The sequence below is a fragment of the Ovis aries genome, chromosome X (assembly GCF_016772045.2).
Source record: "Ovis aries strain OAR_USU_Benz2616 breed Rambouillet chromosome X, ARS-UI_Ramb_v3.0, whole genome shotgun sequence".
Lineage (NCBI taxonomy): Eukaryota > Metazoa > Chordata > Mammalia > Artiodactyla > Bovidae > Ovis > Ovis aries.
In genome coordinates, this window is record NC_056080.1 from 121,431,866 (window position 1) to 121,576,044 (window position 144,179).

Here is a 144,179-nt window from a genome sequence, read left to right on the forward strand (position 1 = left end):
GCTGGGCCTAGAGCAAGTAAATAAGGCTAGATCAGTTTGAAATAAAGGCATTCAGAAGCAGCTCTGAATACAAAGTGTTTTTTTTTAATTTAAATTTATTTATTTTAATTGGAAGTTAATTATTTTACAATATTGTATTGATTTTGCCATACATCAACATGAATCTGCCACGGGTGTACACGTGCTCCCCATCCTGAACCCCCCCTCCCACCTCCTTCCCCGTACCATCCCTGTGGGTCATCCTAGTGCACCAGCCCCAAGCATCCTGTATCCTGTATCAAACCTGGGCTGGTGATTCGTTTCTTGTATGATATTATACATGTTTCAATGCCATTCTCCCAAATCATCCCACCCTCTCCCTCTCCCACAGAGTCCAAAAGACTGTTCTATACATCTGTGTCTCTTTTGCTGTCTTGCATACAGGGTTATCGTTACCATCTTTCTAAATTCCATATATATGCGTTTGTATACTGTATTGATGTTTTTCTTTCTGGCTTACTTCACTCTGTATAATAGGCTCCACTTTCATCCACCTTATTAGAACGGATTCAAATGTGAATACAAAGTTTTTTTTTTTTATTCAGTAGAAATGAATTCAATAGAAACTCGAGAGTGCCCTTTGAGCTCGATTGATATTGAGTGGAATGCCACTGTGAGTCACTTAGAGAGGAATGAATTTGCTTTTCCAGCAAAGACAACTAGTGTGTCCTTCAACTTTCCTGTAATTTGGCACCCAGAAAATGATCAAAAGTGGTACCATAGGGGTGGTCCTAAGATGGCGGAGGAATAGGATGGAGAGACCACTTTCTCCTCCACAATTTCATCAAAAGACCATTTGATCGCTGAGAGAATTACACAAAACAACTTCTGAACGCTGGCGGAGGACACCAGGCACCCAGAAAGAAAGTCCATTCTTTTTGAAAGGAGGTAAGACAAAATATAAAAGATAAAAGAGTTAAGGATGGAGATCCATCCCGGGGAGCGAGTCATGAAGGAGGAAAAGTTTCCAAACACCAGGAAACAATCTTACCAGCGGGCAACATAATCGGGAGGAAACAAACAAACAAACAAACACAGATTACGTGCCTAACTGCAACTCCCAGCAGAGAAGTAGCCCAGATGCTCACAAGTCCGCCAGCAGTGGGCGGGGGCTGAACAGGGAGGTGTGGGCTGCATGCTTAAGGTAGGGATGGGGCCTGAATGCCCTGAGGACAGTCTTAGGGAGCTAACCTGAGATAGCAACCCAAACTGTGGGATAGCCAGAGAGAGAAAAAAAAAGAGAGTGAGAACTTTGAAAAGTTCTAACCTGAGACACAGCCTAGCCTGCTCACAGAACGAAGGACTGAGTGAATACCAGAGGAGAGCTAACCAGCTGTGGACTGGCCCCTCCCCCAGCCAGAGGCAGAGAGACAGATGGGCGACAGCCAGAGCCAGAAGGCAAGAGGCAATCTTGGCCCCAGAGACTGCATCCTCCACCAAACTGTGAGCAGGCTCCCAGTTACTAACCAAGTCTTCCTGGGATCCTGAACAGTTGACATTCATCAGGAGGGTCACAGTCAGAGATCAGTTCCTCAGAGGAGACACACGGCACATCTGAGACGGCGCTCTCGCTGCACACTCAGGAAGCCAAGTGGCTGGGACCCAGGAGGTGATAAGATGCACCACACCCCTGGGAGAGTGTACTCGCCAAGCACCTGGTCTCCTGAGCTGCTCAGACCTGGGAAAGGCACAAAACGCAGGTCTAACTGAGTCTGTGCCTTTGTGGAGCACCCAAGAACCTGAGCCTGAGCAGCTTAGACCTGGGAAGTGCATACAAACCAAGGCCCGCTTTAGACAGTTCCCCTACAGAGTAACCTGGAGCCTGGGCAGTGTAGATCGGGAAAGTACACACACAGGGGCAAACCCACTGTGGCCCAGGTACACATAACTGGGAGGAAAAAACAAACAAACAAACAAAGATTACGCGCCTAACCACAACTCCCAGTGGAGAAGCAGCCCAGACGCTTGCATCCACCAGCTGTGGGTGGGGGCTGAACAGGGAGGCATGGGCTGCATGCTTAGGGTAAGGACCAGGCCTGAATGCCCTAAGGACAATCTGAGGGCGCTAACGTGAGATAGCAACCCAAACTGTGGTATAGCCAGAGAGAGAGAGAGAGAGAACTTTCCTGTGAAAAGCTCTAACATAAGGCACTGCCAGGCCTGCTCACAGAACAAAAGACTGAGTAAATACCAGAGGAGAGCTAGCTGGCTGTAGACTGGCCCATCCCCCGCTGGAGGCAGAGAGGCAGGTGGCTAAAACACTGTGAGCACTCCCCACACAAGCCAGTGATATTTGTTTGCAGTGTTCCTCCCTTCCCACAGCACAACTAAACAAGTAAGCCTAAATAAGAGACCACCTTCACCCCCTTGTGTCAGGGTGGAAGTTAGACACTGAAGAGACTTGCAAACAGAGGAAGCCAAAATAAACAAGAAGAGGGAACCACTTTGGAAGTGACAGGTGCAAAATATTAAAACCCTGTAGTTAGCATTGACTACATTGAAAGGGGCCTATAGACCTTGAGAAGAAGTATAAACTGGAACAAGGAACTATCTGAAATTGAATTGAACCCACACTGCCCTCAACAGCTCCAGAGAAATTCCTAGATATATTTTGCTATTATAATTTTTTAATTAAAAAAATGTTATTTTTAAGTTCTTTATTACTCCTTTAATTTTAATTTTTATAACCTACTATTACCTTTAAAAGACCCTATTTTTAAAGCAAATTTCATATATATATTTTATAATTTTTGTGATTTTTTTTAATATTGTATTTTTGAGAGTCTAAAACTACACTAGATTTTTAACCTTTGCTTTTTGGTATTTGTTATCAATTTTGTACCATTAAGAATCTAGTCTTCAGTATCCATTTTTACCTAGGAGTGTGATTACTAGTGTGATTGCTTTCTCCCCTTTTGACTCTCCTTTTTTTCTCCCAGGTCACCTCTATCTCCTCCCTCCTCCTTCTCTTCTTTACCTAACTCTGTGATTCTCTTTGGGTGTTCTGGGCTGTGGAGAACACTTAGGGAACTGATTACTTGCTAGATTGTCCTCTCCCCTTTTGATTTCCTCTCTTCTCTTCCTGGTCACCTCTATCTCCCTCCTCCCTCTCTCCTCTCCATATAACTCTGTGAACCTCTCTGGGTATCCCTCACTGTGGAGAATCTTTTCACCATTAACCTATATGTTTTATCATCGGTGCTGTATAGATGGAGAAGTCTTGAGGCTACTGTAAGAATAATACTGAAAGCCAGAGGCAGGAGGCTTAAATTCAAAACCTGAGAACACCAGAAAACTCCTGACTCCAGGGAACATTAATCGAAAAGAGCTCATCCAGAAGCCTTCATATCTACACTGAAACCAAGCTCTACCCAAGAGCCAACAAGTTTCAAAGCAAGACATACCAAGCTAAATCTCCAACAAAACAGCAACATAGCCCTGAGCATTAAAATACAGGCAACCAAAAGTCACTCACAAAGAGATAGGGAGTCTACCTGAAAAATAATTCAGAATAATGATAGTAAAAACGATCCAAAATCTTGAAAACAAAATGGAGAAACAGATAAATAGTCTGGAGACAAGGACTGAGAGGATGCAAGAAATGTTTAACAAGGACCTAGAAGAAATAAAAAGAGTCAATCAATAGTGAATAATGCAATAACTGAGATCAAAAGCACTCTGGAGGGAACCAACAGTAGAATAACTGAGGCAGAAGATAGGATAAGTGAAATGAGAGATAGAATGTTGAAAATAAATGAAGCAGAGAGGAAAAAAGAGTTAAAAGAAATGAGGACAACCTCAGAGGCCTTTGGGACAATGTTAAACAAAACAATATTCCAATCATAGGAGTCCCAGAAATAGAAGACAAAAAGAAAGGCCATAAGAAAATACTTGAGGAGATAATAGTTGAAACTTTCCCTAAAATAGGGAAGGAAATAGGCACCCACGTCCAAGAAACCCAGAGAGTCGCAAACAGGATAAACTCAAAGCAAAACACCCCAAGACACATATTAATCAAATTAAGATCAAACACACACAAAAAAACAAATATTAAAAGCAGCAAGGGAAAAACAAGTAACACACAAGGGGATTTGCATTAGGATAACAGCTGATCTTTCAATAGAAACTCTTCAGGCCAGAAGAGAATGTCAGGACATACTTTCAGTTCAGTTCAGTTCAGTTCAGTTCAGTTCAGACACTCAGTCATGTCCGACTCTTTGCGACCCCATGAATCGCAGCGTGCCAGGCCTCCCAGTCCATCACCATCTCCCGGAGTTCACTCAGACTCACGTCCATGGAGTCAGTGATGCCATCCAGCCATCTCGTCCTCTGTCATCCCCTTCTCCTCCTGCCCACAATCTCTCCCAGAATCAGAGTCTTTTCCAATGAGTCAACGCTTTGCATGAGGTGGCCAAAGTATTGGAGCTTCAGCTTTAGCATCATTCCTTCCAAAGAAATCCCAGGGTTGATCTCCTTCAGAATGGACTGGTTGGATCTCCTTGCAGTCCAAGGGACTCTCAAGAGTCTTCTCCAACACCACAGTTCAAAAGCATCAATTCTTCGGTGCTCAGCCTTCTTCACAGTCCAACTCTCACATCCATACATGACCCCAGGAAAACCACAGCCTTGACTAGACAGACCTTAGTCGGCAAAGTAATGTCTCTGCTTTCGAATATACTATCTAGGTTGGTCATAAATTTTCTTCCAAGGAGTAAGTGTCTTTTAATTTCATGGCTGCAGTCACCATCTGCAGTGATTTTGGAGCCCCCCAAAATAAAGTCTGACACTGTTTCCATTGTTTCCCCATCTATTTCCCATGAAGTGATGGGACCAGATGCCATGATCTTCGTTTTCTGATTGTTGAGCTTTAAGCCAAATTTTTCACTCTCTTCTTTCACTTTCATCAAGAGGCTTTTTAGCTCCTCTTCACTTTTTGCCATAAGGTTGGTGTCATCTGCATATCTGAGGTTATTGATATTTCTCCCTGCAATCTTGATTCCAGCTTGTGTTTCTTCCAGTCCAGCGTTTCTCATGATGTACTCTGCACATAGTTAAATAAGCAGGGTGACAATATACAGCCTTGACATACTCCTTTTACTATTTGAAACCAGTTTGTTGTTCCATGTCCAGTTCTAACTGCTGCTTCCTGACCTGCATACAGATTTCTCAAGAGGCAGGTCAGGTGTCTGGTATTCCCATTTCTTTCAGAAGTTTCCACATTGATTGTGATCCACACAGTCTAAGGCTTTGTCATAGTCAATAAAGCAGAAATAGATGTTTTTTCTGGAACTCTCTTGCTTTTTCCATGATCCGGCGGATGTTGGCAATTTGATCTCTGGTTCCTCTCCCTTTTCTAAAACCAGCTTGAACATCAGGGAGTTCACGGTTCATTTATTGCTGAAGCCTGGCTTGGAGAATTTTGAGGATTACTTTACTAGCATGTGAGATGAGTCCAATTGTGCTGTAGTTTGAGCATTCGTTGGCATTTCCTTTCTTTGGGATTGGAATGAAAACTGACCATTTCCAGTCCTGTGGCCACTGCTGAGTTTTCCAAATTTGCTGACATATTGAGTGCAACACTGTCACAGCATCATCTTTCAGGATTTGAAACAGCTCCACTGGAATTCCATCACCTCCACTAGCTTTGTTTGTAGTGATGCTTTCTAAGGCCCACTTGACTTCACATTCCAGGATGTCTGGCTCTAGGTGGGTGATCATACCATCGTGGTTATTGGGTCATGAAGATCTTTTTGTACAGTTCTTCTGTGTATTCTTGCCAACTCTTAATATCTTCTGCTTCTGTTAGGTCCATACCATTTCTGTCCTTTATCGAGCTCATCTTTGCATGAAATGTTCCCTTTGTATCTCTAATTTTCCTGAAGAGTTCTCTAGTCTTTCCCATTCTGTTCTTTTCCTCTATTTCTTTGCATTGATCGCTGAAGAAGGCTTTCTTATTTCTTCTTACTGTTCTTTGGAAGTCTGCATTCAGATGCTTATATCTTTCCTTTTCTCCTTTGCTTTTCACCTCTCTTCTGTTCACAGCTATTTGTAAGGCCTCCCCAGACAGCCAGTTTGCTTTTGTGCACTTCTTTTCCACGGGGATGGTCTTGATCCCTGTCTACTGTACAATGTCATGAACCTCAGTCCATAATTCATCAGACAGTCTATCTATCAGATCTAGTCCCTTAAATCTATTTCTCACTTCAACTGTATAATCATAAGGGATTTGATTTAGGTCATACCTGAATGGTCTAGTGGTTTTCCCTACTTTTTTAATTTAAGTCTGAATTTGGCAATAAAGAATTTATGATCTGAGTCACAGTCAACTCCCAGTCTTGATTTTGCTGACTGTATAGAGCTTCTCCACCTTTGGCTGCAAAGAATATAATCAATCTGATTTCGGTGTTGACTATCTGGTGATGTCCATGTGTAGAGTTTTTCCTGTGTTGTTGGAAGAGGTTGTTTGCTGTGATCAGTGCGTTTTCTTGGGAAAACTCTATTAACCTTTGCCTGCTTCATTCCATACTCCAAGGCCAAATTTGCCTGTTACTCCAGGTGTTTCTTGAAGTCCTACTTTTGCATTTAAGTCCCCTATAATGAGAAGGACACCTTTTTTGGGTGTTAGTTCTAAAATGTCTTGTAGGTCTTCATAGAACCATTCAACTTCAGCTTCTTCAGCATTACTGTTTGGGGCATAGACTTGGATTATTGTGATATTGAATGGTTTGCCTTGGAAATGAACAGAGATCATTCTGTCATTTTTGAGATTGCCTCCAAGTACTGCATTTTGGACTCTTTTGTTGACCATAATGACTACTCCATTTCTTCTAAGGGATTCCTGCCCACAGTAGTAGATATAATGTCATCTGAGTTAAATTCACCCATTCCATTCCATTTTATTTTGCTGATTCCTAGAATGTCGATGTTCACACTTGCCATCTCCTGTTTGACCACTTCCAATTTGCCTTGATTCATGGACCTAATGGAAAACCCTAAAGCCTCCACCAGAAAATAACTAGTGCTAATCAATGAATATAGTAAAGTTGCAGAATATAAAATCAACACACAGAAATCCCTGCATTCCTATACACTAACAATGAGAAAACAAAGAGAAATTAAGGAAACAATTCCATTCACCATTGCAATGATACAAATAAAATACTTAGGAATAAATCTACCTAACGAAACAAAAACCTATATATAGAGAACTGTAAAACACTGATGAAAGAAATCAAAGATGACACAAATAGATGGAGAAATGTACCATGTTCATGGATAGGAAGAACCAATATAGTGAAAACGAGTATACTACCGAAAGTGATCTATAGATTCAGTGTAATCCCTATCAAGTTACCAATGATATTTTTCACAGAACTAGAACAAATAATTTAACAACTTGTATGGAAATACAAAAACCCTTGAATAGCCAAAGCAATCTTGAGAAAGAAGAATAGAACTGGAAGAATCAGCCTGCCTGAATTCAGACTATATTATATTACAAAGCTACAGTCATCAAGACAGTATGGTACTGGCACAAAAATAGAAATATAGATCAATGGAACAAAATAGAAAGCCCAGGGATAAATTCACAAACCTATGGACACCTTATCTTTGACAAAGGAGGCAAGAATATACAATGGATTAAAGATAATCTCTTTAACAAGTGGTGCTGTAAAAACTGGTCAACTACTTCCAAAAGAATTAAACTAGAACACTTTCTAACACCATACACAAACATAAACTCAAAATGGATTAAAGATCTAAATATAAGACCAGAAACTATAAAACTCCTATAGGAAAACATAAGCAAAACACTCTCTGACATAAATCACAGCAGGATCCTCTATGAGTCACCTCCCAGAGTAAAGGAAATAAAAGCAAAAGTAAGGAAATGGGACCTAATTAAACTTAAAAGCTTTTGCACAATGAAGGAAACTGTTAGAAAGTTGAAAAGACAGCCTTCAGAATGGGAGAAAATAATAGCAAACGAAGCAGCTGACAAAGAAGTAATCTCAAAATTATACAAGCAGCTCCTACAGCTCAAGTCCAGAAAAATAAACTACCCAATCCAAAAATGGGCCAAAGAACTAAACAGACATATCAAGAAAACATACAAATGGCTAAAAAACACATGAGAAGATGCTCAACATTACTCATTATCAGAGAAATGCAAATCAAAACCACAATGAGGTACCATCTCATGCTGGTCTGAATGGCTGCTATCCAAAAGTCTACAAACAATAAAGGCTGGAGAGGGTGTGGAGAAAAGGGAACCCTCTTACATTGTTGGTGGGAATGCAAACTGGTACAGCTACTATGGAGAACAGTGCGGAGATTCCTTAAAAAACTGGAAATAGAACTTCCATACAACCCAGCAATCCCACTTCTGGGCATACACACCAAGGAAACCAGAATTGAAAGAGACACATGTACCCCAATGTTCATCGCAGCACTGTTTACAATAGCCAGGACATGGAAGCAACCTAGATGTCCATCAGCAGACGAATGGATAAGAAAGCTATGATACATATACACATTGGAATATTACTCAGCTATTAAAAAGAATTCATTTGAATCAGTTCTAATGAGGTGGATGAAACTGTAGCCTATTATAGAGAATGAAGTAAGCCAGAAAGAAAGACACTAATACAGTATATTAATGCATATATATGGAATTTAGAAAGATGGTAACGATGATCCTATATGTCAGACAGCAAAAGAGACAAATGTAAAGAACAGACTGTTGGACTCTGTGGGAGAAGGCGAGGGTGGGATGATTTGAGAGAATAGCATTGAAACATTTATATTATCATGTGTGAAATAGATTGGCTGTCCAGATTTGTTGCCTGAAACAGGGTGCTCAGGGCTGGTGCACTCTGATGACACTGAGGGATGGGATGGGGAGGGTGGTGTGATGGGGTTTCAGGATGGGGAACACATGTACACCCATTGCTGATTCATGTCAATCTATGGCAAAAACCACTACAATATTATAAAGTAATTAGCCTCCAATTAAAATAAATTAATTAAGTAAAAACTAAGTGGTACTATTTTTATATGCTGCAGAGTACCTGCTAGACTTCAACCTTCTACATGGAGTTTTTTAACATTGTTTAGGCTATGAAGTAAGGACAAGGGTGAAGGAGGAAGGGAGAGCTAAAGAAATTTTTTTTGGTCTTATAAGAAGGCATAACTGGATTATATGCTGAATATATCCTTGCCTGGGTACAGAAAATTATCCCTATGGTTTTGGTTTTAAGGCAAAACTCACCTAAATATAACTGGGGCCAAATCTTACCAATTTTTGTCAATAAAGCTTTATTGGAACACAGCTACCTCCATTTGGTTTTGTATTATCTATGGCTGTTTACATGCTACAAGGGGAGAGTTGAACATTTGGAATAGAGAACATGTCCCACAAAGTCTAAAATATTTACTATCTGGGCTTCTACAGAAAAAGGTTACCAATTCCTAGTTTAAGAAACAAAATATTTCTACCTATGGATCTGTGTGGGACTGCCTCCTGAGGTCCTCAGCCTGTAAGTCACATCTTTTAGAGGTTTATTCTTGGCTATAAAACAAAACATGTGCTTTATATTTGGTTAGCAAGCTTTGTTAATTGTCTTAATTTGCCTAGAAGACCTTTCCTAAAGGATCCTTAGTGATATTTTTTAAGGCACTGAAAAAAGACTATATTATCTCTTTTGCCTCACAAATTTAATTTGAGCTTTTAGAATCAAACTTTTATTTTATCTTATTTTTATTACTCTAAACGAGGAATGAGAATAGTTGTGCACAGATTTCTTTAACTGGCTTCTTCCTCCCCACCCCTCAAAGGGAAATGAAGCAATGTTGCCACTATGTTCTGGTTTAAATGAGAGATGGTCTTCCCAAGATTCAGAGAGAAAAGTTGCTCTAACAAATATTTTAACAAATAACTTTTATATTTATTTAAAATATGCACGCCCATCCAGATATCTAACACACTGACTCAGATCCACTGGACACTTCTTCCTCAAGGAAATGGCACCTTCCCTGGTCTATGTTACCTGTGCTTATTTTATGATAGCACCAGTGCAATACTGTTTGCACAGAATTGGTTCAGACTTGTCAAGGGTCAAAGTCAACCAAGCTAACTTCAAGGATTTAGAAGTGATCTACATCCTTTTAAGTGTGTGGGAGCCCAAGCCCACTCCTATCTCCATAAAATATAGTATTTCTTTTTCATTATCCTAGTAAATATATTTCATATAGATACTACATTTTATGGTTTGTCCTGGTAATTTTCAGCAGTCACAGGCATTTGCTTATCATTCAGCAGAGGTCTGCACAGTCATTTTAGATGATTCCCTTTCCTTAGGCACTCCTCTGCTTCTGGTTTCTTCAAGAACTTCCAAGTTTTAAAGTTCTAGCTCTAGAAATTAATAGGTCAGAGAAGTAACTTAATTTTAGGACCATTCAGGTATTGTAGAAGATATATATATATATACTCAAACCTAGAGTTTCCAATGCTGATAACTTTTAAAATTCAGCCAAGTTACTGCTCATCTAATTATAGACTGAAAAAGAACAGTGAAAATTATATCTAAGAACAGAGCTGTAAGGTAATCCCTCTATTTGTTTAATTCTAGAAAATCACTAGATTTTTCTACACATTTTTATAAGACTAAATGAAAGGAAGTCCAGTGGGGGCCTAAAAGAATATGAAACAAAGTTAACTGATTTACTTTATATCAAAGGACAGTTTCAAAAGGCTTCTCTCAATACTCTATGGTTCCTAAATTGCTTTCAATATAAAAAAATAAGAAGTTAGCTATGTTTGGTGTCTTTTCTAAGTAATTCTAATAATCTTTGTGATAAAGGTGGTTGTCCTTGTCAAATTATCTCTCTTTATAAAAGATAAAGCTAATTCCCACCCTAACTCCATACTTACAGAAGTCTCAGAGACCCTCAAGAAATAGTGAACTCACCTTGCCTATATTGAGCTGAAAGCATCTCTCATGGGTACAAGGAGCCAAATGAATCTTGAGACTGAGCTTATCTATAGCTGCTGCTGCGGCTGCTGCTGCTGCTGCTGCTTCAGTCGTGTCCGACTCTGTGCGACCCCAGAGACAGCAGCCCACCAAGCTTCCCTGTCCCTGGGATTCTCCAGGCAAGAACATTGGAGTGGGTTGCCATTTCCTTCTCCAATGCATGAAAGTGAAAAGTGAAAGTGAAGTTGCTCAGTCGTGTCTGACTCCTAAAGACCCCATGGACTGTAGCCTACCAGGCTCCTCCGTCCATGGGATTTGCCAGGCAAGAGTACTGGAGTGGGGTGCCATTGCCTTCTCCTATCTATAGCTAGATAAATTCTATCCAACAACTGGCCATTTTGAAAATAACCCACTACTAGCAGAGTACCAGAATCAATTCAAATAATTATTATTATATTGGCCAGTTTAATACAATCTACTTTTCCTTTTCTTCCAAACCAGTTTCTGTAAAAACAAAAACTTTCTGCTCTTCAGGGAAAAAAAAAATTCTCCTAATTTTCAAAGTCTAAATTTTGAAGCAACTATCAACTAATTTGCTGCTTAGAACAGAGTCCCATTATTAGCAGCAGCCACCGTGTACATTTCATTCATGGAAGCACAACCAATGTCTGTGTGACTGTGTTAAAGTAATCTGCAAGCCTAACAGCTGGTCATAGCACAGTGAGAAGAACTGTTTTCACTCTTTTTCTATCAAACCAAAAGCAAAACTAAACACAAAAGTTTCAGTACACTTTCTATTTCTATAGCAATCAAGCCAAACACAAGCAATACACGTTCACAATGTCAAGATAAGAAAGAAACATGTATAAAGGACTTATGAAAGCAAATATTAATTTTGAAAATGATTAAATGAAAGCTATAACCACATCTCATCATTTTGTCTGCATTTGTTTGTTCGAAATCTAAAATATGCAACACAAAAGCCCACTTCAATGTTCAAATTAATAAAAGACAAGCCAATTTTAAATATTTATACTGAGAATTTTTCTCGTGGCATTTAAATTAAAACAGATGTAGCTTAGAGGAATTTACAAATAAAGCAGATGAAATTTCTAATATAATCTTGATGTCTTACTATTAAGGCTATGTCTAGTTAATGTGAATGATAAACTATAAGGATCTTCATATCATTATTAAAATTAATGCATCATAAGTTTATGGACTCAAATTCTTATACTCTAAATATGTGACTCTGGCATGGAAAATAAGTAAGTATTTGAGTTATATATGTATGTGTGTGTACATGTGTACAAAGGTGCATGGCTGGACCAGATCAAAGAAAAAAAAATATAAGATCTCCATTTGAAAGGAGGAAAAATAATTTCTGGACGATGAAAATATACCATATGAAATAATCTGTGATACATGCTTGAGTAGTACACTAGTGATAAAGAAATCCATATGGGCTAAGGTCATCTGAATCTTTAGACACAGGTAAGATAGAAAAGGCAGAGGAACCAGAGTTCAAATTGCCAACATCTGCTGGATCATGGAAAAAGCAAGAGAGTTCCAGAAAAACATCTATTTCTGCTTTATTGACTATGCCAAAGCCTTTGACTGTGTGGATCACAATCAACTGTGGAAAATTCTGAGAGAGATGGGAATAGCAGACCACCTGACCTGCCTCTTGAGAAATCTGTATGCAGGTCAAGAAGCAACAGTTAGAACTGGACATGGAACAACAGACTGGCTCCAAATAGGAAAAGGAGTGTGTCAAGGCTGTATATTGTCACCTGGCTAATTTAACTTCTATGCAGAGTACATCATGAGAAATGCTGGACTGGAAGAAACACAAGCTGGAATCAAGATTTCTAGGAGAAGTATCAATAACCTCAGATATGCAGATGACATCACCTTTATGGCAGAAAGTGAAGAAGAACTAAAAACCCTCTTGGTGAAAGTGAAAGAGGAGAGTGAAAAAGTTGGCTTAAAGCTCTACATTCAGAAAATGAAGATCACGGCATCTGGCCCCATCACTTCATGGGAAATAGATGGGGAAACAGTGGAAAAAGTGTCAGACTTTATTTTGGGGGGCTCCAAAATCACTGCAGATGGTGACTGCAGCCATGAAATTAAAAGACGCTTACTCCTTGGAAGAAAAGTTATGACCAACCTAGATAGTATATTCAAAAGCAGAAACATTACTTTGCCGACTAAGGTCTGTCTAGTCAAGGCTATGGTTTTTCCTGTGGTCATGTATGGATGTGAGAGTTGGACTGTGAAGAAGGCTGAGCACCGAAGAATTGATGCTTTTGAACTGTGGTGTTGGAGAAGACTCTTGAGAGTCCCTTGGATTGCAAGGAGATCCAACCAGTCCATTCTGAAGGAGATCAGCCCTGGGATTTCTTTGGAAGGAATGATGCTAAAGCTGAAACTCCAGTACTTTGGCCACCTCATGAGAAGAGTTGACTCATTGGAAAAGACTCTGATTCTGGGAGAGATTGGGAGCAGGAGGAGAAGGGGATGACAGAGGATGAGACGGCTGGATGGCATCATGGACTCGATGGAAGTGAGTCTGAGTGAACTCCGGGAGTTGGTGATGGACATTGAGGCCTAGTGTGCTGCAGTTCATGGGGTCGCAAAGAGTCGGACACAACTGAGTGACTGAACTGAACTGAACTGAAGATAGGCTGCAGTCCTTGGGGTCGTGAAGAGTCAGACACGACTGAACGACTTCACTTTGGCTTTTCACTTTCATGCATTGAAGAAGGAAATGGCAACCCACTCCAGTGTTCTTGCCTGGAGAATCCCAGGGATGGGGGAGCCTGGTGGGCTGCCGTCTATGGGGTCATGCAGAGTTGAACACGACTGAAGCGACTTAGCAGCAAGATGCAAATAAACAGAAAGGCAGAAATTAGTACTATTTGCTCAGTAGACAATGACAACATCTCTGGGCTAGTGTTTTCCTAAAGTTTTGCAAACAATCAAATAGAAATAAAACAAAAGACAGGTATGTGCTCATTTACAAATGTTAAATTAAAAATAAAATAATAGATGTTTCATAGACACACTTTTAATGAGTTATGAGGAGTCTTTGAGACAAAAAATTGCAATTTTCTTTTTTTCCCTCTTTATAAGAATGATTAATTCAAGCTCTGACATCCTGATGCTACTCTTAGTGAGAAAAGTACTTCCTCTCATGTCATAGAAGTCTACCTTAGAGGATACAGTTGGCATTTGTGACTTAATTCTTGAATGAATTGAATCTCATTCAAAATTCATTGTAATGGCAAATCTCTGACACTAGAAAGTTGGAAATTTAACACAAACTTTTTATGCATTTAACCATAATTTTGGAGCTATATAAAGATTATGAATAATTCACTTAGCACACTACACTTTATTTATTTGCAGTCTAGTAAATAAACTACTATATATATATATATATATATATATATATATATATATGTTGGGCTTGAGAGTAGGTCTACCCAATGTAATCCTTGTGTTTACACTATATATAGTTTTTGTAGATGACACAAATTTCACAAGTTAGAGAAGCAATAAATAACAATTTTAATATATTTATAAATGTAAACACATTTAACATTAATAAATCCCTTTTTAAAATATATTGGATTTACACTTATGATGTATAAATTTGCAAAAAGCCATGATTCCTAACTTAACACTGTGAACAACCCAAGTAAGCTGTAAAATCATAATTTTTAAATTCATCAGACAGTTGAGAACACAAATAAAACTAAATTAACTAATCTTCAGAAAGTGATTATTTCCAAGTAAAGAAAAAAAAAAAAACCATAGCTTCCTTTATCAGTCCAGTACTTTTGCCTGGAAAATCCCATGGGTGGAGGAGCCTGGTGGACTGCAGTCCATGGGGTCACTGGGAGTCAGACATGACTGAGAGACTTAACTTTCACTTTCATGCATTGGAGAGAAATGGCAACCCACTCCAGTGCTCTTGCCTGGAGAATCCCAGGGACAGGAGAGCCTGGTGGGTTGCCATCTATGGGGTCACACAGAGTCAGACATGACTGAAGCGACTTAGCAGCAGCAGCAACATAGTGCTGAATACAAAGGAGAGTATTGTGAAGAAGGAGAACTTCTCATTGACCCAAAAGACAGTCAGCAAAGCTGTAAAGCATTAAGAGAACTCAAGAGTCATACTACTACTCAAATTTCCAGCAATTTGGAGGAGAAAAACATAGCCCCATCCTGAAAACAACTAAATTCACTAGTAAGAAGACTCTAAATAAAACTGAAAAAAGTGAAAATAGGTAAAAATCAGGTCAAAAGTTTGCTAAGGTGTTGACATTTTAAAAAAGCATCTCTAAAATAAATAGTATGCTAAAAATCTAGTGGAAAAGGTAGACAACATGCATTAACAGAAGAGGAATTTCATTAGAAAAGATAGAAATTGTAAATGAAAAATAAAGTAATAAAAACAAATAAGAATGTTAACAATGAAAATGACTATATAAGAGGTGACTAAATTTGATGGGCCTAACAACAACTCAGTAAAAGGATCTGTCTGCAATGCAGGAGACCTGGGTTTGATTCCTGGGTTGGGAAGATCCCCTGGAGAAGGGAATGGCAACCCACTCTAGTATCCTAGTCTGGAGAATTCCATGGACAGAGGGCTACAGTCCATGGGGTTGCAAAGAATTGGATATGACGGAGTGACTAACACTCACAGCAGGCTGAACACAACAGAGAAAAATATTACTGAACTTGAAGAAAAGTAAAACAAAAACAAGTCAAGCAAACGTGGGATATGTGGGATGTTATAATATGCATGTAATTAGAGTCCCAGAAGGAAGAAGAGAGAGCATAAGGTAGAATAAATATTTGAAGAGAAAGCAGCTAAAAACTTTTTTGATTGATAATTGTAATGACAAATTAAAATGGTAAGTGGCATCTGACCACAGAACTATGAATCTCAGCTAAGCTCATAAAAGATAAATAAAAGGAGCACACACTTATAGCACTTCATAGCTAGATAGCGTAAAACCAAAGATTATAAAGTCCTTAACAGCAATCAGAGTGGGAAAAAAGACAAATTCTGTAAAGGGTTATAATGACAATAATGTTGGATAACTTAGTAATACAAATGGCCAAGCACAGCACAAAATAGAGCAAAGTCTTTATTAGGGAAAAAAGCTGCCAACCAAGAATTCTATATTCAACAAAAATGTCCTTCACATATATCATTCTTAAAAAGAAAAGATAGGAAATGTGTTCATAAGGGTATTGAAAAATTTTAATAAATTCTTGGGAATCTAGAAGTCCATGCACATGTGAAAGGTTATATGAATGCTCATGAAAGAACTGAGATGGTACTAAATTCTCACACAGGGCTAACTTTGAGGTTAGCCACAACCAGGCAGTGAGGGACAAAGGTGAGATTGCAAACTGCTTGTCTGATCACTGATGTGCCCCAACACACACACACATACACACACAAAGCCTCATGGCAAAAAAAAAAAAAAAAAAACCACCAAAAACCCTGGTAGAATTACTGATTCCAAAGAATTAAGGAAATATCTGTCCAATCTTTACTAACTACTAAACTAACCAAGCAGAGATATCCGTAGCCACACTTGAAAAAGAATACATACTTTACTGATTTAGTCCAGGAAAGTTACTAAACGACAACAGAGTACAACAATAGCAATAACAAGAAACCCAGGAGGGTTCCATATCCAGAGCTGTCACATTATACTATTTAGAATTTACAATTCTCAATGAGAAAATAACTGCAATATGCAAAAAAAAGAAAATACAAGGAAGTATATCTGTATACAATGGAGAAAAGACACTCTCAATAAGTAGCACTGGGAAAATTGGACAGCTACATGTAAGAGAATGAAATTATAGCACTCCCAAAACCATACATAAAAACAAATTTAAAATGGATTAAAGAACTATTTGTAAGACCAGATACTATAACACTCTTAGAGGAAAACATATTCAGAACACTGTTTGACATAAATCATAGTAATATCTTTTGTGTTCCACATCCTAGAGTAATAAAAATAAAAACAAAACTAAACAAATGGGGCCTAATTAAACTTAAAAACTTTTGCACAGCTAAGCAAACCATAAATAAAATGAAAAGACAATTCACAGACTGGGAGAAAATATTTGCAAACGAAGCAACTGACAAAGGATTAATCTTCAAAATAGAAAATAGTTCCTGCAGCTCAATATAAAAACAAAACACAATACCAATCCAATCAAAAAATGGATAGAAACCTAAATAGACATTTTTCCAAAGAAGACATACAGAAGGCCAAAAAGTACATGAAAAGATGTTCAATTAATAGGCAAATCAAAACTAGAATGCGGTATCACATTTCACTGGTCAGAATGGCCATCATCAAAAAGTCTAGAAACAATAAAGGCTGGAGAGGGTATGGAGAAAAGGGAACCATCCTACACTGTTGGTGGGAATGTTAATTGGTATAGCAACTATGAAAAACAGTATGAAGGCTCTTTAAAGTAAAAAATACAGCTATCATATGATCCAGTAATCCCACTCTTGGGCATATATCTGGATAAAAACATGTTTTGAAAGGATACAGGAATCCCAATGTTCATTGCAGCACTGTTTACAGTGACCAAGATCTGGAAGCAACATAAATGCCCATTGACAGATGAATGGATAGGAAGATGTGGTGTATATATATATATATATATATCCAATGGAATATTACTCAGCCATAAAAGAACAAAATAATACAATTTGCAGCAACATGGATAGAGCTAGAAATTATCATACTAAGTGAAGTAAGTCAGACAAAGGCAAATATGATTTCACTTATATATGGAATCTTTTAAAAAATGATATAACTGAACTTATTTCCAACACAGAAATAGACACATAGACTTAGAGAATGAACTTATGGTTACCAAGAGGAAGAGTAGGAAGAGGGATAGATTGGGAGTTTTGGATTGACATGCACACACTTCAGCCAAATTCTTTACCATCTGAGCCACCAGGGAAACCCATATTTAAAACAGATAACCAAAAAAGACCTACTATAAAAGAAAAAGAAAGAAAGAAAAAAAACTAGAAATAAATGGGAATTTCCTCATCCTAACAATGGATATCTATGAAAAACTCACAGCTAATACCTTAAATAATTGTAAAAGATTGAAAGCCTACCCCACAAGACCTGGAACAGCATAACGTGTCATCTGTCACAACTTTTATTCAACATTGTATTGGAAATTCTAGTCATGGCAATTACACTAGGAAAAACAAATTAAAGATATCCAGATTAGAAAGGAACAAGTGAAACTACCTCTATCTTCCAACTGCATGATCTGAACAAAACTTCTAAACCATTCACAAAATCATATTAGAAATAATACATAAGTTCACCAGACCTGCAAGATACAAGATTGCCATGCAAACTTCAGTTGTATTTCTATATACTAGAAATGAACAATCTGAAATGAATTAAGAAAAAACATTCTATTTACACTTTGAATCAATAAGATTAAATGCTTGGAGATAAATTTAACCAAGCAAGTGTAAAATTTCTATACTGGAGACTACAAAGTTGATAAATTCATGATAAACTAAACAAATACAAAGATATCCTATGTTCATGAATTGGAAGAATAACTATATTAAGATACCAATTTTTCCAAATTGATATAGACATCTAATCTAGTTCCTATGGAAATTCCAATACTTTTTTTGCAGAAATGGAAATCTCATAAGAAAGTTCACATGTAATTGTCAGGGACTCCAAGAAGCCAAAACAATCATGAAAAACAAAAAGAAAATTGGAGAAGTAATACTTTTCAATTGAAAAATTTATTACAAAGACAAAATAATCAAAACAATATAGAACTGGCAAAGGATACATACACATACACACAGAGATATAATATATTGATGTATACATATATATTTTTGAAAGTGAAAGTCGCTCAGTCGTGTCCAACCCTTTGCAACCCCATGGACTTAGTCAATGGAATTCTCCAGGGTATAATACTGGAGTGAGTAGCCTTTCCCTTCTCCAGGGGATCTTCCCAACCCAGGGATCGAAACCAGGTCTCCCACATTGCAGGCAGATCTTTTACCAGCTGAGCCACAAGGGAAGCCCAAGAATACTGGAGTATATCATATATAAGTTGATGGTGATAATTATAGATTAATAGATAGATAGATCCACTCCAGTACTCTTCCTGGAAAATCCCATGGGAGGAGCCTGGTAGGCTGCAGTCCATGGGGTCGCTAAGAGTCAGACACTACTGAGTGGCTTCACTTTCACTTTTCACTTTCATGCATTGGAGAAAGAAATGGCAACTCACTCCAGTGTTCTTGCCTGGAGAATCCCAGGGACAGGGGAGCCAGGTGGGCTGCCATCTATGGGGTCGCACAGAGTTGGACACGACTGAAGTGACTTAGCAGAGCAGATAGATAGATGGAATGAATGGATAGAATTAAGAGTTCAGAACTAAACTCTCATATTAATGGTCAATTGATTTTCAACAAGGGTCTCAAGACAATTAAATGGAAAAGAATATTATTTTTCACCAAATGGTGTTGAAACAATTGAATATCCACAGACAAAATAATTAATTTGGACACTTGTCTAACTGTTTGCAAATATTAACTCAAGATTTAAAGTGAGACCTAAATCTACAGAATTCTTAGAAGTAAATATAGGCTTAAATACTTGTTATCTTAGGAAAGTCAATAATTAACTTAAATATAATACCAAAAGCACATGCAATATAAGGACATATAGGTAAGTTAATTTCATCAAAATTAAAAGCTTTGCCATTCCAAAGGACACTATTAAGAAACTAAATAAAAATAACACATAGAGTTGAAAAAGTATTGGCAAATCATATATTTGAGAAAGGTCTAGTAAGAATTCTTAGTGACTCAACTGTGAAATATAAATAAATCAATTTTTTAAATAAGCAAAAGATTTGAAAAGACAATTCTACAAAAATAATACACAATGTCTGAAACAAATGAAGAGATACTCATCATTAGTAATTATGGAAATATAATTCAAAACTACATGAAACTTTCCACTCACTTGAATAGCTATAGGTTTTTAATGGAAAACATCTAATGTTGGCAAAGATGTGGAGAAATTAGAATTCTCAAAAATGCTGGTGGGAATGCAAAAAGGTATATAAAAAAAGGAAATTCACTCTAGTCCCAAAGAAAGGAAATGCCAAAGAATGTTCAAACTACTGCACAATTGCACTCATCTCACATGCTATCAAAGTAATGCTCAAAATTCCCCAAGCCAGGCTTCAACAGTATGTGAACCATGAACTTCCAGATGTTCAAGCTGGTTTTAGAAAAGGCAAAGGAACCAGAGATCAAATTGCCAACATCTGTTGTATCATATAAAAAGCAAGAGAGTTCCAGAAAAACATCTACTTTTGTGTTATTGACTATGGCAAACCCTTTGACTGTGTAGATCACAACAAACTGTGGAAGATTCTGAAAGAGATGGGAATACCAGACCACCTGACCTGCCTCCTGAGAAACCTGTATGCAGGTCAAGAAACAACAGTTAGAACTGCACATAGAACAACAGACTGGTTCAAAATTGGGAAAGGAGTATGTCAAGGCTGTATATTGTCACCCTGCTTATTTATCTTATATGCAGAGTACATCAAGAGAAATGCCTGGCTGGATGAAGCACAAGCTGGAATCAAGATTGCTGGGAAAAGTATCAATAACCTCAGATATGCAAATGACACCACCCTCATGGTAGAACACAAAGAACTGAAGAGCCTCTTGATGAAAGTGAAAGAAGAGAGTGAAAAAACTGGCTTAAAGCTCAACATTCAGAAAACTAAGATCATAGCACCCAGTCCCATCCTTTCATGCCAAATAGATGGGGAATCAGTGGAAACCATAACAGACTTTACTTTGGGGGCTCCAAAATCACTGCAGATAATGACTGCAGTCATGAAATCAAGACTCTTGCTCCTTGGAAGAAAAGCTATGACCAACCTAGATAGCATATTCAAAAGCAGAGACATTATTTTGCCAACAAAGGTCTGTGTAGTCAAAGCTATGGTTTTTCCAGTAGTCGTGTATGGAATGAGTGTTGGATTATAAAAAATGCTGAGCACTGAATAATTGATGTTTTTGAAGTGTAGTGTTGGAGAAGACTCTTGAGAGTCCCTTGGACTGCAGGGAGATCCAACCAATCCATTCTAAAGGAGATCAGTCCTGAATATTCATTGGAAGGACTGATGCTGTCACTCCAATACTTTGGCCATCTGATGCAAAGAGCTGACTCATTGGAAAAGACCCTGCTGGGAAAGATTGAAGACAGGAGCAGAAGGGGACAACAGAGGATGAAATGGTTGGATAGCATCACTGACTTGATGAACATGAGTTTGAACAAGCTCTGGGAGTTGGTGATGGGCAGGGAAGCCTGGCATGCTACAACCCATGGGGTTGCAAAGAATCGGACACAAATGAGTGACTGAACTGAACTGAATGCAATTATGGAAAACAATTTGAATAAATTCCTCAAAAATTTAGAGTCACCCTATAACATGGGCATTCTGTCCTGTGACTATACCCAAGATAATTGAAAACATATGTTCCCACAAAAGTCCAAATGTCTATCAACAGATGAAAGGAAAAACAAATGTGGTATATATATGCAATAGAATATCATTCAGTCATAAAAAGAAATTAAGTATTAATAAATGCTATGACGTAGATAAACTTTGAAAATATGCTAAGTGAAAGAAGCTAGATACAAGAGGCTACATATAGTGTGATTCCACTTATATGAAATGTCTTGATTAGGTGAATCCATTAAAAGCAGAAGGTAGGTTATAAAGATTGCAGAAAAAGAGTAATTGGCAAGTATAAGGTTTCATTTTGAAGTCTTGGAAATATTCTAGAATTAGATAGTGATGATGCTTTTATAGGGCTCCCCAGGCAGTGCCAGTGGCAAAGAGCCTGCCTGTCAATGTAGGAAACATAAGAGATTCAGGTTCAATTCCCGGGTCAGGAAGATTCCCTGGAGGGGGGCCTGACAACCCAGTCCAGTACTCTGGCCTGGAGAATCCCTTGGACAGAGGAGCCTGGTGGGCTACAGTCCAAAGGGTCACAAAGAGTTGGACACGGTTGAAGCGACAGCACACATGCACGATGGTTGTATAACATTGTGAATATACTATTATTCAGCGACACAAAGAAATGAAACACTGATACATGCTACAAAATGCACGAATCTTGAAACACTGTGTTAAGCAAAAGAAGCCAGTTACAAAAGGTGCCATGTTGTACAATTTCATTAATATGAAATGTTCAGAATAAGCAAATCCATAAAAACAAAAAGTAGACTATTAGGTGCCAGAATCTAAAGGGAGTGGGTGATGGAAAATGAATGCTAATGAATATGGACTTTCCTTTGAAGGTGTTGAAAATGCTCTGGAGTTAGCATGCTGATGACAAACTTTGTGGATGTAATAAAAAAAAAACAACTTCTGAATTATATACTTTATTAGAATAAATATTAAACATGTGCATTATATTGAAACAAAGTAACCAAAATGATATATAAAGAACCACTAGTTGGAAATTAAGCAACTCAATTATAAATACTCATGGTTCAAAATAGAATTCATAAGGAAGTTTAAAATATATTTCAGATTGAATATAATAAAAACTGATGTTATTAAAATTTGGCAGAATTCAACAAATGGAAGTAGAACAAATTGACATCCACATACCTAAAAGGAACCTTGAATTATACTTTGTACCATATGTAAAAATTTACTCAACTTGTATCATAGATCTAAAAGCATTATAAAACCTCAAACAGCAACTGATCTAGAGGAGAATATAAGTGGGATATCTTTCCATTTGTCTTTTAAAATTTCTTTTAAAACTTTTGAAGTTTTAGTGTGCAAGTCTTACACCTGTTTGGTTAAATTTATTCTAAAAAATTTTACCCTTTTTGATCCTTTTTGTTACTACTGCAAACGGATTTTTTTTTAACACTAATTTTGTTTTTGGATTGTTGCTAATGTATAGAAATACAACTGATTTTTGTGTATTAATTGACCTTTTCTTAAGACTAATGCTATATAACTAACTGTTTTTTAATTTACCAAGATGGTGTTCAGCTAAAAGAATGATAATTGTATTCTCACCTGCTCATGACTAATTACCTCATATAAAATATTTAGTTTTTTAATCATTCACATATAATTGAATGGCCAAATTATAAGTAAATGTCAGAAGTAAAAAAATGTAAATGTTGTTTGTGCACACCATAAACATACTTTAAATGTACATTAATGCAAACAAAAATATTTTGAGATTAGAAGATGAATGAGTAAATTTTACCAAAGATTTCCAAGGTTTGAATTTTATTTTCTATATAGCAATTAACAACCTGGTTATGAAATCTTCTTCAAAAGGAAATTAGCCCTAAAAAAATAATGTTAACCAAATATTACCCAAAATGATCATTAGAGTAGACCACCATCTGAAGCAGCACGTACAGTCCTCATAATAAGTAGCTGCAAAGTCTTTAAGATGCACACTCTTATCAGAGAGATGACAACCACAAAAGCAGCTAATGGTAGGAAGAAGTCCAAACTTCCTGATTTTCTGAATAAGTCAGCCTCTATCTACCTCTTGAAATTCTTTATACCACAGCATACACTACAGCCAAATATGATAGATTTCAGTTTCTAGAACATGTCATGCCCTCTCTTGCCTAGAATTTTTTACATACAATCTTCTTGCTACCTGAAATGTTGTCCCTGACCCTTCATCTAACTAGCTTCTTTTTATCCTTTGGGTTTTATCTTAAACATCCCTTCCTTAGGGATCATTTATCTACTCTAGACTAGGTTAAGCCCTTTGATTGTATGCTCCCACAGCATCCTGTTATTCCCCTAGCATTACACTCATCATTCATTACTGAAACTACAAACACCAAGAGGTTAGACACTGAAAATAACTTGTTCACTGCCTCATCCCTAATGCCTAACATGGTGCTTGGCAACACGGTAGGTGCTGAATAAACAAATAAATGAATGGTAGAATTAGATTAGTCCCAGAAACAGTCTTATAGCAGCATTACTGCTCATTTGCCCCATAAGAATTTCTCATGAATAATAACAGTACACACATCGCCACTAGATGATAGCTCAGTCAGATTTTTTTTTTTAATTAAGCAATATTGTTATGCATGATAAGTAGTAGCGTAGGTGTTTGTTTCCCCTAGGTAATACCTTTAATGCCTTGGAACCCAAGGATAACAGAGCTCTAGAGAAAAGTTCACAATTTGAAAATCAAATTCATTTAACATTTATATTTCTATAAAGCACTATACATGGTTGAAGAATTATTATTTCTGGTAAACTCTCTAAAGTTCCAGAAGGTATCCTGAAGCCTAATTCCTGACAGGTCTCTAAAAACATTGAGCCAAGCTAAGGTCAGAGAACGGAGAAGGCAATGGCACCCCACTCCAGTACTCTTGCCTGGAAAATCTCATGGATGGAGGAGCTGGTAGGCTGCAGTCCATGAGGTCGCTAAGAGTCAGACATGACTGAGCGACTTTACTTTCACTTTTCCCTTTCATGCATTGGAGAAGGAAATGGCAACCCACTCCAGTGTTCTTGCCTGGAGAATCCCAGGGACAGGGTAGCCTGGTGGGCTGCCGTCTGTGGGGTCACACGGAGTCGGATACAACTGAAGTGACTTAGCAGCAAGGTCAGAGAAAGGGAAGCAGGCCCTGCAGGTTGCCACTTTTTCTCCCCACATGGGAGGAAATATCTTCCTAGAAACGTCCATATTACAAAAAGCCTCTATAGTACATTTCTTTTTTTGATTTTTTTCAAAAAAGGAGTGTTTTTTATAGAGCTTCTTCTTAGATACTCAAACTCAAGATTTATAACTATGTGAGTTGGATCAGTGATATTTGAGAACACTGCTCATTTCCTACTCATATTAATTCAGTTTTGAATAACTTTGACAAAAGCCCCTGAGAATTTTCAGTTCAAATTTTAGGATATAAGATGGGCCTTTGCTGCTTTCCACTTGAAAAAGCATTTTAAGCACTTATAACAATTTCCCTCACTGTGTTTTGATACAGAAAAAGAATATATTGTAAAGTGCTCTGGGGAAAAATATAACTGTTATTGCCATTCTTTTCCTCTGTAAAAAAAGTAAATTCTTATCATAGCTTCAGGGTTTATCTACTGATTTCTGAACTTCTATAAATCTGGCTATGGATATTTTACCCTGGGTGACCATGCCTGGAAAGTTTGCCACCTATTTTATTACCCCCCTCATATGAGCAAATTTTCTCAGAGCATATGTTCTGATATTATTTTATAGGCCCTATGAAGACTCTGAAAAATGTATTAGCTACATTCTATTAAATTAGAGGTAAATAAAGTAGCCAAAGTTCATACCAAGCAACACTGTTACAGATTTCAGATAATATATGTATTTTTTCTCTTTTTCATTTTTTTTAAATTCTGAAAGTATGGCAGCATATTTACAGATAATACAGAACAAAGCTACATATATTTCCATTATATATTCTAATTACTTTTTATGCAGATAAATTAAGATGTTTAGTTGGAGTTTCAATATCAAACTCTCAAAAATTAATAGAATAAATATACAGAAAATTAGAAGGATATAGTAGACCTGACCTGAAAGGCACTATGAACCAATTCAACATAATTATGAATTATGCAATTCTCACACAATAACAGGATACAAATTCTATTCAAGTTCTCATAGATTATAAACTAGGAGACACTGGAACATATCCAAGGACATAAAACAAAGTGCAAAAATTTCATGGTCTAAAGGTATTGAATCATACAGTCTGTTCTCTTATCACTATCAAATTATGTTAGAGATCAGTATCAAAATATATCTGAAAATAACCCACATATTTTCAAGTGCAATATGACATTTACATAGAGAGATCTTTGACTTAGTCATTGAAAGCCTCAATAAACTTCGAAGACTGAAAAAACTCAGAGGGTGATTGCAAAGAAGAAAGCATTCGAATAAGGAATTAGTATTGAGAAATTAATATCAAAGATACTTTAAAAAAACATATATTTGGAAATTAAATATCCACTTTTAAATGATGGGTGTATTTAAGAAGCCGTGACAAGGAAAACTGGGAAAATTAGAAAATTCAGATAATATATTTTTAACTCTTTGGAGGTGTTTTTACAAAGTCAGAGTTATTCTCCAGAGCTGAAAGAATAAAGTCAATGCCTTTGTGTCTGTGGCCTACCTGGTTAGAAAAAAGTCAGCATAAGATTTAGAGAAGAGGCAGAAGTAAGAGAGGATGTACTCAGTGGATATTTTAGTCATGTGAAAAAGAAAGTTAAAGCTAAGTTTAAGCCATCTGAGTTTTCTATACCGAATATTAAAGTTTATTTCTTTATATGCTAGGACTTCTAGATCAGGCATAGACACACTATTGATAAGGAAGTCACAACTGTGTTGTTTCGCTTGAAAAACAATTCTTTAGCTCTTAGGGTTCATTGAGATTATGCCTCTTCACATTTACCTTCATAAGTAAGTAAGTGTGTGCTAGTCGCTCAGTTGTGCCAGACTCTGTAACCCCATGGACTGCAGCACACCAGGCTCCTCTGTCCATGATATTTTCCAGGCAAGGATACTGGAGTGGTTGCGATTTGCTTCTCCAGGGGATCTTCCCAACCCAGGGATCGAACCCAGGTCTCCTGCACTGCAGGCAGATTCTTTACCAACTGAACTACAAGGGAAGTCCTACCTTCATAAGGGTTAAGATAAATGGTTTAAGTATTGCCAGAATGAATAGCAAGCAGTAGAAGAAGATAAAGACAGTGGAGAGTACAAGAAGGAAGGAGGAAGAAAGGTGGAAAGACTGAAAGGAGAGGGTAAAGTCAAGGAAGGAGAGAGGAATTAGTATAATGGAGTAGAGGTTTAAAAAAAACGGAAAGTGCTGGATCCTTGCTTTTACCCTACCTTTAAGGTCCAGGCTGCAAGAGTACATTACAAAGAAGATCCTCTAATAGTAAGAAAATATCAGATAATATCAGACCCTATTATGGAGAGACAAAATATAGTGAGCTTCCTACTCTGGTACCAGACTGCTTTGTCTGCGTGGCAGTAAAATTTATATAAATATCCTTTCTTTTACACTGATTCTGGTAGCCATTCTTAATTCCCTTTCCTCAACTTTTCACAGTAGGCTCTGGGAACCAATGTTACAGCCTATCCTATGTCCTATGCTACTAATGGAAAATCATGTAATTAATGATTATGCAGAGATTGTTGTTAAAACTTATTACAATCATTACTTTTCCCCAAAGTTATACTACAGCAGTATACTATAACATATGATGCCAAATTCTGAAGGGATATGTATCTTAACCACTCAATAAATTTATAATTTATTTCATTTATACTTAAGAATTTGCTCACAGTCTATCTACATTCTAAATTTCCATTAATTTTCTAAGTGGAGGTGAAGTGGCTAAAGGCTCCTAACATTATGCTAAGTGTCAGACATTGTGTTCAGTGTTTCTCAGGCTGTTCGAAAAATGCATTTTATAGAAAGACGTGTTATACTGCACAGCAAAGGAAACAACTGCAAAATGATAATGCAATCTGCGGTTTGGTAGAAAATATTTGCAATCCCTATATTTGTAAAGGTGATAATATCCAAAATATTTAATAAACTCCAACAACTCAATAGCAAATGTCTCAAATAGGCATTTATCAAAAATATATATATATACAAAAGGTCAATAGGTTCATGAAGAGATTATTCAACATCACTGATCAACAAGGAAATGGAAATCAAAAACACAGTGAGATAACACCTCATATCTGTTAGGATGGCTGTTATTAAAAAGATAATTTTTTAACAGGTGTTGGTGAAGATGTGGATAAAAAGGGAACCCTTGTATACTACAGGTGGGAATGTAAATTGGTACAAACATTATGGAAAATAGTATAAAGGATACTCAAAAAATTAAAAATACAATTATTCTGTGACCCAGCAATCCCACGTCAGGATATAAATCTGGAGGAAATGAAATCAGTGTGTTAAAGAGATATAGCAGCATTACTCACAATAGCCAAGATCTGAAAACAATCTGTGTCCACTGACAGATGAATGGATAAAAAATTTGTAATATATTTATACAAAATGGAATATTATCCAGTTTTAAAAAGGAAATCCTGCCATGCAACGACATGGATAAAACTGGAGGGCATTATGCCAACTGAAACAAGCCAGTCACAGAAGGGCAAATACTGTATGATTGATTCCACTTATATGAGGGAAAATAGGCAAAGTCATAGAAACAGAGCGAAGAATGGTGGTTTCCTGGTGCTGGAAGCAGGAGGCAATAGGGCATTGTTATTCAGCGGGGATAGCTCAGCTAGTAAAGAATCTATCTGCACTGCAGGAGACCCCAGTTCCATTCTTGGGTAGGGAAGATCTCCTGGAGAAGGAAAGGCTACCCACTCCAGTATTCTTGGGCTTCCCTGGTGACTCAGCTGGAAAAGAATCCACCTGCAATGTGGGAGGTTCTATCCCTGGGTTGGGAAGATCCTCTGGAGAAGGGAACAGCTACCCACTCCAGTATTCTGTCCTGGAAAGTTGCGTGGACTGTATAGTACATGGGATCGCAAAGAGTTGGACACGACTGAGTGACTTTCACTTTTCATACAAGATGAACAAGTTCTAGAGATCTGCTGTAGAATATAGTACCTATAGTTAAAGTATACACTTAAAATTTATTACAAGGATAGATCTTAAGTCTTTTTTACAACAATAAAGAAAAAGTTAACAGGTAAATTATTGGTAAAGGAGCTGAGAGGCAAAGTGCCATAGGGATGATGATCTTTTCTTTGAGATAAAGAAAGTACTACAATTCTCTGGACTCATACTAACATTTTTTTAATGATTTTTCCTTGATGGCAAATAGGTGGTATGATTTTCTTCCCTTCTCTTTCTAGATCCTAACCTTCACGTGCTTATCCCATGCAACTCAACAGATCTCCAAGATCTTGACTGGTCTTTAGTCTGCCTTATCTGGACCTATCCTCTCTTACCAGTGTCCTAGATTCAGCTTCTTTCTCCCCTCAAGCCCCAACTCTCTACTCAAAACTTCTCTGTTTAGTGTCCCAGGATGGCTAGTGAAAGAGGGAGGGTTAAGAAACAAAGATTTCTACTTTCTGAGATTAAGATGAGAGGAGTTTTAACAAGGGAATCATGACAATATCATACAGTAAAACCTTAAAGAAACTTTCCATGGCTTACCATTAATGATTTAACTACATTCTAACTCCTTATATTGTCATTTAAAGTCATCTAAAATCTGTCCTGACTGTCCCTTCCAGTGAGAATCCTATTTCTACATTTCATAAAGGTTTCTGCTTCAGCCCTACTGTTCCACAAATTGTGCAATGAACTAAGCTCTTTCTCACTCTTAATGTCTCACTCCATGCTAACATCACTATCTGTTCCAAGAAGCCTTTCCCAATCACATGAGCTCACTTCAATATGATCATCCACTGAGATTTAATAGATGATATCATATACATATCCACTTAAGTTAATACATACCTGGTATTCTGTAACATTTCTTTCCTTTCCTAATGAAAGTTTATTAAAAGAAATAACCACTTTGTTTCCTCTTATGCTGCTAACAATATGTAGGACGTATAGAAAGGGCTTAGTGAATAACTGTTGGATTAAATTTTTATTCTACACCATCATATATTTTTTTCTATGACTGTGTCACTGCCACTTTTATTTTCCTGTAAACAGATTGCAGATGATTGTTTTGACCAAAATTACAATTGCAATGTGTCTTCTATATGGGTTCTACTGCCAAGAATATAAACCTAGTCAGATTTTGTTAATTTACAAACGATGTCTGTTTTCACACATCGACTCTCTCACATTTCCTCTGAAGAAAATAAAGTAACCTAATTAAACTTTAAGAAAAACAGATCTATTCCAATGCCAGTTTCTTAATTGCTCATCCATATAGAAGTTTAAATATCATATTTTGATGAAAATAGAGAAAAGCACCTAGAAATTAATGTATCCTTAACTGACATGATGAAAGAGAGATCTATATCATTTAATTTGTTATTAAGCTCTAGAATATATAGTCATTTACAAGATAGTTATGGATTTTGTAAATGTGCTAAAACCTTGATTCAGTACTGAATCAGCTACTACTATGCATCAATTTTATTTCCTTATTTCACTTCAAAGAATAATTTCCATTTAACAGCTAATGAAATCATGAGATTTGATGTAATAGACTTCCAAACACATTGGAAGGGGGAAGTATTATTTCTAAGAAATACTAATATGAGTTGTTTTAGTTATCAAACTATCTGTATAGATGTATAGAGCACTAGAATTTTAAAGAAGAGGCTAGTGCATGATAATAACTATCAAATGGTATGAGAAGAAGCTTCTAATATCTATCTTATTTTGTTTGCTTTAAAGACAAATTTTGTGTCCCTTTGCTTTCTAAAATAAATGAAGATACTATTTGCCAATTGAGTTTTATAATGTTTTGGTTGCTCTATGAGGCTGAAATATATCATTAAGTAGAAATGAACTATCAGTTCTACTTTTAATCAAGTAACAATTTTGTTACATTAAGATGAAAATAAGGAAGAGAAGGAATTTAAGCACAGTCTTAATAGCCAAAACACAGTGTATGATTAGTTAAATGGCCCAAGTAACAAAGAAGGCCTGCTTTGACTTGTAAACACTCAGATAATTCATAAAAAGCAATATTTTCCTTTAAATTCCCGCAATAAATATCACTTAAATTAACACTAATTGAATGTTCCTATGCCCCTGGTACTACAATAGGTGCCAGAAACACAAAAAGGTGTACTATATCCTTCCCATCTTAAAGGAACTCATAGTCTAGCAGAAGAGAAATGTTTAAACAAAATTTGCAGTATAATATGATGTTATACAGTCTTCCCAGGTGGTGCTAATTGTAAAGAACTTGCCTGCCAAGGCAGGAGACATAAGAGATACAGGTTTGATCCCTGGATCAGAAAGATCTCCTGAAGGAGGGCATGGCAGCCCACTCCAGTATTCTTGCCTGGAGAATTCCTTAGACAGGGGAGCCTGATGGGCTATGGTCCATAGGGTCACAAAGAGTCATACATGACTGAAGTGACTGAGCATGCATGCATGCATGATATTATACAGATCAGTTCAGTTTCTGGCAATAAATAAATTTAAATATCTCCCTCTACAAAATACATGGGAGTGGTGGATAAAGTATAACACAAAAGTTTCCAGAATTTGTTAAAGAAAGTTATCTTCAGATTTAACATGAATGTCAAGTTTCAATTAGCATTTAGAATGGAGAGAAGGGGGAAGAATCATAGTGAAGTTAAAGAAAACCAAAGACAAAGAGGTCTTAAAAGCAACTAATGAGAAAAGACATGTTAAATTCAAAGGGTTGTCAACTGGACTGGTAGCAGACTTCTTAACAGCAAGAACAGAACACAGAAGACAAACTTAATAACATTAAGCACTAAGGAAGATAAATAACAACCTAGAATAGGATATCCAGCTAAACCAATATTAAAGAATGAGGGCAAATATAGATTCAGACAAACAAAAAGAATAAACAGTGAGTAAAGAAAGAAGTACTCATAGATAAATCAGAAGAAACACTACCTGCCTAAAACAAGAGCAAAAATCATGATGTAGTCATCCTTGAGAGGATATGAAAACAAAGTGGAACTAAAATCTGGGCATAACATGAACAAAATGAAACACGTCTTCTAAGTTAAAGCAGTCTAAGGATGTTGATATTGTCCAAGAGAGTAGAAATACTGGTTAATATACACTGCGTTAAGTGAGGTGTGCATGTTAAACATTTCATGGTAATGACTGAAAAGAAACAAAATACAAAGATAAATTCCAAACCAATAGTAGGAACAAAAAGGGAATGAACACATTAAATGTTCTCCATTAAGCACTTGTAGAAGTGAGAAATAGATTTAAGGGCCTAGATCTGATAGATAGAGTGCCTGATGAACTATGGAATGAGGTTCGTGACATTCTACAGGAGACAGGGATCAAGACTATCCCCATGGAAAAGAAATGCAAAAAGCAAAATGGCTGTCTGGGGAGGCCTTACAAATAGCTGTGAAAAGAAGAGAGGTGAAAAGCAAAGGAGGAAAGGAAAGATATAAGCATCTGAATGCAGAGTTCCAAAGAATAGCAAGAAGAAATAAGAAAGCCTTCTTCAGTGATCAATGCAAAGAAATCAAGGAAAAGAATAGAATGGGAAAGACTAGAGATTTCTTCTAGAAAATTAGAGATACCAAGGGAACACTTCATGCAAAGATGGGCTTGATAAAGGACAGAAATGGTATGGACCTAACAGAAGCAGAAGATATTAAGAAGAGGTGGCAAGAATACACAGAAGAACTGTACAAAAAAGACCTTCATGACCCAGATAATCATGATGATGTGATCACTAATCTAGAGCCAGACATCTTGGAAAGTGAAGTCAAGTGGGCCTTAGAAAGCATCACTCTGAACAAAGCTAGTGGAGGTGATGGAATTCCAGTTGAGCTGTTTCAAATCCTGAAAGATGACGCTGTCAAAGTGCTGCACTCAATATGCCAACAAATTTGGAAACTCAGCAGTGGCCACAGGACTGGAAAAGGTCACTTTTGATTCCAATCCCTCAGAAAGACAATGCAAAAGAATGCTCAAACTTCCACACAATTGGACTCATCTCACATGCTAGTAAAGTATTGCTCAAAATTCTCCAAGCCAGGCTTCAGCAATATGTGAACTGTGAACTCCCTGATGTTCAATCTGGTTTTAGAAAAGGCAGAGGAACCAGAGATCAAATAGCCAACATCCGCTGGATCATGGAAAAAGCAAGAGAGTTCCAGAAAAACATCTATTTCTGCTTTATTGACTATGCCAAAGCCTTTGACTGTGTGGGTCACAATAAACTGTGGAAAATTCTGAAAGAGATGGGAATACCAGACCACCTGACCTGCCTCTTGAGAAATCTGTATGCAGGTCAGGAAGCAACAGTTAGAACTGGACATGGAACAACAGACTGGTTCCAAATAGGAAAAGGAGTATGTCAAGGCTGTATATTGTCTCCCTGCTTATTTAACTTCTATGCAGAGTACATCATGAGAAGCGCTGGACTGGAAGAACACAAGCTGGAATCAAGATTGCCTGGAGAAATATCAATAACCTCAGATATGCAGATGACACCACCCTTATGGCAGAAAGTGAAGAGGAGCTAAAAAGCCTCTTGATGAAAGTGAAAGAGGAGAGTGAAAATGTTGGCTTAAAGCTCAACCTTCAGAAAACGAAGATCATGGAATCTGGTCCCACCACTTCATGAGAAATAGATGGGGAAACAGTAGAAACAGTGTCAGACTTTATTTTTGGGGGCTCCAAAATCACTGCAGATGGTGACTGCAGCAATGAAATTAAAAGACGCTTACTCCTTGGAAGAAAAGTTATGACCAACCTAGATAGCATATTCAAAAGCAGAGACATTACTTTGCCAACTAAGGTCCGTCTAGTCAAGGCTATGGTTTTTCCTGTGGTCATGTATGGATGTGCGAGTTGGACTGTGAAGAAGGCTGAGCACCGAAGAATTGATGCTTTTGAAGTGTGGTGTTGCAGAAGACTCTTGAGAGTCCCTTGGACTGCAAGGAGATCCAACCAGTCCATTCTGAAGATCAACCCTGGGATTTCTTTGGAAGGAATGATGCTGAAGCTGAAGCTCCATTTCTTTGGCTACCTCATGAGAAGAGTTGACTCATTGGAAAAGACTCTGATGCTGGGAGGGATTGAGGGCAGGAGGAGAAGGGGATGACCGAGGATGAGATGGCTGGATGGCATCACAGACTCAATGGACGTGAGTCTGAGTGAACTCCGGGAGATGGTGATGGACCGGGAGGCCTGGCGTGCTGCAATTCATGGGGTCACAAAGAGTCAGACACGACTGAGCGACTGAACTGAACTGAAGCACTTGTAACATGAAAACAACAAAACTAACTAATATAGGACATAAACACTATGTAACTCAAAGCCTTCAGAGAAAAGGCAGAATTTGAACTGTCTTGAAATGAAAGTGTTCACCTGGAAGATGATGAAAATTTGGACTGAAGAGCAGCCCATGAAGAAATATATTTGTAAGATCAGGTCATTCAAGATGGCTGTTCTCTTGCTTTCTGTACATCCCCCTGCTTGACCTGTCTTTGCTTCTTTCACTTGACTATCCAATCCTCTTAATCACAGGGCTTAATTAGTAACTGCCTATGTGCTTGCTGCCTGCCCCAGATGCTGGGCAATTCCCCATATACATGATAGTCTCCTTCTCCCCCAAGTAGTGAAGATTGCTATCATATTCTGCCTGCTTTCTGCTGTCCAAGATGTATTATGACTCTTACCAGAAAAAAAATTGAGCATATATCCCTAATAAATATGTATGTGTGTGTTAGTCACTCAGTCGTGTCTGACTCTTCATGACCCCATGGTCTATCCATAGAATTCTCTAGGCAAGAATACTGGAGTGGGTTGCCATTTCCTTCTCCAGGAGATCTTCCTGACCTAAGGATTGAACCCAGGTCTCCTACATTGCAGTCAAATTCTTTCCCATCTGCACTACTAGGGAAGCCAATAAATATGTATATTTATTTCTAAATTATTGATATTCCACCCTACTTAGCGTTGCATACATTAAAATTGACAAAAATAGAAATTAAAAAGAATGAGAAATGACATTACTTAATGATATAAAATATTGTTATTATGAATATAATTACTATCATCACTTTTAAAGTTCTGAATGCTTAGTTTTTAAATAGCTTGGTAATCGTTATTACTATATGCAATTATACTACTATCCTAAGATACAACAGGTTTCTCAAGAGGCAGGTTAGGTGGTCTGGTGCAGGAGGAGAAGGGGACGACAGAAGGATGAGATGGCTGGATGGCATCACGGACTCGATGGATGTGAGTCTGAGTGAACTCCGGGAGATGGTGATAAACAGGGAGGCCTGGCGTGCTGTGATTCATTGGGTCGCAAAGAGTTGGACATGACTGAGCGACTGAACTGATACAAAAGTCAAGTTTATTGTTTATAACAGCAGATGTAAACCATATTTAGGAGCTTCACAGGTGGCAGAGTGTTAAAGCATATGCTTGCCAATGAAGGAAATGCAGGAGACAGGGTTTCAATCCCTGGTTCAGGAAGATCTGGAGTAGGAAGTGGCAAACCACTTCAGTATTCTTGCCTGGAAAATTCCATGGACAGAGCAGCCTGGAAGGCTATAGTCCATGGAGTAGTAAAGAATCGAACACAACTGATGACAGCACACAGCACAAACCATATTTAAAATATTCTTTTTTATAATATAGAAAGTTTAAACCCAATTTATTTTCATATTTGTTTTCATATGATTAATATTGTTTATGCATATTACATATTTTTACATTGCTTTGTAGCTGACAAAAAGTTTATAGAATTATAAACTCTGAAACATTCTGTTTGCTCATTTAAGCTTACATCATTAGTATTATGTTAAATCTAAGACTTTTTTAACAAGAATGTTAAGATGCCTTTTTAAAATACAAATTTATTTTCCATTTTGTGAAGTTGAATTTACTTAAAACTAGATATTATCCAAAAATCCATTTCAGTTCAGTACAGTTCAGTTCAGTCGCTCAGTCATGTCCGACTCTTTGCGACCCCATGAATCGCAGAACGCCAGGCCTCCCTGTCCATCACCATCTCCAGGAGTTCACTCAGACTCAAGTCCATCGAATCTGTGATGCCATCCAGCCACCTCATCCTCTGTCATCCCCTTCTCCTCCTGCCCTCAATCCCTCCCAGCATCAGAGTCTTTTCCAATGAGTCAACTCTTTGCATGAGGTGTCCAAAGTACTGGAGTTTCAGCTTCAGCATCATTCCTTCCAAAGAAATCCCAGGGTTGATCTCCTTCAGAATAGACTGGTTGGATCTCCTTGCAGTCCAAGGGACTCTCAAGAGCCTTCTACAACACCACACTTCAAAAGCATCAATTTTTTGGTGCTCAGCCTTCTTCACAGTCCAACTCTCACATCCATACATGACCACAGGAAAAACCATAGCCTTGACTAGACGGACCTTAGTCGGCAAAGTAATGTCTCTGCTTTTGAATATGCTATCTAGGTTGGTCATAACTTTTCTTCCAAGGAGTAAGCGTCTTTTAATTTCATTGCTGCAGTCACCGTCTGCAGTGATTTTGGAGCCCCAAAAAGTAAAGTCTGACACTGTTTCCACTGTTTTCCCATCTATTTCCCATGAGGTGATGGGACCAGATTCCATGATCTTCGTTTTCTGAAGGTTGAGCTTTAAGCCAACATTTTCACTCTCCTCTTTCACTTTCATCAAGAGGCTTTTTAGCTCCTCTTCACTTTCTGCCATAAGGGTAGTGTCATCTGCATATCTGAGGTTATTGATATTTCTCCCAGCAATCTTGATTCCGGCTTTAGGAAGGCATATGTAAGCTGGAAGCAACAAAGGACTAAGGGCACTATAATCAACTCTAAACAGATCATGACATATTCATATACCACAATATTATCTAACAGTAAAATCAATATAGTATAGCTACAGATATCAATATGAATGAAACACAAAAATATAACATTAAGCAAAAGGAATTGTAGCATATATTTAGTATAATAATTTATGGAAAGCTTAAAATCACAAAATAGTATATATTATTCATAGATGCATGTATGTAAAAAATATAAAAAATGTATAGGAATAATAGATACAATTTATAGCAGTAACCCCCTCTGGGAGAAAATAAGGAAGGCAGAGGACACTGAAGAGGGAACATAGGGTATTTCAAAAGTTCTGATAACATTCTATGGCTTAAGCTCATAGTGGGTTTGGGTATCCTGGTGTTCATTGTGTTATTTTTTTATACATTTTATACATTTTAGATATTTATTTAAGATTACTCTTTATAAAGAAAAAGGAGCAGGTAAAAATGACTGATGGAGTTTCTCAAAGGAGTAAGAGAAATAAGAGATCTTACAGATTTTAAGAAAAAAATTTCAAATACTTAAGGGTCAATAATGTCAAATAACAGAGATGAGAGCATGAAGTCACAGAAATTAAGAACTGAAAAATCATTTCCGTGGAGTGATGGCAGTGGAAACTTATTTACAATAGGTCAAAGAATGAATAGGGGGCAACCTACAAAATGAACAAGAACTTCCCTTAACAAATCTAGAAATGTTGGATGAATTATCACAAAATAAGTTTACATACTAAACTCCAAAGAAAGAAAGGGAAATACCCAGGTGGCAGAAACCAAGTTGTAGGATATCAGGTACTGTCTTAGCAGTATGGAGAGTCCCAAGACACAGATACATACACTAAAGGGAAATAAGGTTTTAAATCCACTCATGAGGCCCTTGAAATAGGGAACTTTAAGCAAAGCAGCTGAATAAAGGTGGAAAAAGGAAAAGGAGATTTCACTCGTGTGTGTGCAAAGTCGCCTCACTCGTCTCTGACCCTTTGTGACACCATGGACTGTAGCCTGCCAGGCTCTTTTATCCATGGGTTTGATCCAAGAGACATGGGTTTGATCCCTGGGTCAGGAAGATTCCCCGGAGAAGGACATGGCAACCCATTCCAGTATTCTTGCCTGGAGAATCCCATGCACAGAGCCTGGCAGGCTACAGTCCATGGGTCGCAAAGGGTCAGATACAGCTAAGTGACTTGCACAGACTACAGCATGTCAGGCTTCCCTGACCTTCATTATCCTCTGGAGTTTTCTCAAAATCATGCCCATTGAGTCAGTAATACTATCCAGGCACCTCATCCTCTGTCACCCTCTTCTTCTTCCACCCTCAATCTTTCCCAGCATCAGTGTCTCTGCCAATGAGTCAGCTCTTTGCATCAGATGGTCAAAGAATTGGGACTTCAGCTTCAGCATCAGTCCTACCAATGAACATTCAGGGTTGATTTCCTTTAGGGTTGATTGGTCTGATCTCCATGCAGTCCAAGGGACTCTCAAGAGTCTTCTCCAGCACCACAATTCAAAAACATCAATTATTCAGTGCTCAGCCTCCATTATGGTCCAACCTCACATCCACGCACGTTTACTGGAAAAACCATAGCTTTAGCTTTGACTATATGAACCACTGTCAGCAAAATAATGTCTCTGCTTTTTAATGTGCTTAGGTTTGTCATAGCTTTTCTTCCAAGGAACAGCATCTGTCAACTTCATGGCTGCAGTCACCATCTTCAGAGATTTTTTTAGCCCAAGAAAATAAAATCTGTCTCTGTATACACTTTTTCCCCATCTATTTGCTGTGAAGTGATGGAGCCAGATGCCATGATCTTAATTTTTTGAATGTTGAGTTTTAAGCTGTATTTGTACATTTTCAAACCCTTTTCCTGTTTAGGTTATTATAGAATGTTAAGCTGCATTCCTTGGGCTATACATCAAAAGAGGAATGGATAAAGATGTGATACACAAATATATAATAGAATATTACTCAGCCACTAAAAAAAATAAAGTAATGCCATTTTCAGCAACATGAATGGACCTGGAGATTATCATACTAAGTGAAGTAATTCATATAGATAAAAACAAATATCATATATTATTGCTTACTTGCAGAATAAAAATAAATGATACAAATGAATTCATTTATAAAACAGAATTTATAAGCCTTCTCTGGTGGTTCAGATGGTAAAGAGTCTGCCTGCAATGCAGGAGACCCAGGTTCAATCTCTGGTTCAGGAACATCCTCTGGAGAAGAAAATGGCAACCCACTCCAGTATTCTTGCCTGGAAAATCCCGTGGACAGAGGAGCCTGGTAGACTACAGTCCATGGGGTCACAAAGAGTTGGACAGGACTGAGCGACTTCACTTCTTTCACATAAAACAGAAACAAACTCATAGACTTAAAGAACATACAATAATTTTAGTAAAAGTTCCAGATGAAAAAAATTTTTTTTAATGCGAAAGAGAGGATATCCAAAATGGCAATGGTTAGAAATTTCTGGAAATGTTTTTAAAAAATGAATCTTCAAACTGAAGTATGCCAACACCTAAGCAGAACTGAAATGATAATAATACTGTGCTATGTGCTGTGCTCAGTTATGTCTGACTCTTTGTGACCCCATGGACTGTGGGCCACTAGGCTGTTTTGTCTATGGAGTTTTCCAAGCAAGAATACTTGAGTGGGTTGCCATTTCCTACTCCAGGGGATCTTCCCGACCCAGGGATCAAACCCACATCTCTTGCATCTCCTTCATTGGCAGGTGGATTCTTTACCACTGTGCCACCTGGGAAGCCCCAATGCCCAGTAATAATGCTACTAACAACAATAGTGATAGCAACTATTATAATTCAGTAAAATTTAGTGAAACTTCAGGACACTAAATAAAATCAAAACAGTAAAATCAAACTATAAAAAGGGAGAGGGAAAAGATTTCCTATGAAGAAAGAATAACTAGAATGAGAGCAAACTTTTTGGCAGTAAAAGAGACTGTCAGAGCAGTGGAATTATATCTTCAGAATGCTGAAGAAAAACAACTTTCAACCTAGAAGGCCATGACCAGCTAAACTATCATTCAAAATGAAAGTGAAATAGTAATTTTAAATCAAAGGCTTAGTTTAACTAAGTTTACAAATCGTTTGTTTTAGTTCATAAATCTTTGCAGAAAGAGCTATTAACAGATATACTTTATCAAAAAGAAGAATCTAACTTAGAAGAACAGTTTGAGATGTAATAATACAAATATATAAAAATCTTGATAAATACCAAAGAATCCATGGAATGAAGACCAATTCCTTAAATTATTAAATAAAAATACAATCAAATAGCATATTACCTTCAGAAAAAAGGAAAACCTCTAAATAACTCATGTGCCAAGTAGAAATTATAAAGATATTCTTATCTGAATTTCATTAAAGACAAAATTGGAAAAACTGAGGTATAGCCCTGGCTGTAATCAGAAATACATGGTCTTAAATGCATGTATTAGAAAACATTTTTTTAAAAAATGAATGAGATTTTAAAATTTTGTTACATATGCATATGTACCTAAATGATATGTTGATCAGTTTTACTATTTTAAGCTTTATACAAATTGTATCAGTATATATATATTACAAAAGATAAAGTAATAATAGAAACAAAAATGAGGTGAGTTTGGTAGGTATATGTCTTATGTTTTTTTAGTTTCTGTATCTGATATTTTGTTATCATGGGACCTTGCTGACTAGACAGAGATCATCTTTCCTGGAGTTAGATTTCTACAGGTAGAAGCATCTATCCAGTGAGCATAGCTTTCATGAGCAAACTAACCAATCTAGAGCCCATACACACTAAATGCCTTTTTATTGTGTATTAACAATTGTAAGACACTAAAGTCCTTCCTTAATCACCCTAGGATCAAGCATCAGCCAATTAGGGGAAGCTTCTATACCTCTGAGCACACTGAAATTATCAAACTAATGAATCCTAAATCTGGTCAGCTGACTTATATAGCCTTGCCTATTCCTTCCCAAGAAAATCACAATAAAGGCTTTCCCACAATTCTCACTCTCCTTCTCTCTGCCTATGATTAACTCCAGTGTTCTCTCTTATGACTCTATGTGCCATGGCATGGTCTCCTCCTCTTGGGAACTGTGAATAACAAATTATATTTTCAATGGGAATCATCTCCTAATCTATTGGCCGCACCATACTTAAATGAAACTCGGGTATGTTTTAAACAGAATAGAGGGAATGATGTCACCAAGATGGGGAAGTAGCAGATATTCCATTTTCCCACATAGATCAACAGTTAGACAGCTATTCACAACCAAGCACAGCTCCAGGAAAGCTCAAAGGTCCACCTTAAGAAACTTCAGCAATATGGTAGAAACAAATTTCTGAAAACAGCCATGCAAAATGTTAACAAAGAAGAGCTTGATATTACCAGCATCATCCCACCTCCTGGGCCAGCACTGCTCAACACCAAGAGGGAACTGGCCAAGTACAAAGAGTTACCCTTTCTGAGGAGAAAAAATCCTAGTCTCCATCAAAAAACTGTTAGAATTAACAAATAAATTTAGTAACATTTTAGGATACAACAATCAATACATAAAAATTACTTCTATTTCTATACACAAATAATGAACTGTCTGAAGTAGCACCAAAAACAATAAACTACTTAAGAATCAATATAACCAAGGAAATGAAATATCTATACACTGAAAAATATGACATTAATGAAAGAAGATGCAAATAAATGAATAGATATCCCATATTTAGGGATTGAAAGAGTAAATATTGTTAAAATGTCCATTCTATCAAAAGCCATCTATTGATTCAGCACAATTCCGTTCAGTTGCTCAGTCGTGTCTGACACTTTGCAACCCCATGAATTGCAGCACGCCAGGCCTCCCTGTCCATCATCAACTCCCAGAGTTTACCCAGACTCGTGTCCATCGAGCCAGTGATGCCATCCAGCCATCTCATCCTCTTGTCCCCTTCTCCTCCCGCCTTCAATCTTTCCCAGCATCAGGGTCTTTTACAATGAGTTAGCTCTTCGCATAAGGCGGCCAAAGTATTGGAGTTTCAGCTTCAGCATCAGTCCTTCCAATGAACACCCAAGACTGATCTCCTTTAGGATGGACTGGTTGGATCTCCTTGCAGTCCAAGGGACTCTCAAGAGTCTTATCCAACACCACAGTTCAAAAGCATCAATCCTTTGGAACTCAGCTTTCTTCACAATCCACCTCTCACATCCATAAATGACCACTGGAAAAACCATAGCCTTGACTAGACGGACCTTTGTTGGCAAAGTAATATCTCTGCTTTTTAATATGCTGTCTGCTGCTGCTGCTGCTGCTGCTGCTGCTGCTGCTGCTAAGTCGCTTCAGTCATGTCCGACTCTGTGCAACCCCATAGACGGCAGCCCACCAGGCTCCCCTGTCCCTGGGTTCCTCCAGGCAAGAACACTGGAGTGGGTTGCCATTTCCTTCTCCAATGCATGAAAGTGAAAAGTGAAAGTGAAGTCGCTTAGTCGTGTCTAACTCCTAGTCACCTCATGGACTGCAGCCAACCAGGTTCCTCTGTCCATGGGATTTGCCAGCCAAGAGTACTGGAGTGGATTACCATTGCCTTCTCTGGGAATATGCTATCTAGGTTGGTCATAACTTTTCTTCCAAGGAGTAAGCGTCTTTTACTTCCATGGCTGCAATCACCATCTGCAGTGATTTTGGAGCCCAAAAAGATAAAGTCTGACACTGTTTCCACTCTTTGCCCATCTATTTCCCATGAATGATGGGACCAAATACCATGATCTTTGTTTTCTGAATGTTGAGCTTTAAGCCAACTTTTTCACTCTCCCCTTTCACTTTCATCAAGAGGCTTTTAGTTCCTCTTCACTTTCTGCCATAAGGGTGGTGTCATCTACATATCTGAGGTTATTGATATTTCTCCAGGCAATCTTGATTCCAGCTTGTGCTTCTTCCAGTCCAGCGTTTCTCATGATGTGCTCTGCATAGAAGTTAAATAAGCAGGGTGACAATATACAGCCTTGACATACTCCTTTTCCTATTTGGAACCAGTCTGTTGTTCCATGTCCAGTTCTAACTGCTGCTTCCTGACCTGCATGTAAGTTTCTCAAGAGGCAAGTCAGGTGGTCTGGTATTCCCATCTCTTTCAGAATTTTCCTCAGTTTATTGTGACCCACACAGTTAAAGGCTTTGGCATAGTCAATAAAGCAGAAATAGATGTGTTTTTTTTTCTGGAACTTTCTTGTTTTTTCCATGATCCAGCAGATGTTGGCAATTTGATCTCTGGTTCCTCTTCCTTTTCTAACTCCAGCTTAATCATCTGGAAGTTCCCAGTTCACGTCTTGCTGAAGCCTGGCTTGGAGAAGTTTGAGGATTACTTTACTAGTGTATGAGATGAGTGCAATTGTGCGGTAGTTTGAGCATTCTTTGGCATTGCCTTTCTTTGGGATTGGAATGAAAACTGACCTTTTCCAGTCCTGTGGCTACTGCTGAGTTTTCCAAATTTGCTGGCATATTCAGTACAGTCATTATGAAAATTCCAACGGCATTTGTCATAGAAAAAGAAATCCTGAAATTTTACAGGATCATAAAAATCCTGGAATAGCCAAAGCAATCTTGAGAAAGAACAAAGCTGCTGACCTCATGCTTCTAGATTTCAAATATGTTACAAAGTTGTAGAAATCAAAACAGTATCATACTTGTATAAAAAGTCAACATTGACCAAAGGAACAGAGTTGAGAGTGCCAAAATAAACCAACAGACATATGAACAACTAATCTTGAAAAGAGAGCTATGGATACTCAAGAGGTAATGGGTAATCTCACCAATAAAGGACATTGAGTATGATATCACTCATATACATAATATAAAATATGACACAAATGAACCTATCTGTGAAACAGAAGCAGACTCACAGAGAAAACGGACTCCTGGTTTCCAAGGGCAAAGAGAGTCAGGGAGGGATAGATTCAGAGTTTGAGATTAGCAGATGTAAACTATTATACATAGTATGGGTAAACAACAAGGCCCTACCGTAAAGCACAGGAAACTATATTCAATATCCACTGATAAACCATAATGGAAAAGAGTATGGAAAAGTGTCTCTCTCTCTATATATGTGTGTGTGTATGTGTGTGTGTATATATATATATATATATATACACACACACACATATGTGTGTGTATGACTGAATGACTTTGCTATACAGCATAAATTAATACAGTATTGTAAATCAACTATACTTCAGTTAAAAAATTAAAAAATAAAGTTAAAAACAGAATGTTTGGAAAGCTGGATAACCACATAGGAAAAAGAAAAAGAAACTGGACTATCTTATATCACTCACAAAAATTAACTAGGAATGCATTAAGCATTTAAACATAAGACAGGAAACCATAAAACTTCTGGGAAAAAAATGAGAAAATCTCCTTCATAACGTTTTTGATATGACTTTTTGGATAAGACACCAAAAGCAAAATTAAAACAAAAGTCCACAAGTGAAACTATATCACACTAAAAACTTCTATACAGCAAAAGAAACAACTAACAAAAATAAAGAGGTAATTTACATAATGGGAGAAAATATTTGCAATTCATATATGTAATAAGGGGCTACTATCCAAAATATATAAGGAACTCAATTGCAATAAAAAGCTCAATTGAAATATGAAATGCTCCAACATTCGAATTATAGGAGTCCCAGAAGAAGAAGACAAAAAGAAAGACCATGAGAAAATACTTGAGGAGATAATAGTTGAAAACTTCCCTAAAATGTGGAAGGAAATAATCACCCAAGTCAAGAAACCCAGAGAGTACCAAACAGGATAAACCCAAGGCAAAACACCCCAAGACACATATTAATCAAATTAACAAAGATCAAACATAAAGAACAAATATTAAAAGCAGCAAGGGAAAAACAACACAAGGGGATTCCCATAAGGATAACTGCAGATCTTTCAATAGAAATGCTTCAGGCCAGGAGGGAATGGCAAGACATACTGAAAGCGATGAACGAAAATAACCTACAGCCCAGATTACAGTACCCAGCAAGGATCTCATTCAAATGTGAAGGAGAAATCAAAAGCTTTACAGACAAGCAAAAGCTGAGAGAATTCAGCACCACCAAACCAGCTCTCCAACAATTGCTAAAGGATAATTCTCTAGACAGGAAACACAAAAAGGGTGTATAAACCTGAACCCAAAACAATAAAGTAAATGGCAATGGGATCATACTTATCAATAATGACCTTAAACGTAAATGGGTTGAATGCCCCAACCAAAAGACAAAGACTGGCTGAATGGATACATAAACAAGACCCCTATATATGTTGTCTACAAGAGACCCAGCTCAAAACAAGGGACACATACAGACTGAAAGTGAAGGGCTGGAAAAAGATATTCCATGCAGTTAGACCAAAAGAAAGCAGGAGTAGCTATACTCATATCAGATAAAATAGACTTTAAAACAAAGGCTGTGAAAAGAGACAAAGAAGGACACTACATAATGATCAATGGATCAATCCAAGAAGAAGATATAACAATTATAAATATATATGCACCCAACATAGGAGCACCGCAATATGTAAGACAAATGCTAACAAGTATGAAAGGGGAAATTAACAATAACACAATAATAGTGGGAGACTTTAATACCTCACTCACACCTATGGACAGATCAACTAAACAGAAAATTAACAAAAAAAAAAAAAACACAAACTTTGTATGATACAATAGACCAGTTGGAGTTAATTTGTCTATAGGACATTTCACCCTAAAACAATGAATTTAACCTTTTTCTCAAGTAATTACCGAACCTTCTCCAGGATAGATCGCATCCTGGGCCATAAATCTAGCCTTGATAAATTCAAAAAAAATGAAATCATTCTAAGCATCTTTTCTGACCATAATGCATTAAGATTAGATCTCAATTACAGGAGAAAAACTTAAAAATTCCAACATATGGAGGCTGAACAACATGCTTCTGAATAACCAACAAATCACAGAAGAAATCAAAAAAGAAATAAAAATATGTATAGAAATGAATGAAAATGAAAACACAACAACCCAAAACCTGTGGGACACTATAAAAGAAGTGCTAAGGGGAAAGTTCATAGCAATACAGGCATACCTCATGAAACAAGAAAAAACTCAAGTAAATAACTTAACTCTACACCTAAAGAAACTAGAAAAGGAAGAAATGGAGAACCCCACGGTTAGTAGAAGGAAAACAATCTTAAATATTGAGGCAGAAATAAATCCAAAAGAAACAAAAGAGACCATAGCAAAAATCAACAAAGCCAAAAGCTGTTTCTTTGAAAGGATAAATAAAATTGACAAACCATTAGCCAGACTCATCAAGAAACAAAGGGAGAAAAATCAAATCAATAAAATTAGAAATGAAAATGGAGAGATCACAACCGACAACACAGAAATACAAAGGATCATAAGAGACTACTATCAGCAATTAGATGCCAATAAAATGGACAATGTGGAAGAAATGGACAAATTCTTAGAAAAGTACAACTTTCCAAAACTGAATCAGGAAGAAATAGAAAACCTTAACAGACCCATCACAAGCACGGAAATTGAAACTGTAATCAGAAATCTTCCAGCAAACAAAAGCCCAGGTCCAGACGGCTTCACAGCTGAATTCTACCGAAAATTTAAAGAAGAGCTGACACCTATCCTACTCAAACTCTTCCAGAAATTGCAGAGGAAGGTAAACTTCCAAACTCATTCTATGAGGCCACCATCACCCTAATACCAAAACCTGACAAAGATGCCACAAAGAAAGAAAACTGCCAGATATGTATTATCAACTCTAATTTCACCTCTGAAATTCAGATTCTTACATCCAACCACTTACCCTATATTTGCACTTGGATGTCTAGCATGAATTTGAAATACAATACATACAAAATAGAACCTTTAATCTCTGTCTCTAGAATTTGTAAATACTACAGTGGTTCTCATCTCACTACATGAGACCACCACTCACCTAGTTGCTCATGGCAAAAACCTTGGCAACATCCTTGACTTTTCTCTTTTTCATATTTCATATATAGTCCACTATTATATGCAATCTATTATCTCTCTCCGAAATCTATGCTGCATCCAAATGCTTTTCACTAAATCTATTATTTCCACCCTATTTCTGATCACCATTATTTCTGGTCTGAACTATAACACTAGCTTCTTTAACTTTTTCCCTTTTCCCAGCATCTACACAACAGCCAATATGTTCTATTTAAAACATAAATCCGACCATGCCACTTCACTGCTAAAGCCTTTCAAATGCCATCCCCTAACTTTTAGAATAAAATGCCAAGACTTCAACATGGCCTTACATGATTAAGACTCTAGATATCTCTCCAAATTTCCAACTACCTTCTCCCTCTCTACCTCAACTACTGTGGCCTTCTTTCTGGTCTCTGAACACACTAAGCATATTATTACCTTGGTGTTGTCCCTACTTGGAAATCCCCCTGTACTTTAACCATGGCTTGATTTTTACTTTATTAAGGCATAAGATTTTATTTTCTATTATTTTATTCTGCTTAATTTTTTTCTGTAAAATGACTAATTAGATACTAGTATCAAAATTAGATACTTTCAAAATTCCAAATGGAACATTTTTAAAACTCCATATATATATATATATATATATATATATATATATATGGAGTGAGATGAGAACCATATATATATATATATATATATATAAAGCAAATTTTTACATTTCTACAAAAAATTAAATTTTAGAAGTATAGCCATAAACTGGATTAATTGTACTAGTTTTTTTTTTCAATTCAACAAGTGTATTTTAAGATTCTACTATGCACCAGGGACCAGACAGGTGCTGAATACCAGAAAATGGATAGGATAGATTTTCTGCCTTGAAGAGCATCTCAAAGGATGCATATACAAAAGAGAAGTAAAGAGAAATGGTCAATATGTTCCTAAAAATGAAAAACTCATTTGAGAGATTATATAATAACTGTTAATCCATTATTTTCTCTTCTTCTGAAAAGCTCATTTTGCATGTTTAATTGTTTCACGTCCTTTTAAAATTACTCAATTACTGAAAACAATTATGTTAATTACATCAGTTCAGTCTTTCAGCTGTGTCCGACTTTTTGCAGCCCCATGGAGTGCAGCACGCCAGGCCTTCCTGTCCAACACCAACTCCTGAAGTTTACTTAAAATCATGTCCATTGAGTCAGTGACGCCATCCAACCATCTCATCCTTGTCATCCCCTTCTCCTCCTGCCTTCAATCTTTTCCAGCATAAGAGTCTTTTCAAATGAGTCAGTTCTTCACATCAGGTGGCCAGAGTATTGGAGTTTTAACTTCAGCATCAGTCCTTCCAATGAATATTCAGAACTGATTTCCTTTAGGATGGACTGGTTGGATCTCCTTGCTGTCCATGGGACTCTCAAGAGTCTTCTCCAACACCACAGTTCAAAAACATCAATTCTTTGGCACTCAGCTTTCTTTATAATCCAACTCTCACATTCATACATGAGTACAGGAAGAATCACAGCTTTGGCTAGATGGACCTTTGTTGGTAAAGTAATGTCTTTTCTTTTTTTTTAATATGCTGTCTAGGTTGGTCATAACTATCTTTCCAAGGAGCAAGCTTCTTTTAATTACATGGCTGAGTCACCATCTGCAGTGATTTTGGAGCCCAAAAAAAATAAAGTCTGACACTGTTCGCACTGTTTCCCCATCTGATTGATTGATTGAAGTTGCTCAGTCGTGTCTGACTTTTTGCGACCCCATGGACTATATAGCCCACCAGGCTCCTCCATCCATGGGATTTTCTAGGCCAGAATACTGGATTGGGTTGCCATTTCCTTCTCCAGGGGATATTCCCTACCCAGGAATCGAACCCAGGTCTCCTGCATTGTAGACAGATGCTTTACCATCTGAGCCACCAGGGAATCTATTTCCCATGAATTGATGGGACCAGATGCCATGATCTACGTTTTCTGAATGTTGAGCTTTAAGCCAACTTTTTCACTCTCCTCTTTCACTTTCATCAAGAAGATCTTTAGTTCTTCTTCCCTTTCTGCCATAAGGGTGGTGTCATCTGCATATCTGAGGTTATTGATATTTCTCCTGGCAGTCTTAATTCCAGCTTCTGCTTCTTCCAGCCCAGCGTTTCTCATGATTTACTCTGCATATAAATTAAACAAGCAGGGTGACAATATACAGCCTTGACATACTCCTTTCCTGATTTGGAACCAGTCTGTTGTTCCATGTCCACTTCTAACTGTTGCTTCTTGACCTGCATACAGATTTCTCAGAATGCAGATAAGGTGGTTTGGCATTCACATCTCTTTAAGAATGTTCACAGTTTTCTGTGATCCACACAGTAAAAGGCTTTGGCATAGTCAATAAAGCAGAAGTAGATGTTTTTCTGGTATTCTTTTGCTTTTTCAATGATCCAGTGGATGTTGGCAATTTGTTCTCTAGTTTCTCTGCCTTTTCTAAATCCAGCTTGAACATCTGGAAATTCACATTTCATGTTCTCTTGAAGCCTGGCTTGGAGAATTTTGAGCATTACTTTGCTAGCCTGTGAGATGAGTGCAATCGTGCAGTTATTTGAGCATTCTTTGGCATTGCCTTTCTTTGAGATTGGAATGAAAACTGACCTTTTCCAGTCCTGTGGCCACTGCTGAGTTTTCCAAATTTGCTGGCATATTGTGTGCAGCACTTTCACAGCATCATCTTTCAGGATTTGAAATAGCTCAACTAGAATTCCATCACCTCCACTAGCTTTGTTCATAGTGATGCTTTCTAAGGCCCACTTGACTTCACATTCCAGAATGTCTGGCTCTAGGTGAGTGATCACACCATCGTGATTATCTGGGTCATGAAGATCTTTTTAGTATAGTTCTTCTGTGTATTCTTGTCACCTGCTCTTAATATATTCTGCCTCTTTTAGGTCCATACCGTTTCTGTCCTTTATTGTGCCCATCTTTGCATAAAATGTTCCCTTGGTATCTAATTTTCTTGAAGAGATCTCTAGACTTTCCCATTCTGTTGTTTTCCTCTATTTATTTGCATTGATCACTGAGGAAGGCTTTCTTATCCCTCCTTGCTATTCTTTGGAACTCTGCATTCAAATGGGTATATCTTTCCTTTTCTCTTTTGCCTTTTGCTTCTCTTCTTTTCATAGCTATTTGTAAGGCCCCATTAGACAACCATTTTGCCTTTTTGCATTTCTTTTTCTTGAGGATGGTATTGATCCATGCCTCCTGTACAATGTCAGGAACCTCCATCCATATTTCTTCAGGCAGTCTGTCTATCAGATCTAATCCATTGAATCTATTTTTCACTTCTACTGTATAATCGAAAGGGATTTGATATAGATCATACATGAATGGTCTAGTGGTTTTCCCTAGTTTCTTCAATTTAAGTCTGAATTTGACAATAAGGAGTTCATGATCTGTGCCACAGTCACCTTCTCGTCTTGTTTTTGCTGATTTTATAGAGCTTTTCCATCTTTGGCTGCAAGAATATAATCAATCTGATTTTGGTATTGACCATCTGATGATGTCGATGTGTAGAGTCTTGTGTTGTTTGAAGAGGGTGTTTGCTATGACCAGTGTGTTCTCTTGGCAAAACTCCGTTAGCCTTTGCCCTGCTTCATTCTGTACTGCAAAGCCAAATTTGCTTGTTACTCCAGGTATCTCTTGACTTCCTACTTTTGCCTTCCAGTCCCCTATGATGAAAAGGATATTTGTGTGTGTGTGTGTTAGTTCTAGAAGGTCTTGTAAGTCTTCATAGAACCATTCAACTTCAGCTTCTTCAGCACTACTGGTCGGGGCATGGACTTGGATTACTGTGATATTGAATGGTTTGCCTTGGAAATGAACAGAGATTATTCTGTTGTTTTTGAGATTGCATCCAAGTACTGCATTTCAGACTCTTTCATTGACTATGATGGCTACTCCATTTCTTCTAAGGGATTCTTGCCCACAGTAGTAGATGTGATGGTTATCTGAGTTAAATTCACCCATTCCAGTCCATTTTAGTTCGCTGATTTCTAAAATTTCAATGTTCACTCTTGCCATCTCCTGTTTGACCACTTCCAGTTTTCCTTGATTCTTAGACCTGGACTGAAGCAACTGTGAAGAGATACTCCACATCCAAAGGCAGAGACCCCAGAGCATGATGGTAGGCACTGGAGCAGTGGCTGTGTGGAGCTGGAGTGGCAGCTGTGCAGTGCTGCAGTGACTTTGAGGAGACACCCTATATCCAAGGGCAAAGGAGAAGCCCCAACAAGACTGTAGGAGGGGCAAAATCACGTTTAGAATCAAACTCTATACCTGTCAGAGATGCTCAGAGAGCTCAAACATACCTTGTGTGCACCACGACCCAGAGATCCCACAGAGACTGAGACAGAACTGTGTTTGAGTGTCTCCTGAGAAGGTATGGGTCAGCAGTGAACTGCTGCAGGAATGGAGGTTTTGGGTGCAGTAGACCTGGGTATGGCATAAGCCTTCTTGGAGAAGGTCACCATTAACCCCACCATAGAGCCACCAGAACTGACATAGGACTGGGGAAACAGACTCTTGGAGGGCACAAACAGAACCTTATGTGCACCAGGACCCAGGAGAAAGGAGCAGTTACCCCCCACAAGAGATGGACCCAGACTTGCCCAGGAGTCTACAGCAGAGGCATGGGTTAGCAGTGGCCTGCTGCAAAGGCACTGAGTGTAGTAGTGTGTGCATGGGACCTTTTGAAGGATACCTTCAGTACCTCCACCATAGTTTGGCCTCAGGTCAAATAACAGGGAGGGAATACAGCCCTGCCCTTCAACAGAAAATTGGATTAAAGATGTGCTGAGTATGGCCCAGCTCATCAGAACAAGACCCAGTTTTCCCCTCAGTCAGTCTCTCCTATCAGGAAGCTTCCATAAGCCTCCTTTCCTTCTCCATCAGAGGTCAGACAGACCGAAAACCACAATCACGGAAAACTAACCAATCTGATCACATGGACCACAGCCTTGTTTAACTCAATGAAACTATGAGCCATGCCGTGTAGGGCCACCTAAGATGGATGGGTCATGGTGAAGAGTCCTGACAAAACATGGTCCACTGGAGAAGGAAATGGCAAACCACTTCAGTGTTCTTGCCTTGAGAACCCCATGAATAGTATGCTAATTACATACATCTAGGAAAATTGTATAGATTTCTATTTTAAGCTAGGAAATAATTTTCAAGTTGTATCATTTTAAGGCTTACTGCAATTTTTAAAGAAAATATTTTGTGACATGGAGGAGTTATATGAAATTCAAATTTTAGTGTTTTATTGGAACACAGCCAAACCCATTAGTTTGCATATTGTCTATGACTGTTTTCCAACTACAATGGCAGAGACCAGCCCAAAAATTGAAAAAATTTACTACCCAACCTTTAAAAAAAAAAACAAACTTTGTCAATTCTTCTTCTAAAATACCTCAATGGATTTTGATGAAAAAGTAACACTTTTGTGTTGTTGTATGGTTTTCCGAAGTTTACAGAGATGTTTAAAGTAAATTAAGTGTGCAAAAGGATGTCCATACGTGGTTCCCCTAATCAACAGCTTCTAGATTTGGGGTTACTAATCTTGGTTAACATAGGCTTCATTTTCTCCTTTTCCCCCTAGTTTTAGTGAGGTGTAATTTATACATTAAAAAAATGTATATATTTAAGGTATATAGTATAATGTTTTGATATACCAATATATTGTGAAATGATCATCACACTTAAACTAATTAATATGTATCTACCACATCACATAGTTACTATTTTTTTTTGCTATGGTGACAACATGTAGAACTATCTTAGCAAATAATAAATATACAATACAGTATTATTAACTATAGTTACCATGCTGTATATCATCAGAAATTATTATCCTGCATAAATGAAACTTTGTACCACTTAACTAACAGCTCCCAATTTCCCTCTCCCCTCAGCTCCCTGCAACCAACATTCAGCTATCTATTTCTCTGAGTCTGACTTCTTTTTAGATTTCACATATGAGTGAGATCATGCAGTATTTCTTTCTGAGTCTGACTGATTTCATTTAACATAATGTCCTCCAAGTTCATTCATATTATCATATATAGCAGAATTTCCTTTTTAAAAAATCTGACTAGTATTCCACTGTATGCATATACCAACTTTCTTTGCTCATTCATCTTTCAATGGACATTTAGATAGTTTTCCCACCTTGATTATTGTTGTTGTTAAAATATTGCTATTATACAATGTATGTGGGAGTACAGATATCTCTTCAAGACTCTGATTTCAATTCTTTTGGATAAATACCTAGAAGTGAGACTGCTGGAACATATGGTAGTTGTACATTTAATTTTTTGAAAAAAACTCCACTGTTTTCTATAATAACTGTACCAGCTTTCATTACTACCAACAGTGTACAAAGGTCCCAATTTCTCCGTCTGGCTAACACGTGTTGTCTTTTTGATAATAGCCATTTTAATATGTGTGAAATAATATCTTATTGTGGTTTTGATTTACATTTTCCTGATAATTAATTGTGTTTAGCACTTTTTCATATTCACGTTGGCCAATGTTATCTTTTTTCTTGAGAAATGTCTATTCAGATTCTTTGCTCATTTTTTAAATAGGGTTATTTGATTGCGGATTTTTAACTTTTTTGCTATTGAGTTAACAACTGAGCACACATTTCTAAGTTCCCAACATATTTTGGATATTAACCATTTATTAATATTAGATATTTAGTTTGCAAATATTTTATCTCAATCTGTGGTTTTCCCTTTCACTCTGATGATTATTTCCTTTGCTATATAGAACTTCTTAGTTTGATGTAATCCTACTTGTCTATCTTTGCTTTTGCTGAATATGATTTTGAGGTCATATTTTTTAAAATGCCCAGACAAGTAACAAGATGCTTTTGCCTATGTTTTATTCTAGTATTTTTATGGTTTCAGGTTTTATGCTTAAATATTTAATTCATTTTGAATTTTTTTAATATAGGGGGAGATAAGGGTCCAACTTCATTATTCTGCATGTAGATATCCAGTTTTACCAACATTATTTGCTGAAGAGATCACTCTTTTTCCTTGGTGTGTTCTTGACACCCTTGGCAGAAATTGTTGACTGTAAGTGTATGGATTTATTTTTGAATTCACTATTCTATTCTGTTGTTCTTTTTGTCTGTTACTGTATCAGTACAAAACTGTTCCAATTATGGTAGTTTTGTAACATATTTTGAAACCAGCAAGTTTGAAGCAAGGAGGGAGCATGATATAGGGTCATGGAAAATAGTCATTAAAGTTTGGAACAGTTATGTAAGCTATCATAAGGTTGACTAGGGATGAGTATAATAATTACCAAGCAATGTGAAGGTCTAGCAGAAATTAGAAACCATACATTTCTAGAAGTTATGTTCATTTATCTCAAAATGAAGACTGAAAAGGCTAGAAGGCTGAAAGGAAGATGTTTGTTAGCAAATATGTTTTTAGCCATTAAAAATTCAAAACAACAAAATTCAACAAAAACAAAGTAAAATTCTTTTCTCCTTCTGTATTGTTAAAGATAGTAGTAGTTATAGGCAGATTAAGATATTGTGACTGTTGTCCATCACAAAAAATGTCCTCTGCCCTCTGATCTCAAATAGCCCTCTACACTTGTACCAGGGTGACACAGACCTCTACATTTGTACCAGGAGAAATTCATATCAATGGATTAAGCCATAAATACTTTCTCAGAAAGGGAAGAGAAAGTTTAGTCATAAGTAAACTTTGGAGTGAATTTGTTCATCAAATTACTTTATCTTGGCACTGTAGCCTAAGGACTGGCTCTGTTGTGTGGTGAGTGAAGAAGAAAAGGCACCCTTCCTTTCCTCCACAGATTTGCCTATGATCTGGAATATTTCAGGACTCTCCCATCAGTTTACACAGATACCAAAGCAACATCTCCCTGTCAGCCCCTTCTTGTCTTGCCATATGGATTTGTCATTGGAGTTATAAAATCTTTCCCATAGGGATCATATCTAGGTCTTCAGAGTCTAAATATGATATTTCATATATTCACCATGACAAAGTTTCTGAACTTGGGTCTGTTCCATTTCCTAGGCCAAACCTGCCTTCATGTGACTTGCTTTCTACAAAGGAAATTGACTTATTAGCAACAGAGCAGGTCTATATTGAGCAACTACATCATTTCCCACTAACATTGCCTGACCCTTACTCCCATACCTAAATGCGGCTTTCAGTTTCAGTTTCAGTGGAAGTCGCTCAGTCGTGTCCGACTCTTTGCAACCCCATGGACTATACAGTCCATGGAATTTTCCAGGCCAGAATACTGCAGTGGATAGTCATTCCCTTCTCCAGGGGTTCTTCCCAACCCAGGGATTAAACACAAGTCTCTTGCACTGCAGGCAGATTTTTTACCATCTGAGCTACCAAATTACAACTCCAGATTTCTTTCCCACCTAATCTGAACATATGACACAGCATCAAATAATGAAGAAAAAAATGCTCAAAGAGATTAAGCAACTTTTTCAATTACAGAATTTGTAAGTGATAAAGCTCTGAACAAAGGCCCCCAGAAACACAGCCCAAGGTCTTAACTTTTTTTTTTAGTTGGCATTTTTGACTAATTTTTTTTGGGGGGGTGTGGATTATGCAGTGCAACATGCAAGATTTTATTGATAGTCCCTGACCAGGGATCAAACTTGTGCCCCTTGCAGTGGAAGCTCAGAGCCCTAACCACTGGGTTACCAGGAAATTCTCCTGACTCCTTTTTTTTAAAGAAAGATAAACAGCTAAACACAGTTACTGAGCTACCTTTTTCTTAAGGAATAGTATCATGGCTTCTGTGAGTTACACTTTTAATGAATGTCACAGACATGGAAAGTATAAAAGACTAAGCATAGTTCCATTAGTTGTCCTCTTCTTAAAACCCCCTCATTTTCACTGAGTAAGAACCCACATTTTATGCTAGAACCCGATATGTTTGATTCTATTCTTCTTTTTATGAAAATATCTTCTAAATTTACTATACTCTCATTGTTCTTTACAGAGCTTTTAAATAGCTAAAAGGTCAACAGCTATGATTATAAAATCCAGCCTAAAATAATATAGCTAACAGACTTTTCCTTTTAAACTAATTAATAGAAGATCTTAAAGTCAAACACAAAAGTATATATACCAGGCTACAATATTCACATTTTTGTGAAAGTTTCTGTTTTAAGACACTATTTAAGAGGAGATGGGAGAAAAAATAAATTCCTTTACTAGAAGATATAATAGACAATTTTCAATATGCCTAACCTGAAGGGAATTAGAAGGTAGAATGAACCATTGAGGTTAAGGACAAGATTTGCCTTGCAGGGTGGCATTTGTAAAAATTGCAAGCTTCCTAACATTTTATTTATATTTTCTTCCACACATGCCATAACGTTCTATTTGAATTATTTATTAGCATTAAGAAAAGAAAGTAAAAACAAACCTTTAATATTTAGATAATAAAAATGAGAATGAATACTAAATAAAATCTTTTTTCTCTGGGGGACAAAAATGAGTCTGCAGGAAACAGAGTTGTTATGTACTCATTGGGGCTCAGTCCTGATGCGTTAAAAGATATAGTCTGACTGATCAGAATGAGTTTTTCCTGAAGTTAGATCACATTATTGCTCCTGGAAACTGCTGTGACAAACACCTTATCTGCAAAAGAAAAATTAACCTTCTTATCTATTTAACTTGGCTTGTGAAAAGCACAAGATCAACTCCTGGAAGAAAATCCTATTTAATCCATGTTTCTTCACTTTTTTTGTAGAAATTCTATAGAATTGATAGGAGTTTGAGGGGAAAAAAATAGAAGAGACCACATAAGGATGTCTCCCCACTAGGTTAATTTGAAGAGTTTGGTAGCACTTTAGCAAATCTAAACAGTATATTGCCAAGTTCATTAGGTTGTTTCCAAACATACTTTTCACTTTGGTTTGTCTGCTGACCCACGTGAGTGAGTCTCAATTCAGTTCAGTTCAGTCGCTCAGTAGTGTCTGACTCTTTGCGACCCCATGAATTGCAGCACACCAGGCCTCCCTGTCCATCACCAACTCCCAGAGTTCATTCAGACTCATGTCCATTGAGTCAGTGATGCCATCCAGCCATCTCATCCTCTGTCATCCCCTTCTCCTCCTGGCCCCAATCTCTCCCAGAATCAGAGTCTTTTCCAGTGAGTCAACTCTTCACATGAGGTGGCCAAAGTACTGGATCTTCAGCTTCAGCAACATTCCTTCCAAAGAAATCCCAGGGTTGATCTCCTTTAGAATGGACTGGATGGATCTCCTTGCAGTCCAAGGGACTCTCAAGAGTCTTCTCCAACACCTCAGTTCAAAAGCATCAATTCTTCGGTGCTCAGCCTTCTTCACAGTCCAACTCTCACATCCATACATGACTACTGGAAAAACCATAGCCTTGACTAGACAGACCTTAGTCGGCAAAGTAATGTCTCTGCTTTTGAATATGCTATCTAGGTTGGTCATAACTTTTCTTCCAAGGAGTAAGCCTCTTTTAATTTCATGGCTGCAGTCACCATCTGCAGTGTTTTTGGAGCCCCCCAAAATAAAGTCTGACACTGTTTCCACTGTATCTCCATCTATTTGCCATGAGGTGATGGGACCAGATGCCATGATCTTCGTTTTCTGAATGTTGAGCTTTAAGCCAACATTTTCACTCTCCTCTTTCACTTTCATCAAGAGGCTTTTAGTTCCTCTTCACTTTCTGCCATAAGGGTGATGTCATCTGCATATCTGAGGTTATTTATATTTCTCCCGGCAATCTTGATTCCCGCTTGTGTTTCTTCCAGTCCAGCATTTTTATATTACTTCTCTAGAACAGTCAACACAACTCAGAACTTACAGTTAAATCGGGGTATTGCCTGGAAACTAGGCAGAAAGGAAGAATAGAAGTCATGGGAAAAATATTAGCAAAGAAAAGGAACCATTAGGATTAGGGTAGGCAAACATTTTAAGATGACCCCCATGACTTTTTCTTAAATTGAAGGATAATTGCTTTACAACGTTATGTAATTTTCTGCTGTACAACAAAGTGAACATATATATATCCCCCCCTTGGAGCTCCCTCCTACTGGACCCCCCATCTCAGCCCTGTATGTCATTACAGAGCACAAAGCTGAGCTTCCTGTGTTATACAGCAATTTCCCACTAGCTACCTATTTTACACATCAGTTCAGTTCAGTCGCTCAGTCATGTCAGACTATTTGTGATCCCATGGACTGCAGCATGCCAGGCTTTCCTGTCCATCACCAACTCCTGGAGCTTCCTCAAATCCATGTTCATTGAGTTGGTGACGCCATCCGACCATCTCATCCTCTGTCGTCCCCTTCTCCTCCCACCTTCAATCTTTCCCAGCATCAGGGTCTTTTCCAATGAGTCAGTTCTTCGCATGAGGTGGCCAGAGTACTGGAGTTTCAGCTTCAGCATCAGTCCTTCCAATGAATATTCAGGACTTATTTCCTTTAAGATTAACTGGTTGGATTTCCTTGCAGTCCAAAGGACTCTCAAGAGTCTTCAATACCACAGTTCAAAAGCATCAATTCTTCAGTGCTCAGCTTTCTTTATAGTCCAATTCTCACATCCATACATGACTGGTGGAAAAACCATAGCTTTGACTAGATGGACCTTTGTCAACAAAGTAACGCCTCTGCTTTTTAATATTCTGTCTAGATTGGCCATAACTTTTCTTCCAAGAAGCAAGTCTTTGAATTTCATGGCTATAGTCATGTCTGCAGTGATTTTGGAGCCCAAGAAAATAAAGTCCCCCATTGTTTCCATTGTTTCCCCATCTATTTGCCATGAAGTTATGGGACCAGATGCCATAATCTTCGTGTTTTTTTTTTTTTTTTTGAATATTGATTTTTAAGCCAGCTTTTTCACTCTTCTCCTTCACTTTCATCAAGAGGCTCTTTAGTTCTACACTTTCTGACATTTTACACGTGGCAGTGTATATATGTTAATGGTATTCTCTCAATTCATCCCATCCACTCCTTCCCCTTCTGTGTCCACAAGTCCATTCTCTACATCTTCGTCTCTATTCCTGCCCTGCGGATAGGGTAATCAGAACCTTTCTTTTAGATTCCATATTTATGCATTAATATATGATATTTGTTTTTCTCTTTCTGACTTACTTCACTCTGTGCGACAGACTCTAGGTTCATCCACATGACTACAAATGACTCAATTTCATTCCTTTTTATGGCTGAGTAACCCCATGACTCTTGTCTCCTGGTATTTGTGCTCTTGTGTCATTCCCTTCCATTGATGGTGCTTGTAACAAATAGAAAAAGATGATGGGATGTCACTTCCATGAGTGAGTTTTTTAAAGATTGACTTTTATCCTGCCAGTAGGCCATTATCATCCCCTTGGCCTACATGCTTTGATGAAGCAAATACCCGAATGCGAAGGAACTTAATAAAGACTCCAATCAACAGCTTGTGAGAAACTGAGGCCCTCTGTTCAACAACCTGCAAAAGATGGAAACCTACCAAATATTACTAAGTGATCCTTTACCAGCCAAGCCTGAACCAACAACTTGATGTAAGCCTTGTGAGAAATCTTAACCCACATGAACTGAAAAGAATTGTCACAGAGCAGTAGATAACTAATACAACAAAAATTAATTTTAGGCAATGAGAAGAGATCTTTCAAAAGCTTCCAATATGAAATGCACCTACCTACCAGCAATATTCAGCATATACCCAGCCTTGGGCTTCCCTGGTGGCTTAGAGGTTAAAGCATCTGCCTCCAATGTGGGAGACCCGGGTTCGATCCTTGGGTCAGGAAGATCCCCTGGAGAAGGAAATGGCAATCCACTCCAGTATTCTTGCCTGGAGAATCCCATGAAAGGAGAAGCCTAGTAGGTTACAGTCCACGGGGTCGCAAAGAGTCGGACACGACTGAGCAACTTCACCTTACCTTCACCTCACCTTCTAGGTGGCGCTAGTGGTAAGAACCCACCTGCTAATGCAGGAGATGGAAGAGATGCAGGTTCAATCTTTTGATCGGGAAGATCCATCCCCTGGAGGACAGCATGGCAACCCACTCCAGTATTCTTGCCTGGAGAATCCCATGGACAGAGAAGCCTGGTGGACTACCGTCCATAGAGTCGCAAAGAGTCAGACACAACTGAAGCGACTTAGTACACACACATGCACCCAGCCTTCCTTGCTATTACTATGGATGAATTCTGAGCAAAGGTCAATCTCTGCACTCTTTTGTGAGATCCCATCCTCCCTCATTTACTGAAAATCATTGATCTAATAATTCTCCTTCCTCTCTCCTATATCACTGTTTTTTCACTTCATCAGATTATTTCTATAAACATTTAAATATGTTACTTTTACCATCCTAAAAACACAAAGTAAAAACACAAGTGAATTGTTGTTCTTGCTTTTAAGTTGCTAAATTGTGTCTGACTCCTTGTGACTCCATGGGCTGCAATATGCCAGAATCCTCTGTCATTCACTATCTCCCAGAGTGCTCAGATTCATGCCCACTGAGTCAGTGATGCTTTCTAACCATCTGACATCCTGCCAACCCCTTGTCCTTTTGCCTTCAATCTTTCCCAGCATCGGGGTCTTTCCTAATGACTTGGCTCTATGCATCAGGTGGCCAAAGTATTGGAGCTTCAGCTTCAGCAACAGTCCTTCCAGTGAATATTCAGTGTTGATTTCCTTTAGAGAATAATAACAACAAAAACACTCTTCTGTTCCCATTTGCCCCTCTATTCCCACTTGTGGCTAATCCATGTTTAAAATTCTCATCTTCCTATACTTTTATGAACCCATTTGCTATGAGTTGAAATACACCCCCAAAAAGGACATGTTGAAGTTCTAATACCTGGTACCTGTGATAGTGATCTTATTTGGAAATAGTTTTTTTTTTTTTTTGCATATACAGCCAATTTTAGGTGAGGAGATCAGGGTGTACCCTACTCTAATATGACATGAGTCCTTATAAGATGAGAAGAAACAGAGAGATAGATGTACCATGGATAAGATGACAGATGACACAGGGAGAACACCATGTGAAGACAGAGATAGAGATTGGGGTGCTGTACCTATAAACCAAGGAGCACCAAGGATTACCAGAAATCAAAAGCTAGGAGAAGGGTAGTAACTAGTTTCTCCCTCAGAACAGCAAGATTGAACTTTGCCAACACTTGGATTTCATACTTCTGTCCTCCAGAGCAGTGAGAGGATAAATTTCTCACTTTATCCTTTATCTGGTTGTTTTAAGCCACGCAGTTGTAACAATTTGTTATGGCATCCCTAGGAAACTAATATACCATTCAAAGTGGAATTTCACTTACACCACTCCACTAAAACTGTTCTTGTCAGAGTTATCAATGATATTATGTTGCTAAATCCAAAACCATTTCTTATTTGTCATCTTAAACTATTGGCAACATATGACAGTTAATCGCTCATTCCTCCTTAAAACAATTTCTTTCCTTGGTTTCCAGACCGCCACACTCTTGCTTTTTATCCAACTCATCACTTTTCTATTTTCCTTGCAGGTTATTCCTTAACATTGGAGTACCCCAGGACTTAGTCCTTAGATTTCTTTTTACTCTTTCACTCACCTCCTTGGTGATATCATCCACTCTTATGAATTTATGCTATTCATATGCTGATGACTCTAAAATTTATATTCTTAGCCTTGACATCTTTCCTGAATGTCAGTTGCCTATATTTAGACATCCAATAGTCTTCTACAACTTAACACTGGCATGCTGACTCAGTCATCATGAAATCAATTAGGAAGATAAATGGTAGCATGATATACATGTGACAAGCAATTCTTCCACACCCCTCCAGAGTCAGTTACAATCTCTGAGTTATGTAATTATGTAATCAGTGCTTGGGAGGTTTATTAAAATACAGTTTATTACCAGGTAGAAAAACTTGGTTTTAGATGATCAAGCTTAAATATAGAGTACAGACAATGGTACAAAATACTATTTATATTTCCAAAACAGTTGTTTATCAAGTTACCCAGTATACTTCTGATGATCATCAGGGAAGGGAGACACCCTTTCTGTTCTCCCTCCTTTTTTCCCCTCCTTCCTCATAATTTATTGGTTTTATTATTTCTCTACACTTTTCTCTAGGGTACAGGTCCTCCACTCCCTCTTCCTTCCCCTCCTTCAAGATCTCTGGTTTTTCACTGTTAGGTAACTAGCTGCATCTAGATGCATCTCCCTTGATGGAATTGAGATGGGGAAGGTCTTGTTACTTTAGGTCCTGTGAGTAATAAATATTTGAAAAGAGAAGTGGTATCACTGTCCAGACTCAGAGAAAAATACCTGTAAGACAAACATTTCTCTTGATAATATTAACCATCTCTTCATGTATATGTCTGCTTTTATGCCAGTAACATACTGTTCTGATTACTAAAGCTTTGTATGTTAATTTTAAATTATGAGGTGTGATGTCTCCAACTTTGTTCTTCTTTCTCAAGATTGCTTTGACTATTTGGGGGTATTATAAGAGCTCCACATGCATTTTGTTGTTGTTGTTATTGTTGCTTTTTTAAAACAATTTATGTGAATATAATTTATATGAAATAAATGTATTATGAAATAGGGTAATATGGGTAATATGAAATAGGTAATCATGTTGCGTGTTCATTGGAAGGACTGATGCTGAGGCTGAAACTCCAGTCCTTTGGCCACCTCATGAGAAGAGTTGACTCATTGGAAAAGACCCTGATGCTGGGAGGGATTGGGGGCAGGAGGAGAAGGGGACGACAGAGGATGAAATGGCTGGATGGCATCATTGACTCGATGGACATGGGTTTGGGTGAACTCCTGGAGCTGGTGATGGAGAAGGAGGCCTGGCATGCTGTGATTCATGGGGTTGCAAAGAGTCGGACATGACTGAGCAACTGAACTGAACTGAACTGAATCATATAGAAGAAAATATAAATGATATAAACAAATGATATACAAAATTATAAATGATATATAAAAGATACATAATTTCAATCAGAAATAAAAGCCTAAATAAGTTAATAATGAATAAAGAAAGGAGTCAAAAATCTAAACTCTGCCCCCACTGAAAGACATCAGGTTATGTGGTTTTACAAATAATTTTTCCCTTTATATAAATACTTTGGGAAGATAGAAAAAGGAAATATTTCATTTTTCTAAGATGTGTTTTACTATAACTAAGTAGAGATAGTAAAAGAAAATTGCAGGCTGCTTTCTCTTAGGTAATAGATGGATTAAAAAAGATACTAGCAGGAGGGGACACATGTATGCCCATGGCTGACTCATGCCAGTGTAAGGCAAAACCCATCACAATACTGCAAAGCAATTATCCTCCAATTAAAACAAATAAATTAAAAAACAATAACACAATAAAGTACTAGCAAGATGAAACCCATGGTGAACAAAAACACCGTTACTAAGAAAGTTTTATCCAGGAATAAAAGAATGGTTCTATCCAGAAACAAAAGCTATTAAAGTAAGACACTGCATTGACAAAGAAAATCACATAGTCTCAGAAAAAGCATTTGACTGTATTCTTACGTTGGATTTTCCCACAGACAAGGATCTGAATACAAATAGTTTATTTGGGAAGTGATGTTGAAGCCCATAAAGGGAGCTGATTACTTCCGTGGTGCTAGAGTCCAGCTCCAGCAGCCAGGGAATCAGCCTGAAGGGATGAGCAGTGTCAGCGGGGGATGATGCAGCCTCTGACTCAAGGTGCGGGACGACATGTTTATTTCAAGCTTCAAGTTTTCTTTTATACTTTGACAAAAGCATTAGGTTAGAGGTTTGACATTTTCAGTCCCCACCCCCCAGATTTATTGTCTCCAGAAATCACTGTTTCCCTTCAGAGTTCCTGCTTCAGCGATTCTCTCAGAATCAGCTTTTTATTATCTACTTCCTCTTATGCCTCCTATACTTAACTTGTGATTACATTGTAACTCATGCCACATTCCTCAGTTTATTTCTTATCTTTCTAAATCTTGTTTGCCCCTATGCCCCTAGTATCTTAAGATCACTATCTCCTAAAAAGGCTTCTAGCTATTCTTAATTATTCCTAAACCCTGAGCTCAGCAAACTTCCTTTGCCATAAACATTCCCCTCACAAACAGGTCTCAGATAACAATCCTTCCCATGGCCTCAAGCTGCAGCCTACATGCTCATCCTGGAACATTCTTTGTAAAGATCCTTGAACAAATGTCAATGGTAATTTTATAGATTATTTTCTGGGCACAACTGCAGAAGGCTTTGTGCTTTCTCATGCTTCTCTCAAGAACAATAAGCACCTTAACATTCTTTCCAGCCAACTCAACCAAAGAAAAGAAAGAACAAGTCAGAATCACAAGACCTAACTCCTTCATCCGGGGACCGTGGCTGCAGGACTAGGAGAGGGGGTTGGGGCCATGCCTCCATTTTGTCAGTGATGCTTAACAAGGCTCCCAACACTATGGTAAATGGGGCTTAACCCATTGGGTGTTCTGGGGATCAGGATACAGCACACTGCAGACTCAGTCTACCAGTCAAGGAAACTAGGGGATTTTTCTCTAAATCTCTTCTGTCCTTAACCAAGGGCTGCTCCCTAGGACAGCACTGCTAGTTTGCTGTGCTTGAAAGCCAAGAGAACATCTCTTAAGTTGAGAGACCACATACATTTTAGAATTGCTTTTTTATTTCTGTGAAAAGTGTCACTGAAATTCCTTCCAAATTATTTTGTTGAGCATTTTATCATGAATGGATTTTGAACTTTATTTAATGATTTTTTGTGCATCTATTGAAATGATTGTGTTTTTAATCTTTCATTTTGTCAACTTTCTATATCACAAGGACTTGTGTATGTTAAATGAAACTTGCTTCCATGGATAAATACAACTTGGTCACAAAGTATAATATTTTCCTTGTGTAGTTGAATTTAGTTTGCTAGTATTTTATTGAAGATTTTTACATTGATGTTCATAAACATCGGCCTTTAGCTTTCTTTTCTTGTAGTCTTTATCTGGCTTTGGTATCAGGGTGATGCTGGAGTCAGCAAATAAGTTTAAAAGTGTTTACTCTAGTTTTGTTCTTTTTCTTAAGAAAAGTTTAATAAATATTGGTATTCATTCTTCTTTGAATGTTTAGTAGAATTCTGCCATAAAGCCATCTGGTCCTTGGTTGGGAGGTTTTTTATTACAACTTTGGTATTCTTACTTGTTATAGGTCTGTTTGGGCTTTCTATTTCTTCTTAAGTTTTGGTAGGTTATACATTTCTAGAAATTTATCAATTTCTTATAGGTTATCTAATTTGTTACATTATAGTTGTTCATAATAGCCCCTTTCTTACGATGCTTTCTGTTTCTGAGGCAACCGTTGAAACATGGTCTCTTTCATTTCATTTATTTGATTTTATTTGAGTTTCCTTAGTTGATCTAGCTGAGAGTTTGTCAAATTTATCTTTTTACAAAAAAAAACCCCCTCAGTTTTGTTGGCTTTTTCTATTGTTTTTCTGTTCTTTGATTTCCTTTTCTTCTGAATTATTTCCTTCCTTCCACTAAATTTAGATCTTTTTTTCCTTGGAGATGTAAAGTTTAATTATTTGAGATCTTTCTTCTTTTTTAAATGTAGGCACTTTCCACTATAAAATTCCTTCTTATTACTTCTTTGGCTGCATTTCATAAATTTTTGTTAGTTGTGCTTTTATTTTCATTTGAGATATTTTTAAAAATTCTCTTTTGATTTCCTGCTTGATCAAGCTTTTGTTCAATAGTGTGCTATATGCTTTCCACATAATTGTGAATATTTCTGTTTTCTTTCTATAAGTGATTTCTAGTTTCATTCAGTTGTGGATGGAAAAGATGCTTAATATGATTTCAGTTTTCTTAAATTTAAGACTTGCTTTGCTATCTAACTTGTAATCTGTCCAGAGAATGGTCTGTATGTGTTTGAGAAGAATCTGTTTTCTCTTGTTGTTTGGTAGAAAATTCTACATATGTCTGTTAGATTCATGTGATCTATAGTGTTGTTCAAGTCTACTGTTTCTTTATTTATTTCCTATTTGAGTGTAGTATCTGTCATTGAAAGTGAGATATTGAAGTGCCCCACTGCTGTATTGTTTTCAATCTCTCTTTTCAGATCTGTCAATATTTGCTTTATGCAATTATGTACTGTAGTGTTAGGGTGCATATATACTTACAATTGTAATATTTTCTGTTGAATTGACCATTTTATTATTTTATAATGACCAATTTTGTCTCCAGAGAGAGTCTGTGACTTAAAGTCTAGTTTATCTGATATAAATATAGCCACTTCTGTTTTCTTTTGGTTATAATTTGCATGGAATATTTTTTTCTATGCCTTCACTTTCAACCTATGTGTGCACTTGAATCTAAAATGAGTTCTTTATATACAAAAAAGGGAAACAGACTGACAAATACAGAAAACAAACTAACGAATACCAGTGGAGAGAGAGAAGGAGGACACTACAGAGGTATGGGATTAGAGATATAAACTACTATGTATAAAATAGATAAGCAACAAGATTTTATTGTACAACACTGCTATATTTAAAATGGATAACCAACAATGACCTATTGTACAACACAGGGAACTCTTCTCAATGCTTTGTGGCAGTCTGGATGGGAGGGGAGTTTGGAGAAGAATGGATACATGTATATGTATGATGGAGTCCCTTTGCTGTTCATCAGAAACTATTACAATGTTGTTGTTCAGTTGTTAAGTTGTCTGACTCTTTGCAACCACATGGACTGCAGCACACCATGCTTCCCTGTCCTTCACTATCTCCTGAAGTTTGCTCAAACTCGTATCCATTGATTTGATGATGCCATCTAATCATCTCATCCTCTGTCATCCACTTATCCTCGTGCCCTCAATCTTTCCTAGCATCAGCGTCTTTTCCAGTGAGTTGGCTCTTCACATTAGGTGGTCAAAATACTGGAGTTTCAACTTCAACATCAGTCTTTCCAGCGAATATTCAGGGTTCATTTCTTTTAGGATTAACTGGTTTGATCTCTTACAGTCCATAGGACTCTCAAGAAACTTCTCCAGCACCACAGTTTGAAAGCATCAATTCTTTGGTGCTCAGCCTTCTTTATGGAGCAACTCTCACATCCATACATGATTACTGGAAAAACCATTGAAATCATTGTATGGATCTTTGTTGGTAAAGTGGCATCTCTGCTTTTTGATACACTGTCTAGGTTTCTTATAGCTTTTTTTCCAAGGAGCAAACATCTTTTAATTTTATGGCTGCAGTCACCATCCACAGTGATTTTGGAGCCCAAGAAAATAAAATCTGCCACTGTTTCTCCATCTATTTGCCATGAAGTGATGGGATCAGATGCCAAGATACTAGTTTTTTGAATATTGAGTTACAAACCAAAATTTTCACTCTCCCCTTTCACTTTCATCAAGAGGCCCTTTAGTTCTTCGCCTTCTGCCATTACAGTGGTATCATCTGCATATATGAGGCTGTTGATATTTCTTCCAGCAAACCTGATTCCAGCTTGTACTTCATCCAGCCCAGCATTTCACATCATGTACTGTGTACAGAAGTTAAATAAATAGGTGACAATATATCACCTTCATGTAATCCTTTCCCAATTTTAAACCAGTTCATTGTTACATGTCCACTTCTATTGATTTTTTACTTACATACAGGTTTCTCAGGAACCAGGTAGGGTGATCTGGTATTTCCATTTCTTTAAGAATTTCCCACAATTTGTTATGATCCACTCAACCAAAGACATTAGCATAGTTGATGAATCAGACGTTTTTCTGGAATTTCTTTGCTTTTTCTATGATCCAACAGATATTGGCAATTTGATCTCTGGTTTCTCTGCCTTTCCTAAATTCAGTTTGTACATCTAGAAGTTCTCAGTTCATGTACTGCTGAAGCCTAGCTTGAAGGATTTTGAGCATGACCTTGCTAGTATGTGAAATGAGTTAAATTGTGTGGTAGTTTGAACATTCTTTGGCATTGCTCTTCTTTGGGATTAGAATGAAAACTGACCTTTTCCATTCCTGTGGCCACTGCTGAGTTTTCCAAATTTTCTGACATATTGAGTGCAGCATCATCTTTTAGGATTTGAAACAGCTCAGCTGGAATTCCAGCACCTCCACTAGGTTTGTTCCTAGTAATGCTTCCTAAGGCCTACTGGACTTCACACTCCTGGATGTCTAGCACTAGGTAGTGACCACACCATCCTGGTTATCTTGGTCATCAAGACCTTTTTGTACAGTTCTTCTGTGTATTCTTGCCATCTCTTCTTTGAATAACATTATAAAACAACTAAACCTAAAAGACATGTATATAATATTCCACCTGACAGCTTAACACATGTTCTTTTGAGGAATACATGGAACGTTCTCCAGGATAACAGATAAATTAGGCTATAAAGAAATCTTTCTTTGATAAATCATGCAACTCATTCCTAAATTCCCTTCTGTATGAAGATATGCATATGCATATCTTTGGAGATATGAATATCTTTGATCTCTGGTTCCTCTGCCTCTTCTAAAACCAGCTTGAACATCTGGTAGTCCATGGTTCACGTATTGTTGAAACCTAACTTGGAGAATTTTGAACATTACTTTGCTAGCATGTGAGAAGAGTGCAATTGTGCAGTAGTCTGAGCATTCTTTGGCATTGCTTTCTAAGGGACTGGAATGAAAACTGACCTTTTCCAGTCCTGTGGCCACTACTGGATGTTCCAAATTTGCTGGCATATTGAGTTTCATGAGAAACTCTGGGCTGGATGAAACACAAGCTGGAATCAAGATTGCCAGAAGAAATATCAATAACCTCAGATATGCAGCTGACACTACCCTTATGGCAGAAAGTGAAGAACTAGAGAGCTTCTTGATGAAAGTGAAAGAGGAGAGTGAAAAAGTTGGCTTAAAGCTCAACATTCAGAAACAAAGATCACAGCATCTGGTCCTATCACTTCATGGCAAATAGATGGGGAAACAGTGGAAACTGAGAGATTTTATATTTTGGGGCTCCAAAATCACTGCAGATGGTGACTGCTGCCATGAAATAAAAATGCTTACTCCTTGGAAGAAAAGTTATGACCAACCTAGATAACATATTAAAAAGCAGAGGTATTACTTTGCCAACAAAGGTCTATCTAGTCAAGGCTATGGTTTTTCCAGTAGTCATGTATGGATGTGAGAGTTGGACTATAAAGAAAGCTGAGCACCAAAGAACCCATGCTTTTGAACTGTGGTGTTGGAGAAGACTCTTGAGAGTCCCTTTGACAGCAAGGAGATCCAACCAGTCCATCCTAAAGGAAATCAGTCCTGAATGTTCATTGGAAAGACTGATGCTGAAGCTGAAACTCCAATACTTTGGCCACCTGATGTGAAGAGCTGACTCATTTGAAAAGACCCTGATGCTGGAAAAGATTGAATGGAGGCAGAGAAGGGGATGACAGAGGATGAGATGGTTGGATGGCATCACCGACTCAATGGACATGAGTTTGAGTAAACTCCAGGAATTGATGATGAATAGGGAGGTCTTGCATGCTGCAGTCCATGGGGTTGCAAAGAGTCGGACACAACTGAGCGACTGAACTGAACTGAACTGGTGAAGATATGCAGTCCTATATTCTAGCCTAAACTGTCACATGTTGAAAGTCATTGGATAAGTTACTTCCCTTCTTTGGTCCAGAGTATCTTTACTTATAAAATAAAATCATTGGACATAGACAATATCTAAGATTTTAATAGCTCTTAAATGTTTTATATATATAACATAATATATAAATGTTATATTGGAGAAGGAAATGGCAACCCACTCCAGTGTTCTTGCCTGGAAAACCCCATGGACAAAGGAGCCTGGTGGGCTGCAGTCCATGAGGTCACAAAGAGTCAGACACAACTGAGTGACTTCACTTTTCACTTTCATAAATGTTATAATATATAAATATTTTAAATGTTATAATATGTAAATGTTATATACATATCTTACATTAGTTTTAGGCTTCCCTAGTGCTCAGATGGTAAAGAATCTGCCGACAGTATGAGAGACCCAGGTTCAGTCCCTGTGTTGGGAAGAGCCCCTGGAGAAGAGAATGGGAACCCACTCCAGTAATCTTGCCTGGAGAATTCCATGGACAAAGGAGCTTGGCAAATTACAGTCCATGGAGTTGCACAGTCAGACATGACTGAGTGACTAACACTTTCACTTTTGTAATAGTTTTACCTGGTTTCAGCCTCTCCAACCACCCTAAGGGAGCTCCATCTTCATCCTTCTTCCTATATAAATAATTTACCATGGATGTGTATTTCTCCAAATGGTTTTTACTGTCATATTTCTATCACTACTTTTTTGTATACAGTTGACCTTTGAACAACACAGGTCTGAAGCACGTGGGTCCACTTACACATGGATATTTTTCAATAGTAAATACTACAGTACTACATGGTGCATGATTGGTTGAATCTGTGGGTGTGAAGGCGTCTCAGATATGGAGGGTCAACTATAAATTATACACAAATTAACCCCCACATTGTTCAGAGTCAACAGTATATCTATTAGTCTTTGGTTTTCTAAAGACATCATTGGCTTTGATTATCCAAAACATCAGATAACTGAAAGCATTTTTTATTGGTTTTCTAATTGGGATTTTTTATTATTTATTTGTCAAAAGTTTCACATTATTTCTAGGTTAAAAATAATTCATTGGGTTTTATTTCTATCTTCTGTAGACTATAGGATTGGAACCAACAAATGAAATTTACAAAGATATATTTTATCCAAACAGAAGTAAAACTTTTGTCAATTAAATATGTGGAATGGGATGCTTTATGGGGGAGTAAATATCTCAACATTGAAAATGTTTAAGCAAACATTTTGCTTAATGACATAATGGCATAAGGGTGCATAATGTATAAAATAATTATCAAGACTTAAGTACTGTAAGTTCCCTTCAAATGGACTTTCTGAGACTCTATTTCTGGCTCAGATGGTAAAGAATCTGCCTACAGTGGAGGAGACCCACGTTCAAACCCTGGGTTGAAAGATCCCTTGGAGAAGGGAATGGCTACCCATTCCAGAATTCTTGCCTGGAAAATTCCATGGACAGAGAAGCCTGGCAGCCTACAGTCCATGGGGTCACAAAAGAGTCAGACAAGACTGAACAACTAACATTTTTACTTTTTTTCACTGTCATACTAAAATTACCTTGCCTTCCCTGAAACACATACCAACTAACAGAAAAGAAAGGCTTTCCAGAGGCATATTAGATAGAATGGAAATCAACTAATATAACTAAAAGGTGAACATGTATGTTGAAAATTGATAGCTGATAATTACAAAATGATCACTGTGACAATACATTGAAATACCTTGGTATTTTGTCTTTGGAATGCATGCTGAAATTACTGGAAAACTTCCTTACAATGAGTTCCTAGGACATTTAAGTACTCTACTTTATTGAATAGAGTCCAAGAAAGATATGTCCTATACAAAAATATTCTCTATAAAAAATAATGACCTACTGAGTTTTCCTGTATATGATCAATGTATCTAAAAATTAATAGCATACATTGTCCACAGTGTCTCACATATGTTGACCAACTAATAATATATTCAGGTAAGTTTTCAACATGAACTGATTTTGAAGGTGTCATCTAGTTAGTAAAAAAATTTAAGCCAAACTCTCAAAATTAGGCAGATTAAATGTGTAAATATTATAGATTTGTGGGAAGGGCACCATATACTTTTTATTTTTAGTAATAGTGATGACTGTGAATTGACTCTAAACAGATAAGAAAATTTAAAAAATAAGATAGTCTTCTGAAAAGTAATTTAGTAAAATTCACTAATATTGTGTGAATAATCACTTTGGAAAATAAATAAGGAATTATGTGTAAATTGGTTATTCAGAAAAGTTTCAGTTCAGTTCAGTTCATTTCAGTCGCTTAGTTGTGTCCAACTCTTTGCAACCCCATGAATCGCAGCATGCCAGGCCTCCCTGCAATCACCATATCCAGGAGTTCACTAAAACTCAGGTCCATTGAGTCGGTGATGCCATCCAGCCATCTCATCCTCTGTCATCCCCTTTTCCTCCTGCCCCCGACCCCTCTCAGCATCAGAATATTTTCCAATGACTCAACTCTTCACATGAGGTGGCCAAAGTACTGGAGTTTCAGCTTCAGCATCATTCCTTCCAAAGAACACCCAGGGCTGATCTCCATTAGAATGGACTGGTTGAATCTCTTTGCAGTCCAAGGGACTCTCAAGAGTCTTCTCCAACACCACAGTTCAAAAGCATCAATTCTTTGGCGCTCAGCTTTCTTCACAGTCCAACTCTCACATCCATACATGATCACTGGAAAAACTATAGCCTTGACTAGAAGGACCATAGTCGGCAAAGTAACGTCTCTGCTTTTCAATATGCTATCGATGTTGGTTATAACTTTCCTTCCAAAGAGTAAGCGTCTTTTAATTTCATGGCTGCAGTCACCATCTGCAGTAATTTTGGAGCCCAAAAATCAAAGTCTGACACTGTTTCCACTGTTTCCCCATCTATTAGTCACAAAGTGATGGGACCAGATGCCATGATCTTAGTTTTCTGAATGTTGAACTTTAAGCCAACCTTTTCACTCTCCTCTTTTACTTTCATCAAGAGGCCTTTTAGTTCCTCTTCACTTTCTGCCATAAGGGTGCTGTCATCTGCATATCTGAGGTTACTGATATTTCTCCCGGCAATCTTGATTACAGCTTGTGATTCTTCCAACCCAGCATTTCTCATGATGTACTCTGCATAGAAGTTAAATAAGCAAGGTGACAATATACACCCTTGACATACTCCTTTTCTTATTTGGAACCAGTCTGTTGTTCCATGTCCAGTTCTCACTGTTGCTTCCTGACCTGCATATAGTTTCTCAAGAGGGAGGTCAGGTGGTCTGGTATTCCCATCTCTCTCAGAATTTTCCACAGTCTATTGTGATCCACACAGTCAAAGGCTTTGACATAGTCAATAAAGCAGAAATAGATGTTTTTCTGGAACTCTCTTGCTTTTTCCATGATCCAGCGGATGTTGGCAATTTGATCTCTGGTTCCTCTGCCTTTTCTAAAACCAGCTTGATCATCTGGATATTCATGGTTCACGTATTGTTGAAGCCTGGCTTAGAGCGTACTTTACTAGCGTGTGAGATGAGTACAATTGTGCAGTACTTTGAGCATTCTTTGGCATTGCCTTTCTTTGAGATTGAAATGAAAACTGACCTTTTCCAGTCCTGTGGCCACTGTTTGATTTTTCCAAATTTTCTGGAATATTGAGTGTAGCACTTTCACAGCATCATCTTTCAGGTTTGAAACAGCTCAACTGGAATTCCATCACCTCCACTAGCTTTGTTCATAGTGATGCTTTCTAAGGCCTACTTGACTTCACATTCCAGGATGTCTAACTCTAGGTGAGTGATCATGCCATCGTGATTATCCGGGTCGTGAAGATCTTTTTTTGTACAGTTCTGTGTATTCTTGCCACGTCTTCTTAATATCTTCTGTTTCTGTTATGTCCATACCATTTCTGTCCTTTATCGAGCCCATCTTTGCATGAAATGTTCCCTTGGTATCTCTAATTTTCTTGAAGAAGTCTCTAGTCTTTCCCATTCTGTTGTTTAGAAAAGTTTAGAGACACACACACAAAAATCAAATCAAGATGGCCCAAGGAGGCAAGCTGGGAATGTAATTTTAATTAACTCAAATGGAAACGTAAGCAACTGAGTTTTATCTTGTTTGAAAACTTAATGAACTGTGTGGTTCTCTTTAAAGAGAAGTTAGGTGAACAGAAGAGTCAGCCAAATTACACAATTTGTAAAGCCCAAAGAGCCAGATGTCTACCAAATATTGTCTACTCAATTGAGTAGATGTCCACCCAAATATTGTCCAGAGAAGAGTGTTTTATGTGGCACTATTCTTCTTCTGATGACACATCCCCCAAAAATTTTAGTCTGATGATTTGTCGACTAAAAGGAAAGATTGTCTAGATCTGGAAAAACAGCATTCTAGCCTTCTTGATACTTTCATATCTCAGAAGAAATAGACATTTTGTTTTATATATCCATCTTTACTATCTTGGTTAATGTTCCTCCAAGTTTCCCCATTTCCTCACTCCCCACAAAGGAAGCAATTACTATTGATATGCTGAGAATCAAATTATTTTTCTTTAATGAATTAATTTATTTTAATTGGAGGATAATTTCTTTACAATATTGTGGTAGTTTTTGCCATACAGTGACATAAATCAGCCATGGGTGCAACATGTGTCTCCCCATCCTGAACCCCCTTCCCACCTCCCTCCCTACCCTATCCTGCTGGGTTAACCCAGAGCACTGACTTTGAGTGCCCTGCTTCATGCATTAAACTTGCACTGGTCATCTATTTTACATTTGGTAATATATATGTTTCAGTTGTAGAGAATCAAATTCATGATGGCCAAACCCTGGACCATAGTAAATTTATCAAGATAAACACTAAGTTGTGAAGCCCTTCAGCACTCAACCAAGGCTTCTGTTAGTATATTGTGGCGGGAAGTCAGAACAACTAAATTGATAACTATGGTTCTTATTTATAATCCACTTAGTGGCCCAGAGTATTTTCCAACAATTCTTCAAAATAAGCTTACTCTGATTCCTCAATACAGAGAAATGGCATTTTACCAAATGAGTTGCTGAATTTAGCCAATGAGCCTATTGTCAGTGCTTTCTAAAGCTTTATTTAGAATTGAGGAATAGAAATGTAACTTAAAAAAACAACAACAAAGGTCTATTTTGAAAAAAGAAATTTGAAGAAGAGGTTATTAATCTATTTTGAAACTTTAAGAATCATTCAGTTAGTTCATTTATTCTGCCAGTTTACATTTAATATGAGAGATGTAAAAAAATTACTGAACAAGAGAACAACTAACAGCACACTCTGTTAGCCTGACAACCGGCAAGACCAAGAAATTCATCAGATATAAAATCTTAGAATGGTACTTTCCAACTGTCAGATTCCCCCCCACCAAGGGTCCTGACTTTTACTGATAGTTGAAGTAATAAATATTTTCAGTATGGATTCTGATGGTGAAAGTGCTATTTTATAGTCTCTATATTACAGATTTTTGTACATGTAACAAAATAATATCTCACCTGTTTGGAACTTAATTCTTCAACAAACCAAATTGTCCATTACAGAGCTGAAAACCAGAAGATAAAAAATGAATTGTTTCATTCAGTGAAAATAGTCCATGCAATAAAAATCATGTATTTTACTTTAAGGAAAACTTCCTAGTTCTCTACTCACAGCCTTTGACTACATAATTCTATCTTGATTATGTGCTTTACTGATTAGAGTCCATATATTAAAATGAAGGAAGGGATGTTGAACCAGGAAGTCACACTCTGTAAGAAATGACATATGACTACCACAGGAGAAGCCTAAAGTACAGAAGTGGCAGATATAATCACCATTTCTTCCCACAAAAAGAAAAAAATGCTCTTGTTCCACTTATTAATGGAGAAAATAAAGAAGCACATTTAATGAAGTCCTGAGGGTATCACTACACTCCAGTTTAGTTCAATCACTCAGTCGTGTCTGACTCTTTGCGACCTCGTGAATCGCAGCATGTCAGGCCTCCCTGTCCATCAAAAACTCCCGGAGTTCACTTAAACTCATGTCCATCGAGTCATTGATGCCATCCAGCCATCTCATCCTCGGTCGTCCCCTTCTCCTCCTGCCCCCAATCCCTCCCAGCATCAGAGTCTTTTCCAGTGAGTCAACTCTTCGCATGAGGTGGCCAAATAAATGGAGTTTCAGCTTCAACATCAGTCCTTCCAAAGAATACCCAGGACTGATCTCCTTTAGAATGGACTGGTTGGATCTCCTTGCAGTCCAAGGAACTCTCAAGAGTCTTCTCCAACACCACAGTTCAAAAGCATCAATTCTTCAGTGCTCAGCTTTCTTCACAGTCCAAGTCTCACATCCATACATGACCACTGGAAAAACCATAGCCTTGACTAGATGGACCTTTGTTGTCAAAATAATGTCTTTGCTTTTTAATATGCTATCTAGCCTAATGCAAATCTGATGCTAATAATGATAGCCTTAAACCATTAATAAAATGTAAACTAAATAAAAGGTCATATCTACCCTTTTTAAGGTGATAGAAAAGTGAATCATATATTATGATAAAAATTGCTAAAAATATCTTTTTAAAATGATGGTTAAAGTAATATGCCCAACACATAGGTATCCAAATTAGCTCATTTTCAGATAATTTCTCAATGACTTAAATTTCACTATTATTGTACTTAAGACTTCTGGCAACCCAAGACTTCTGGACAGGATAGGTAAAGTAAAATATCATATATTTATCTATACAGCCAAACATATTTCTGGAAGTCAAGTGTTCTCTATCATAGGTTTTCAAATGAGAGTTCCTAGGATCTCTTCAGACATAAGATGGTAGGAGGCTTCTGCCCAGTTTTTTTGTTTTATTTATTGGACTTCCAAATAAGAGTTTATTTGAAGAAAAAGGCCTCATGCATTTTAAAGGTTTTATTTTGGTATAAATGATAAAATATAAACTGCATATTTTTTGTGTACAATTTTGTTAGTTCACATATTTATACACTCATGAAACCAATAACACAAGCAAAATAGTGAGCATATTTATTATCTTTAAGACTCTACTCATAGCACTAATAAGCTCTCTCTTCCACTCTCCTCAAGCTTATCTACCATTCTTTGGAATTTTATACAAATGGAATAATAAACTATGTGTTCATAATTTTCTGGCTTCTCGCACTTAACAAATTATGAGATTATTCATATTAAGTATAAATAGTATATTATAGTATGTATATGTGGTATATATTTGTATTAGAGTATCAATAGTTCATTCATTTTGTTGATGAGTAGTATTCCATTTTGTGATTATAGCAAAATGTTTTTATCCATTCAATTCACCTTTTGAAGGACATTTGTGTTGTTTCAAGTTTGAGGCTTTTACAAATAGAGTTCCTATGAACATTTGTATAGAATCTATATGTAGATATATTCTTTCCTTTTGGATAAACCCCTAGCAGTGAAATGGCTGGATCATGATAAATATATGCTTAATTTTCAGGAAGGTACCAAACTGTTTTCCAAAGTGATTGGGCAATTTTATATTCACATCAGCAATATGTGAAAGTTCCAGTTGAACCAATATTTGAAATGGTCAGACTTTAATTTTAGCCATTCTAACAAATTGTTATGATATCACATTGTGATTTTGATTTGCATTTCCTTCATAATTAATGATGTTGAACATATATACAGTGTCCATTTGCCAACTGTATATATTATTTGGCAAAGTATCTGTTCAAATATTTTGCCCACTTTTTATTGGGTTGTTTTCCTTTCTTAAGTTTGCTGAGTTGTTCATAAACTCTGAGTGAAAGTCCTTTGTATTCTGGGCAAAGACTTTCTCCCAGTTGTGACAAGTCTTTTCAATCTCTTATGTCTTTTGTAGGGAGAAGATTACATTTAAAAGCATATTTTACAAATTTTATATTTGTAATGCTCATACTCTTTGTGTCTTAACTAAAAAATTTTTGTCTAAAACCCAAAGTCAGAAATATGTTTTCATGTTTTTTTTTTTCTCTAAAATGTTTACAGCTTTAGGTTATATACTTGGGACTGATCTATTTTGCATTAATTTTTGTATATTGTGAAATATGGACTGAAGGGTTTTTGCATATGGATATCCAGTTATCCCAACACTATTTGTTGAAGACTATGAGAAACTTGTATGTGGGTCAAGAAGCAACAGTTAAAACCAGATATGGAACAACAGACTGGTTCAAAATTGGGAAAGGAGTATGTCAAGGCTGTATATTGTCACCCTGCTTATTTAATTTATATGCAGAGTACATCATGAGAAATACTGGGCTAGATGAATCATAAACTGGAATCAAGATTGCCAGGAGAAATATCAACAACCTCAGATATGCAGATGATACCATTCTAATGGCAGAAAGTAAAGAGGAACTAAAGAGCCTCTTGATGAGGGTGAAAGAGGAGAGTGAAAAAGCTGACTTGGAGTTCAGCGTTCAAAACACTAAGATCATAGAATCTAGTCCCATCACTCCGTGGCAAATAGAAGGGGAAAAAGTGGAAGCAGGGACAGATTTTATTTTCTTGGGCTCCAAAATCACTGCAGACGTGACTGTAGCCATGAAATTAAAAGATGCTTGCTCCTTGAAAGAATAGCTATGACAAACCTAGACAGCATATTAAAAAGCAGAGCCACCACTTTGCAGACAAAGGTCCATGTAGTCAAAGCTATGGTTTTCCAGTACTCATGTATGGATGTGAGAGTTGGACCATAAAGAAGGCTGTGCACCAAAGAACTGATGCTTTTGAATTGTGGTGCTGGAGAAGACTCTTGAGAGTTCCTTGGACTGCAATGAGATCAAACCAGTCAATCCTGAAGGAAATCAACCCTTAATATTCACTGGAAGGACTGACATTCAAGCTGAAGCTCTGATATTTTGGCCACTTGATGTGAAGAGCCAACTTATTGGAAAAGACCCTGATGCAAGGAAAGATTGAAGGCAAGAGGAGAAGGGGGCGACAGAGGATGAGATGGTTTGATAGAATCACTGACTCAGTGGATATGAGTTTGAGCAAACTCTGGGAGATAGTGGAGGAAAAAGGAGCCTGGCATTCTATAGTCTCTGGGGTCACAAAAGAATGGGACACAACTTAGCAACTGAACAACAACAATCCTTCCTCCACCGAATGCCTTTACTCCACTGTGGTATACCTGAATACTGTCTCAACAGATTAAGTTGGGACAATCATAGTGCTGACTTCACTTGTTTCCCATCTCTCTGGGGTTACTGCCATTCATTATTTGATGTTCATTATTTCAAAAGCTGTTGTTTCATTAATTTTCTCTTTGTTTGCTTTTAGTTGCTACATGGCCATTGTTAGTTACTTTGTCACTCCATTTTAGCTATGATAAGAAGTTCTAATGTTTTATTATATGATTTTAAATTGCTGGTGTAAAAATAACACTTACTAGAAAATCTAAAATAAAAATGGAATTTTTTTTCACTTTTTGAAACTAATTACTTATTGACTTTTACTCCTGGCAAGCCCTCTCTATAGAGAAAATTCTCAATGAAATTTTTCCGAGATGCTTCATGAGCCCTAACTGTCCTGTGTAAACCATCTGACCCTATGTAAAGTGATTTGCATTGGCTTTGACTGCTATTCAGATGCACTTGAAGATTGTCATAAGACAATGTCCAACATATATTAGAATGTATGAGAAAATTTTGTTGTACTAGAGAGTAAATGGGAAAATAGAAATAGCCATTTGATCACATATTTTATTTACCTTAACGTTCGTTGATGTCCCCTTGGTAGTCAGAATTTTTTAAGATATGAAATATTTGGAGAACATGTAAAAATATGAATTCCTAGAACCAACTTCCAATCTACTGAATGAGAATGTGGGAATTATGTGTAGCAGGTGGGAGACATGCTGGGTAACTATTTTAAGCAGACTCCTCAGATAATTCTTATACATGCTAAATTCTGTTTTGTACTAGCCTGTCTTCTTTGTTCTCATATTGTTACATAAAGGCCAAGAAACAGTCTTATTCTATAATAGAAATTCAATGTATTGAGGTATGTGTGTGTTAACATATTGTATAAATATTAAAACAGAGATACGTACAAAGTGTTGAGTGAAGGCTCAGAAGAAGGACGTACATGTGAATAAGGTCTTAAGAGAGAAACAGGAATTCTACCAAGTAGTAATTTGGGAAGAAAAACATTGGAGATCTAATGAGTGAATAAATACCTTTGCAAAGCCATGGAATTTCAGAAGGTGAAGAACATTTGAAAGAATGCGGACAAATTTGGTGGAACAGATAACAGTGCATTGTTTCTGAAATTGGAGCATATGAACCTCTTGGGGGCTTGTTAAAAATCCATATTCCTAGTCCTATTCCAGAACTACAGAATCAGAATCTTAAGGAGGACTTTAGGGATCTCACAGTCAACAACTTCTCTTGGTGATCCTAATATGCAACAATGTTTGAGGAATACTCACCAAGGTGATTTATCTTTATTTTCCTATTGATCTTTCTTTTTAGAATGAAAGGATGTAAGGCAGTTATTTAAGCACACTAAAGTCACCAGTGCTTACCAAAGCCATGTCAGAGAAAATTACCTTCATTACCTTCCAAAATAACAGGGGGAAAATGCAAATATCACACAAATCCATTGTAGTCTTGTTAGTACTTAGATTCATTTTGGTAGAAAACTTTTCACTTTATATTTTCATATTTAGATTAAGCAGTATCAAAATACAAGTCAAAGAGTTTTAAATTATTGTCATAGATTTCTACCAAACATAGCTTAAAATTTATTGAGGATTGTAGAACATCATTTAAAACAGAACTGTTGCAGGAAGGGGGACCACTTCCAGGGCCTGAAACTGGGCTCTTATCTATCACTCAGAAATGAATTGTCCAAGGAGACACATGTGATGACAAAGCAAGAGATTTTATTGGGAAAGGGCACCCGGGTGGAGAACAGTAGGGTAAGGGAACCCAGGAGAACAGCTCTGCCAAGTGGCTCAGTCTTGGGTTTTATGGTGATGGAATCAGTTTCTGGGTTGTCTTTAGGCAATCATTCTGACTCAGAGTCCTTCCTGGTGGTGCACGCCTTGTTCAGCTAAGATGGATGCCAGAGAGAAGGATTCTGGGAGGTGGTTGGACATGTGGTGTCTCCTTTTGACCTTTCCTGAACTCTTCCAGTTGGTGGAGGCTTATTAGTTCCATGTTCCTTATCAGGACCTCCTGTTATAAAACAACTCATGCAAATGGTTACTATGGTGTCTGGCCAGGGTGGGTGGTTTCAATCAGTGTGCTTCCCCTAACACTTTCATTGTGGCACTTAGATGTAAATGTATCATGTAAATGCAACATGAGATCTCTTACAGCAGACTATATGCTCGAATGTAGGAATAGAATCTTACATACAATGTGCAAAATAAAGCAGTGTTTAATATGTATCTGATGTATAAATGAATCTAGGGATTACAGGAAAGATCAAATGTAAAGCATCAGTTAATTGCCATAGGCTGATACTTGAAAATTTTGTTTTACTCAGTTACTTAACTAGTCTTGATGATGAGAAAAAATTAACCATTATTGCATAAAGTATTTTTCCATCTTCACATCATAGATTATCCATTGATCCTGATTAATGGCTCTTACTATCTATAATTAATAAAAAGAGCTGATCATTCAAAGTGGTTTCTTGTGTCACATTTTTTTCTTTTGTTTGAAATCTAATAAGAAGTAATCTGTAGTAAAGTAAAATGCTCTTGATTTTATCAGACAGACATTGCCATTTTATTAGTGAGTTAAAATCCTATAAGGCATATAGGTTCTTTGGAGTTCATGATAAGGAGTAGAGTTTTTTTTTTTTTCAAGAAACAAAAGCACGAACATTTTGAATGTACTGCTGCTGCTGCTGCTGCTGCTAAGTCGCTTCAGTTGTGTCCAACTCTGTGTGACCCCATAGACAGCAGCCCACCAGGCTACCCCATTCCTAGGATTCTCCAGGCAAGAATACTGGAGTGGGTTGCCATTTCCTTCTCCAATGCATGAAAGTGAAAAGTGAAAGTGAAGTTGCTCAGTTGTGTCCGACTCTTAAAGACCCCATCGACTGCAGCCTACCAGGCTCCTCTGTCCATGGGATTTTCCAGGCAAGAGTACTGGAGTAGGTTGCCATTGCCTTCTGGCATATTCTTGAATATTTCTATCAAATAAATGAAATGCAAAATATTTTAAATAAAAGTAAATTTATTTTAAAAGGCAATTGGGTATATACATTGTAAAGTGACCAGGTAATTACATAATTACAGAAAATACAGAAACTTAAATCTGCATTTCATTCTTTTTTTAATTTTGTGTCCACACTGCATGGCTTGTAGAATCTTGTTCCCTGTCCAAAGATTGAACCCACACCCTCTGCAGTGAAAGTGTGGAGTTCTAAACACTGCATTTGTATTATATTTAACTAGAAGGAATATATCTGAAAGTAGCAATAGAAAGGCCCAAATTCCACAATAAAAAGAAAAATGGATGTTACATACACTGAAGTGAATCTGCTATATAAAACAGATGTTGAAGAATACAAACAATATCTATCTCAAGGTTGTCTTTATTTAAAAGAGCTTTCACTGCCCTGTATATTGTTCTGTCAGGGAAAGCACACTGACTGAAACTACCCACGCTGGCTAGGCACCATAGTAACCATTTGCATGAGTTGTTTTATAACAGGAGGTCCTGATAAGGAACATGGAACTAATAAGCCTCCACCAACCGGAAGAGTTCAGGAAAGGTCAAAAGGAGACACCACATGTCCAACCACCTCCCAGAATCCTTCTCTCTGGCATCCATCTTGGCCGAACAAGGTGTGCACCACCAGGAAGGACTCTGAGTCAGAATGATTGCCTAAAGACAACCCAGAAACTGATCCCATCACCATAAAACCCAAGACTGTGAGCCACTTGACAGAGCTGTTCTCCTGGGTTCCCTTACCCTACTGTTCTCCACCCGGGTGCCCTTTCCCAATAAAATCTCTTGCTTTGTCATCACATGTGTCTCCTTGGACAATTCATTTCTGAGTGTTAGACAAGAGCCCAGTTTCAGGCCCTCCTTCCTGCAACAGAAATATATACAACATGCCATGAAAATCCAAAAATATCAGAAATATATATCAAGTATTTCCCCTTGGAGTAGCCAATTGACTTCTGTCAATTGAAGAGGTGGAATTTAAGCAGAAAAAAAGGAAAATTGGAAAGGGGTATTTCAGGTAGAGATCAGCACATGGAAAGGCCCCAGATACGTTTTATGTTGGCTAGTCGTTTGATGTGGGATTCTCTAGTGGCTCAGTGGTAAAAAATCTGCCTGACAATACAGGAGACAGAAGAGATGTGGGTACAGTCCCTGGGTTGGGAATGTCCCTTGGAGGAAGAAATGGCTACCTACTCCAGTATTCTTGCCTGGGAAATCCCATGGACAGAGGAACCTGGCAGGCTATAGTCCATGCAGTCTACAAAAGAGTACCATATGAATGAGAGGCTAAACAAGTAGTTAGATGTGGAGAAAGAGTGAAGATCAAACTATAATATGACTACAAGATACTCAGGATGGCAATGTGAAACCATTGAAGACTTTCAAGCAGAGACAATGATATTTGTATTTTACAAGGTCACTGTGGCTTCAGGGTAGAGACTGAATTGAAGAGAGAGAGAATGATTTCACTTTCAAACATGTTAAATATAAAATACATACTCAGGGGTGGATATTTAGTGTGCAGTTAGGTACAAGAGCTTAGGAGAAAGGAAACTACTGAAAATACAAATTCCAGTGGACTCTACTGAAATAGATAGGATTACCTAGAGAGACAATGCATGCAAGGAAAAAAAAAAAAACATGATGAGAGCGATGACTTTGAAAGCAACAGCATTCTAGTATTAGGTAGAGAAAGAGGAGTCAGCAAAAATGATGATGAACTTAGGAAAGAGGCATACGAAACAAGAAAGAACGGTCATAGAAGGCAAAAGAGAAGAGGTTTCTGTGTTTGCTTGTTTATTTGTTTGAACAACAGAGCTAAATGCTGCAGAGAAACCAAGTATAACGAGGAACTAAGAGGCAAATTTTTGATTTGGCAGTTTCAGGGAAATTATGGGAATAGAAAGCAGAATGGTATGGGTTAAGAATGTAAGAAAAGGGAGGCAACAAGTGTAAATCACTTTATCAAGAATTTGACTTTGACGAGAATTATAACAGTATCTGGTACATTATTAGCATCCAGTACATGTAAGGCTAAGAGGAAAGGAGGGTGGAAAGAAGATGCTTAAGAAGATAATCTGATGGATAAATGAAAAATTTTCCTTAATCTAAGGCTCTTACCAAAAACAAAATTGACCTTACCAGAAGAAAGTTGGTTTTTTATTCGTTTGGTCAACAATAAGGTAAAAGATCATGTCTAAACAACTCTTTGAAAAGTATGAACAGTACACAGAGTTATAAGCAAAGCAGTTTTTCCATGAATAAGTAATGAATCTATTTCTCATTTTCACAGGCTTTATATGTTGCTTCCTTTCCCTGGAATGTCATTTCCTCAGAGAAATGTTTTCTAATCCTTCAAATGAGGCTAAATTCTTCCTGTGATACTCTCTATTATGGTTCCAAATGCCTCTCCTACACAACTCATGACTCAGGTTTTGGTATTTGTGGGATTGCTAGCTCCTCTGCCTCCTCTATTGACTACAAATTCTATGAGAGGATGACAACAGGTCTGTCTCTGTTCATCAAAATGCCCTCAGGGCCTAGCACAGCGCCTGACAAATACTAAGCACTCTACAAATATTTGCAGAATGAGGATCAAGCGAAAGCACTAAATGGTGAAAAAAAGTCCTAAACTCAGAGCATTGAACTGGTAAAGTGTTCATGCTCTCTGTGGTCTGTGTATTTGAGGCAAATACAGATAAAGGTCAATCAAACTGAGAGGGTAGCAGACAGGATGGCCAGGGGTCTCCAAATGGAGGAAATAGGCTGCAAGTGTCAGACATTTTTTATCTCTCTATTAAGAGTCAGGAGGAGACAAACTGTGTTAGATTCTTTCCCCTTCTCTATACAAATTTAAAAAGGTTTCTTTTAAAATTCTGTGTTGCCACGATGACAAGTGGTTCCACCTGAACTTAACTTTTCTCAAACCTTGAGCTAACCAATGAGTTTTTCTTATGGAAATGTTTGTCTTAAGCTATGTTAATGAACAGTGTATTTACCCTAGACTCTGTCTTCAAGTGGGTTCCACCTAAGACTCAGAATGGACTTGACAAACCAATGTGTTTTACTCATTTAAATATTATCTTAAGCTATGTTAATAGGACTTGGAAACCTGCCTTTCTTCAAGATTCATGTCAATCATTTTATGGCCCAGGACAACTCACCTTATGCCAATGTTATCTCAAAATGTATGTTGTCGGTGAAGGGCCTGGTGCTCCAGTCTCTGAGTTTTGAGACATTTCCTTTCTCTAATTAGCAGACTTCTAGTAGCTATATAACATCTGGCTAAAGACTAGTGGAAGTGGGGCACTCTTTCTGCCTTCTTCTGATATCTATGTCAGAAGCTTTCTCTCTTTTTTAATTTTTTAAATTTTTTATTTTTTTTATTCTTTTTTTAATTTTTATTTTTACTTTATTTTACTTTACAATACTGTATTGGTTTTGCCATACATTGACATGAATTCACCACGGGTGTACTTGCGATCCCAAACATGAACCCCCCTCCCACCTCCCTCCCTACAACATCCCTCTGGGTCATCCCCATGCACCAGCCCCAAGCATGCTGTATCCTGCATCGGACATAGGAGAGGGAGAGGGTGGGATGATTTGGGAGAATGGCATTGAAACATGTATACTATCATGTAAGAATCGAATCACCAGTCTTTTATATTTTAATAAAACTTTATTACACAAAAGCTCTGAGCGATCAAGCCTCACCACTGGCCCTGGATTGAATTCTTCTCCTCTACAGGCCAAGAATCCCAGTGTCTTTCACAGCTCAACAACAACTTTTCAAAACTGAGATAACTTACATCAGACTCACTATATAAGTGTCACCTCACCCCTTCCCCCCAAATCAATAATTCTTAGCTATTTTTGATAAAATTTTTAAAATGTGTCCAGACATGAGACAGAATGAGAGGGAAATAAAATTTATTAGATTGAGAGACACGGTTAGAACAGCAGGCCAGCTCAAGGGAAAACCCACACTGAACAGGGGTTTTTCATCCACCTTTATACTCAGGGTACAAGGAGTGGGATAGGGGTCTTGTGGGTCATTTCCTGATTGGATGAGGCACGTATACTGGGTGGAGAGAAGAGTAAGACAAATACCTTCTCCCTATGGGATAGGAGGGGAGACAGGTTACATTGGTCAGTAGGACTTGAAATCCATTAATAGTTACAACATGGGGGAGGGAAGGATGATAAGGGTCTGGTTTTCTCAGTTCTTTCATTCCAAGACTCTTCTTGGTTTTACCTGCTCTTTCATCCTTGGGTCACCACAAAATGGAAACTCTTTTTTTGCTTAAGGACACTTCTCAGTGCTTCCTAAAGACAGTTGTAATGTTACCCCCCATTAAATGGGCACCACAGCCCCTTTTTCCCAGAAGGAGCAGAGTTCCATGCAAGAGATGGAAAAGGTTAAGGTAAGAATTTTGAAGAAACAGAGAACAAAGAGCACAGAGCCAGGTATCTGAGTTCAAATTCTAGCCTCATTTTCTAGATTTTTAATCTTGACAAGTTATTTAACATCTCTGAGACTCGGCTTCTTCATCTTTGAAATATGGAAATATGGATACCACTAACACTTAAGAGTTGTTCTGAAAATTAATTTAGTTAACATATGTAAAGGACTTAAAACAATGCCTATCACATAATACATAATCAGTAGTGCTAGTTGTTTTATATTATTATATTGCTCAAAATATATGACCCCGCTTTGTTCCAAAATTCAGTATTTAAGGCCCAGAAAACACATCACCTAAACCATACAGGAATGCAATCCATATTTACCACTTTTCCTTATATAATGGCTTCCCAGTTGAAGGGAAATAAACTTACTCTGTAAGACTTTTTACCTCTAGTCCCATTCTGTTACAGGAAGAGGGACCCCTTCCAGGGCCTGAAACTGGGCTCTTGTCTAACACTAGGAAATGAATTGTGCAAGGAGACACATGTGATGACAAAGCAAGAGATTTTATTGAGAAAGGGCACCCAGGTGGAGAGCAGTAAGGTAAGGGAACCCAGGAGAACAGCTCTGTCACATGGCTTTCAGTCTTGGGTTTTATGGTGATGGGATTAGTTTCTGCATTGTCTTTAGCCAATCATTCTAACTTAGAGTCCTTCCTTCTGGTGCACACCTTGTTCAGCCCAGATGGATGCCAGAGAGAAGGATTCTGGGAGGTGGTCGGACATGTGGTATCTCCTTTGACCTTTCCTGAACTCTTCCGGTTGGTGGAGGCTTATTAGGTCCGTGTTCCTTACCAGAACCTCCTATCCTAAAACAACACATGCAAATAGTTACTATGGTACCTGGCCAGGGTGGCCGGTTTCAATCAGTGTGCTTCCCCTAACTATTCCAGTAAAGGAAAATTAAAAAAAAATATCATCTTTCAGCCTTTCCTCCTTTCTTCCCTGCAACTTTCCCAGTCCCTTCCCTCCCACTTAACTTCAGGAATATCCTCCAATCACCTCATCCATTTTTAAAGGGAGGATTCTGTTCTATGTAGCTCTTACAAATGCAGACAAGATAACCTGACAAGTCTCAAGCAAATAAGCTTACAGAGGCCACCTTACATAGATTTGTTTAGCTTGTTACCAGCTCATACTATTTACCTACCAAAAAATATCTTTGGTCTTTCCCAGTTGTGTTTGAATCAGCTTAACTTCCAAGGAGGTTAATTTTTCAGATAAAAAAAGAAACATCATTCCTTATGGATTATCAAAGAATTATCCATCTGCATGTCAAAGATGGGTACAGAATTCCACTGTGACTGAGAGGTGACCTAAAGATGCCTTTACACGTTGAAAAGCAGGGAACACAAGGCTAAGCCCTGGTGATTTTTGTTGATTAAAAACTTATAGACAGAAGGACAGTTGCTTTTTGGCACTTTCAAGTTTTACTTTGTTCATATCAGTTCAGTTCAGTCGCTCAGTCATGTCCGACTCTTTGTGACCCCATGAATCGCAGCACGCCAGGCCTCCCTGTCCATCACCAACTCCCAGAGTTCACTCAGACTCAATTCCATCGAGTCAGTGATGCCATCCAGCCATTTCATCCTCTGTCGTCCCCTTCTCCTCCTGCCTCCAATCCCTCCCAGCATCAGCGTCTTTTCCAATGAGTCAACTCTTCGCACGAGGTGGCCAAAGTTTCAGCTTTAGCATCATTCCTTCCAAAGAAATCCCAGGGCTGATCTCCTTCAGAATGGATTGGTTGGATTTGTTCATATAAATAACTGTAATACAGAATATGTCTTAATGCATTCCAAAAGAGAGGTATAAAACTGTTCTGCCTTCATAATCCAAAGGAAACTGTAACTGGAGTTTCTAGCATAGATTCTTTTTATATTCAAATCCCAAAGCACAAATTTTAGAGTCCAAGACATTCTTTCAAATAGGAAGAAAGCATGCATTGTAGCTCTTTGGATTTTTGAAATCAAAGAGGATCTTCTCAAGCAAAGAGATAAATGTCTTACTTTATGAAATATTAATAGGAAAGAATGTATTGATCTTGGTGCTTAGTAGTGTGAGTTGCCCCTAACATGCTGTATGAGCTTGTCAAGTACCTTCACCTCTCTGGTTAAGACATTCAGCTTTATAAATGTTTTGAGAGGGTAAAATTAGATAGAATATGGAAGTGTTTTGAAAAGCTTTCAGGTCCTTTATTGCTGCCCGATATTGTTATCATATAGACTGAAGCCAAGAAAAGTTTGTTTAACTCATACCCTTGAATTAGTGTTGATATATACGCTGTTATCCTATTCTTAAGCAAGTTCTTCTAGGGAGAAGCTCAGATTTCTCTGTCTTTGAGATGTAAATGTTCTATCTGATCTTCCTGGGTTGTTCTATTGTGTGTATGTTTGCTTATATCAGGCTTATAAGAGGTCTTTTTTCATTCTTAATTGGTGGCCAAATGAAGGATCCTTTTAAAATTAGAGACACTAACAAATTATTAAATCTAGAGCATTCTCATTGTAAACAACTGTTTTGATGGTACCTATAAAACAACACGACTGAGTGACTGAACTGAACTGAAAAAACAAAAGTCAAATTAACCTGAGGACTTTTTTGAATGAGAAAAAGCGGTTTAGGAAGCTTCACTGAAGCCTTCTCAGGCTTCCCTCAAAGCTCTGCTGGTAAAGAATCTGCCTGCAATGCAAGAGACCCTGATTTGATTCCTGGGTTGGTAAGATCCTCTGGAGGAGGAAATGGCAACCCACTCTAGTATTCTTGCCTGGAGAATCCCATGGACAGAGGAGCCTGGCATTTGAGTTGCAAGAGTTGGACACTTTGGGACTAAACAACTAACCACTGAAGCCTTCTCAATAGGTCTTACAGATGCTAATAAGAGCAATTAAGAGTATCTACAAAAAACTTGGAAAAAAAAGACACAAAAAAGGTCTAGCTATTATTTTGATGAGTTTTTTTTTTTTAAACGGAGTTACCACAAATTCTTTCAATGGTTATTTAAAATGGGATAAGTAACATAGACATTTATGTGATTAAAACAAGATTTGATATTACCACACTACATTAAGTAGGCTTCCCTCATAGCTCTGTTGGTTAAGAATCTGCCTGCAATGCAGGAGACCCTGGTTCAATACCTGGGTCAGGAAGATCCCTTGGAGAAGGAAATGGAAACCTACTCCAGTATTCTTGCCTGGAGAATCCCACTGACAAAGGAGCCTGGCAGTCTATAGTCCCTGGTGTCACAAGAGTCAGACACAACTTAGCAACTAAAAACCATATGCTGTTAATTAATTTGATTACTTTTTAAAAGGTCATGGATGTCAACTTTTGTTCCTAGAAATAAGGCAGATTAAATATATTGAGAAAAATCCATTAAAACTTCAAGAAACTCTGAATATAATACAATAAGAATGCTATTAAACTCATAGCTGATCAAAATATAAAGTTTAAAACATTTACATATGAAATCCCAAAAAAGAGCAAATTTTGACCCAGGAAGGCAGAAAGAGAGAGAGATTGAAGGAAAGAGAGAAGGGGGAAGAAAGACAAAAATAGAGACAGTGGTAGAAATCAGAGAGAAAAGCTAATTATGAAGTTGTAGATTCTCAGAAGAGATTTACTAGTATCAAAAAAATAAGATATTTGACTTAATAAAGCAAAGGTCTGTGAACGGTTAGATCTGAAAACTTTTCCCAAAAATTTCCCAGAAGGACAAAGAGATAGAAAATATTAAAAGAGAAATTTAGAAACATGAAGATAGAATGAGAAGTTCCAATGAGTACATGATAGGAGTCCTGGAGAGAGAATTATGAGAATGGAGGAGAGATAAAAGTCAAAGGGGTAATGACCGATGCCTTCAGGTTGAAGAAACACAATTTCTCACAAGTAGGATAAATCAAAAGACATCCAAATCTGACATGTCACAGTAAAACTAAAGAACACTAAAACAAAACAAATTGTTAAAAAAAAACAAACAAACAAAGAGTAAAGACAAAATACCTTTGAAGGAAAAACTATTAAACTGACAGTAGACTTATCCAGAGTACTACAGAAAATATGACAATGTAATAACTTCAAAAAGCTGAGAAAATATATCACCTCTCATTCACATTTTACTTTTCTAGAAAACAAAAAGGGATGGGATTTACATAAGACAGATCTTCACTAAAGGGAACTTTAAAGGATATACTTCAGCAATAATGACAGGAAGTCTTCCCAGAGGAAGACTTAAAACACAAAGAAAAATAATGAGAGTGTGATGTTAACTATAGGTTTGTCATATATGACCTTTATTATGTTGAGGTATGTTCCCTCTATGCCCATTTTCTGGAGAATTTTTATAATAAATGGGTGCTGAATTTTGTCAAAAGCCTTTTCTGCATCTCTTGAGATAATCACATGGTTTTTATTCTTCAGTTGATTGATGTTATGTATTACACTGATTGATTGGTGGATACTGAAAAATCCTTGCATCCCTGGGATAAATCCCACTTGATCATGGTATATGATTCATTTAATATATTGTTGGATTTGGATTGTTAGTATTCTGCTGAGGATTTTTGCATCAATGTCAAATAAACAAATAAACACTATCCTGCAAAAATAAAATAAAATCTGAAATGTATAGTGGTAATGGTTGGGGGAAAATGTGAATATACTTAATGCCACTGAATGGTTATACTTAAAAGTAGTGAAAATGGTAAATTTTAAATTATATAAATTTTACTAAAATAAAATCAAATCAGAAAAATAGATTTTAAAAATCAAATGAGAAAAAAAGAAATGATGAGAGAAGAATAAGAGGTTGTATATCAGTTCAGTTCAGATCAGTTCAGTTCAGTCGCTCAGTCGTGCCTGACTCTTTGCCAACCCATGAATCTCAGCACGCCAGGCCTCCCTGTCCATCACCATCTCCCGGAGTTCACTCAGACTCACATCCATCGAGTCCGTGATGCCATCCAGCCACCTCATCCTCTGTCGCCCCCTTCTTCTCCTGCCCCCAATCCCTCTCAGCATCAGAGTCTTTTCCAATGAGTCAACTCTTTGCATGAGGTGGCCAAAGTACTGGAGTTTCAGCTTTAGCATCATTCCTTCCAAAGAAATCCCAGGGCTGATCTCCTTCAGAATGGACTGGTTGGATCTCCTTTGCAGTCCAAGGGACTCTCAAGAATCTTCTCCAACACCACAGTTCAAAAGCATCAATTCTTCGGCTCTCAGCCTTCTTCACAGGCCAACTCTCACATCCATACATGACCACAGGAAAAACCATAGCCTTGACTAGACGGACCTTAGTCGGCAAAGTAATGTCTCTGCTTTTGAATATACTATCTAGGTTGGTCATAACTTTTCTTCCAAGGAGTAAGCGTCTTTTATTAATTGAATAAAAACAAATGTCTTACTACAGGAGTTAAAAGAAACAAGATAAAACTAAAATACAGGACAGTTGTAACATGTAAGATGTAGTGGAGTGATTAGAGTCAAAGCATTTTGAATCCTTAGATTGTCCAAGAGAAGCCTAGAAATTGAGAGTAAATTTAGAGTCTATTTAGTATGTATCTTAAACTTTTAATGATAACTATTAAAGGGATGGAAATAGTGTATTTCCTTTTAAATTGTTAGAGGGAACAGAAAAAAAATGTATATAAAGGAAATTATAATTTTCCAGCCATCACGTCCACAGCCTGGAAGGACAAAAGGCTGGAAAAACAGAGACAAAGAAGTCTGAAGTGGAGGCATATGAATATATGGGAGTAGGCACTAAATGTAAAGATTTTTAATTTTGTACATTAACGCCAAGCAGAAGGCATCCACCATGGAAGAACATTGAACAAATGAGTAGACAAAATAACTCAGCCAGTTATCATTAGCTAGCCTTTGTCATGGACCACCTTGGAAATACTGGACAACTCCAGTATTCTTGCCTAGAGAATCCCGTGGACAGAGGAGCCTGGCAGACTACAGTCCATGGGGTTGCAAGAGCTGGACATGACTTAGCAACTAAAGCACCACCCTGGAAATGGTATAATGGGCACAGGAACAGAGTGGCCAGGGTAGGAAAGATGTAGATTATATATAGGCCTAATAGCATGGACTTCTACCTTCTAAGACTAGTTTAGCAAGTGCTGCCTTTGAAAGTCTAACCTGTCAGCAATAGAAACCAATACTGAGTCCCTGCTATGACTCTATGCCTCATGGAGACCAGCCAGCCACCATGTGGAAAGTTGCTTACATCAAAGTTCCGTAAGTACAAGAAAAATCAATGGTTTTGTCTCTCAAAGGAATATATGTCTATTCCAGGTGTTCCTTTCCTGTACGAAGAGCCTTAACCAACAATACCATCTTGGGGCTTAAGATAGTTTCAATCCATGAGGACAGAATCCTATACAACATAGCATCCAACATCCCACCAAGGTACACATTTTCAAACAAAGGAGGAGTAGAAATGTCCTCATGGCCATGATATCCACAGTGGGTGTCACACATTGAACCCTCCAGAAGCAACTGACTTCATAGAGCATTGGAATAGCTTTTCAAGGGCACAGCTAAAACAAAAGTTCAGAGGCAATGCTTTGCAGAAAAAGATTGCCATTCTCCAAGAAGCAGTAAATGTCTTAAGGTAAAGATCTCTATATGGTATTGTATCCCCAAAAGGAAGGCTCCATGAGTCCAGGAACCAGGGGGTCAAAGCAGGAGTGGTTCTCTTGTCATCAGTTCCAATGAGGAGGAACTCACATCTTCACAATCCTAGGTTTTATATGGTTAGGAGTCCTTGTCCTTAAAGAGGGTAAACTTTTATCGGTGAATACTTTTATTAACTTTTAAAAACAGCTCTATTGAAGTATAATGGGCATGTTTAAAGTGTACATTTTGATGTTTTTATATTCCTACACAATCATGAAACCATCACTCTAGTTAATCTAACGAACACATTTAATTCCCTCAAGTTCCCTTGTGCCTCTTCACAGTCCCTTTCTTCTGCCCCTCCTAATACTCCCCAACAAATAACCAATGATCTGTTCTGTGACTATACATTTTTAATTTTCTAGAATTTTATATAAATGGAATCATATAGTATGAGCTCTTCTTTTCTGTTTGATTTTATTCATTTTGCATAATTACCTATTTATTCATGTCGTTGTATGTAGCAATGGTTAATATAATACAGTTTGTCCATTCATTTACCTGTTGATGAACATTTGAGTTGTTTCCAGTTTTTGAGAATTAAAATAAAACTGCAAGGAATGTTCACATACAATAATTGTAGGGGCATATGCTTTTATCCTCTTGGGTAAGTCAGTGTGAATAGAATGGCTGGATCAAGATAAGTGTACATTTAACTTTTAAGAGAGTGGCAAACAAACCATTTTCCCAAGTGGCTTGTACCATATTACAGTCTCATCAGCATGGTACAACATTGCAGTTCCTCCATATCCTTGTCAGCATTTGGTATGGTGAGTCTTTTGACATTTAGCCATTTGAATAGGTACTTAGTGGTATCTCACTGTGGTTTTAATACACATTCCTTAATAACTAATAATGCTGAGTGTTTTTTCACTTGGTGAAACACTTGCTCAAGCTTTCTGCCCATTTTAATATTAGGTTTTTTGAATTTTTTCTGAGTTTTAGAAATTCTTTATATTCTGGATAAAAGTTCCTTGTCAGAAATATGATTTGCACATATTTTCTCCTAGCCTATGATTTGTCTTTTCAGTCTCCTTCACAGTATTCTGTGAAGACTAATGGAGATATTTCTAACTTTGCTGAGTGCAATTTATCATTTTTTTGCTTTTATGGGTTGTGATTTTACTATATCTTATAGAACAAATTTTTTTTTTCTCTCTAGAGGACTAGATAGCAAATATTTTGAGTTGTTTGGACCATACGGTCTCTTTCACAGCTATCCAACTCTGTAGTTCAACAACAGCCACAGCCAATACATAATTATAGGCAAGAATATTACCCAGTAAATCTTTATTTATAAAAACATACGATGAGGTGGATATGGCCTGCACAATATTGTTTGTCATTCCTTAATCTATGAAATCTTCACATTTAGGTCATTAAACCATTTTGAATAAATTTTTAATATGGTATGCAAGGAGATCCAACCAGTCCATTCTGAAGGAGATCAGCCCTGGGATTTCTTTGGAAGGAATGATGCTAAAGCTGAAACTCCAGTATTTTGGCCACCTCATGCGAAGAGCTGACTCATTGGAAAAGACTATGATGCTGGGAGGGACTGGGGGCAGGAGGAGAATCTGAGTGAACTCCGGGAGTTGGTGATGGACAGGGAGGCCTGGCGTGCTGCGGTTCATGGAGTCACTAAGAGTCGGACACGACTGAGCGACTGAAATGAACAGAACTGATGATATATAGATTGAAGTTTATTTTTGCACTGTTGTTGTTCAGTCACTAAGTAATGTACGACTCTTTGCAACCCCATGGACTGCAGCATGCTAGGCTCCTCTGTCCTCCACTATCTCTTGGAGTTGCTCAAATTCATGTTTACTGAGTCAGTAATGCCATCCAATCATCTCATCCTCTGCCACCTGCTTCCCTCAGGGGTCTTTTCCAGTGAGTTGGCTCTTTACATCAAGAGGCCAAAGTATTGGAGCTTCAGCTTCAGTATCAGTCCTTCTAGTGAATATTCAGGATTGATTTCCTTCAGGATTGACTTGCTTGATTTCCTTGCTGTCCAAGGGACTCTCAAGAGTCTTCTCCAGCACCACAGTTTGAAAGCATCAATTCTTTGGCGCTCAGTCTTCTTTTGGTCCAGCTCTCACATCCATACATGACTACTGGAAAAGCCATAGTTCTTACCATATGGAATTTGTTGGCAAAGTGATGTATCTGCTTTTTAATACGCTGTCTCAATTTGTCATAGTTTTCCTTTCAAGGAGCAAGCATCTTTAATTTCATGGCTGCAGTCACCCTTGCAGTGATTTTCGAGCCCAAGAAAATAGTCTGTCACTGCTTCCACTTTTCCCCCTTCTATTTGCCATGAAGTGATGGGACCAGATGCCATGATCTTAGTTTTTTAGAAGTTGAGCTTCAAGCCAGTTTTTTCACTCTCCTTTTTTACCCTCATCAAGAGGCTTTTTAGTTCCTCTTCATTTTCTGCCATTAGACTGGTGTCATCTGTACATCTTAGGTTGTTGATATTTCTCCTGCATGCACTTTGGCATACAGTTATTCAATTGTTCCAGTACCATTTATTGAAAAGACTCTCCTTTTCCCACTGACTTAATTGTCATTGCAACATTGTTGAAAATCATTTCCATATACGCATGTATGAGTCTGTTTCTGAATCCTTTTATTTGTTGTTCTGTTGATCCACTTGTGTATCTTCACACCAACACCACACTACTTTGATGACTAGAAATTTATAATGTCTTGAAAACAGGTCTTTCAACTTTGTTCTTTACAAAAGTCATTTTGACTACTCTAGGTCCTTTGTCATATGAATTTAGGAATCAGTTTACCAATTTCTATAGGAAAAACCTGCTAGGATTTTTGACAAGTGTTGAGTTGACTCTAAATTAAATTCTCGAGAACTGATAGTTTAACAATCTGAGTTCTACCCGTGAAACTTTGATCACCAAGAAATGTGCTGCCTAAATACATTTCATTGAGCTTAGTTGAACAACAGCTTCAGCTGTGGCTCCTCTGGGTCCATGATCACATTTCTGTAAATGGTCACATTTCCCAGGTTCTTAGTCAAAACTTAAATACTGCAGGGAAACATGAACAGGCTTTTTCTTGCAGGACATAGGTCTTCTCTAATGTGCAGCTTTGGATCAAAGACAACCTACTGATTTGCCTAAAACTTTCTAAGAACAGTATTTCAGTCTGAAATTCTGAGACCTCTTTTCTCTCTTTTTTTACCTTGTCCTATAGGGGTCAGACTTCTAACACTGTGTGAAGATGCTCCCTGCCTACAAATTCCCTCCCTTTGTCTTTCATAGGCATTTTCTGTAATAAATCTCTTACATGTCTAATCCTGTTTTGACGTCTGCCTTTAGAAGACTCTAAACTAACACATGTGATAAAGATTTGTGGTTTGCACTGGTGTTTAGTCAGACCTAGACAGTGCATTAGAGTGTGGGGAAGGATTGAGCAATAGAATCACTGTTAGTAGGAAAAACTAACTTGTCAAACCCTACAACTCATATGAATGTAATGGATTGTTGCATAACAAAGTTTCATCTCAGAGTAGTGCTTGGCATCCATTTTTTGATTCTCTTCCTGATACGATTCATGGTTCCTGAAGTGAAAGTGTCAGTCGTTCAGTCATGTCCAACTCTTTGCAACCCCATGGAACTCACCAGTCTCCTCTGTCCATAAAATTCTCCAGGCAAGAATACTGGATTGGGTTGTCATTCCTTTCTCCAGGGGATCTTCCTGACCCAGGGATCAAACCAGGGTCTCCTGCATTGCAGGAAGATTCTTTACCATCTGAGCCACCAGGGAATCTATGGCTCTTGAGAAACTCCAAATCCAAAAACTGCACATGTTGGCAGAGAAATAGCTTGCATTATTAAACAATTCATATTACTCCTAAAGGTGTATTTATATCTGTCAAGGTATGATATGGGTAAACTTAATACCAATTATTTTCTTTGGTTACTAACACATCAAACTAAAAATTTGTGAACAATCTCATTTTATATAAGTATTTAGTGTTTATCTTTTTAAAAAATTAAATAAAATCTTTACATAATAATTTTGATTTAAAAGTATGATATTAATTTTATTTATTTTATTTTATAAGAAAAATAACTTTAAAACATTTAAAATTTATTATAAATTTATTTAAATTTACATTTACTATAAAAAACATTCAAATTTCATAAATTTTGAATATATATTAATTTTAATCCTTCAAATCAGAACTGCATATAGAACTCAGATTATGTGAAAATCTTGATTCTTTCAACCTCAAAGTGACCTTTCTGCAATGAAATCAATAAAAATAGTTACTTGAATAAATATGTACTAATGTATGGATGTGAGAGTTGGACTGTGAAGAAGGCAGAGCGTCAAAGAATTGATGCTTTTGAAGTGTGGTGTTGGAGAAGACTCTTGAGAGTCCCTTGGACTGCAAGGAGATACAACCAGTCCATTCTAAAGGAGATCAGCCCTGGGATTTCTTTGGAAGGAATGATGCTAAAGCTGAAACTCCAGTACTTTAGCCACCTCATGCGAAGAGTTGACTCATTGGAAAAGACTCTGATGCTGGGAGGGATTAGGGGCAGGAGGAGAAGGGGACGACAGAGGATGAGATGGCTGGATGGCATCACTGACTCGATGGAGGTGAGTCTGAGTGAACTCCGGGAGTTGGTGATGGACAGGGAGGCCTGGTGTGCTGCGATTCAAGGGGTCGCAAAGAGTCGGACACGACTGAGCAACTGAACCGAACTGAACTTATGAATCATGTATTTATTTTATAACTCTTACAAACATCACAAAGCTATAAACAGAAAGCTATATATATAAAATAATAATTCAGTAATTTGGGGCATTTTACAAATTTTCAGCATGTAAAAAACATAGTTATGTTTTGATTTTATCAATATAAACTTAGAGTCTTCAAGATAGGAGATATTATTCTGTTTACCTTTTGTTGGCTCTGTCTTCAACATTTCAATAGGTATAAATATGATACACCTGCTTCTGTTGGTATACTTGCTCTGGACCATGCAAATTTAGGGACAGGCTTGGCTTTCAGTATTTGTGTGAGTGTGAAAGGATCAAGTAGAGGTCTTGCCAAGAGCTCCTAAATATTGGGTCCCCTCTTGATGGAGGTAAGGAAGGGATAGAAGTGGGCTTCTATCCATCCATCATCTTCTATCCATCCACTCCATCAGGAGTGGGCTTCCCTGGTGGCTCAGCTAGTAAAGAAGTTACCAGGAGCAAAGGCAGCTCAGACTTCTTCTTTCCTCATACCTGTGATGGTTTAAGGCCAGGAGAAAGATGACTCTGAGAGATATGCAGCTTTTTAAAACTGAGGTATAGTTAAGGTATATGTATAGTTAAGGTATATGTAAGTTACAGGTATATAAGACAGTGATTCACAATTTTTAAAGGCTATCCTCTATTTATAGTTATTATATAATATTGGCTATATTATCTGTGCTGTACACTATATCTTTTTAGCTTATTTATTTTATAAACAGGAATTTATACCTCTTAATCTTCATCTGCTACTCCTATCTTGTCTCTCCTCTTTCTCTCACCCTACAGGTAACCACTAGTTTGTTCTCTATATCTGTTAAGTCTGTTTTTTTGTTGTTGTTGTTATATTCATGAGTTTGTTCCATTTTTTAGATTTCATATATAAGTGATTATATGCAGTACTTATCTTTCACTGACATTTAACTTACACTCCCAAAGTCCATCCATGTAGTTGCAAATGGCAAATTATCAACTTTTTTTGGCTGAGTAGTATTCCATTGTGTCTGTGTGTATACTATATATATAGCATATACACATTGGGGTACATGTATCTTTTTGAATTAATGTTTTCATTTTTCATGCTGTTTGTTTTCAGATATATACCCAGCAGTGGAATTGATGGATCATGTGATAATTCTATTTTTAGTTTCTTGAGAAACCCCCATACTGTTTTCCACAGTGGCTGCAGCAATTTACATTTCCACCAACAGTGTACGAGAGTTCCCTTTTCTCTCCATCCTCATCAACATTTTTTATTTGTGTTCTTTTTGATGATAGTCATTTAACAGGTGTAAGGTGATATTTCACTTTGGTTTTGATTTGCATTTCTCTGATGATTAACAATGTTAAGCACCTTTTCATATGCCTGTTGGCCATCCATATGTCTTTCCTTGGAAAAATGTCTATTCAATTCTCCTGCCCATTTTTTTAAGCATGTTGATTGTTTTTATTTGATGTTGAGTTGTATGAGCTATTTATATATTTTGGATATTAACCTTTATCAGGTATAGGATTTGAAAATATTTTCTTCTATTCAAGGGTTGTCTTTTCATTTTTGTCAAAGTTTTGTTTTTTGTTTTTTGTTTTTCTGTGCAAAAATTTAATTAAGATCTATTTGTTTATTTTTGCTTTCATTTCCTTTGATTTAGGAGACAGATCCAAAAAATATTGTGACAATTTATGTCAAAGAGTGTTCCACCTAAGTTTTCTTCTAGGACATTTATGGTTTCAGGTGTTATATTCAGGTCTCTAATTCATGTTGAGTTCATTTTTGTATATGGAGTTAGAGAATGTTGTAATTTTATTGTTTTAAATGTAGCTATCCAGCTTATCCCAGCACTAGTTATTGATGATATTGTCTTTTCTCCATTATTTATTCTTTATTCCTTTGTCATAATTTAATTGACCATGAGTACATGGGTTTATTTGTGGGCTATTCTGTTCCATTGATCTATGTGTCTGTTTTTCTATCAGTACCATAGTTTTTTGATTACTGTAGCTTTGTAGTACAGTCTGAAGTCAGAGAGCATGATTCCTCTACCTCTATTCTTCTTTCTCAAGATTATTGTGTTATTTGGGTCTCTTGTGTTTCCATACAGTTTTTAAAATTATTTGCTCCCGTTCTTTGAAAAATGACCTGGTATTTTGATAGGGATTATATGGAATCTGTAGATTGCATTGGGCTGTATGGTCATTTTAACAACACTAATCAGTCTAATTCATGAATACATATCTTTCAATCTATGTTGTCTTCAATTTCTTTCATTAGTGAAATCTCTTGCATTTCTATACGCTAACAATGAACTATCAGAAAGAGAAATTAAGGTATATTTTCACATACACCATCATAGCAAAAAGAATAAAATACCTAGGAATAAACCTACCTAAGGAGGTAAAAGATCTGTACTTGAAAAATTATAAGATATGCAGCTTTAAAAAGACTACAGCTCAGGCAATGGTCCTAGGTTTTATCATTTTCTTTTCATGATCAAGAGAGCTTCATCAAAGCTCTTGCTTTCATGTTGTGAATTTAGCTTTGTCCTTCTACGTATGCAGACCATGTGACCTGCCTCCTGAGAAATCTGTATGCAGGTCAGGAAGCAACAGTTAGAACTGGACATGAAACAGCAGACTGGTTCCAAATTGGGAAAGGAGTACTTCAAGGCTGTATATTATCACCCTGCTTATTTAACTCATGTGCACAGTACATAATGAGAAATGCTGGGCTAGATGAAGTACAAGCTGGAATCAAGGTTGCCAGGAGAAATATCAATAACCTCAGATATGCAGATGGCACCACCCTTATGGCAGAAAGTGAAGAGGAACTAAAAAGCCTCTTGTGGAAAGTGAAAGAGGAGAGTGAAAAAGTTGGCTTTAGGGCTCAACATTCAGAAAACAAAGATCATGGCATCTGGTCTCATCACTTCATGGCAAACAGATGAAGAAACAGTGGAAAGAGTGGCTGAATTTATTTTGGGGGCTCCAAAATCACTGCCAATGGTGACTGCAGCCATGAAATTACAAGATGCTTACTCCTTGGAAAGAAAGTTATGACCAACCTAGATAGCATATTAAAAAGCATAGACATTACTGTGCCAACAAAAGTCCGTCTAGTCAAGGCTGTGTTTTCCCAGTAGTCATGTATGGATGTGGTGAGAGTTGGACTATAAAGAAAGCTGGTTTGGTTTAGTCACTAAGTCGTGTCTGACTCTTGTGACCCCATGAACTGTAGCCCACCAGGCTCCTTTGTCCATGGGATTATCCAAGCAAGAATACTGGAATGGGTTGCCATTTCCTTCTCCAGGGGATCTTCCTGACCCAGGAATTGAACCCAGATCTCCTGCATTGCACACAGATGCTTTACCAACTGCGCTATGAAGGAAGAAAGCTGAGAGCCAAAGAATTGTTGGTTTTGAACTGTGGTGTTGGAGAAGACTCTTGAGAGTCCCTTGGACAGCAAAGAGATCCAACCAGTCCATCCTAAAGGAAGTCAGTCCTGAATATTCATTGGAAGGACTGATGCTGAAGCTAAAACTCCAATACTTAGGCCACCTGATGTGAAGAACTGACTCATTTGAAAAGACCCTGATGCTGGGAAAGATTGAAGGTGGGAGAAAAAGGGGATGACAGAGGATGAGATGGTTGGATGGCATCACCGACTCAATGGTCATGAGTTTTTGTAAACGCTGGGAGTTGGTGTTGGACAGGGAGGCCTGGAGTGTGCAGTCCATGATGTCGCAAAGAGTCGGACACAATTGAGTGACTGAACTGAACTTCTATGTATGTAATGCTTACAGCTCCCTTATTACATATAAATTAAAGTTTTCAGAATTTCTGCCTGTATCTGAAGCTAGTTATGCCTTTGGTTTTACCACTAACTATATCTCTACTTTATTTCTGTTCCACCCAGTAGTTTATCATTTTGAACATGGTCATGTTTTTCTAATTTTATGTTATTAACATTTTTCTGTATCTTATGCAGGGAAAAGGAAAATTAGGACATAAACTCATCACTCATTTTTTACCTACTATATTTTTACTAGTAGGAACAAACCTTTTTGCACATTTATTTATATTTATATTTCTTCTTTCGTGAAATTTTGGTTCATAGCCTTTGCCCATTTTTTATTGATGCATTACTATGTGTGTGATTTTTTAATTGTCACTGATCTCAATAATTTTCTTTACATTTAAATTCATTGTCCCTATGTCCGCATACATTTATAAAAGTTTTACCTCAGATTGTCACTTGTCATTAAATTGTATTTATCTTTCATTTAGGTAGACAAATGTTTCAGCTGTATTGTGTTTATTTTTAAATTGTAAATAGTCTGTAAAAATTGTACATAGTGTAAAAGTTACAATATTTCCTTTGTAATTATTATCTCAGTTTATATATTACAGATTCAATGTATTCCATGGTTCTACTGTGGTCGCATGTCTTCTCTGAATGTTTCCTTGTCAATTTTAAGAATCCTCAGTTGAAATATTTTAGATGCTTGCATTCCCTTTGAATAGTGACAGTAAACTAAAGAACCTGTCAATTTCTATCTATGGTGCATGTTCAAAGACTGTATAATGTAGCTGCATTATGCTGATTCCTTATTTTATGAGTAATTGAATCCACATGTACAAAAACATTTTGCACAACAGGTGGAAAATTAAAATATTAAACTCCCACTGCTGATTGCTAATTATTTTATTTCTTCGTGACAGATCTCAAGTTGTTAGAATGCAATGGCAATGTACATTACAAATAGAAATCACATTACTGTGAATTCAATTTGCACACATCTATGTTGGAGAAAGACACTAATCATATCATAACTTACCAAGAAAACACTGTAGCCTGAATCATTCCTATTTAATCTTTCTTAATGCAAATGATATAGAAATGGCCCTGAAGCTTTAAGAACATGCTTTCCCTTTGTGAGAGTGAGCACAAACAGGTTAGCTCACTTCCACATGGATTCTTCACTAAAAATAAACCACGCTACTTAGCTAAATCCAGTTCTCAGCTGTATTAGCCTGTCTACCCTTCAAGATCTATATTTATATGTTTCTTTCTCAGATTTTCCTTTTTTACTCCTAAACAGTTTAAAAAGCACCAAGTTTAGAGTAAATAATCAAGTATTAGAATTGATTCTAGTTTAGCTATATAATTCTACTGAGCATTAGTACCACTACAATGCTGTTATGATAATTACAAAATCACATATGTAAAAACATCAATCCTAGCACATAGTGACTAATCATTAAATTATATTGAATCCAAATCTGAATTTACCCAGACTTTTGGAAGGCACCATACTTCTGGGCTAAGTTCTCTATTCTTTTCTTCTAAATTCATCCACTTCCATCTAGTACTTCTTGAGAGTCTAACTGGCACACATCAAATACCTTCCTTGATTGTCCCCAGAAGAGTAGATTACCTAAACTAGGGGCCTAGTTTATTACAAAATCAACCTGTATTTGTTGATATTTTGTTTTTACAATGTTTCCAATTGTCTATATTTCATTGCACCAAACAGATGATAGACTTTTTGAGGTCAAAGACTGTGTTTTCAGTTTTTGGAGGAGCTGCTGTGAGCATGATACAATGAATGAGGCACTTCACAGCATGCTATGTTCTACATATCCTTTTTGAAACAAATGTTACAGCACTCTACTTGCAGATTTGATTTAACTAATATGACAGCCTCACCAATCAAACACAACACAACTATTCTGCTTTTTCACTGGCTTAAATGATATATTTATGTTGTGACTATGCACAGGAAGGGCTATGTAGAATGTAAGGAAGGATAAAAGTAGGAAGTGAAGCAGCCTAGTGAGGAATGAGAAAGGAATCAAACAAAATGTAAATGGAAAATTATCTGTTGTTGTTCAGTCACTAAGTCGTGTCCGAATCTTTGCAGCTCCATGGACTGCATGCAGCATGCCAGGCTTCCCTGTCCTTCACTATCTCCCTGAGTTTGCTCAAACTCATGTCTGCTGAGTTGGTGATACCATCCAGCCATCTCATCCTCTGTTGCCCCCTTCTCCACTTGCCCTCAATTTTTCCCAGCATCAAGGTCTTTTCCAATGGGTAGGCTCTTTGCATCAGGTGGCTAAAGTATTGGAGCTTCAGCTTCAGTATCAGTCTTTCCAATGAATATTCAGGGTTGATTTCCTTTAGGATTTACTGGTCCGGCCCCAGTGGATCCAGGAAATTCAAAGAGGGGACAGAGTCGCGTCCTAGGAAAGAACTTATTTAATTACAGATATAAAGAAAGATTAGAAAAGAATAGTGTAGTAGGAAAATTAGTGGAGAAAAAGATGCTGAATAATTTGGTTTACATTCAAAACCAATAAAACTCCAAGACAAGGAGTTTGCACCATCTACGTAGGCCACCAGCACCTGCTTGAATAGCGGAGGGTGCCCTGCCTTGGGCTCCCTCTCATGTGGGTTTTAGAAGCCAGGGCAAGTAAGTAGACATGGCGAACGTCCATGCTCCAGATGGGAATTCAGCCAGAAAAGAAGAGAACGAGAAAAGACCACACGGGGGAAACCAGTCTTTCCCGGAACTGGTCCAATTTCTTTATTTTTCAGGTCCACTTATATACTTTTTGTTATACATAGGGATGAATACAGAGTCACGAGGGGTCAGCAGATCTGACCTTTATCAAAATCAGGTGTTTTATACAAATGTATACAAAGGTCTTAAGGGCTTTACATCATCTTCTGGCCATGAGGCCTGCTGACATTTTATGGCCTTTTCTTTCTGATAATGGTCAGTCAACCAGAAAACTTATTCTTCCAGGGGTGAATTTTCTTAAACCAGGCGCCACCCTCTGAAGGCATCAGATAAAGTTGCATTCCTATAGCGTGAAGGTGCAGTGGGTTACAATCAAGAAAGGAATTTAGCCTAAGGTTTAATATGGTTAATCTTAAAGGTTAATACTTATTTCTCCTATATGCTAGTTGTGTTCATTAATGTGTATAAGGGCAGGGGATATGGAGACTTAGCAGCAAATATTGGTCCAACAAATGAAAAACCCTTCACCAATATAATTCCTAATCAACCCACTATACTATACTAATAATTTTCTAACTTCTCAAAAGAATCTGTATTTAGAAAGTTTAAAGCATCTCGTACCTCTCATGGTTGGGAAGCTGTGAACAATCACATGTGGCCGGACAAACCTGTTCAGGCAAGCTAGAGAACCTTCAGAGGAGTTTGTAAGTTGAAACACTCTTGTCATGCCCAGGATTTTTATTAACTAGAGCTGTAAGTTAACTCCTTCCCTGAGAGAGGTGGTGGGGAACAGCTCCCTGTAAAGTCAGAGGTGTAGGTGAGAGCATAAAGCACTAAAGTAGGCAGACTCTGGTTTTGGGGGTAGATGCTCAGGAACAGGGGGTCACCTGAGGCTCAATCCCATCTTTGCATATGCTGAGCCTCCTTCCTCATGACCTTTCCCATGGGTGGAGCTCCTCATGCTGCCTCCCAGCAGCTGTCCAAGGGACTTTCAAGAATCTTCTCCAGGACCACAGTTCAAAAGCATCGGTTCTTCAGCATTCAGCCTTCTTTCAGGTCCAACTCTCGCATACGTACATGACTACTGGAAAAACCATACTTTGACTATATGGATCTTTGTTGGCATCTCTATATACCATATAGATAAGTCTTTACCATGCTGCTTCACTGTTTGTTGCTTTATGGGAGTGAGTAATGAGAAGAAAAAAAGGGACTTAAGGGGAATGAGGTGTAAGGAATATATAATATGGAAGAAAGGATTCCAGGTAAAGTCAAAGACAGAAGACTGAAGGAGTCCAAGGTAATGGGGGCCATTTTAAGAAATTGAGGGTAGAGGAATTTTAACAACCTCTTATACTGCATTAAGTTAATTGTTGATCTGAGATTAAGATGGCAGAGTAAGAGGATGTGGAGCTCACCTTCCCCCATCCTTCCCCCATGAACACATCAAAAATACATTTGCATGTGGAACAATTCTCACTGAAAACTAACTGGAAATTGGAAAAAGATTGCTGTACAAACAAGACTATAAGAATGATCCACATATAATTGGGCAGGAAGGAAATAAGAATGATAGGGTGGGGACTTGTGCCCTTTGGAGAGGACTTAGTTCCAGGAAAAGGGAGAATTCATGGAAAGAGAGTTATAATGGGAAGTGTAAAGTGAAAACCACAGACTGGGTGCTCCAGTCCTGGGATTTTATACCTAGGAGACAAGCCCTCCTTGACTGGCTGGAGAATCACTGGAACAGATAGAAAGGTTGGAAAAGCCTGGACTTCACACATGAGGAACATGCAGGAGATGGCTGCCCTGCAGGGCGGAGAGAAGCCTGCCCTAGTGGCTGCCCGGTTTCCTGTGACCATCTCAATGAAATGTTATTCAGCCATAAAAAGAATGAAATTTTGCCAAATACAGCAATATGGATTGACCCAGAGAACATTACTCTAGATGAAATAAGTCAGACAGAGGGAGATAAATATCGTATGATATCATTAAAGAAAACAAATGTATATAGCAAAAGAGAAACAGATACAGAAAAAAACTAGTGATTACTGAAGGGGAGAGAAAGGGGGAAAGGACAAAGTACGGGTATGAAATTAACAAACTAGTAGGTATAAAATAGATAAGCAGGAAGGATATATTGTATAGCACAGGGAATTATGACCATTATCTTATAATACTTTATAATGGAGTATAATCTACAAAAATACTGAATAACTATGCTGCACATCTTAAACTATTACAATATTTAAATTAACAACATTTCAGTTTAGAAAAGAAGTTAACTATTTTTCAAAGCTGCCCTTGGTGGTTGAAAGGGTCCTACACCCAGACTTTGATCACACTCTCTTGAATGGGTAAGACAAGGCCACAGGAAAACTTTCAGGAGACAGATGAGGAGGCTTAGAATCTTCTTCTCCAACATACCCCTGCTATCTTCTCAACCTGCTGATTTCTCCCCTACCCTTTTCCCTTCCAATTCTCTCCTTAACTCTGAAGTTTTTTCTACCTGCCTGTTGACTATCTGTGAAAACACTCATACAACTGTTGTTAAATAGCAACATTTAACTGAATAAAATATAAAGACATTTTGGATTTACTAACTGATTCATGAATTGAGCATCACCCCCACCTAACAGATAGAAAGGAACTCCAAAGATCTATTAAAAATAAATACATAGGTTGAGGGGACCAATAAAAAACAAGGTGCAGTTGGCAAAAATGGGGGTTGGTTATTGTAAGGTTACATTCATTTAGGGGAGATGATGCTGTGAAAGGCTGCACTCAATCTGCCAGCAAATTTCGAAAATTCAGCAGTGGCCACAGGACTGGAAAAGGTCAGTTTTCATTCCAATCCCAAAGAAAGGTAATGCCAAAGAATACTCAAACTACCGCACATTTGGACTCATCTCACATGCTAGTAAAGTAATGCTCAAAATTCTCCAAGCCAGGCTTCAGCAATACATGAACTATGAACTTCCTGATGTTCAAGCTGGTTTTAGAAAAGGCAGAGGAACCAGAGATCAAATTACCAACATCCGCTGAATCATGGAAAAAACATGAGAGATCTAGAAAAACATTTATTTCTGCTTTATTGACTATGCCAAAGCCTTTGACAGGGAGCCCTGGCGTGCTGCAGTTAATGGGGTCACAAAGAGTCGGACACGACTGAGCAACTGAACTGAACTGAACTGATTCTAAGTGAAATAAGTCAGACAGAGAAAGATAAATACTATATGATATCACTTATATATGGAGTCTACAAAACTCAACAAACTAGTGAATTTAACACAAAGGAAGCCGACTCAGAGATATAGAGAAAAACTAATGATTACCAGTGTGGAGAGAAAGGGGAGGGGCAATATAGGGGTAAGGGAATGAGACGTACAAACTATAGGGTGTACAATGGGTTACAAAGAGGTATTGTACAACACGTGGAATATAGACCATATATGTGTCAACTACAAATGTAGATTAATACAGGATCATTGTATTGACAACTCACATACCACAAATAGGCACTGGCACTGATGTCATGATTTTTGAAAATATTAAACAACTCTATATGAAATACCAAACAAAATAAAGTAAGAACTTCCCTTGATTTACACAGTAGTTGCATTTTTAGAAAAGTCAGCAGCTGTTAAAACTATACAAAAGTAATTTGCTTTTATATAAAAAATGGAGTTATATTCTAATCCCAAATGTTATGTTTTTGCCTACATAAATTTCTGAGAGAAGAATTTAAAAGTCATATGGGGAACCACAAAAGACCCTGAGTAGCCAGAGTAATCTTGACGAAAAAAAAAAAAAACAAAGCTAGAGGTATCACACTTCCCTGACTTCAGACTATACTACAAAGTTACAGTAATCAAAACAGTATGGTATTGCCACAAAAACAAGACACATAGACCAATGGAACAGAATAGAGGGCCTAGAAATAATCCCCCCACATGTATGGTCAATTAGTCTAGGACAAATGAGGCAAAGAGAGAAAATGGAGAAAAGACAAATAGAGGAAAGACTGCCTCTTAAATAAGTGGGGCTGTGAAAACTGGACAACTAAACATAAAAATGAAATTAGAATATTTTCTTAATTCAAATACTAAAGTAGACTCAAAATGGATTAAAGATCTTAATGTAAGATGTGAAACCATAAAACTTCTAGAAGAAAACATAGGCAGAGCACTCTGACACAAACTGTCACAATATTTTTTAGATCTTTTTCCTAAGACAAAGGAAGCAAAAGCAAAAATAAGCACACGGAACCTAATTAAATTTTAAGGTTTTTACAGCAAATAAAACATTAACAAAACAAAAATCAACCTAGTTAGTGGGAGAATATATTTGTAAATTAAATAAACAATAAGGGGTTAATATCCAAAATATATAAATAGCTCCTATAACTCAACATTTAAAAATGAACAACCCAATTTAAAAATGGGCTGAAGACCTGATTAGACATTTCTCCAAAGAAGACACTGAGGTGGGAAATAGACACATGAAAAGATGCTTGACGTCACTAAACATCAGAGAAATACAAAATAAAATCAGAAGGAGATATCATCTCATACCTGTCAGACTGACTATCATCAAAAAGAATACAGATAACAAATGTTGACAAGAATGCAGAGAAAAAGGAAACCTCATACACTGTTGTTGGGAATGTAAATTGGTGTAGCAACTTTGAAAAACAGTGGAGAGGTTTCTTTAAAAAACTAAAAATAGAACTACCATACAATCTAGCAATCCCACTCCTGGATATACATCTGAAGAAAAGAAAAACACTCAATTGAAAAGAGGAATAATTACTCAGCCATAAAAATAATGAAATTTTTCATTTGTAACAACATGGATGGACATAGAAGGTATTAGGTTTAATGAGATAAGTCAGAGAAAGACAAATAATGAATGTTATCACTCACATGTGGAATGAAAAAAAACAAAATAAATGAATGAATATAACAAAATAGAAACAGATTGATAGATATAGAGAACAAACTAGTGATTTCCACTGGGGAGACGAAAGGAAAGAGGGACAGAATAGGGTTAGGGAATTAAGAGAATGTAACCAATATTTTTTAATAACTTTAAGCAGAGTATAATCTATAAAATATTGAATCACCATGTTGTATATTTGACACTAATATAATATTATAAATCAACTATACTTGAATTTTCTAAATGCCAAAACTTGAAAAAAATAAAGCCATATGGGATATAGAGAAAATCTTCACTCTATGGGCTTGTCCCACGTATTTCAGGGCACATAGCATCCCCGGACCCTTCCCACTAAATGCCAATACCATTCCCATGCATAGTGACAATCTAAAGAAAATGCCACCCCCTCCACTTCTAAAACATCACCTAGTAATGGTACTGTCCACTTCAATAACCACTGCTCCAAAAGAAGATCACAGAGGCTACAAGGCAAAGTTCTTTCAGGTATGTAAGTGATCATAGAAGTGTGGGAAATGTATACATGCTAAGCAATAGGTTTTGTGGAGCCTGTGATGAACTAGAGAATAGAGACCTCATTTTAAGGCTCTACATTAAAAGCATTTTAACCTCAAGGTATTTACATTTTAAAAATGCTTCCACATTGCAGCAGCAAATGTACTTAGTTTTCTAATGAACAAATGAATGAAGTTAACTTGTAATACAAGGGTAGCCTTTATGCAGGCTTGTGTCATATCTGTACTTTTACAAAAAGCAATGCTCAAACATAAGAATCGTATACCTGAAGGAAAGTTTCCAAGCGTAAGCAACAAATGAGTTTTTCAAAATGAGAGCGTATTTAGGAAATTTTGACCAGCCATGCTATAATTAAAAACAGACTAGAATAGAACATATCAGACTACAAAAGGTATTATTTTGTCAAGTGTTTATTTCAGGTGTGTGTGCATGTACGTGTGTGTGTGTTGGACATGATGTAAACTGTATTTCACAGGGGTGGGGTGGGGGGGTCTTAGTAAAAACAAGCTTCAAAAGCACCAGAGTGGATTATTAGGTATTATTAGGTAAGGATTTGGGGTATAGGAAAATTCTGAAAGAAATGAGAATACCAGACAACCTGACCTGCCTCTTGGAAAACCTGTATGCAGGCCAGGAAGCAACTGTTAGAACTGGATATGGATATGTCTGTAAATACTTAGTATATTGTTTGACAAGTAGTAAGAGGTAAATGAGGCTTCCCAGGTGGCTCGGTGGGTAAAGAATCTGCCTGCAACAGGAGACACAGGAGATATGGATTCAATCCCTAGGCCAGGAAGATAGCCTGGAGGAGGACATGGCAACCCACTAAAGTATTCTTTCCTTGAGAATCCCATAGACAGAGAGTCCTGGCAGTCTACACTCCATGGGGTCACAAAAGAGTTGGACATGACTAAGTGTCTGACACAAGAAATAAATGGCTACAGTATTATTGGGAAAGATCATCCTATACCCATATATGTTGGTGACTAACACACAAACACAAAGTAATAATGCCTGTCTCCTGTTGCAAGGTGGTTCTGGCTCAGGGTTTCCCATAAAGTGTCAGCTAAGGCTTCAACAATACGTGAACCATGAACTTTCAGATGTTGAAGCTGGTTTCAGAAAACACACAGGAACCAGAGATCAAATTGCCAACATCTGCTGGATCATCAAAAAAAACAAAAGAGTTCCAGAAAAACATCTATTTCTGCTTTATTGACTATGCCAAAGCCTTTGGCTGTGTGGATCACAATAAACTGTGGAAAATCCTGAAAGAGATGGGAATACCAGACCACCTGACCTGCCTCTTGGAAAACCTGTATGCAGGTCAGGAAGCAACAGTCAGAACTGGATATGGAACAACAGATTGGTTCCAAATAGGAAAAGGAGTACATCAAGGCTATATATTGTCACTCTGCTCATTTAACTTATATGCAGAATGCATCATGAGAAACTCTGGGCTGGAAGAAGCACAAGCTGGAATCAAGATTGCAGGGAGAAATATCAAAAACCTCAGAAATGCAGATGACACCACCCTTATGGCAGAAAGTGAAGAAGAACTAAAAAGCCTCTTGATGAAAGTGAAAGAGGGGAGTGAAAAATTTGGCTTAAAGTTCAACGTTCAGAAAACTAAGATCATGGCATCTGGTCCATCATTTCAAGGCAAATATATGGGGAAACATTGGAAACAGTGAAAGACTTTATTTTGGGGGGCTCCAAAATCACTGCAGATGGTGATTCTAGCCATGAAATTAAAAGACGCTTACTCCTTAGAAGGAAACTTATGACCAACCTAGACAGCATATTAGAAAGCAGAGACATTACTTTGCCAACAAAGGTCCATCTAGTCAAGGCTATGGTTTTTTCAGTAGTCATGTATGGGTGTGAGAGTTGGACTATAAAGAAAGCTGAGTGCTGAAGAATTGATGCTCTTGAACTGTGGTGCTGGAGAAGACTCTTGAGAGTCCCTTAGAGCCAAGCAGTCCATCCTAAAGGAGATCATTTCTGGGTGTTCATTGAAAGGTCTGATATTGAAGCTGAAACTCCAATACTTGGCCACGTGATGTGAAGAGCTGACTCATTGGAAAAGACCATGATGCTGGGAAAGATTGAGGGCAGAAGGAGAAGGGGATGACAGGGGATGAGGTGGTTGGATTGCATAACTTACTCAATGGACATGAATTTGGGTGGGCTCCAGGAGTTGGTGCTGGATAGGGAGGCCTGGCATGCTGCAGCTTGTGGGGTCGCAAAGAGTTGAACATGACTGAGTGACTGAACTGAACTGAACTGATGCTATGACTAGGAATACAAGCTCTAAACAGGCTAGAGTACCCACTGTGAGCAGGAAGCATCAATTATCTGTCATATGGGCATCTTCATAGGCCTGCACTGACATGGCTTTCCCCAGAGTATGTGATCCAAGATAGAGAGAAACAAATAGAACACCAAAGATAGAAGCCACAGTTTGGTATAACTCAATCTCAGAAGTGACTTAACATCACTCCTGCCATAAGCTATTGCTCATGAAGTCTAAACCTGATAATGACAGGAAGCAAGGATCATAATTAGGGGTCATTTTTAAGGCTGACTATCACAATATTTATGAAATGTTCATCCTCTTCAGGTAAACTTGAATTCAAATATGATATTTTCCAAAACATAAGTGATTATCACTCACTGTCTGAGTTAGTATTAATACAAATTTGAGGAGTCATCAATTTTGTTAATGATGCATCACATCAGTTTACTTAATAAATCATATTTGGCTACCTGGAAAGTTTTGCATAATCTTTGAGTGTTATCTTTCTTTCAAAAAAATTAAACTTCCATAAAAATATTTTAAATATATCTGTATGCTTTCAAAATTATTTCCTCTAGATATCACTGCAGATGGTGACTGCAGCCATGAAATTAAAAGACGCTTACTCCTTGGAGGAAAAGTTATGACCAATCTCAAAAGCAGAGACATTACTTTGCCAACAAAGGTCCGTCTAGTCAAGACTATGGTTTTTCCAGTAGTCATGTATGGATGTGAGAGTTGGACTATGAAGAAAACTGAGCACCAAAAAATTGATGCTTTTGAACTATGTTGGAGAAGACGCTTGAGGGTCCCTTGGACTGCAAGGAGATCCAACCAGTCCATTCTAAAGATCAGCACTGGGATTTCTTTGGAAGGAATGATGCTAAAGCTGAAACTCCAGTACTTTGGCCACCTCATGCAAAGAGTTGACTCATTGGAAAAGACTCTGATGCTGGGAGGGATTGGGGGCAGGAGAAGAAGGGGACGACAGAGAATGGCATCACTGACTCGATGGACTTGAGTCTGAGTGAACTCCGGGAGATGGTGATGGACAGGGAGGCCTGGTGTGCTGCGATTCATGGGGACGCAAAGAGTCAGACATCACTGAGTGACTGAACTGAACTGAACTGATACTTTATTATAGTATACAAATATATATTTGATGTGAGGCTTCCCTTTCTTGGCATACAGTCAGACAGTAATGTAGGGTTAAGGCTTCAAAAGTAAAAATCAATTAGAATTTTTATTAGCATAAACCTTTCCATAGATGATGAAGGTAGAATGTGAAACATCAATATTTTTAATGTCAAGTTTCTTTATAAACTACCACAATAATTGCAAAGGATGATTTTAATCATAATATAAACATGAAGTTTCTTATTAGGATAATGATAATAACTATAATCAAGCAAGAAGATCAATACTTTAAACAACAATAAACCTTCACTTATTTCCAAGATATCATATAATATAAGAAAATGCTGGTACTTATTTTTAAGTTTGATTTTTATTTTAATGTGAACTTTGCCTTCAATGTTAACCATTGTATGTTTCAAATTTGCTCCTGAGTTCATTCACATTTTTTAAAGTAACAGATCAGTTGTGGCCTTTGGTTAAATAATGTAACTGACCCTTTCCTACCCAATTGATCTCTCTTCTTCCCTTCCCTCACATTTGTTCTCTTCCTCGGTGCTCTGGTTTCCACATTTGTCCCATTAAAATATTTTCTCATTCACATTGAGGCATAAATAACTGAAAAGAATTTAAAAGTGATGCCCCAAGGGGACAGTATATTCTTTGATATAACATGTGTAAACTGCCTACCACAATTCCTGACATAAAGTAGGTGATTCATAATTGCAAATTTTCTTTTTATTGCAGCTTTGCTTTACATCTCTTGAAAGTTAAAGCTGCCTAATAGGAGCGGTCCTAAGTTGGTGGAGGAATAGGACGGGGAGACCAATTTCTCCCCCCCAAGTTCATCAAAAGATCATTTGAATACTGAGCAAATTCCACAAAACAACTTCTGAACACTGGCGGAGGACACCAGGCACCCAGAAAAGCAGCCCATTGTCTTTGAAAGGAGATAAAACGAGAGACAAAAGAGTTAGGGATGGAGAACCATCACGGGGAGGGAGTCATGAAGGAGGAGAAGTTTCCAAACACCAGGAAACCTTCTCACCGGCAAGTCTGTGGGGAGTTTTGGAATCTCAGAGGGCAACATAACCGGGAGGGAAAAAAAAACCCACAGATTACGTGCCTAACCACAACTCCCAGACACTCACATCCATCACCAGCAAGTGGGGCCTGAATAGGGAGAGGCGGGCTGTATTGCTTAGGGTAAGGGCTGGGCCTGAAAGCCCTGAGGACAATCTGAAGGAGCTAATGTGAGATAGCAACCCAAACTGCTGGATAGCCAGAGAGAAAGAGAGAAAGAAGAAGAAAACAGAAAGAAAGAACATTCCCATGAAAAGCTCTAACCTAAGGCACTGCTGGGCCCACTCACAGAACAAAGGACTGAGGGAATACCAGAGGAGAGCTAGCTGGCTGCGGACCAGCCCATCCCCTGCCAGAGGCAGAGAGGCAGGCGGGTGACAGCCAGAGCCAGAAGACGAGGGGCAATCTCGGCCCCAGAGTCGGCATCCTCTACCAAATTGTGAGCAGGCCCCCAGTTGCTAATGAAGTCTTCCTGCCAGTGAGAAGTTTTCCTGGTGTTTGGAAACTTCTCCTCCTTCATCACTCCCTCCCCAGGATGAGTCTCCATCCCTAACTCTTTTGTCTCTCATTTTATCTCCTTTCGAAGACAATGGGCTGGGTGTCTGGTGTCCTCCACCAGTGTTCAGAATTTGTTTTATGGAATTTGCTCAGCATTCAAATGATCTTTTGATAAATTTGTGGGGGAGATAGTGGTCTCCCCGTCCTATTCCTCTGCCATCTTAGGACCTACCTCTTTTCCTAGTTTTTTAATGAATCTCCATACTATCTTCCATAGTGTCTGTATCAGTTTACATAGTTTGCTGTATCAACAGTGCAAGAGTGTTCTCTTTTCACCTCACCCTCTCCAGAATTTATTGCTTGTAGACTTTTTGATGATGGCCATCTGACTGGTGTGAGTTGATCTAATTATAGTTTTTATTTTCATTTCTCTAATAGTGAATGATGTTGAGAATGTTTTCATGTGTTTGTTAGCCATCTGTATGTCTTCTTTGGAGAAATGTCTCTTTAGATCTTTTTCCCACTTTTTGATTGGGTTGTTAGTTTTTCTGGTATTGAGTTGTATGAGATGCTTGTATATTTTGGATATTAATCCTTTGCCAGTTGTTTCATTTACCATTATTTTCTCCCATTCAGAGGGTCATCTTTTCACCTTGCTTATAGTTTCCTTTGCTGTGCAAAAGCTTTTAAGTTTAATCAAGTCCCACTTGTTTACTTTTGTTTCTATTTCCATTACTCTAGGAGGTGGGTCATTGTGGATCTTGCTTTGATTTATGTATGTCATCCAGTGTTCTGCCTATGTTTTCCTGTAAGAGTTTTATAGTTTCTGATCTTATATTAAGGTCTTTAATCCATTTTGAGTTTATCTTTGTGTATGGTGTTAGGAAGTATTCTAATTTCATTCTTTTATATGGAGCTGTCCAGTTTGCCCAGCATGATTTATTGAAGAGGTTGTCTTTGTCCCATTGTATATTCTTGCATCCCTTGTTAAAAGTAAGGTACCCATAGGTGTATGGGGTTTATTTCCGGGCTGTCTATCTTGTTCCATTGGTCTATATTTCTGTTTTTGTGCCAGTACCATACTGTCTTGATGACTGTAGCTTTGTAGTGGAGTCTGAGTTTAGGAAGGTTGATTCCTCCAGCTCCATTCTTCTTTCTCGAGACTACTATGGCTATTCAGGGTCTTTTGTGTTTCTATATGAATTGTGAAATTTTTTGTTCTAGTTCTGTGAAAAAATGTCATTGGTAATTTGATAGGGATCGCATTGAATCTGTAGATTGTGTTTGGTAGGATAGTCATTTTCACAATATTGATTCTTCCTACCCAGGAACATGGAATATCCCTCCATCTGTTCATGTCATCTTTGATTTCTTTCATGAATGTTTATAATTTTCCATATACAGTTCTTTTGTCTCCTTAGGTAGGTTCATTCCTAGATATTTTATTCTTTTTGTTGCAATGATGAATGGGATTGATTCCTTAATTTCTCTTTCTGATTTTTTCATTGTTATTATATAGGAATGCAAGTGGTTTCTGTGTATTGATTTTGTTATCTGCAACTTTACTAAATTCACTGATTAGCTCTAGTAATTTTCTGATACTATCTTTAAGGTTTTCTATGTACGGTACCGTGTCACCTGCAAACAGCAAGAGCTTTATTTTTTCTTTTCTGATCTAGATTTCATTTCTTTTTCTTCTCTGATTGCTGTAGCTAAGACTTCCAGAACTATGTTGAATAATAGTGGTGAAAGTGGACACCCTTGTCTGTTCCTGATCTTAGGGGGAATGCTTTCAGTTTTTCACCATTGAGAATAATGTTTGCTGTAGGCTTATCATATATGGCCTTTATTGTGTTGAGCTAGATTCCTTCCGTGCCCATTTTTTAAAGAGTTTTAGTCATAAATGGGTGCTGAATTTTGTCAAAGGCTTTTTCTGCATCTATTGAGATTATCATGTGGTTTTTATCTTTCAATTTGTTAATATGGTGTATCACATTGATTTATTTGTGTATATTAAAGAATCTTTGCATCCCTCAAATAAACCCAACTTGATTATGGTATATGAGCTTTTTGATGTGTTGCTGAATTCTATTTGGTTGAGGATTTTAACATCTATGTTCATCAGTGATATTGGCCTTAGTTTTCTTCTTTTGTGTTGTCTTTGGTTTTGGTATCAGGGTGATGGTGGCCTCATAGAATGAGTTTGGAAGTGTTCTTTCTTTTGCAATTTTTTGAAAGAGTTTTAGAAGCATAGGCTCTAGCTCTTCTCTAAATGTTTGATAGAATTCTCCTGTGAAGCTATCTGGTCCTGGGCTTTTGTTTTTGGGTAGATTTTTGATCACAGCTTCAATTTCAGTGCTTGTAATTGGGTTGTTCATAATTTCTATTTCTTCCTGATTCAGTCTTGGAAGATTGAATTTTTCTAGGAATCTGTCCATTTCTTCCAGGTTATTCATTTTATTGCCATATAGTTGTTCATGATAGTCTCTTATAATCCTTTGTATTTCTGCATTATCTGTTGTAACCTCTCCTTTTTCCTTTCTAATTTTGTTGATTTGATTCTTCTCTCTCTTTTTCTTGATGAGTCTGGCTAAAGGTTTGTCAGTGTTGTTTATCTTTTCAAAGAACCAGCTTTTAGTTTTATTAATCTTTACTATTATTTCTTTCATTTCTTTTTCAGTTCTTTCTGCTTTGATCTTTATGATTTCTTTCTTTCTACTATTTTTTGGGTTTTTTTTCTTCTTATTTTCCCAGTTGTTTTAGGTATAAAGTTAGATTGTCTATTCGATGTTTTTTCTTGTTTCATGAGGTAAGATTCTATTGCTATAAACTTCCCTCTTAGAACTGCTTTTGCTACATCCCATAGGTTTTGAGTTGTTGTATTTTCATTGTCATTTGTTCCTAGGAATTTTTTGATTTCCCCTTTTATTTTTTAGTAACCTGTTGGTTATTTAGAAATGTATTATTTGTTATTTTTACAGCTTTTTATTGTAATTGATATCTAGTCTTATAGCATTGTGGTCAAAGAAGATGCTTGATATGATTTCAATTTTCTTAAATTTACTGAGGTTTGATTTGTGATGCAAGATGTGGTCTATCCTGGATAATGTTCCATGTGCATTTGAGAAGATGTATTCTTCTACATTTGGGTGGAATGTCCTAAAGATACCAATGAGATCCATCTTATATAATATATCATTTAAGACTTGTATTTCTTTATAAATTTTGTTTTGATGATCTGTCCATTGGTGTGACTGTAGTGTTAAAGCCTCCTGCTATTATTGTGTTACTGTCAATTTCTCCTTTTACATATGTTACTGTTTGTCTTATGGATTGAGGTGCTCATATGTTGGATGCATAGATATTTACAATTGTTATGTCTTCCTCTTGGATTGATCCCTTAATCATTATGCAGTGTCCGTCCTTATCTCTTATAATCGCCTTTATTTTAAGGTCTATTTTGTCTGATATGAGGACTGCTACTCCAGATTTCTTTTGCTTCCCATTTGCATGGAATATATTTTTCCATCCTCTTACTTTCAGTCTATATGTGTCTTTAGGTCTAAAGTTGGTTTCTTGTAGACAGCATATATATAGGCCTTGTTTTTGTATCCATTCTGCCAGTCTGTGTCTTTTGGTTGAAGCATTAAATTCAAAGTAATTATTGAAATAAATGTTCCTATTGCCATTTTATTAATTGTTTGGGGTTTCAATTGTTGTTTTGTAAATCTTTTTCTTCTCTTGTATTTCTTGACTATATAAGTTCCTTTAACATTTGTTGTAAAGCTGGTTTGGTGGTACTGAATTCTCTTAACTTTTGCTTGTCTGAAAAGCTTTTATTTCTCCATCAATTTTGAATAAGATCCTTGCTGGGTACAGTAATCTTCGTTGTAGATTTTTCCCTTTCAGTACTTTAACTGTATCCTTCCATTCCCTTCTAGCCTGCAGAGTTTCTGTTGAAAGATCAGCTGTGAAGCATATAGGGTTTCCCTTGTATGTTACTTGTTGCTGCTCCCTTGCTGCTTTTAATATTCTTCCGTTGTGTTTAGTCTTTGTTAGTTTGGTTAGTATGTGTCTTGGTGTGTTTCTCCTTGGGTTTATCCTGTATGGGACTCTTTGTGCCTCTTGGACTTGACTATTTCCTTTCCATGTTGGGGAAATTTTCAATTATAATCTCTTCAAAAATTTTCTCATACCCATTCTTTTTCTCTTCTTCTTCTGGGACCCCTATAATTCGAATGTGGGTGCATTTGATATTGTCCCAGTGGTCTCTGAGGCTATCCTCAGTTCTTTTCATTATTTTCACTTTATTCTGCTCTTCAGAAGTTATTCTAACCATTTTCTCTTCCAGCTCACTGATTTGTTCTTCTGTTTCAGATATTCTGCTATTGATTCCTTCTAGAGTATTTTTAATTCCAGTAATTGTGTTGTTTGTCTCTGTATGGTTTTTTTTTTTTTAATTCTTCTAGGTCTTTGTTATTTGATTCTTGCATTTTTTCCATCATGTTTTCAAGGTTTTTTTATCATCTTTACTATCATTATTCTGAATTCTTTTTCAGGTAGTTTGTCTATTTCCTCTTCATTTATTTGGACCAGGGGCCAGGCTTGATGACTCAAGATTTTTTGTGAAGCAGAGCTTTATTAAAGTATGAAAAAGGACAGAGAAAGCTTCTGACATAGACATCAGAAGGGGGACAGAGAGTGCCACCTGCCTCCTGCTCGTTTTAGCAAGCTGTTTTATGTCTGAGGAAAGTTATTAATCAGATAAGAAAGACACCTCAAGGCTGAAGGAGTTTCACCAGGTCCCTCTCCCACAATATGCATTTTTGAGATAGGATGGCACAAGGTGTGTCATCCCCCAGCCATAAAACAATTGATATGAATACTGGTTTGTTGAGCTATTATAAGCCCAAGTTAGTCTTAGGTGGAACCATTTTGAAGAAACGCAAATTCCAAAGCAAATACATAGCTTCATTAACATAGCTTAAGAAAAACATTTCCATAGAGAAACCTCCTTTTAATTTTGTATGGAGAAGGAAAAAATCTGACACTTGTAGTTTGTTTCCTCCTGCCACTTAAGGGAGAGATAAAAAATGTCTGACACTTGCAGACTATTTCTTCTGTTTGGAGACGCCGGCCTTCCTGCCTGTTACCCTCTCATTCCTTTTTTATTTTTTATTTTTTATTTTTTTTGCTTACTGTGTTTGAGGTCTCCTTTTTCCGGGTTTCAAGGTTTAATTCTTTCTTCCTTTTGGATTCTGCCTTCCTAGTGGTTTGTGTAAGCTTTTTATAGGGTGAGATTTGTGCTGGTTTTTGTTTTTTTTTTTTTTCCTCTGATATGCAAGGCTGAGTGAGGTGGTAATCCTGTCTGCTAATGATTGGGTTTCTATTTTCATTTTGTTTGTTGTTTAGATGAGGCATCCTGCACAGGGTGTTACTGGTGGTTGGGTGATGCCAGATTTGGTATTCAAGTGGTTTCCTTTGTGTGAGTTCTCACTATTTGATACTCCCTGGGTTAGTTCTGTGATACTCTAGGGTCTTGGAGTCAGTGCTCCCACTCTAAAGGCTCAGGGCTTGATCTCTGACGGAGGTCTCTCATGGATTCTGGCTTACGTAAACTCAGTTATCTGGGACCAGTTTCCTGTGTTTTCTGATCCCGCATTTCCTCTGTGGCTGCTGTCTGATGGCTGCTAGACATCTGGTATTCTTTGTCTCTTCCTGATTTCTGTTAGGACTCACTGGCTAACGTCTGTAGGTGCCTGCAATCACTGGTGACTGCAACATCCTTTGTTTACTGATATGGCAGGGAGTATTTCATTTCTCAAAACTGAAATTGAATATTTTTCATTGTCATAGTCACATGCTAACAAATGATGGAACTGATATTCAAATTCCAGTTTAATCCACACTGTGAACAAGAGATCACCACTGTATATTACTTTTTCCAGAGCTTGGACCCACCAGGAATGCCCACGAGTCTACATTGTACATATTGAATTTAATATTAAATGTCAACTATAACTCGATAAAGCTGGAAAAATACTTTCTGAATGTCAATATAGAAAATAGAAACAATTTGATTCCTATTTAAAAAGTTAAAATGAGCTATATTTATTGATTTATCAAATGATCTTGCTTCTATTCCCCAACACGATTTGGATTCTCCTCTACTCAGTACATTTTTCACCTCATTTATGATAACCAAGGTAGTTCCAGTTTAGTTTTGGTAACCCTCTCACTTTGTCAAAATAAAAACCAAAACATTTCTGTTCATTTTTTTAGCTTTTTTATTTTGTATTAGGGTAGAGCAGATTAACAATGCTGTGATAGCTTCAGGTGAACAGTGAAGGGATTCAACTGTAGCTTTCTCCCCCAAACTCCCCTCCCATCCAGACTGCTACATAACATTGAGCAAAGTTCTCTGTACTATACAGAGAATCCTTGTTGGTTATCCATTTTAAATATAGCACTGTGTACATGTTGATCCCAAACTCCCTAACTATCCCTTCCCCACATCCTTCCCCCTTTGCAACCATAAGTTCATTTTCTAAGTCTGAAAGTCTCTTTCTGTTTCATAAGTTCATTTGTATAATTTCTTTTTAGATTCCACATATAAGGGATGTCATATGATATTTATCTTTGTCTGACTTACTTCACTCAGTATAAGCAGGTTAAGTTTTTTGTTTAAGTTCTGTTGTCAAGGAGGTAGGCTCTTTATACCTGAAAATAATTAGCATTTTTAAAGCCATTTGTTGAGGCTGTTTATTCATAAAATAAGCTAATGGTGGTAAAAACACATATCTAGATACAGATAAAACTAACTAAAGTTGAAGCTAGGAAAGTGTAGAAGGAGGAGTAAGAATACCTCTACCCTTTTTCCAATGACAGAGACAAGCATTAATTGGTAAAAGGTATATATATATATATATATATATATATATATATAAAACAGTAATTTCCTGAAATAGATATTCAGAGTCTCTGAAGGGTAAGTGAAAGAGCTACTTTTAGAGCAGAAAAATAGAGACATGCTTTATCAGAGCATGAAATTGTTATAAGTTAGCAAAAAGATTGTTATGAAAGTTCTTAAGCAGGATTATTCAATAAGATAATGCTGAAATAAGGCAGCTGTTGTGAGACAAGTCATTACGAATCCTGATGCTACATTAAGTTTCAGAGTGAACTACCCAGATTAATAGTTCTAATCAAGGTATATTCTGAATGTTTATTCATCCATTCCATTTATAATTATGGAGTATCTATTATATGCCAAGAACTCTTCTAAATATTCAGGGTATTTCCATGGACAAAATAAAAACACCTGTTCTTTACTACTTACATTCTAATAAGCAAGGTTAGGGTTAAAATAATCTGTTAGACTTTGGTTAGACTATAAAAAGAAACACTATTTTGAAAGTTAGATGTAGGAGGGGAATAAAAATTGCACAGTAGGAAGATCCTAAACTCATGGACTCCCACAGACATACCAAAACTACAACCATATACAGAACAACTCTGTTTGAGAACAACCTGAAGACTAGGAGAACATCTTTTCTACAATTAAGGACCTAAAGAACAAAACCACACTGAGATGGGTAAGAAGAGCAAAGACGAAATCTAGTTAGGATGCACACCTCTGGCACAAATATGTATAGTCAGGAAGAGATATTGCAAACACAAAGGTACTCCATGAGAAGCCAGGGGCTTGAGCTTCACATCAGGTACCCCAGCCCTGGGGACCAGCACTGAAAAGACGAGTCCCCTCTATTAGCTTTGAAAACCAGCAGTACTTACTTAGGTCTGGGAGAGCCAGAGGGCTGCAGGAAACCAAGACTCAATTCTTAAGAGGGCTCACACATAAACTGTTTGAATCCAGCACACAGACAGCAGGATAAAAAGGACGTCATGTTTTAGCTATCCTTCCAAGGCCACACCAACATACCAGCCTGACTCTGCTCTGGCTCTAGCTATCCCACCAAGGTGATGGCCCCAGAGCCCCTGAGCAAGCTCCAGTTCACACTTGTTCCAGCTTCAACAGTTCCACCGTTCTGGCCCCAATGCACCTTAGTAAATCCAAGTCTATGCCCACTCCAGCACTAGTTGTCCCACTAAAGTGGCCCCAGAAGGACTTGGCATGCCCTAGGACACCCCAGCCTGTCCCCAATCCAACAAACAAAAAATGAGGAGACAGGAAAATTTATTCCAAATGGAAGAAAAAGATAAAAACCCAGAAAAGAAGCCTAATAAAACAGGGATAAGTATTACCTGATAAAGAGGTCAAAGCAACAGTCATAAAGATGCTCAATGACTCCAGGAAAAGAATGGAAGAACACAGTGAGAACTTTCTGAAAAAGAAAGTGTTTAAAAAGAACCAATCAGAATAGAGGAATACAATAATTGAAATGGAAAGAACACTACAGGGACAACATATTAGGTGATTCAGAAGAATGCATAAGTGAACTGGTATACAGAATAGTATAAATCATCAAAATAGAACAACAAAAAGAGAAAAAAAAATTAATGGGGAGAGTTTAAGGAATCTCTGGGAAAGCAATAAGTGTACTAACATTTGCATTATAGGGGTCCCAGAAGTAGAAGAGAGAATAAGGAATATAAAATTTATATGAAGAAATAATGGTTGAAAATTTTCCTAACCTATGCATGCGTGGTAAGTCACTTTAGTCATGTCTGACTCTTTGCAACCTTATGGACTGTAGCCCGCCAGGCTTCTCTGTCCATGGTATTCTCCAAGCAGGAATACTGGAGTGTGTTGCCATTTCCTTCTCCAGGGAATCTTCCCAAACCAGGGATCAAATCTGAGTCTCTTATGCCTCCTGCACTGGCAGGCATGTTATTTACCACTAGCACCACCTGGGAAGCCCAAATCTATGGAAAGAAACAAATATCCAGGTCCAGAGGGCACAGAGTCACAAGAAAGATAAATCCAGAGATAATATAATTAAAATGGCAAAAGTTAAAAATGGGAGAATTTTAAATGCAGCAAGAGAAAAACAAGTCACATAAAAGGGACCCTCATAAAGCTACCACTTGATTTTTTTTTTTTTAGTAGAAACATTGCAGGCAAAAAGGGAGTGGCAAGATATATTTAAAGTACTAAAAGGAAAAACATTACAACCAAGAATACTCTACCCAGCAAGGCTATAACTCCAAACATAAGGATAAACAGTGGAAATAAATGAAGTAGAGATTGAAAAAGTCATAGAAAAGAGCAATAAAACTGAGATGGTTCTTTGAAAAAATAACAAAATTGACAAAACTTTAGCCAGACTCACCAAAACAGAAAAAGATAAATGGTCCAAATGAATAAAATAAAAAATGAAAAAGGAGAAATTCCAGCAGATAAAACAGAAATACAATCATAAGAGACTACTATGAACAATTATATGCCAACAAATTGGACAACCTAGGAGAAAGGCATAAATTCTTAAAGACATGCGATCTTCCAAGACTAAATCAGGAACAAATAGAAAATCTTGACAAACTGATAACAAGTAATGAAGTTAAATCTGTAATTAAAAATAAAAAACCTCCCAATAAACAAAAGTATAGGACCAGATGGTTTCACAAGGGAGTTCTACCAAACATTTAAAGAAATGTTAATATCTATCCTCAATCTGTTCCAAAATATTGAAGAGGAAGGAACACATCCAATATAATTCTATGATGCTAGCAATTAGCCCGATACTAAAATGAGGCAAAGATACTACAAAAAGAGAAAATTCAGGCTACTAACCCTAATGAACACTGATGCAAAAGTCTTCAGCCAAATATTGCAAACAATTCAATAATACATTGAAAGGATCACAAACAATGATTATATGGTATTTATTCTAGAAATGCAATAATAATTTTATTTTCATTTCCTTAATTTATTAGAGATGACAATGAACTATTAGGCTATGCGTGAATTTTAGCAAGTGGAATTCCAGTTCAGAACATGAATTGTATACATATAAGAACGTCTCCATGGAGATTCTTGCTTCTTTTATGTTAATTCAACAAAATCTCTAAAGCCTTAGCAGAGAAAGTCAATCAGCAACCTCATTTAAATGAAAAATATTTGCCTCTACTCTTCTGATGTCTTGAATGTTGTCTTTACCTTGTAAGCAAATCAGCATGATACACCACATCAACAAAATGATGGATAAAAATCACATAATCATCTCAATAGGTGCAGAAAAAGTAACTGATAAAATCCAACATCCATTTATTATAAAAACTCTCAACAAAGCGGGTATGGAGAGAACCCAGCTCAACAAAATAAAGACCATGTATGACAAGCCCACAGCTAACATCATGCTCAGTGGAGAAAAGCTGAAAACATTTCTCTAAGATCAAGACCAGGATTCTCACTCTCATCATTTTATTCAACATAGTATTGGAGGTCCTCGTCATGGCAACCAGATAAGAAGAGTAAACAAAAAGCATACAAATTGGAAGGGAAAATTAAAACTGGCACTATTTTCAGGTGACATAATACTATATGCAGGAAATTCTAAAAACTCCATCAAGAAACTTAGAAGAAATAAATGAATACATTAAAGCTCCAGGATACAAATTAATATACAGAAATTAGTTGCTTTTCTATACATTATTAATAAACTATAATAAAAAAAGGAATGAAGAAAACAATCCCATTTACAATTGCACCAAAAGAATAAAATATCTATGAATAAATTTAACCCTACAGATAAAATACCTGAAAACTATAAGAAATTGGCCAAAAAAAAAAATTGAACATGACAGAAATAAATGGAAAGATACACCATGCTTATGAATTAGAATAATTAATATTGTTAGGGGGGTTTCCCAGTGCCACTGGTGGGAAAGAACCCACCTGCCAAATGCAGGAAACATAAGAAATGTCGGTTCAATCATTGAGTTGGGAAGGTCCCCTGGAGATGGAAATGCAACCCATTCCACTATTCATGCCTGGAGAATTCCATGGACAGAGGAGCATGGCAGACTATAGCTCATAGGATCACAAAGAATTGAACATGACTAAAGTGACTTAGCACATACACAATATTGTTAAATATACTACCCAAAGTAATTTGCATGTTCAGTGAACTCCCTACCAAAATGCCCATGGCATTTTTCACAGAACTAGAACAAATAATCTTAAATATTGTATGGAATCACAAATGAACCCAAACAGCCAAAGTAATCTTGGTAAAGAGAAAACCTGGAAGTATCACACTCCTTGACTTCAGACTATGCTACAAAGCTGTAGTAATCAAGACAGTATGGTATACCACAAAAACAGACACAGAAACCAAGGGAAAAAAATAGAAAGCCCAGAAATAAGCCCATGCTTACATGGTCAATTAATCTGTGACAAAGGACACAAGAATATGTGATAAGGAAAAGATCAATTCAGTTCAGTCACTCAGTCGTGTCTGATGCTCTGTGACTCCATGGACTGTAGCACACCAGGCTTCCCTGTTCATCACCAACTCCCAGAGCTTGCTCAAACTCTTGTCCATTGAGTTGGTGATACCATCCAACTATCTCATCCTCTGCCATCCCCTTCTCCTGCCTTCACTCTTTACCAGCATCAGGGTTTTTTCCAATGAGTCAGTTCTTCATACCAGGTGGCCAAGGTATTGGAGTCAGCATCAGTCCTTCCAATGAATATTCAGGGCTGATTTCTTTAAGGATTGACTGGTCTGATCTCTTTGCTGTCCAAGGGATTCTCAAGGATCTTCTCCAACACCATAGTTCAAAAGCATCAATTCTTTGGTGCTCAGTCTTCTTATGGTCCAACTCTCACATCCATACATGACTACTAGAAAAAACCATAGTTTTGACTAGACGGACAATTGTCAGCAAGGAAAATATAGTCTCTTAATAAATGGTATTGGAAAAAACTAGACAGCTATGTGTAAAAAGAAAATAAAGCTAGACCATTTTCTAACACCATATACAAAAATAAACCCAAAATGGATTAAAGAGTGAAATATAAGGTCTGAAATCAAAAAACTCCTAGGGGAAAAATAAAAAAACATAAGCAATTACCTCTTTGACATCAGTCTTAGAAATATTTGTTGGCTCTGTCTCAGGCAAAGGAAATAAAAGTAAAAATAAGTAAATGGGACTATATTAGATTAAAAGTTTTGCATAGCAAAGAAAACCATCAATAAAACTTAAAGGCAACCAACTGAATGGAGGAAGATGTTTGCAATGATATGTCTAACAAGGGGTTAATACAAAGAATATGTAAAGAACTCATACAACTCTGTGTGGACAGAGGGCTGGAACAGGCACTTTTCTAAATAGGACATACAGATGGCAAACATACACACGAAAATAATGCTCAACACCAATGATCACCAGGAAAACACAAATCAAAAACACCATGAGATATCATCTCACACCTGTCAGAATGGCTATTATTTTTTTTTTTTAGAATGGCTATTATTAATAAGACAAGAAACAGACAATTTTGGGAAGGATGTGGAGAAAAGGGAACCCCTGTGCACTGTTAGTGGTATATAAATTGGTATAGCCACTATGGAAAACTTTTTGGAGGTTCCTCAAAAAATTAAAAGTAAAACTACCACACAATCCAGAAAGTTCTACTTCTGAGTATCTAACCTAAGAAAACAAAAACACTAATTCAAAAAGATATATGCACCCCAATATTTACAACAGCATTGTTAACAGTAGCCAAGATATGGAAGCAACCTAAATGCCAGTCAACAGATGAATGGTTAAGGAAGATATGGAATATTACTCAGGAATGTTATAAAATAATATTATACAGCCATAAAAACCTTGCATTTGCAAAAACATGGATGGACCCAGAGGGTATTAGTATTATGCTAAGTGAAGTAATCAGAAAGAGAAAGACAAATAATGTATGATTTCACTTGTATGTGGAATCTAAAAAGAATAATAATAATAAACATGACAAAACAGAAACAGACTCATAGGCACAGAGAACAAACTAGTGGTTGCCAGAGGAGAGGGATGTGGGGAATGGATGAAATAGATGAAGTAGATTAAGAGGTACACACTTCCAGATATAAAATAAATAAGTCACAAGGATGTAATGTACAGCATATGAAATAAAGTCAATGATACTGTAATGCATTTTATGGTGACAGACAGCAACTAGACTAATAGTGGTGATCACTTTTTAATGTATAAAAATATCAAATCAACTGTGTTGTATACCTGAAACTAACAAAATATATAATTCCATAAGTCAACTATTTCGAATCCTGAAAGATGATGCTGTGAAAGTGCTGCACTCAATATGCCAGCAAATTTGGAAAACTCAGCAGTGGCCACAAGACTGGAAAATGTCAGTTTTCATTCCAATCCCAAAGAAAGGCAATGCCAAAGAATGCTCAAACTACCGCACAATTGCACTCATCCCACATGCTAGTAAAGTAATGCTCAAAATTCTCCAAGCCAGGCTTCAGCAGTACGTGAACCATGAAAATCCAGATGTTCAAGATGGTTATAGAAAAGGTAGAGGAACCAGAGATCAAATTGTCAGCATCTCCTGGGTCGTCGAAAAGCAAAAGAGTTTCAGAAAAAACATCTATTTCTGCTTTATTGACTATGCCAAAGCCTTTGACTGTGTGGATCACAATAAACTATGGAAAATTCTCAAAGAGATGGGAATACCAGACCACCTGACCTGATTCTTGAGAAACCTATTTGCAGGTCAGGAAGCAACAGTTAGAACTGGATATGGAACAACAGACTGGTTCCAGATAGGAAAGGGAGTACGTCAAGGCTGTATATTGTCACCCTGCTTATTTAACTTATATGCAGAGTACATCATGAGAAACACTGGGCTGGAAGAAGTACAAGCTGGAATCAAGATTGCAGGGTGAAATATCAATAACCTCAGATATGCAGATGACACCACCCTTATGGCAGAAAGTGAAGAGGAACTAAAAGCCTCTTGATGAAAGTGAAAGAGGAGAGTGAAAAAGTTGGCTTAAAGCTCAACATTCAGAAAATGAAGATCATGGCATCTGGCCCCATCACTTCATGGGAAATAGATGGGGAAACAGTGGAAACAGTGTCAGACTTTATTTTGGGGGGGGGCTCTAAAATCACTGCAGATGGTGATTGCCACCATGAAATTAAAAGAGGCTTACTCCTTGGAAGAAAAGTTACGACCAACCTAGATAGCTTATTCAAAAGCAGAGACATTACTTTGCCAAAAAAGATCCGTCTAGTCAAGGCTATGGTTTTCCAGTAGTCATGTATGGATGTGAGAGTTAGACTGTGAAGGAAGCTAAGTGCCAAAGAATTGATGCTTTTGAACTGTGGTGCTGGAGAAGACTCTTGAGAGTCCCTTGGACTGCAAGGAGATCCAACCAGTCCATTCTAAAGGAGATCAGTCCTGGGTGTTCATTGGAAGGACTGATGTTGAAGGGATTGGGGGCAGGAGGAAAAGGGGACAACAGAGGATGAGATGACTGGATGGCATCACTGACTCGATGGACATGAGTTTGGGTGAACTCCGGTAGTTGGTGATGGGCAGGGAGGCCTGGTGTGCTGCAATTCATGGGGTCGCAAAGAGTTGGACACCACTGAGTGACTGAACTGAGCTGAACTGAAGTCAACTATACTTCAATTAAAAAAAAGAACGTTAGATGTGAATCAAAATTACTAATACCCATATGTTTTGGCCTAGCAATTTTACTTGTAACTTTTTCCAACAGATAAACCTATAAAGGGTCTAAGAGTATGTGATAAACATAATCCTAAGATAACCTCTAAGATTCCCACTCCTTGGTGTACATAACCGTCAAGAGTGTGGGTAAGACCTATGAATATAATGGGAATCATTCCTATGATTATGTTATCAATCAGTTGAGTTAGGAATTATTCAAAAGGACGATTACCCTGATGGTTCTGTCCTGATTAAGTGAGTCCCACAAAGAGATTGAGCCCTTCCCAACATCAGAGAGATTCAAAATTTGAGAGGGCCAATGGAGGGCACCAGGTGGCAAGGACCTGAGAGTGGCCTACAAGTTCTGAGAGTGATCCCTGCCCAACAGCCAGTAAAAAAGCAGGAAACTTAGTCATATAGCCACAAAGAAAGTCACTCAGCCATCAAACTGAAAAGGCTTGGAATCAGATCTTGCCCTAGTTAAATCTCCATGGAAATCATGAAATAATGAATTTGTCTTCTTTTAAGTGCTAAATTTGTTATAATTTCTTATTCAGAAAAAGAAAACTAATGTAAGATATTAGTAAAGAATGTTGACAACATTATTTATAAGAGTGAAAAATAATGAATAATGTGCCAGATAATTTGTCAGATAAATCTGGGTATGTTTGAACTATGAAATGCCATGATGTCATTAACAGAGTAAGCTCTTTAGGTACTAAGTATGAAGGTATGTGGGCTTCCCAGGTAGCATAAGTGGTAAAGAACCTGCAGGCCAATGCAGGAGATGTAAGAGACTTGGGTTCAATCCCTGGGTCAGGAAGTTCCCCTGGAGGAGGTCATAGCAACCCACTCCAGTATTCTTGCCCAGAGAATCCCATGGACAGAGGAGCCTGACCGGCTGCAGCTCATGGGGCCACAAAGAGTTGGACACGACTGGGTGACTGAACAACAACAGCATCAACAAGTTTCATGAAGGTATGTCCTTAACATCATGTCATGTAAAAAGGGGGCATTTTCAGAAAAATACATATACCTCAAACCATTTTTTTAAATAAAAAACCCTCTTTTTAAAAAATCTACACATATATCCAGGTAGCACAGTGGTAGTGCCAGTGAAGGAAGTTCAAGAGATGTGAGTTTGATCCCTGGGTCTGGAAGATTCCCTCGAGGGGAAAATGGCAACCTGCTCCAGAATCCTTGCCCCAAAAATTCCATGGACAAAGAAGCCTAGCAGGCTACAGTCCACAGAGTCACAGAGTCAGACGTGTCTGAGTGACTGAACATACACACACACATAGAAAAATTCTGGAAGAAAATACATCAGTCTTGTTATGGTGTTACACTTTGTTTGTGGGACTGGCTCAGTCAGTGGGTTAAGAGGGTTTTAACTTTTTATTCTCTACATTTAAGTAATGTTTGAATTTTGTTTCAAGGAACATATATCATGTTAAAAAATAATAAAAACTAATAATCTATGATAGTAGCAGTAAAAGCTATTTTTTTTCTTTTTCCCAGATATACTCCTTTATCTTGAGATTTCATTGCTTTGATGAAAAAAATTCACTTTAAAATTATTACATTTTTGAACATTTATTTAACATATGCAAAGACATCATTTTAGTTCAAAAGATCTTTTTTATGTATAATGAATGTAAGAAGTCTATGTTTGAGACTTCAAATACAGAACCATTATTTTCAGTTTTAGGGAAATCACTAATTGCAGCACATTAATATCATTTGATGGTAGTAAACCAAATCAACAAGTCAGTTTTTGAAGTGTAGTATAACCTTATCTGCCCCATCACTGAAGAGACTAAACTCTCATATGTGAAGCATCTGTGAGGTTAGTGCAACAAAGGGAATTTGTCTCAATGGGCACAGTAAGTGAGGCCAGTTTGAAAGGAGACAGAAGGCTTTAGGTAATAGACAGGGATTAAGGCTAAAACAAACCCAAGATGAAAACACTGCTGGCCCATATAGTTCATCAAATTATTAAAAGGCTCCTATTCCTTCCAGGCAATAGAGCCCCATGCCAGACTCCATTTCCCCCCTCATCCTGGTGCTTTAATGCACTTCACAATCTGTACCACTAAATAGACAGTAATTGTGAGTCAGTCTCATGAAAGCAAAGAACTCTGGTATAAGAACTAGTTTATGAAATTTAGATCAAATTAAACTTCCCTGGTGGCTCAGATGGTGAAGAATCTACCTGCAATGCAGGAGACTCAGGTTCGATCCCTGAGTTTGGAAGATACCCTGGAGAAGGGAGTGGTAACTAACTCCAGTATTCTTGCCTGGAGAATTCCATGAACAGAGGAGCCTGGCAGGCTAAAATCCATGGGGTGTCAAAAGAGTCCAACATCACTGAGTGACTAACACTAACACAACAGGCTCTAATAGTTACCTATTTCTGATGTGACATTGTGCTAAGTGAGCCTGAAACAAAGTAGAGGTCAGATATGAGTCTGACGAAGGCCAAACACACCTGACACCTTATGTTATTCAGGGTTGATACATAAAATTAAACATCATTAGATCCTATCGGAATCTGTAAAATAATAACCATAAGGCAATAGTTTTGTTATGTTTGTATAGAAATGGTTGTTAAAATGAACCAAGTGAACTTATATTGAAACCAAAAATATACAGATATTTGAAGTTTTATAAAAAATGAAACTGAATAAAACCTGTCCTAACAATTAAAAAATTCAGTTTGATCAAGTTTAATCACATTTCATTTATTTTTTATTGAACTATAATTAATTTACAATGCTATGTTAGTTTCTGCTGTAGAGTGAAGTGAATTAGCTATATGTATACATCTGTCCCCTCCCTCTCAGACGTCCCTCCAACTCCACCCTCCATCCCACCCATCTAGGTCCTCACAGAGCACCAGGCTGAGCTCCTTTTGCTATAGAGCAGCTTCCATCAGCTATCTATTTTACATATGGTAGTCTGTATTGGAGAAGGCAATGGCACCCCACTCCAGTACTCTTGCCTGGAGAATCCCAGGGATGGGGGAGCCTGGTGGGCTGCCGTCTATGGGGTCGTACAGAGTTGGACACGACTGAAGTGACTTAGCAGATGCAGCAGCAGTGTGTATATGTCGAAACTACTCTCTTAATTCGTCCCACCTCCCCCCTTCCCTGTTCTGTGTTCACATGTCCATTCTCTACATCTATGTCTCTATTCCTGCCCTGCAAATAGGTTCATCTGTACCATTTCCTAGATTCCATATACCTGTGTTAATATATGATATTTGTTTGTTCTCTGTCTGGCTTATTTCTTTCTGTATGACAGACTTTAGGTTCATCCACATCTCTAAAAATAACTCAATTTTGTTCCTTTTAATGGCTGAGTAATATTCCATTGTATATATGCACCATGTCTTTGTCCATTCATCTGTTAATGGACATTTAGGTTGCTTCCATATTCTGACTATTGTAAATAGTGTTGCAGTGAACATTGGAGTGCATGTGTCTTTTTACATTGTGGTTTCCGCAGCGCATATGCCCAGTAGTGAGATTGCTGGGTCATAAGGTAGTTCTATTTTTGGTGTTTTAAGGAACTTCCATACTGTTCTCCATAGTAGCTGTTATCAATTTACATTCCCACCAGCAGTGCAAGAGGGTTCTCTTTTCTCCACACCCACTCCAGCATTTATTGTTTGTAGATATTTTTATGATAGCCATTATGACCAGTGTGAGGTGATACCTCATTGTAATCTTGATTTGCATTCTCTAATAATTAGTGATGTTGAGCATCTTTTCATGTGTCTCTTGGCCATTCATATGTATTCTTCAGAGAAATATCTACTTAGGTTTTTTACCCATTTTTTAATTTGGCTGTTTGTTATTTTGATGTTGAATTGCATGAGCTGTTTGTATATTTTGGACATTAATCCCTTGTCAGCTGTTTCATTTGAAAATATTTTCTCCCATTTTCAGGGTTGCTTTTGTATCTTCTTTATCATTTCCTTTGCTGTACAGAAGCTTTTAAGTTTAAAACTGAAATATAGACCAATGTTACAGGACAGGAAACCCAGGGATAAACCCACACACCTATGGTCACCTAATCTATGACAAAGGAGGCAAGAACATATAATGGAGAAAAGACAGCCTCTTCAATAAGTGGTGCTGGGAAAACTGGAGAGCTACATGTAAAAGAATGAAATTAGAACACTTCCTAACACCATACACAAAAATAAACTCAAAATGGATTTAAGACCTAAATGTAAGATGCGACTGTATAAAACTCTTAGAGGAAAACATAGGAAAAACACTCTTTCACATAAATTATGGCAAGATCTTTTTTTACGCACCTCTTAGAGTAATGAAAGTAAAAAATAAAAATAAACAAATGAGACCTAATTAAACTTAAAAGCTTCTTCACATTTTATTTTATAATATTACTGACACTGCTATGTTCCAAAAATAAAATTCTCTATTGTACTAACATTGATGCTGTATGTCTGCTGGTGAATGATGAGAAGATGATGAATTAAACCTTATCCATTAATCAGACATCTGAATGGTACATTCTTTTAGGCATCCAAGTATCATATTTGTTTTCTCAAGTTTGTACACAGTCCATGTCACTCTCAATCATTTTTCATCAAACAATATTGATTAATCAATCATTTAATCAAGGCATCTTCTACGTGCCCAGAAACATGCTAGATGTTGTGGAGAATCATAGTAAGTTGAGAAAGAGAATCCTGTTATTGACGCACTTGAAAACCAGCTGAGGAGACAGGTTTACAGTCATAGACTGTATAAAGAATACAATAGTATAAAGTGCTAAATTCTGTGATATCAGAACTAAACAATAAGGTCTTATTTGTGACATAAACAATAAATAAAAAAAAAAGGATAATTCATCAGAAAGGGTTTCATCACAAGGCTTCCTGGTGGCTCAGGGGTAGAGAATCTACCTGCCAGTGCAGGAGATGCAAGTTTGATCCTTAGGTTGGGAAGATCCCCTGGAGGAGGGCATGACAACCCACTCCAGTACTCTTGCCTAGGAAATCCCATGGACAGAGGAGCCTGGTGGGCTACAGTCCACAGGGTCACAAAGAGTCAGACATGACTGAGCAGCTGAAAAACAACAACAAGCCTTTTTGAAAGCACCAAATCTGTATGAAAAAGTATGTTTTTCCTATGTAAACTAAATGCTAATACATGACTTCTAGAGACCACTAAATGTGTTTCTGGTCGTCAGATGCTTTCATGGTGAAAAGGGGAAGGGGCAAGGTCTCAGCTATTGGCATAGAAAGCTGGCTTATTCTTTGTTGATGGAGACCATCCTAACTTCCACTTTAAAACAGTTCTGTTTTATTGTAATGAATATTTTAAGTAATTAGAGCATTGAAGAAATTTCATTTCTTTGTGACCAAGTCCTTTCTGCCATGTCTAAGGTTATATAACTCTTTTAATAAAAGCCTTTGGAATGATATGAAAATTCAATATGTATTCTATCTATAATAAAAGCTCTTATTCATGTTTTCTTAAAGAGAAAAACAAGACACAATTTGTAAAGGCTGATCAGGGTACTCTGTTCTTCAATTACTTTAGCAATAATTAATCATCTTAATTCTTATATCTTATGACTTTGCAGTAGGAGGCATGCCTCCTAATTACCAAAGGGTATTTATGCCTGATTATTAAGCAGCTGTATAGCTAAAGAAATATGCATGTACTAAAGATAGAAATCATTTATTGAAATGACTACAAAGGATAATGATATATTTTTTACTTCTTATGGTGTTCTACTTCTTCAGTCATGGGTTTCCATTTTCAGTGTTCTTTAGTTCTAATGATATTTATAAATGCCATGAAAATATATAAAAAGAGGTAGTATCTTTCTAGGAATAAATACTTACTCATAGGATCAGAGAATATCATTGCTGGAGGATACATTGAAGATTATCCCTCATTTTATAGAAGAATTAGCCAAAGAGGAGATAGCTAGCTACTGACAGAGTCAGATATGGAATTCATATCTCTTGATATGAGTTAATATTGAGTTTTTCTTTTTAGCTTGTTTTTAAAGAGGATGGTTAAACTAAGAACAGTAGAAGCATTGACAATCTAGAAAGCATTGCCATAATTTAGCAATACATCGTGAGTGGTAATAAGCTCTTCAAAACTCTAACAACCTTGTTACCAAATTAAGGTTGATTTTCTGTCATGGTGCCAAGACACCATAAAATAGTTCTTGGGATAGGTCCATAGCTGAGCCCAGTAGTATACTCCATAGAAGATACCTACATACTCAGTAGGTTTTATAGATCACTTTAAAATTTGTTTTAAAAGGTGCTGCCTCTCTGTTGTAGCCTCCAACTCAGACCTACATTCACATACTGCTCACACTCTTAAACTCTTTCCCTGATTCACATGGTTATTGATTAATTGTTGGCATATACCATATATGGGCGCCTACCAGTGCAGGAGACATAAGAGATGTGGGTTTGATCCCTGGGTTGGGAATATCCCCTGGAGAAGGTCATGGTAACCCACTCCAGTCTTCTTACCTGGGAAATCCCATGGACAGAAAATTCTGACAGACTGTATTCCATGGGGCTGTAAAGAGTTGGACATGACTGAAGAGACTGAGCATGCACCATATAGATATTGAAAAAGAAATCTCAGCAAGGAAACCTCTAGTACCTAAAAGAAGATCAGTACGGGTGACTGACCCAGAAAAGCATTAAAGTGTTAACAAAAAAAAAAAAAGCCATATTGAATAAGACTCAGTGATGGAAGACCAAAATTCATGCTTTGTCTCATAATCCAACAGGTACCCGATAAATATTTTTAGAATGAACAGTCTCTAATGAGCCGCATATACAAGGATTTGGATTGGAATAGACACTAGATTTTGAAGTTATAAGAACTCAAGTAGGATAGAGTTCATAAGGAGTAGGGCATAAATGTAAAATGGTAAGAGAAGCACCAGTTATCATATTAAATAACAAGAACTGAGGACTTCTCGTCGATGGCATTTAGAATCAACTAACAGACTAAATTTGTGATGCCATAAAAACATAATAAAGGGCTTCCCTGGTGACTCAGATGGTAAGGAATTCACCTGCAATGCAGGAGACCCACATTCGATCTCTAGGTTGGGAAGATCCCCTGAAAAATGGAATGGAAACTCACTCCAGTATTCTTGCCTGGAGAATCCCATGGATAGAGGAGCCTGGTGAGCTAGTCCATGGGGTCACAAAGAATTGGACACGAATGAGAGACTAACACTTTCAGTTTCAAAAGCAAATAACAATTACTAATAACTGGTTAAAATAGGCCATGGTACATGATCACAGGTTATAGTAATCTGAACTTCAGAGTAAAGCAAAATCCCTAAGAATTATATTTTAAAATAACCATAATAGTAACTATATGCTGCATCAGCTAATATTTAGCACATACAAGGTATAAACTTTGCCCTTCACACCTACCCATGGTGTGCAAGATTTAATAGGTAACTCAACCAGAGAAGTAGAACTTCATTATCTATTTTTTCCTCCAACTGTCCCAGGGGATCTTTCTGGAATGACCAGAGATTCATGGGATGTGCAGGAAATTTTCCATCATTCATTCCTACGTGGAATAACTACCTGACTCCTGAATACAGCTATCCTAAAAATAAAAAAATATCAGTGGCATCAAAAGACATAGGGTGTGTGAGTCCTAATAAAATATCTCAACATCACTGAGGAAAAAGGTCAAAAGTAAATGAAAGCTTTGCAAACACTGAAATAAGGGATATGGTCCTATTTGTTCTGTGACCATATGTTGATTCTATGTTGATTCTTCATTAACATAGAAATTACAAACAAATCATAAAAGAACTAGCTCATGGAAAGACCTATCCTTATTATATCTACATTATCTTTTCTCTTCCAACCATTTTCTAGCAGGATCAGGAATTGCCTTAGTTGAAGGAGACTGCATTCATATAAAGACTTTGGGAAGGTTTTTAGAGGGCAAATAAAACTCATAAGGCAAATAGTGACAAGTCATAAAATCTGATATTTCCTGTTTGGTTGACAAGGTTTCATTATCCTACCTCCCAAAACACAGGATTCTGCACTAATATTGTAGGCTCAAGTTCAGTTCAGTTCACTTGCTCAGTCGTGTCAAACTCTTTGCGACACCATGAATCGCAGCACACCAGGCCTCCCTGTTCATCACCATCTCCCGGAGTTCACTCAGACTCACGTCCATCGAGTCAGTGATGCCATCCAGCCATCTCATCCTCGGTCGTCCCCTTCTCCTCCTGCCCCCAATCCCTCCCAGCATCAGAGTCTTTTCCAATGAGTCAACTCTTTGCATGAGGTGGACAAAGTACTGGAGTTTCAGCTTCAGCATCATTCCTTCCAAAAAATCCCAGGGCTGATCTTCAGAATGGACTGGTTAGATCTCCTTGCAGTCCAAGGGACTCTCAAGAGTCTTCTCCAACACCACAGTTCAAAAGCATCGATTCTTCAGTGGTCAGGCTTCTTCACAGTCCAACTCTCACATCCATACATGACCACAGGAAAAACCATAGCCTTGGCTAGACGGAACTTAGTCGGCAAAGTAATGTCTCTGCTTTTGAATATATTATCTAGGTTGGTCATAACTTTTCTTCCAAGGAGTAAGCATCTTTTAATTTTATGGCTGCAGTCACCATCTGCAGTGATTTTGGAGCCCAATAAAATAAAGTCTGACACTGTTTTCCCATCTATTTCCCATGAAGTGATGGAACTGGATGCCATGATCTTCGTTTTCTGAATGTTGAGCTTTAAGCCAACTTTTTCACTCTCTACTTTCACTTTCATCAAGAAGCTTTTTAGTTCCTCTTCACTTTTTGCCATAAGGGTGGTGTCATCTGCATATCTGAGGTTATTGATATTTCTCCCTGCATCTTGATTCCAGCTTGTGGTTTGTTTGTCTGTTTTTTCCAGTCCAGCATTTCTCATGATGTACTCTGCATATAAGTTAAATAAGCAGGGTGACAATAAACAGCCTTTACATACTCCTTTTCCTATTTGGAACCAGTCTGTTGTTCCATGTCCAGTTGTAACTGCTGCTTCCTGACCTGCATACAGATTTCTCAAGAGGCAGGTCAGGTGGTCTGTATTCCCATCTCTTTCAGAATTTTCCATGGTTTATTGTGTTCCACACTGTCAAAGGCTTTGGAATAGTCAAGAAAGTAGAAATAGATGCTTTTCTGGAACTCTCTTGCTTTTTCCATGATCCAGCGGATGTTGGCAATTTGATCTCTGGTTCCTCTGCCTTTTCTAAAACCAGCTTGAACATCTGGCATTTCACAGTTCACGTATTGCTGAAGCCTGGCTTGGAGAATTTTGAGCATTACTTTACTAGCATGTGAGATGAGGGCAATTGTGTGGTAGTTTGAGCATTCTTTGGCATTGCCTTTCTTTGGGATTGGAATGAAAACTGACATTTTCTAGTCCTGGGGCCACTGCTGTGTTTTCCAAATTTGCTGGCATATTGAGTGCAACACTTTCACAGCATCATCTTTCAGGATTTGAAATAGCTCAACTGGAATGCCATCACCTCCACTAGCTTTGTTCATAGTGATGCTTTCCAAGGCCCACTTGACTTCACATTCCAGGATGTCTGACTCTAGATGAGTGATCACACCATCATGATTATCTGGGTAGTGAAGATCTTTCTTGTACAGTTCTTCTCTGTATTCTTGCCACCTCTTCTTAATATCTTCTGCTTCTGTTAGGTCCAGACCATTTCTGTCCTTTATCAAGCCTGTCTTTGCATAAAATGTTTCCTGGTATCTCTAATTTTCTTGAAGAGATCTCTAGTCTTTCCCATTCTGTTCTTTTCCTCTATTTCCTTGCATTGATCACTGAAGAAGGCTTTCTTATCTCTTCTTGCTATTCTTTGGAACTCTGCTTTCAGGTGCTTATATCTTTCCTTTTCTCCTTTGCTTTTCGCCTCTCTTCTTTTCACAGCTATTTGTAAGGCCTCCCCAGACAGCCGTTTTGCTTTTTTGCATTTCTTTTCCATGGGGATTGTCTTGATCCCTGTCTCCTGTACAATGTCACGAACTTCATTCCATAGTTCATCAGACACTCTATCTATCAGATCTAGTCCCTTAAATCTATTTCTCACTTCCACTGTATAATCATAAGGGATTTGATTTAGGGCATACCTGAATGGTCTAGTGGTTTTTCCTACTTTCTTCAATTTGAGTCTGAATTTGGTAATAAGGAGTTCATGATCTGAGCCACAGTCAGCTCCTGGTCTTGTTTTTGTTGACTGTATAGAGCTTCTCCATCTTTGGCTGCATAGAATATAATCAATCTGATTTCGGTGTTGACCATCTGGTGATGTCCATGTGTAGAGTCTTCTCTTGTGTTGTTGGAAGTGGGTGTTTGCTATGACCAGTGCATTTTCTTGGCAAATAGTCTTTGCCCTGCTTCAATCCGCATTCCAAAGCCAAATTTTCCTGTTACTCCAGGTGTTTCTTGACTTCCTACTTTTGCATTCCAGTCCCCTATAATGAAAAGGACATCTTTTTTTGGGTGTTAGTTCTAAAAGGTCTTGTAGGTCTTCATAAAACCATTCAACTTCAGCTTCTTCAGCATTACTGGTTGGGGCATAGACTTGGATAACTGTGGTATTGAATGGTTTGCCTTGGAGACGAACAGAGATCATTCTGTCCTTTAAGAGGTGGCCAAAGATTCCTAAATCAAGCCATTTCCAAAACTCCATAAAATGTTACTGAATGCGTAGTAATTGCCGGTCACTGTGATAGATTTTGACAATTACAACAAATATCTGTATGATACTTTAGAGATATTAGTAACAAGATCAATTTTTTTTTTTAAAAAAGGGCAGCACCTGCCTAGAGAAAGTTCTTTCCATGGCTCTATCAGAAGAGCAAGAGTTCCTGACTGTACAAACACATTTTAAGTCTGCCTGATTACATCTGCTTATAACCAACTGGCTGAATTAGTCATAACAATTCACAATTCATAACATTTCATAACGTTCAATTCAGCAAAGCCAAACAACACTGGAAAAACGAAATATACTCTTCCAGTGGAAGGAGAATGATAGTAAGTATCTACTGTAGAGTCATTTAATCTTCTACACAGGATATCATAGTACAGTATAAGGATGGAGGCTTCTTTAGTTAGGATGGTGGGAGACAAATGTACCAAGGAGGTAATATATGAGTTGGATCCCCAATGTTGAAAAGGGGAACTATTTGAAGGAAGAGCATTCCAAACAGAAGAAAAAACAAATTCAGATATTCTGAAAATGAAAAGAGCTCTCTGTGTGTTCAAAAACAAAATTGTCAGCAGAGTAGCTGGAAAATGGGGGGAAGGATAGAGAGGGATGTGTCAGAGTAGACAAATCAGGTAAATCTTGTAAGGTCTCTATAAAGGGTTTGGACTTTATTATGTATGGTTTGAGGAACCATTGGGGATGTTTGTTTTTCAATGAATAATTACAAACATATATACAATAAAGAGACTGATAAACCCCATATAACTATCACTCAAATTCATTAATTATCAAAATTTTGCCATATTTTCTCTATCTGTCCTATTTTTTTGTTTGCTTCAGTATTTTTAATGCAAATCCCATATTTTATATTATTTTACCAGTATATACATAATTTGGCATAATCTCTGAAAAGTATGGATATTTTAAAATGGAAGTAAAGTTGACATATTATTATATTAGTTTTAGTTGTAGAATATAGTCACTCAATATTTTATAGATTATACAAAATTTTAATTTATTATAAAATATTGTCTATATTCCTGGATTATGAACCCAGATCCACACTCTTAACTACTATTTTATATTGCCTCTATCTTATTTACTATTGCCCAATCCAATATATTTTTCACATATATAAATTTTTAATTTAAATATATAAAACATGCAAATTTGAAGAGCATTCATTGACCTTCCTTAAATGATAAAAGCCTCTCAAGCTGTATCTATAGATTATGACCTGCAAAGGAGACATAAGGGAGTTATGTTCAGTTCCTTTGCTCCTAGTCTGACCTCCTACCAATCCTTAAATATAGCATGCAACAAATGGATCAGGTTAAAGAGGGAAAAAAAATTCACATATGTAGCCTTAATTATAGGGTTGGCCAAAAATTTCACTTGGATTTTTCATAAGACCATTTGGAAAAACCTGAATGAACTTTTTGGGGGGCCAATTTACTTTTTAATTGAAAGATAATTGCTTTACAGAATTTTGTGGTTTTCTGTTATACATCAACAAGAATCAGCTATAGGTAAACCCATGTCTCCTCTCTCCTGAACTTCCCTCCCATCTCCCTTCCCATCCCACACTTCTAGATTGTCACAGAGCCTCTGTTTGAGTTCCCTGAGTCATAAACAGCAAATTCCCATTGACTATCTGTTTTACATATGGTGTTGTAAGTTTCCATGATACTCTCTCCATACATCTTACCCTCTCCCTCCTCCCCTCCCCACATGTCCATAGGTCTGTCCTCTATGCCTGTTTCTTCATTGCTGCCCTGAAAATAAATTCATTAGTACCATCTTTCTAGATTCCATATATATGCATCAGTATACAATATTTATATTTCTCTTTCTGACTTACTTCACTCTGTATAATAGGGTCTATGTTGATCCACCTCATTAAAACTGACTCAAATGCATTTCTTTTTATGGCTGAGTAGTATTCTATTGTATATATGTACTTATTGACCAAAACAATGTCTCCAAACCTACCAGATATCAGAGAAATAAGAAATATCTTCCATTTGTGGACCTTCCTTGTTGTTTTTGTACTTTGTATTAAAAACAACTCTAGCATAGATAAGCTTCATTTACTACTGACTACAAAAAATAAGCTGAAATGAAGGAAAAAGACAAACCATATTCAATGAAAAAAGACAACTATTAACCTATGACCTAGGATAGGAAACACAAGAAGCTTGAATGATCTTGTGGACAGGAACAAAACTAAGGAGATTGGCTTGAATATCTTTTTTTTTTTTTTTTGGCTTGAATATCTTAGCAAAGCATTCACAGTGTGAACAGTCAGTGCAGTCCATTGACACTATTTTAGTCAGACGGTAAAGTCAATTACTAAATTTAGCTCACCTATTGTTGTTCAATGATAAACCACTATAGCAATTTATTTTTCTGAAACAATACTAAAAATATCAAACAATATACATAGTCTCCTTTTATCCTAGGAGAGATCAAACCTGTCAATCCTAAAGAAAATCAGTCCTGAATATTCATTGGAAGGACTGATGCTGAAGCTGAAAATCCAATACTTTGGTCACCTGATGCGAAGAACTGGCTCACTGGAAAAGACCCTGATGCTGGGAAAGATTGAAGGCAGGAGGAGAAGGGGACAACAGAGGATGAGATGGTTGGATGGCATCACTGAATCAATGGACATGAGTTTGAAGAAGCTCTGGGAGTTGGTGATCAACAGGGAAGCCTGGTGTACTGCAGTCCATGGGGTTGCAAAGGGTCGGATATGACTGAGTGACTGAACTGAACTATTTTCCCGGAATACATTCCAAGCCCTCCAGTAAACTACAGATAGTACTGAATCCTAAACATACTATGTTTTTTCCTATAACATACACACCTATGATAAAATTTAATTTCTAAATTAAGAAGTGACTAATTGGTGGGGGAGGGTGTTCCACTGGATAAAGAAATAATTCACATCCTGGGCAGAACAGAATAAGACAGCTGAAATTTCATCATGCTACTCAGAATGTCATGCAATTTAAAACTTATGAATCATTTCTGGAATTTTCCACTTAATACTTTTGGGCTACAGTTGACCACAGGTAACTGAAAATGCAGAAAGTGAAACTACAGAGAAAGGAGCACTATTGTATACTCAGAGAATCACATTTTTGTGAATAGCAATGGTCCTCTACCATGCCAAAATGATGGGGAAATCATTAAAGATGTCCAAACTGAACTCCGATAATCCAATTAAGAATTTTGCATTTCTTACTAATGCATGAATAGCAGAAAAGACGGGGAAAATTCTCTTACCAAAACTCTTTGCTTTCCAAAGAGAGTTTTCTTATATTATACGATTTAAGCCACACATATCTAGAGAGTAATACACAAAACAGAAACAGGGGAAGGAGATATTGATAGAGAAAGAGAGAAAAGGTGAACAAAGGAGACAATGGAAGTTTTCTTTAACATCTACAGAAATGCTCTGAGTTCTCAGATGAAGAGTTTCAAATTCGTAAAGGGATGAAAAAATTCATTTCAAAGTTTAATCTAAGAAAAATCTTCCTTTTGACTTTATCCTAGGAGCTTCTGTAATCTCATGCTCTGCCCAGTAGTCTGGCACTCAACCAACACAAAGAGTTAACTCAACCTGTCTCTATACACCCAGTTGTATTTCTAACTATTATCTTCTCTCTTACCCCTATACCCATTCACCTCATCTAAAAACAAAGCAAAACAGAAAACAATGAAGAAGTCCAAATTTTGGTCAGAAGTTTAATACATCAAAATGATATGCTAAATTTCTTACTTTAATCTTTCATGCTGAATTATACATTTTAGGATTTTTGAAATCTCTAATAAATGGCTAAGTATCTGTCAAAGATAATGAGTTTTGGTATTAATTCAACTATTGTTTCCTAATGCAAAGATTTAATATTACATTCTTGATTATATATTTTTAGTATCATATATATATATATATATATATAAAATATATATTTTTAGTATCTTATAATTTACCTAAAGGAAAACATTCAGTGTCTGAGAGGGTAACAGGCAGGAAGTCTAGGGGTCCCCAAGTGGAGGAAATAGGCTGCAAGTGTCAGATGTTTGTTTTTGTTTTTGTTTTCTCTCTCTTAAGCAGCAGGAAGAAACAAACTACAAGTGTCAAATTTTTTTTTCCTTCTCTATACAAAATTAAAAGGAGGTTTCTTTTAAAACTCTGTGTTGTTATGACAACACCTGGTTCCACCATAACTTAA